Source organism: Aplidium turbinatum, chromosome 3, assembly GCF_918807975.1.
Source record: "Aplidium turbinatum chromosome 3, kaAplTurb1.1, whole genome shotgun sequence".
Taxonomy (NCBI): Eukaryota; Metazoa; Chordata; class Ascidiacea; order Aplousobranchia; family Polyclinidae; genus Aplidium; species Aplidium turbinatum.
In genome coordinates this window covers 14,989,967-15,134,145 of record NC_137474.1, presented here as the reverse complement: position 1 = coordinate 15,134,145, position 144,179 = coordinate 14,989,967, and the positions used below count along the sequence as shown (strand labels likewise).

Genomic DNA, 144,179 nt, shown 5'->3' with positions numbered 1-144,179 from the left:
CCCCCCCTTGGCTACGCCACTGAACACAGTAGTCAGAAGTCCTTAGCTGCAGATAACAGCAGTGGCGTGCGGTGCACAGTTTGGCTAAGTGCTTACTTTTTCAGCGAATTATATACACACGCTTTAAAAACTAGCGTCAATGCATAAAGTTTGAGCAAACATGGTTTAGCTTGCTTCTGCAAATAACTGCACCACACTACCAAACTTTACTTCTATTTTTCTTTGAATTGAAACGATGAAGACGAATTTCTAATGCAACGTTTACCAGGTTTAACGTTGAATAGGCCTACTGAAAAGTGGATATTCATCAGGACAATTATCGTTTCTAGCACTAGTTGCAACGTTCATCTGATGAAATTGAAAGTAAAAGCAACAATTGCTTTGTCATGGTGCGCGAAACGTCAGTGATGCAATAAGCCATCCAGTGGCGTAGCTAGGGGGCGGACCGCCCCGGGCGGCACGTCTGTGGGGCGGCACTTTCAGACAGGACGTTTTGGTTTTTTTTGTTGATATTGCAAAAGTACACGGAAAATAAAAGCAAACAGAATGGCAACGTTCAAAACAGTGGCGTAGCCAAGGGGGAGGAGGGGTTTGGGGGTTACAACCCCCCCTTGGCACGCATGTGACGTCACGACAGGCGCGGATCTATGGGGGGGCCGGGTACCCCCCCGAAGTTTTGTGAGAAATTGTTGAATGGTTTGATATGCTTCTAAACAGCTGATATTAGTCCCACAGCGGACTTAACTTATCCCGGAGGGGGAGATTATTTTTTGTTATATTTAAGGTTGAAATTATCCATCGATTATACATTAGCAACATTTGTTGGAGCTGGCTCAGCTGAAGTTCAGTTCAGTTTATTTTTTGTTTTGTTGGCGAAAAAGAAAGACACAAAAAGCAAAAACACAATAAACCAACCGCTGAGCCAAATGACGTCAGTTGAAACAATCTGAAACCTGAATTGTTTTATAGTTTTTAGTCTTCATCATAATTTCAATCAATTACCGTAGGCTATATGTCTGCAAACATACAAATATCCAATTGGTCATGGACACTGCATAGCCTACAGGGTTTTAAACCAGATTTCAAGTTTACTTTGCATGCTTAGCAATTTTTATTCCAGCAAAATTTATTGATGAACATAGCTGTTTTAATGTCTATTTTATAGCATATCGTATATATCGTAGTATCATTGTTCACAGTGGCGTAGCCAGGGGGGTTGGGGGTTGCAACCCCCCTTTGGCACGCATGTGGCGTCACGATATTGAGAATGATGCTTTCAGTCTCTATGTCTCTAAAACAAAGTTTGCCTAATTTAAGCGAAACTGCATTAAAAGAGCGAGTTTTGCCAATACCAAACATCTCAGCCAGGAATTAGCAACAAGAAAACATAGAGACTTAGCTTTATTATCGAAAAAATGCCGAAGAAAACATGATCTTATCCTTTTGCTATGCCACAGGACAGCACCATTTTACAGGAATATTTATATCCATATTTTTGTTGAAAATGCTCTCAGAATGCACCAAATTCAAAGTAATTTTCAAAATTTTCTGGAGGAAGCCCCCAGACCCCCCGCCGCTGGGTGTCGCCTTTGGCGAACACGCCGTCGGGCTTGTTCGCCAAAGTGACGTCACAACCCCCCAAATTCCTGGCTACGCCACTGATTGTTCATATTTGTTTTATCTTTTTTTTACTTTTTAATTCATTTTCAATTTTTCTGACCCCCCCCAAAAAAAACTCTTAGATCCGCGCCTGCGTCACGATATTGAGAATGATGCTTTCAGTCTCCATGTCTCTAAAACAAAGTTTGCCTAATTTTAAACGAAACTCCATTAAAAGAGCGAGTTTTGCCAATACCAAACATTCAAATATCTCAGTCAGGAATTAGCAACAAGAAAACATAGAGACTTAGCTTTATTAAGTTACCAAAAAATTCCCAAGAAAACGTGATCTTATCCTTTCGCTATGCCACCGGACAGTATCATTTTACAGGAATATTTATAGTAGGGGATTTATACCCACATTTTTGTTGAAAATGCTCTTAGAATGCACCAAATCCAAAGTAATTTTTCAAAAATTTCTGGGGGAGCCCCCCCAGACCCCCCGCCGCTGGGTGTCGCTTTGGCGAGGACGCCGTCGAGCTTCGCCCGCCGACCCTTAAAAACCCCCCTTTCAAAATTAAAGGCTACGCTACTGGTTCAATACATACAATAATTCCACTTTAAGTCAATTAAAAAAAATTTCATTTTCACATGCTTTTTCTTGAAGGGGCGGCAAAATCTGAATCCGTCCCGGGCGGCACATTCCCTAGCTACGCCACTGAAACCATCCTGTTTATTGTTGCTTTTACTTTCAATTTCATCAGATGAACGTTGCAACTAGTGCTAGAAACGAGGTTTAACGTTCTTAAATTTAGTTACAGATTCGTTGGAGCTGTGCATCGTGAGCTTTTACTTTATCGCTTTGGAATTAAATGCACTTCTTGTTAATGCTGCTAACCAGACGTAGGCTACTAAACTTCACTTCTGACTTTAAAAATTAATTTGTTAATCGTTGTTGAAAGATCAGTAGTTTGTTTGATTAAGTGACGTAGCTAGAAGGAAAATAAAATCTTAGGAGAGCAAAAAGCTACAGTTTGGGAGGCGGGCAAATATTGCAATAGTTGCAATAAACAGTTTGTTTAATAATATAGATAGGCCTACTGAATGCAGTCAAACATTTATGAAACATCATTTAACATTTCACCATGTAATACAATGCCATTAAAACGCTGTAATAGCATTAAAACCCCCTTTTTTGGGGAGAAGAGGAAGATAAAATTTTGGGGGCGATTGCTCCACCAAGCCTCCCGTGGTTACGTGTTTTGTTTGGTTATCAACTCATCTACATCTGGGAGGTTTAATTAACATAAAAACAAGATCTAACAACGAAACGACGTTTATAGAAGCACGGAGTTTGTCAGATCTTCATGGCACATTTAATGACCTTTAATCGATATTAAACAAATGCAGCATATTGAAGAAATTGTTTTCTTGGCTTGATGTGTGTGTGAAAAAGAGTATTTCAGATCTTGACTATAAAAATTAAATAAAACTTGTTTCCTAAACCAAGTCAAGGCATTCGACGAGTTGGCATCGAAATAAGCCAAACCAACTATGGCCAAAACGATTTTCAAATTTTATAAAGTTTAGAAAACCGGTTGTCAGGGAAATCAAGAACGTATCGGGAAGGGTAACTGACGCTATCTTGGTTCTCAGAGTAGGATGTGTTATGCAAAAGCGTTCCCACATTTTCTGCACATTTTCAGAAAAAAAAACTATTTTTAATCAAGTAGCTAAAAAATCAACCAATGATTTCTAGTAAAGCCTCAACTAAAACTTGTCACAACTGTAATTTGCCTCAATATATCCTCCTTTTGCCTTCCCCAAACGCCTTAGTCTGTTGTGCATTTGACTGCATGAGCAGTGAGCACGTATGATGTCTGATGATAGGTTTTCCCAAGTGCGCAATTTTGCCTTCAGAGCTGTAATGCTTGAATGATTTGAAGAACAGGCTTCACTCTCCAAGATACTCCATATTGCAAAGTCCATTGGGTTTAAATCAGGAGAGGATGGAGACCATAATTCTTTTGGCCAAAACCCTGCTATATTCTCCTTACACCAGTCCTGGACAAGATTCGCTGTGTGGGACGTAGCCTAGTCTTGTTAAAGAGTTATTCCGTTTTTCCAAATGTTGCATTGATCCAGGGAATTTATTTCTCCTTCAACATTTTCAAATAAACATGTTGATTAACTTTTACTTCCTTTTCAATGAAGAGGGAAGTCTTTTCACCAGTTGAAGTTACCCCACCCCAATCCATCACAGAGACTGGTTTCTGTCTCCGAAACATCAGTCTTTCATTAAGTGAGATATCTTCTTTTATTCTTCTGATTCATTCTGATGATTATGCACAGCCTGGACACTTGGACAGTGAATAACTTTTCGCCTGTCCATAGAACTGGTGATTGCATGGCACTACCAAGTTTCTCCAAAAGAAGCTTTCCTCTCTCCAATCTGTTAGTTTTTGCAGCTTGTGAGAGCAACTGAACTTTGGTTTTCTTGTATGATGATAGTTGCAGATCAGGTTTTAGAACATTTTGCTATGCCTACACCAAGGAAATGTCAATTTTCGCTTTTTAATAAGGTTTATTTTAAACAATCAAAATCTGTCTACACTTGGCTTGATCACCCTGTAGAAAGCATGCATTCTGGTGCTGAATAAATGATGTAGGCCTAATGCTTACTGTACAACACTCGCTAACAACTAACAAGATGAGGTCTTACAACCATCAACTCACCGGAGTGCAGAAAACAACACCAATGCAGCTAATAGTGAACACAAGTTTATCAAATCATAGCTAGCCTACACTTTTGCTGGAATGAAAGTGCAAAGCAGCACGATGAAGTTGCTGAAAGGCAAAAGTATATTCTTTATAGGCCCCTTGAGACGGTAGGCCCGGAGAGTTAGGCCCCCTTGTATCTCTCCTCTTGAAACAGCACTGATAGCTTTCATGTGTAGCCTATATAATAATATATCTGCGATGATATTTCATATCCGCATGTACAGTACATGCTGTGATTTTCCAGTAAAAGCTAAATACAGTATATGAATCAGTATTTGCAGTGCGGCTCCCAAGTAAGCATTACATTTTTCTAACTGGCCCTTGTGTTAAAAAGGTTGCCCACGTCTACATTACGGTTTTGTTTTACAGCAGCTCTTGCCATAATAATAATAATAATAATTTTTTCAGCATGACTTAACTCATCATTTTGAAACAAGGAAATTTATTATTAATCTAAACAAGTCAGATTTAAAGTTTAGGCATGACAAAAATAACATACATATTGATTTCCATTAAGGATAGGCTAGGGGATCTCCTGAAAAGAAGCAGCAGGCCAGCGATTCTTCATCAATTATCAATTAATCATTCTTTATTACAAAATACATGGAAAATCAGCAGAGCCCTATTGGCATATGCATTTCGCTTTAACTGTAGAGCATCTTTAGTGCCTTATTCAAATAGATAAGAATAAGGCATTCTATTTAAATCAGGCACTAAAGATGCCTTTAGGGCGAGGCCCCCCTGGGCCCCGGCTGGCTACGGGCCTGTTAACATCCTATAGAAAGCAGCACAAAAAATTAGATAATTTAACCTAAGTGGAAAGCTACTGCATAGCCTAGTGTCTTGTCAAAACAGTAGGCTAACATAAGTAACAACAATCAACTTCAAGAAAAATAAAAACCTGAACATCAACCAATGTTGGTAGGCTACATACAGAACGATGAAATTAATATTGACGCAGCACAACGCACAGCCAGAAGCAGCTAAGCACTTTTCCCAACAAGTGCGCAATTTTGCCTTCAGAGCTGTAGGAATGCTTGAATGATTTGAAGAACGGGCTTCACTCTCCGAGATGTTCCACATTGCGAAGTCTATTGGGTTTAAATCAGGAGAGGATGGAGGCCATAATTCTTTTGGCCAAAACCTTGCCATATTCTCCTTACACCAGTCCTGGACAAGATTCGCTGTTTGGGACGTAGCCTAGTCTTGTTGGAGTTATTCCGTCTTCTCCAAATGTTGCATTCATCAGTGTTGTACGTGTCAATGAAATAAATTGACGGCGTCAGCGTTAGCGCGAATTGCCCAAAAACTTCACGGCGTAAAGTACTGCGTCAGCTCTTAAAGAATTTGAGGGCATCAGCGTCAGCGCTAATTTCTAGCGCTATTTTAACCAGGGTTTTACAAAACGGAAGTATTTTGTCGTAAAAACACAAGCATTTCCAAATTTTTGTCTGACAATCTGCTGCGCTTGGGACGGAAAATGTCCTTTCCAAGAGAAAACATGCCTTCCACAGCAGCGCTGGATGGTATTGGTAGGGACAGTAGAATACCTAATAACTACTTCTACCATCCCTAGGTATTGGTATGTTGTAGGGGAGACCGGGGAGGGTCTTACAGTTTTCAGTTAATGTAAGATTTCTTTGCTACTATTTGCGCAAAGTTGCTGCAAATTTAATACACTATTGCTACATGACTGGTTGTTATAATCGCAACTTTAATTTTTTTATAATTAAGCTTTAAAAAAAATATTTGCATTTACATACCTATGAGTCAGTTGTAACATCTCACCCCAGTATCGGGGTGAGATGTTACATAGCATGGGGTGAGATGTTACAGTTTTTTTTTAGACTGGTATCAGCTATTTTTTATAAATAAGAAGTCTACTTTTAAGAGAAAACATCTAAAACTGATGTCATATTTAACAAAGTCTGTCAGAATTCATTGAACACCCAAGTTTAATTGAAAAAAACAACAAGAACAAACAAGTAACAACATCACCAAAAACAATGCATTATAACTGGGTGTAGCAAACACACAATCTCTACCCAACTAGGCCTACTCATTGCAGTTTTCAGAGACATATTACTTTTCAAAGTCAGTGCAAGCTTCATGAGACCAGCCTTTGCAGTGTACACACTGAATCCATGTTTCTCCTGATGCAGAGTTTGAGTATGAATCATCACACACCATGCAGAACCACTCCTTTGATTTTTGGCTGCAATTCTTCTTCAAAAGGTTTCGCTTGGCTTGTTTGTTGTGGCCAGTCTTTTTAGCTTCTCTGATATTGAAGGCATCTTCTATTTTCTTTTTTTCCGGAGTAGAAGTAACACAGCAGAATAACGTTTCGAGAAGTATGTTTACCTACTTTTGCTGGAGCTTTCGGAAAGGGCCGAATTGAAACCCGAGATGCTGTTATGCCTTCAGGTAAATCCTCCAATTCAACACATGCTGCTGCAGTTTAAGGCATTTCAGATGCTGCACTGGTAGGCTACCTTCCACAGAAGATGAAGTGGAGCATAATTTAACTGCTTGAGCAATTTAAAATTTGAAAGATTTATTATTTAAATACCAAATTAAGTAAATTTTCTGGTAGGGGAGAGATGTTACACCTTGTAACAACTCACTCCTATGGCGGTTGACTGAATAATGTCTAGATATGTCAAACATTTGATAGTCAGCTCCAAAATATTTTTAATTAATCTAAGCTACAGCACTTGAAGCCTACAGTAACTTTGAAACCAAAAAGATATCACTCCTCTCTTTATAGAAATCACAGTTTCTTTGACAATGTAAAAATTTACTTTTGATACCCCAAAACCACTTTTCATAAATAATTTGCTACTACACCTTTCAAAACAGCTGAAACTTTGTTTGGAAAGAGAAAACAAGCGTCTGAACCAATAAACTTAATTCCAATAAACTATAATTAATAAATTAAAGGGAGTGTAACAACCCACCCCTGTAACATCTCTCCCCGGTCTCCCTTATTTCAAAAACAAGTCTTGAAAACGTTTACTCGAAAACGAAAAATGACGCATGGCGCATGACGCTTAAAATTGGCAAAATAGTTGACGGCGCTATCACTTCCGTCAACTAAAAGATAATTTGAGGGCGCTAGCTTCAGCGTCAACGTACAACACTGGCATTCATCCAGGGAATCAATTTTTCCTTCAACATTTTCAAATAAATATATTCATTAACTTTTACTCCCTCTTCAATGAAGAAGAGAGGAGTTTTTTCACCAGTTGAAGTTACCTCATCCCAAACCATCACAGAGACTGGTTTCTGTCTCCGAAACATCAGCCAGTGCCGGTCTTTGGGGTGTGCAAACCGTGCGATCGCACAGGGCCCGCAATTTACTCAGAAAATGCAGTAATTTTGTCATTTCCAATGGAAAAATTCAACAAAGGAATTAGAAAAAAAACATAGAGACCATGGCGCGGGAACTATTTTTCTCTAGGAGGGGGCTGAAGCTGCCGTAGTGTTGTCAGCTTCTGGGGGGCTTCGCCCCCCAGACCCTCCTTATGTGGGAGAGCTAACAAATGAAGAACGGCAACAACAAAAGCTGCTGTTAAGGAAATTAAAATGCAACGAACAAATTAGAAAGTGATATGAAACCGACGGTTTATGGAAATAAGCTTTCACACGCTTCCGAAGATTACTTTTCGCTCAGGTGTTTTTTCTATGAACTGTGTCATGAGTTCTTTGACATCGACAGTGTCCAAAATGTTTTGGTGGACATGCATCAACGCAAGATGAGTAAGTCTTTTTTGTGTCATTGAGCTGCTCAACCACGTTTTCAGGCGTCTAGAGCAGAAAAAGATCGTTCTGATGATGCAGCTGAAACCGGGAGGCAAAGGCAGAGCTCCACGAATTTTCGTGTTTCTTTGAAAAGATACGTTATAGTGTTTGAGGGTTTAGTTGTGACAATATCTCAGCAACCTTTTGAACGGATTTGGGGTTTTTCCACGTACAACACCGCTGAGCAAAGTAAGTTCCATTTGTAGGCGATCTTTTCTGATGGCATCGGGTAAGCTGATCTCAGTATCAGATCTTTCCTCATCGTTTGTACAGCTCAGAAGGGCCTTCACTCTGTTGGCTGCTGTAAGCAGATCCGCCTGGTCGAATCTTCGATCAAGCTCAACTTGAACCAAATCAAGGGCTTCGATGTTGGCCTTATTGCCGTTTCCACGCTCCTTCTCCCGCAGACGACAAAGCATCCGATTCTTCTGTGTTTCGAAATCGAGTTTTGCTCACTCGAGGATCCTTTGGCGTCTTTAGGATGATTGATTGATTGAATCTTTATCCTCAGACTGGGAAAGCTTCTTGCAGAGCTTAATCCTGGCAGTTTCGCATGCTTGTAGAGGCTTTGGATCACTGGCGCAGGCCCGGTCACCGAGATTGACAGAGTGAAGTTTCCGATAGTTGAAGTCTTGTTGCCGGGGAATTATTCCATCCATTAGATATGCCGCTGGATAGAGAGCAATCCTTAACGTGCGTTGCTCAAGCGCACACCCCAAGAGTCGAACCAGCGCCGCTTGATCTTGAAGTTTCTTCGTTCCTGAAGTCACGCGCTAACCAACTGAGATTGACAGGCAAAAAGAAGTTCACTAGTTTCATAAGCTTAATTAGAAACGGATTCATCTTTTCTAAGATTTTTGTTCCGTTCGCGGAGAATGGTGATTGATTCCAAAGCTGAAGTAACAGAGATCTTCTTGTTTTGGAGCTGCCTTGCGACGGCTTCTGCACTCTGCAGGCTGAAAAACTTCGCCGCTGCAGGTAATCGCAAAATAAATCCGCATCGTGCGTGCTTGTTTTACCAAGCCAAATATGAATTTGCACGTGCGTCTCCTCTCATTGCACTATCTTCTGTCATGTCGGTCAGATATGACAAAGCAATATCATGTATTATTGTAATGTTCAGCAGTAGGCCTACGCGTGAAATAAAAATATTGCAAAATGATGTCCAATAAACGATGGACCGCCGTGTTATAGTAGGGAGGGTCGCTACGCTAGTGCCGCTACCGCGAGGTGCTCCCTGTGATTGACGACTCTTTCTCGCGAATGATGAGCGCGACTACACGTAACAGGAACTCGATTTCTCGTAGCAATTATTGTTCAAAATTTTTTCTACAAGTATGGTATGTACCTTAAATTGTATGAATTTTCTAGGGGGGCTGAAGCAAATATTGAAAATTCCAGGGGTGCTGAATTTGCTCTAGGGGGGATACAGCCCCTTGAGCACCCCTACTTTCCGCGCCCCTGATAGAGACTCAACTGGTACAATTTATTTCGTCCCCTGAACATTTCGTACCCTGAAAAGATCGAGAAAAAAACAACAGAGCCGACGTCGCTGATCGGAGTTGCCGCAAACATTTTAAAATTTCTCTCGATCTTTTCAGGGGACGAAATAGGTCGAAATTTGATTTTGGTACTCCGATTTCAGGGTACGAAATCGGGGTACGAATTTTTTATGGGACGAAGTAGGATGCATCCAGACTCAACATAGAGACATAGCTTTATTTCCGAAAAATGCCAAAGAAAGCATGATCTTATCCTTTTGCTATGCCACCGCACAGCACCATGTTACAGTAATATTCATACCCAAATTTTTGTTGAACATGCTCTCAGAATGCTCCAAATTTAAAGTAATGTTTCAAAATTTTCTGGGGGAGCCCCCCAGACCCCTCGCCATTCAGTGTCGTCTTAGGCGATCACGCCGTCAGACTTCGCTCGCCGACCGTCAAACCACCCCCTTCCCCTTTCAAAATACCTAGCTACACTACTGAATTGGATCATTGTCATTGGGGCCTGCAAAGCATATTCCGCACAGGGCCCGAAATACCCTAAGACCGGCACTGCATCAGCCTTTCATTAAGTGGGATATCTTCTTTATTCTTAGCATAAATACGGTCAATCTGATGATTATTATGCATAGCCTGGACAGTGAACAACTTTTCGTCTGTCCAAAGAACTGGTGACTGCGTGCCACCACCAAGTTTTTCCTAAACAAGCTTTCCTCTCTCCAATCTTTTGGTTTTTGCAGCTTGTGAGAGCAACTGAACTTTGGTTTTCTTGTATTGATTGATTGACATTTATTTTGTTGCGAGTATAAATACATATATTCAGCAAAGTCAGATAAAACAAACGATAACGTAGAATGTATGGATACTGCAACGGGTGGCAGCGAAGTGACCTGGAAGGTCTTCTAGTCGAGCAAATATGGTGATAGTTGCAGATCATGTTTAGAACATTTTGCTATATGCCTACACAAAGAAAATGTCAGTTTTTTATTTTAATAATGTTTATTTTAAACAATCAAAATCTGTCTACACTTGGCTTGATCACGCTGTAGAAAGCCTGTATACTGGTGCTTAATGAAATGATGTAATGCTTACTGTACAACACTCGCTAACAACTAACTAGATGAAGTCTTACAACCATCAACTCACTGGAGTACAGAAAACAACACAAATGTAGCTAATAGTGAACACAAGTTTATCAAATCATAGCTACACTTTTGCCGGAATGAAAGTGCAAAGCAGCACGATGAAGTTGCTGAAAACCAAACGTATATATATTATTTATAGGCCCCCTGAGACGTTAGGCCTGGGGGGTCAGGCTCCCTTGTACCCTCCCCTTGACAGCACTGACACATGTGTAGCATATATCAGTGCTTCCAGGCGCGAATCTAAGAGTTTTTTTCGGGGGGGGGGGGCAGAAAATTTGAAAATCAATTAAAAAGAAAGAAAAAGCTAAACAGATATGAACAATGATACTACGACATATACGATATGCTAGAAAATAGACATTAAAACAACCATTTTCATCAATTGTGATGCCGAGGGACTAATATCAGCTGTTTAGAAGCATATCAAACCATTTGATGCGGAAACATACAATTTTTCACAAAATTTCGGGGGGGCCCGGGCCCCCTGGGCCCCCCCATAAATCCGCGCCTGAGTGCTTCCCAACGGGTGAGTTGCGACCCACTGGTGGGTCGCAAAGCATTTCTAAATGTTACTGAATGTTAGAATTTTCTAAAAAAATACCGACATTACTATGGATCTCACAAGCCGCAGTTTGGTTTTGAACAGTACTGCGCCTTCGCCATCGCTACTCTTATCTTCACTTCATTTGTTGACTTTCCATTTTCATGAATTGTGCGCCCTGTTTTCTATTAGATCGGGAAATTATTGCATTATCATTACGCAACAATTATGCAACAATGTAACAAATATATAACAATTAGATGTGTTGTGTCGCATTAACTATTTCAGGACGTATGCCAGTAGTAAAGATGTCATATCTCATTGTGGGTCGCACAATAAAACTTCAATTAAAAGTGGGTCGCAAACTGAAAAAAGGTTGGGTAGCACTGGCCTATATAATAATATATCTGCGATGATATTTCATATCGACATGTACAATATATGCTGTGATTTTCCAGTAAAAACTAAATACAATCTATGAATCAGTATTTCAGTGCGGCTCCCAAGTAGGCTAAGCATTACATTTTTCTAACTGGCCCTTGTGTTAGGTTGCCCACATCTACATTACGGTTTTGTTTTACAGCACATCTTGCAATAATAAGGTAATAATAATAATTTATTGACGCCAGTTGGGTGCAAAATAGCTTCAACAAAAAGTCTCCATAATTGGCGATTTTCTGCGAATTCTCGTAGTTCTTCTGGGGTTTGATCAAGTTTTTAAAAGTCAGATTGCTTTAGCTTACCAAACGTTGATGATATTTGGGAGAAATGGAAACGGTGCCTAGTTGTCCAAAATTTGAAAAATTCAAGCACCCTCATAAAGATTTGTATGCTTTATATCCACCTGCTTTCGAGCAAAAAGACTTGGATTCTGCTGTGAAATACAAAACGGAAGATAGTGATATCTTTATCTGTACGTATCCAAAGTGTGGAACGACATGGATGCAGAATATTGTGTGGCTCATTACACATTATGGTGATCCCATACCAACCGATAAGAAACTAAGAGATGTAAGCTCGATGTTGGAGTTTGACGGATGCGAGTTCACACAGTCAATAGATAATCAGGAGTTTCCACGAATAATTAAAACTCATTTGCCTTATCCCTTTGTTTCACAAAATCCAAATGCAAAGTATATCGTCATAACAAGAAACCCAAAAGATGCTTTAGTTTCATATTACTATCATGTTAAAGGTTTTTCTGAATCATACCGCTGTCCTGGTGTTACATTTGATGGTATATTTGATGGTTATTTAAAAGGACAAGCTGAGTTTGGAGAGTATTTTGAACATGTTGGTGAATGGTACAAGAAACGTCATCAACCAAATGTGCTTTTCCTGCTTTATGAAGACTTGAAAAAAGATCCTGAAACAAATATTTTGCAAATTGCTCATTTTCTTGGGAAGGATTATGAAAAGTCTTTGAAAGAAAATGATCGAGAACTGCTTCAAAAGATTATTGCCCAAAGTAGCTTCAAACAGATGAAAGATGATTTGAAAGTTTGGGTGAGTAGCCTATCTCAAGTCTCTACTTCTGCTAACCAAAAGTAGGCCACTTGAAATCAATGCTATCAACCTATCTGGTTACGCAGGTATATCTACTATAGTAAAGTGATTTGTTGGCCAATTTAAAAAAGTTGGTCAATAAAAGTAACCTTGCAAATTGAAAACAATTTAATACTATTGGACAATTGGGAATAATATCAATGATTAGTTGATGACTATTCGCTGTTGTCAAATGTTTTACTTTCAGGCTAACAATGTAAAACAAGATAACTTGGATAATTTTAGTTTTTTTTTTCGCTATCAACTTGCTTTTGTTTTTTGACATTGCACTTCGTTTGTACTGTGACAACGAAAATTTAAAATAGTTCCGCCCCGTTAGCTCAGTGGTTACGCGCCCGGCTCAAGATCACGCGGCGCAAGTTTGACTCTCTGGTTGTGCGTTTGAGCAACGCATTTCAGGACTGCTCTCCATTCAGCGGCACCTAGTGAATGGAATAATTCCCCTGCAACAATATTTCGGAAAACTTCACTCTGCCCATCTCGGTAACCGGCCCTGTGTCAAGAGCCTCTACAAGTATGCGAAACTACCAGGAATAACCAATCATGGCTTTGTCAGTCCGACGATAAAGATTCAAAACCAACCAACCAGATTAAACAGTCATAAAACCAACGCTGGTCATATAGTTAATCGAGTCTGATCTATTTTTACATATTTTTCACTTGCATGTTGAACACTCATTGAATAGGCTGCTCATTAGCCCTGTGTATTGCAAAAGTAGCCTATATTTGAAAAAAATAATTATTTATTAATTACTACATTATTTTTATTATTATTTATTATATTATTTTTTTCAGCACAAGACTCCTCGTCCAGACGATCTACCATTTGTCAGAAAGGGTGAGATAGGCGACTGGAAAAATCACTTCAGTCTTGAACAGTCCGCCATTGCCGACAAGTGGGTTGAAGAACGCAGTAAAGCTTATGGAATGGAGGAATTATGGAAAGATCATCCAGAAATCAATGGACTTCCCTTCGTTGTGAATCAATAATTTAGAAAAGTCATACAAAATATGTTATAAACTGTAATAATTTACTATGTTGTTGTACACCTAGGAGTATGCAATGGGAGAGTTGGGTTTGGAATTTCATCTCTACTTTACTGAAGACATTGTTCTCGAAACCAAAATTATGGCATCCAGGCCGGATAGCGACTGTCAAAACAGCGACTGTCATAATGGCGACTTCATAATAGCGACGTAATGAAGTGAGCGACTGTCAAAACAGCGACTGCCATAATGGCGACTGCATTAAAACAGCGACTGTTATGATAGCGACTTAACACTTTAAACCGAACCAAACCGAACCCAGCTACTACAAGGCAGAGACCTGACTCAGCGAATGAAAAGATACGTGACAATGAACACACGAATCACTGTTGTACAGCAAAATCGAGGCCAGTATGATCTGCGGCAGTTCCTTCGAGCCCTTGCTCACAATTTAGAAATAAACGTGGCTTGATTTTTATTGCAAGACTTTTGGTTGTTTTAAAGTCCCTTTTGGTTTCAATCTTTTTCTAGACCCTGAATTTTATTGCAAGGCTTGACGACTTTCTGTTGTTTGGCTTGACTAGCCTATTTCTTTTTAAATCATGTGACTTCTATGGATAGTCCAAATAAAATGTTGTTTTAAAGTCCCTTTTGGTTTCAATCTTTCACTACGCAGTGTTCGCCTATTTGTGCGTGCATACGTCTGTAGAGAGGTGTGGGGGATGGAAGGTATGTGTGGAGGGGGTGAAAGAGTGCGTGTGCGCGTAAGCCTTGGATTTAATAAAAGAAGTGAGGTCGCTGTTGTGGCAGTCGCTGTTTTTGATGAATCGCTGTCGTGTAGTCGCTCTATTGACAGTCGCTGTTTTAAATGAATCGCTGTCGTGTAGTCGCTCTATTGACAGTCGCTGTTTTAAATGAATCGCTGTCGTGAGGTCGCTCTATTGACAGTCGCTGTTCTGACAGTCGCTATTTGGAACCCGAGCCAAAGAGGTGATTTCAAAACGACTCAGTCTTTGCAAAAACGTTTAAATATTGAGATAGGCATTGTAACTGTGTGTAATAAAAATATAACCTACCAGCATGACTTAATTCATCATTTTGAAACAAGGAAATTTGTTATTAATCAAAACAAGTCAGATTTAAAGTTTAGGCATGACAAAAATAAAATAGTATGTTATGAATATCATATAGAAAGCAGCACAGAAAATTAGATAATTTAACCTTAGTGGAAAGCTTGTACTGCTTAGCCTATAGTGTCTTGCCAAAACAGTAACATAAGCAACAACAATCAACTTCAAGAAAAATAAAAACCTGAACATCAACCAATGTTGGTAGGCTACATACAGAATGATGCAATTAATATTGACGCAGCACGACGCACGGCCAGAAGCACGAAGTATTGTAGGCTACTGTAGTGTCGGTGGTGTTAACAACTGCAGTGGGAAAAGAAGCAAAGATATGTGGATCCGAGCACTGTTAGTCTAGAACTCTAGATCTTGTTGAGACAAGTGGGTAAATAGGAAGATAATTTTGAGTTCCAGCTACTTAATATTCTATGCCAGCTCAATATTACCGACTTCTTTTTTGCATGTTTTTTAGCACCTTCTCACGATCCGGCAAAGAGTGAAACATGCTGCAAAGATTACTTTGAAAACAGGGATTTACTTCACTTGAATTAGCTCTGCTTAGCATTGCGCTTGGCATCGAGCACTCTTTTGTGGTACAGCATACCATTTATCGTACTGAAAAATAAATATACAGAAACAAAATAGATTGTATTCGAATAAGGACCTTTTGATGACCCCAGATGAAGAGTGAAACGAGATGTAGAGCAAGGATCTCAAACACGCCGTCCTCGAAGAAGTCCGCGAGGCATTTTTGAAATTTTAAATAATAATTAAGAAATAAAATTTACTCTTGTTCACTTCATACACGATAAAATTCACTTTAAAATTGCTCATATAATCTGAGAATGCTCATCAATCTTCACACGACTTTTGCGCCAGCCCATTCTCACTCCATGTATTGCCTACCAGAAACCCGTATTGTTGCGTCACAATCACAGTGCCTATTTACATCTTGTGCTGTTATCGCAATACCAACCTTGGTAGCTTACTGTATTTGCGGCAGTGAGTTTTTCAAGGATTTCGTTTTACCGCGATTTTCGAGAGTCGGTTGTAAAGATGTTTGCTTTCTAGTCTAAGTGGTCCAGGTCCGTAACCTACAGTTTGCAGTTTTGCAGCGTTTTTTTTTTCTTTTTTTTTTACTACTAGTACTACAGTATTTCTTTTTTGCGATGTTACGTTCTTGATGCGTTCTAACTACCTCTTTTATTGCCCACTTACTGTGTTAGTGTGTTTATAGAACGGTGATGAACTGTTTTATCAGCAGTGACAACTCACGGGTACAAAAGAATTGACATTGCCAGAAGAGCACAATAAACATAGCAAGGTCAGACACATAAAAAAACCGGCATGCTACACCCGCGGCAGCTGAAAGCAGTGTTATTTTGGGATGGTGATGCACCGGGGAAAGATCCACTAGCTTAGGTCGTGGGGGCGAGGCTTTGGAGTCAAGGTACCTGTGAATCGAAAAATTGTATACTGTAGGACCAGTCCACACAGGGCCGCTGACGAGACAATTTGGTCGCGAAACCAATAAAGTCCTAAGGCCCAAAATCAAGGTACTTATACGACAAACGCAGTAGCCTATATCTAAAGAATACGTGGTGGTTTCTCCAAGATCTCGGGCCCCTTGAAAGGTTACGGGTCCCTAAAATCTTCCAGGGCTCGTGTTCAAAAATACCCCCTGAGCCACCTCTGTTAACACTAAGCTGAGTGCACAAAATTTAGAATGGCGAAACAGGGTTTAACTTTTCGCAATCCATAAAGGTTTTGTGGCCCTCGGGTTAATTCACAAATATTCGTTTGGCACTCAAAACAGCTTGAGTTTTAGACCTTTGCTGTATTGGTTATTAAAAAATAATGGTTGAATTTGATGTAGGCTAATCTGCTTGTTTTTTTTGCTTGACATTGAGCACTTTTTGTAAAATTAGTATAGCAGTTGGCTGCATGGCCGGGCGGTGAGAGTCATGGTTCGACGGTCGAAAGGCGCCGGTTTGACACCGCTCAAGAGCATGTAGAATTGTACATGTGCCTTTGGAAAGACGCTTAAAGGTATGCCGCCGATTGCGATGTGGCACCCCTTCGACTATAGCCCTTAATTTTTCTCATGGTTACGAGCAGCAAGCTGCTCTAGAGAGAAATGCCTGCGGCCTTTCTTAGGGCAATGGCCTACTGAACTGAAAAGTATTTATTGTTTTATGCTGTATTTGTGTATTACAGAGATTCTCAAACTGTGCCTCACAACGCCATGGTGCGTCATTTAAAATTTCAAATGGCGTGGCACAAATGTTCAGTTTTCTCACTACAAAAATTTGATATAAAAGTTAAATCTTTTCATCAGGATATGTAGGCTACAGTATGTTTATTATTATCTACATTCTTTGAAAACAGCAGATTGTTATTGAGTTTGGAGATGTAAACGTTTGTCAGCAGTCTATTTGTAGCCTACTTAGTTTTGCCATGACTGTGACTGTGATTAGCCTATAACAAAATATTGATTGGTCAACAAATAAAAAAACTGAGAAATTCTATTCTATATTCATTATTTTATGGACATCTGTTTTTATCTGAAATCCCATAGTTTAGTGGAATTAAATGTGGCTTACTTAATTACACATTTTTATGTAGCCTAACTGTAATTGAGACTTTTTGTTGTGTAGCCTAATTGTAATTTTAAAAAGTTTGGTCCAAATTACATTTGGCAAGTTGCACACATGATATCAGTACCGGTAGGGGAGAGTGGGGTTAGTTGGAAGGCGGGGTTAGTTGAAAAATGATCATTTTTTTAACTCTCCATAACTTTTTTAAATATTTACTGCAAACATGTGAAGTAGTTTATAAAAACACACAATCCATGTTAGTTTCGATTTGTTGAGTCAAGGTATGTTTGTTTGGCTGACAATTTTGTGTTTTCTTACTTTCGAAGTAAATTTTTTAGGGTAGGCCTATTTAAAAACATCTCATGCGTCGATATCGTTAAAGATAGGAAGAAATTTTTTGATGTGTGTCAGCTGTAGGTGTTCTACAACACTAAAAAATAAACAAATTTTAGTTTAATGCACCATGCTTGAATATTTTAGGAAAATAGTTTGTCATATGCTAAGGGGGCTAGTTGGAAAATAGTGGGTGGGGTTAGTTGGAAAATGTTTTAATAACAGCATAACTATGTAGTATGATACGAGTATATCGTCGTGGTATGATAATAAGTAGTATAAGTTCCAATGTACTTGTTTTAAGCAGACATACATTGTAAAATTTTAATTTGAATAACTTGGAAAGTGCTATATATGCGGCATCACAAGTTTTAACAATGCGTTTTTTAAAAAATGTTTTTCCGATGATTAGATGTAGACTTCATTGCATTTTAATTTTAAAGCAAGTAAACATATTTGCTTACAACCCCATGTAAATGTTTGTTGGTTGAAAAAAGAGTATCCAGTTCATTAGTAAGCATTAAACTGACGTTTTCCAACTAACCCCAGGCATGGGGTTAGTTGAAAAATCAATTGTATGTTTGTTTATTTTAAATTTTCATTAAAAGCTGAATTGATTCAATACTTATTTTTGGTTGTATGATAGAGGACATCATAGATGATAATTTAAGCCGCTTCAAGTTGTCAGGTTATGCACCAATTGTTTTAAATTTCACTTCTACAAGCTGCCGTAGTGTTGTCAGCTTCTGGGGGGCTTCGCCCCCCAGACTCTCCTTATGTGGGAGAGCTAACAAACGAAGAACGGCAACAACAAAAGCTGCTGTTTAGGAAGTTAAAATGCAAACAAACAAATTAGAAAGTGATATGAAACCGACGGTTTATGGAAATGAGCTTTCACACGCTTCCGAAGATTACTTTTCCCTCAGGTGTTTTTTCTATGAACTGTGTCATGAGTTCTTTGACATCGACAGTGTCCAAAATGTTTTGGTGGACATGCATCAACGCAAGATGAGTAAGTCTTTTTTGTGTCATTGAGCTGCTCAACCACGTTTTCAGGCGTCTAGAGCAGAAAAAGATCGTTCTGATGATGCAGCTGAAACCGGGAGGCAAAGGCAGAGCTCCACGAATATTCGCGTTTCTTTGAAAAGATACGGTATAGTGTTTGAGGGTTTAGTTGTGACAATATCTCAGCAACCTTTTGAACGGATTTGGGGTTTTTCCACGTACAACACCGCTGAGCAAAGTAAGTTCCATTTGTAGGCGATCTTTTCTGATGGCATCGGGTAAGCTGATCTCAGTATCAGATCTTTCCTCATCGTTTGCACAGCTCAGAAGGGCCTTCACTCTGTTGGCTGCTGTAAGCAGATCCGCCTGGTCGAATCTTCGATCAAGCTCAGCTTGAACCAAATCAAGGGCTTCGATGTAAGCCTTATTGCCGTTTCCACGCTCCTTCTCCCGCAGACAACAAAGAATCCGATTCTTCTGTGTTTCGAAATCGAGTTTTGCTCACTCGAGGATCCTTTGGCGTCTTTAGGATGATTGATTGATTGAATCTTTATCCTCAGACTGGGAAAGCTTCTTGCAGAGCTTAATCCTGGCAGTTTCGCATACTTGTGGAGGCTTTGGATCACTGGCGCAGGCCCGGTCACCGAGATTGACAGAGTGAAGTTTCCGATAGTTGAAGTCTTGTTGCCGGGGAATTATTCCATTCATTAGATATGCCGCTGGATAGAGAGCAATTCTTAACGTGGGTTGCTCAAGCGCACACCCCAAGAGTCGAACCAGCGCCGCTTGATCTTGAAGTTTCTTCGTTCCAGAAGTCACGCGCTAACCAACTGAGATTGACAGGCAAAAAGAAGTTCACTAGTTTCATAAGCTTAATTAGAAACGGATTCATCTTTTCTGAGGTTTTTGTTCCGTTCGCGGAGAATGGTGATTGATTCCAAAGCTGAAGTAACAGAGATCTTCTTGTTTTGGAGCTGCCTTGCGACGGCTTCTGCACTCTGCAGGCTGAAAAACTTCGCCGCTGCAGGTAATCGCAAAATAAATCCGCATCGTGCGTGCTTGTTTTACCAAGCCAAATATGAATTTGCACGTGCGTCTCCTCTCATTGCACTATCTTCTGTCATGTCGGTCAGATATGACAAAGCAATATCTGTATTATTGTAACGTTCAGCAGTAGGCCTACGCGTGAAATGAAAATATTGCAAAATGATGTCCAATAAACGATGGACCGCCGTGTTATAGTAGGGAGGGTCGCTACGCTAGTGCCGCTACCGCGAGGTGCTCCCTGTGATTGACGACTCTTTCTCGCGAATGATGAGCGCGACTACACGTAACAGGAACTCGATTCCTCGTAGCAATTATTGTTCGAAATTTTTCTACAAATATATTATGTACCCTAAATTGTAAGAATTTTCTAGGGGGGCTAAAGCAAATATTGAAAATTCCATGGGGGCTGAATTTACTCTAGGGGGGGGCTGCAGCCTCTTGAGCACCCCTACTTTTCGCGCCCCTATAATCAAGTTGTAGCCATTCGGACGGCATCCAACATAACACTAAACTGAAGGAAGGCTGAAGAGTTTTGCCTTTCCTTTGGAAAGGTACCATTCCCGCGCAGGTAAAGACACAAGCAAAAAATAAAGCGAGGTGTGAATACAAGAAATTATGCCTAGACGTGAGCACAACAATTTGACTCAGTACGTAAGGCGAATGAGCCTCCGAAACTGGTTCAATCCTAAATTCAATTGCTTGTAAATCTTGAAAACAACTAATAGTAAAGTGTGACCTTAATTACAGATAGTAGCCTCTTCAGCAAATTGTTATACTATTTAACAGAGGTTTTGTCAAATGGTAAAATTACCACAGAAATGTTAAGTTATTCTTAAATAAACGTTTTTTTATTCGCTTTTGAGTAGCCTACTAATATTATATAGCCTACTTTGAAATGGCAGATCTTCGTGTTTTAACCAAGAAGAGTATCAAGAGTTGTTATTGTAGCATTAATATTTTTTTTCTTTTTTAAATGACAAAAAGACATTGGTCAGACTAAAACGAGTGGGCCCCTAAACATTAAACAGCCCTGGGCACCTTTGACCGGGATGCACGGTGGACAGTTATCATGGACCTGATGAAAATCTTATCGCTGCAACCGAAAACTTAAAATGAAGGATGGAAAACCTTTATATTTAATATAGATTTAAAGTTGACAGCTGTTGTAAAGCAGCACGTATCATATCAATTACTATTTGTATGCAGCTTTAGATAGCCAAAATTACCCTTTTTCTTTAATTTTCAACAAAGTTTGAAACTTTGACAAAATGGATAACTTACACACTTGTCAAAAAGCTAAAAAGTTCAAGCATCCTGATAAAGATCTGCAATCTGCATGTTTTGTATCCATCTACTTTTGAGCAAAAATACTTGGATACTGCTGTGAAATACAAAGCTGAAGATAGTGATATCTTTATCTGTACATATCCAAAGTGTGGAACGACATGGATGCAGAATATTGTGTGGCTCATTACACACTACGGTGATCCCATACCAACAAATAAGAAGCTACAAGATGTAACTTCGATGTTGGAGTTTGACGATTGCGGGTTCACACAGTCAATATAGATAATCAGCAGTTTCCACGAATAATTAAAACTCATTTACTTTATCCCTGTGTTTCACAAAATTCAAATGCAAAGTATATTGTTCTAACAAGAAACCCAAAAGATGCTTAGCTTCATATTACTATCATGTTAAAGGTTTTGTTGAATTTTACCACTGTCCTGATGTTACATTGGATGGTATATTTGACGAGTATTTGAAAGGACAAGTTGAGTTTGGAGAGTATTTTGAACATGTTGGCGAATGGTACAAGAAACGTCATCAACCAAATGTGCTTTTCCTGCTTTATGAGGACTTGAAAAAAGATCCTGAAGCAAACATATTGAAAATTGCTCATTTTCTTGGAAAAGATTATAAAAAGTCTTTAAAGGAAAACGACCAAGAATTACTTTTGAAGATTATTGCCCAAAGTAGTTTCAAACAGATGAAAAATACTTCGAGCATTTGGGTAAGTGAGGCGACTTCTGCAAAACAGTAGGTGACTTCAGCAAAATAGAACATCGAACTAGTCTATGATGCTGTGTATGGCAATTCAGCAAAAGTAGCCTAAGCTTGCAAAAACAAAATAAAGCTACACTATGCTGGAATACAGTAGATGATGACAGAATGTGTGTCAGACTAATTCCTTTTTTTTATCTGAAATCATTTAGCTTAGCGATCATGTTAAAGTTCATTTCATTTAACTTAATTATAACTTTAAAGCGTAGCCTACTGTATCTTTATAGTTATTGTATATATTTATGTGTTGTCAGTGTAGGTCCCTCTGACCTAACGATTAGAAAACGTTTATGTTTCAGTGCAAGTTCTCTCGTCCAGACGATTTACCATTTGTCAGAAAAGGTGAGATTGGCGACTGGAAGAACCATTTCAGTCTTGAACAATCCGCCATTGCTGACAAGTGGATGGAAGAGCGCAGCAAAGTTTATGAAATTGAGGAATTATGGAAAGATCAGCCAGAAGTTAATGGACTTCCTTTCGTTGCAAAACAATAATTTGGAAATTTTAAAGATTTTTGCAAATCAGTAATAATTCACTATGCACGCCGTAGAGTTGTTAAAAATTTTCAAATAGTAAGATCAGATTTGTGCTTTTAACTCTCTTTTTTGGAGTTAATTGTGACAAGTCTTTTGTGCGTTCTGAGGAAATACATGATATGTGTTTTCTAAAAGAAAAAAATGTTTTGCAAGGCCTTTGAATAAACAATTAGCATGGACAGATAAAACCAAGCAACCACACGACATTTAACATAATACGTTAAAGTGAATTATAAATTACGAACGTTTTCGGCCATACACATGATAACCCTTTTCAAGTAACAAAAAATAACTGATTTTACATCTACATTGAAAATAAATAACTGATCTACACAATGAATTGAAAAACAAAATGTATAAGAATGAAACGGCAAAGCAGTGGAGAAATAGGCAAACGGCAAAGCAGGGAAAACAATAAGCAGTCATATTAAAAAAGGACTTGGCTGTATTTTACGGAATTTTTCCCATGTAACCCTACGTATAAAAACATTCAGTTAGCTAAGAAAGTCTTACGTGGCAACAGAGACTTATTCAGGTGGAAAGGGGGAAGTTACCCTCCCAACATTTTATCTTCCATTACAAGCATCATTTGACAGACGTTTGCTAGTGTAGATGTAGGCTGAAAGTACTCTCAGAATGCGCAATTTTAAGATATTTTTCCACATTGTTTGAGGGAAGCCCACCCTCCTCTTAGTGCTTTGCTTTTGCCGACCCCTTACCGGGTTCACTGACATGTACATTGTACAATAATACGTATTTGATCCCCTCGAAATTTTGTGCTGGCTACGCTTCTGAATGACAACGTTAGCACTAGCCTACAAGAACATGTAAACCGGAAATAATTGTAAGTTAATGATACAGCAAAGTAACTAAAGTAACATAATTGAAACAAATTGTAACCTAACCCTCCTGTTCAAATTCTATGCACTCAGGCAGCATCACGACATTTAAGCGTTCCATGGTATGGACGCAGCCAGCACAAATTTTGGAGGGGAGAGAGAATGAGTATTATTGCAAATGGAAATGAGTATCGGGAAAAGCCCCAAACACCCAGAAAAGGGGGCCTGAGGGCGGCCTCTGACAATTTAAAAAAAAACTCAAAGTTACGCTTTCTTAAAGTACGGTACTTTAAGTCAAAATCAATGGTGAAATCTGTCAAATGATGGTGCAAAAAAGGATAAAAAAGTTTAATTTAATTAAAAAAGTTACAGCAGGACATAAAACTATAACAACAGTAAAAATATATAGAGTAGGTCATGGTAGGCCTACAACGGTAGGTTTCATTGTGTCAATAAATACCTTTTGCACAATACAATATATAACGTAGTCGCCTACTTAGACTACCTAATGTTTATGATGGATCTGAGCTGTAGTTGTTCACTTGAGATAGCTGTTCTTGTTATTTGCATGATTGTAAGACCTGACAGTCTATCTTGGCCAATAGATGAAATGTCTGTTAGCTGGTTGCAGACACAATATATTTTTGAGGGGGAGGTAATTGCCCCCTCCGATTACACGCATGCTCCAGGGATGGTATTAAGTGTGATGTATGTTTTCTTGTTAAAACAAGACCATATACGTCAAAAGCATGTTTACCTACTGGTTCAACTGCATAAAGAAAGTTGTTTACTAATGGTTTTGTTAGTAATGGGTTTAGTATATGGGATATTACTTTGAGGAGGATTCCGCTAAAGAAGAAGAATTGTGGGTTTGCAATAGCGGGCAACGCTTCACGATTCAAATTAACTAACCTTTGTGCAATTGCAAACCCAAGAGAGGGAAATCAACCCGCCGGTAGGCTACACTTATTTGTCTGTTTTATCACCACATAAAAGAGTCAAACAAATTCTCTAAAAGTTTCAGAACAATATTTTCTGAATTTTGACATTATAAAATTGTTCATAACGTTATAAGTTGTATCATGGCAAAATCAGAATGGTACGAAAAATCTATTAATCAGTGGTGCCGAAGTAGGGAGGGATGGGAGGATATATCCCCCTCCAGTATTTTGGCAGCATCCCCCCCAATAATTGAGAAAAAATTATTTGCTATGACGTTGTACTTTGATTTAGTTGTTTGCAAGTAGGCCTATGTCGAATTGTTGTTGTTTTTCTTTTATTGATGTTTGATCACAGTTCTAAATTGTCTTGGATTTGACGCTAGACAGTGAAGGACCTTCATTGAAGGTATTAAGGACGAGTTGGACCAGGCCACTGGCCACTGCACTGCAGTAATGCTCATGAGGGGACTCATTGTATTAATCTCCTGTTGTGCAGGCGTGTCTATGGTATGCAATGGATTAATCTCCTGCGTTTAGTATCACGTTGCAAGAAGAAAAAGCTTGACATTGACTCTTGTGAAAAGCTGTTTCAAACCCTGAAAATTACTCGAGAGAAATATCGTGATTTGGAGTTTGAGAACAATTACAAAAATAAAGTTTCACTTCCGGAAAAATTTGCTGCTAATTTTATCACGCCTTTGCAAGCACCACGGAAAAGAAGAGTCCCTGAAAGATTGGATGGAAGCTCGATGGCAGCTACTGCAGACACTCAACTGCATTATAAAATACATTACAATCAGTTCATGGACAGAGTTATTTCTGAACTGACCGAACGGTTTGAAAGTAGCCTGAATTCCGATTCGGCAAAGTATAAAGAACTTGCACGAATTTTCAAGACCGGCTTAGTTCCTGAAATGGTTGAAATTATCCAGAGCTGAATAGACAATCGATGAGTTATCAATTTGATTCATTCAGAAAGGCAACAGGAGCAAAATTTCTGTACGATGCTAAAAGAGCTTACCAGGCATTGTCCAAGTTGGAAAAACTTCTCTATTCTCAAATACTCCAGCTGATTAAGATCCCTTTAGTTTGCCCGGTAAGCTCTGCTGCTTGTGAGAGGTCGTTTTCCAATCTTCGTAGAGTGAAAACCTGGCTGAGAAATACTTTGGGACAAGAAAGGTTGAATGCTAGCATTGTTTGCAACGTTCACCAAAATATTCTTAATGACATCAGCATAAATGGTATTGCTAATGAGTTACCAATGCGCACTACCGAAAGATGCAATGTGTTTGACAGTTATTATTTTTGTCATAAATTTGCAGATGTTCTTCTGTAGCTTCGATTGTTTTCAGTTTTCTGACTAGTGATTTTGTCCTATAGTGCACTAAGTGTAGTGATTCTAGTGAAGGAGAGGAAAAGAAGAAAAGTAAGTTAGGCTATAGCCTAACCGTTTTTTTTTTGTTTTTTTTTTTTTTGGAAAAACTAAGTATTCATTGGAAGATCATAGGTTCGAATCCCGCTGGAGGTACCAATTTTTCTTTGCTTGTTTATTAATCTTGCAGAAGTCATTCACAAGAGCACTGGTAGCACTTTTATCTTCATGATTTCTTATCTGTAGCCTATATTATGCTGTTAGCAGCTAATTTACCGAGGTCCGGTGATTGTTTAATAAACTTAATGCCGATAGCACTAAAATCGTGTAGGCAATAAACATATGCATCCCCCCCAATGTTCAAAATCGTCTAAAATTTGATAAAATGTTGATATATCTCCCCCAATCCTCAACTAACTTCGGCACCACTGCTATTAATGCATGCAATGGGTTTGAAGATAAAAAATCAAGCGAGGATTTGGTTGGTTCAATTTGTTCTATCGTGTAGAATTTTGGCTCAAATTCTATGTAGGCTACTGGTAAGAGAAATGTCTTTCGCATTGGCATTAAATAGGAAACGAGATTGAAGTATAATACGTCGCTTAAGAATACGATTTGAGACCTCTCATAAAACAGAGAAGCAAACCAACTTATTTGAACACAGTATTGAATTCAGTTAGTTTATTGTGACAGCAAGTTTATACTGTATAGTCGCAAGGTTATTTACTAAATTTAATACGCAGATCACATACTTCAAGCAGGCGAAGAAGACAGTACAGTCAACGTACCAACTTCAGTAGAGCTTGTACTAATATAATCAGCAGTACCGGTAGGCTATACAAACAATCATCCGAATGAACAAAGTTGTGGCAGTAATACCGCAATTAATTTAACTATAATGTTATTCAAATAGAATGCAAAAATTACAATTAGCAAATTGTAAACACACCTCAAAAAATTATAGACTTTTGAATCTATCTAAGATTCTAGTGGCAAGTGTCTTCTCACGTTGCACACACGCATCAAATTTTGCACATAAAGGTTGTGTGATCAGAGCCGAAAGCGGCACAGCAGCTGCAAAGATTTGGCGAGTATCTTATTCCGGTTCCATAATTTGGATCTGATTCAAATTTTCTATTTCGAAATTTCCATTTTCCAAATGTTCAAAAAACTCATTTTCGTTATTCTGAAATGGACATATCTGGTGGTGAAATCAATATGGGAACGCTGGGTTAGACAATAATTAAAACAAATTTGTTAATTGTCCAGCACTATTGAAAGAATGGTTACATCCCAGGAACCCTCCTTTTTCTCTTGTCCACAAGAGTGCGTTACTTTCAAAATCTTCCTTTTCCCTTGACTGCGAACGTCTTTTATGGACAACCCATATCGTAAGCCGCTTGTGGAAGATATTGAAAGGACGCACGCATTGTTCGATTGTTCGTTTTACAAACGGATGAGAAACGAGTCTAACAATTAATAATATTGCTCGTGATGGAGTTTTTCCTCATGATCAAATCTAGAGTATCAGTTCCCGAGAGGTTTTCATGAACCTCTTCATTTGAGTGCCCTAGGGTCGAGAGTGTAACCTCTCTGAACATAAGAATATGAGAGAGTCGTTTGGTGTATTTGCTGAGCACGTATCGTTAAATGAAACACATGTCAATGAGGAAGCATCTATTACGTTAACCAGTAGTGATTCTGGGTGTTTTGTAGCCCTTTCCAATTCGGAACACCAGAGCCCCAGTGGCGCCGCCAGACCTTCAACATTGGGGGGGCAAAATATTGACCGTGCAAGACAGTAGCATAGTCTAAAATTTTGAAAGGGGGGGTGTTGACAGCCGGCGGGCGAAGCCCGATGGCGTGTTCGCCGAAGGCGACACTTAACGGCGGGGGGTCTGGGGGGCCTCCCCCAGAGAATTTTGAAAAATTACTTTCCGTTTGGTGCATTCTGAGAGCATTTTCAACAAAATTGTGGATATGAATATTTCTGTAAAATGGTGCTGTCCGGTGGCATAGCAAAAGGATAAGATCATGTTTTCTTCGGCATTTTTCGGAAATAAAGCTAAGTCTCTATGTTTTCTTGTTGCTAATTCCAGACTGAGATATTTGAATGTTTGGTATTGGCAAAACTCGCTCTTTTAATACAGTTTGGTTTAAAATTAGGCAAACTTTGTTTTAGAGACATAGATTGATTGCTTTTTTTTGCGAGATTATTACAGTTTTATTATTTATCAATTTTCTCCTTGGTTGATTCAAAAAACGATCTTATTCCGGTAAGTCACTAACTTTTATGCTCTAAAGTCAACCCAAAGTTTAGAAAATGTAACGTCATAGAGATCATACATTTTGATGAGTGTCAAACAAAAAGCTTTGAGACAATGAAGTTACTTTAGGTTATTTCTGATATACTCAAGTTTTGTATAACGAATAGCTGTTTAGATGTTAATCTAGATCGAACAAGCGATCTCAGCAGTTGCAGATGGCTGCATCCTTGCACAGTTTGAAGAGAAATTACATCATAGGCTAAAACTTTTCTTGTAAACAATGTATTAACATCCGTAAATTCAATTTGAAGGGTTGAAACCCCCGAACCCCCCTCCCTTGGCTACGCCACTGGTGCAAGACAGTGGTATATTATTTAATTTCTCTTGTTTTCGACCAGGGCTGGAAAAAATGTTTAGCTTCCCGGGATCTGTTTTTTAGAGAAAAACCGCGGCTTGCAATCACGATAATGAGAACCTTATATTTTACTGATCTACGGAGCTGACGTAAACCTTAAAAGTCATGTCGACATATTCTTGATGCCCCCCTTGTCGATAATTGTTCTTTGTAGTACCGCTTTGAAGGTGAATTACGACTATGAACAAAAGAATAAATTTTAAACTTCATATTTGTATTAAAAATCAGGATTGATCTCTAAGCGGTTTAAACCTGGTTTTAACCGGTCAAAACTAGGTTTAAACCGGTCAAAACCCAGAAAAATATTTTTATGTAGTGAATGGTCGGCTACCTGGGCTATTTAGGAAACATAAATGTAGTTGTGAGCTGTGACCATTTTGATATGCAGGCCTCGAAATAGCTGGCGGCCATGGCCGCCTGAACTTTCATTAATGGCCGCCAATACCGACCTGTCAGGCAAAATTTGATGGCAAATATTTTTCATAAAAAAAATTTGTTGGAATGAATTCTTTTACCGGTACTTCAGTTGGCTGTGCTAATTGTTCATCGTTCTACCAAGCATTCTTTGGTTCATCAGAAACTTATTTTTAGAATTTGAATTTTCTCAATAATTAAAATACCCATATTTTACGGACCATAAGGCGCAATTTAAATCCTTTTTTTCCTCATAAATTGATCGTGCGCCTTATAAGCCGGTGCGCCTAATGTATGGATCAAGTAGTGCATTATTGCCTACACTCAAAACCAGTACCGATACTATTATTATATATATATAAATAAACCACCGTCTTACACAATAAACCACGGTAAAAGCAACTAGCAACTGTGATATTCACTAGGCTCATTTTTTCTTTTGCTCATTGTACTATTGTGACTTGCTTACATTTATTAGGCATTTTTGTTTAATGAGCTTTATAGGGTAACCCATACTCCTTAAATGCGTTCTATAGCCCGGTGCGCCTTATGTCTGAGCAAACAACTAATCAAAGCAATTTATTCACAGTTCGCCTTATAATCGGATGCACTTTATGGTCCGCAAAATACGATAACCAAATGATTGAAATATCAAAAATAAACAGAGAAAATGAATATTTTTTGTTCCAAATCCAGCATTTAGGTTATTGTTAATCAAAACAAAATATAGTTGAACATCATTACTAAACATGGAGGGTAATATTTTTAATTCAATTGAAAATCAACTTGATTCATTCACTAAAGGGGTTTTGACCAGTTTTGACCAGTAATAGGTGGTCAAAACTGCCCGGTTTAAACCAGGTTTTAACCGGTTTTAACCAGGCGGTTTAAACCGCCCGGGTTTAAACCGATCAACCCTGTTGAAAATACATGACGTAATGTCTTCCAACCTTATCACATTTTTTTCATTAGCCTACGTAATATTTACCACCACCAAACCACTTTTGACGATCGAATTTGTTAATTTATTATTTGGTAAAATGTTTAGATGGTGTTACGTCATTACGCCGATTTGAGATATAATTTCATTCATGACGTCGTATGGATGAAAAACTTTTACAAGTTTTATACTCTGCTGAGATTAATGAAGAAACATAAATGATAAATATTGGAGAAATTGAGTCTCCTTTACAACTTAAGAATCGAACAACTCAAAACTGCTGAAACAAAACGTTTTGCTTAAGTAAAAGAATCACTGCAAGCAACCAATGCTAAAATGCGCGCGGAAGAAGTCATGGAAGTGTGAGGTACCAAAAATTTAACAGGTTGTTATTTTTCTACATCAATGTGACGTTAGTTAAAACTTTAAAAAGTCTATATCTTTGCTTCTGTAGAAAATCTTTTTATCTACTGTACAATTTAGTCATCAAGGTTTTCCATACTTTCTTTTAAGAGGGAGCTTTTACCTCCCCCCTCCCCCCCCCCCCCCCCCCCCTTGCAACTTGAGTTGACTTACTTGAGGTTGGGATCCAAATATTAAAAAAATAATATTAATATGTATTAATAAAAAAATAAAAAAAAGATGATGCCCAAAACATTGGGGGGGCAGCTGCCCCGCCTGCCCCCCCCTGCCGGCGCCACTGCAGAGCCCCGAAAATCATATAGCTGTTACCCGTACCAAATGGGGTTTGGCACCCTAATCGGCCTACGAGTGCTCACGGAAGACCAAACTATTGAATATGTTGTTTTTAAATATCTCGTTTACAAAACGCCTAACGGAATGCATGACATGGCCAAACACGACGATGCTACACTCTCCTGCCCTGAAATCTAAACAATCCTGTCTCACATGAAAGAAGAAGAGTGTCAAAATCGTCTAGCAGTTGCGAATGCGTAGTATTGTATTTTAAACATATTAAATCTCTTTTTGTTGTGGAGAGAAGTGTTGATTTATTTCAACAAATATAGCCTAGAGAAACATTAACAATTCGATCTGGCACTAAGGCAGTTCTTCAAAATGATCGATCACTCGAAGGTCAGCTATTATTAAATACCCTTTTTAAAAGAATGCTTTTAAAACGATAACTCAACTTAGGCTATAAAGAAGAGAAGACATCATTAGCATTTTCAAACACCACTAATAGAAGCAGTAGGCCTATATTATGCAGTAGCGTTAAGAAAGGATCTATTAGTACTTTTAGACCGAGGCCATGATGATTTTAGGGGCCCCGTATCCTTTCTAAGGGGCTCGGGAACTTGAAAAAACACCGCGTTTTCATTGAATAGAATAGGCCAGTGGTTCCCAACCGGGGTGCCGCGGCACTCTGGGGTGCCAATTGCAATGCTTAAAGGTGCCGCGAGATAATTGAGATATTGCAATAGTGCGGCCCATTCTTTATTTTAACTTTAACTTGTTAAGTTCGGAATTTATTTATTTCTAATCGAGTTTCAGTGCGTATTAAGTTTCGCGTCTCGCAGTCATTCCCGGCTCCCTTCTGGGGAGTCGCTTAGTGGGGAAGTCGCTGGCGGTAAGTTGATAGTCCGCGGTAAGCCTTTGTTTTCTCGCCCAGGAAAAACAGCGTGAAAGAGATTTTGACTGGTTGCTGTTCTTTCCATAAAAACGTTTGAAACGCATCATTATTACCAGGTTTCATGATTTAATTTTGCGAAGAAATCGAGAAATCCATTTTTACTGGACTCTCACATTGTTTTGAATCTTAAAGAAAAAGAATTAATTATTGACATTTAGCCTGTAACGATGGAAATTTTAAGCTTATGCACAAGCAGATGCTTCTCGACAAGTTCTAGATAAAACTTCAAAAATAAATATCCTTGCGTTGGAAAGAAAGTTATTGTACTTTTGCTGCAGTTGTCCAAGTCATACCTATGTGAGAGTGGATTTTCCGCATTATCGAACATAAAAACTAAAAAACGAGAACGACTGCTTATTGTCGAGGAAGAAATGCGGATGGCTTTATCGAATGTGCCCTCAGATATTAAGGGACTTTGTGCAAGAAGTCAAGCCCAAATTTCACACTGACGTTTGAATAAATACGTTTATTTACGCGCGCTATACTGTACAACTCATTTTGTGTCATTTCATACAGTTGTTTGAAATACAAAAACCTCATAAACTTGATCCAGTTTTACCGGTTATAGGCAAATTGTTCGTAAGCAATTGTTCGTAAAGCAATTGTTCGTAAGCAATTGTTCGTAAAACAATTGTTCGTAAAGCATTTCTTCGTATACATCAAATTTTAACTGCATGCACAAAAAAATGCTTTAGAAAGAATTGTTTTACGAAGAATTAATTTTACGAACAATTGCTTTACGAACAATTGCTTACGAACAATTTGTCGGACACCAGTTTTACCAGGGTGCCGCAAACCATTTATCTCTTTGATAGGGTGCCGCAAGGTCAAAAAGGTTGGGAACCACCGGAGTAGGCCTACGTCTTTCTCAAAAGTGTCTTGATTTGAGGTTGGAAGATCTCATTGGTACCGGGCCAGGGGCGCCGGAACGATTTTTGACTGGGGGGCAAGATTATGAAAAAAGGGCACTTTTGTTTACTAAAAGGCCAATTTTTGTTCAAGTTTTAAGATAAAATATAGCGACAATGATAATCCGGTATACAAAGAAGGGCACCATGCTATGTTATAATGATGTAACCTACTGTCAAGCCTTAAAGCAGCCTGCGGCCATGGCCGCTAAGTAGTGCTTGAATGAACCGCCAGTGCTACCTCCTCAATCGGCCAAGTTTGGCCGCCGGTCTCTTCTAGCCAATTATTTAATTTCGCAATAGAATGATCGTGGATTAACTGTCGAAACTATGCAGTATCAAAGAGTGACGCAAAATTAGGTCAGCGCGTCATAATCGCCACTGTTGCATTGTGCGGGGAATATTTGTTATTGACGGAATATATCCATCTGCGATCGCCAGCGCTGTAAGTCTTGTTGTTTCTAATACTAGTTGCAACGTTCATCTGATGAAATTGAAAGTAAAATTAACAACAAACAAGATGGTTTATTGCTTCACCGACGTTTCGCGCACCATGACAATGCGCATCCTCAGAGCGAATAACATACAAAATAAAATTTAACCAGGTTATATACTGCAGTGCGATTGAAGGCAAGAAAAAATAAAACACGCAATATTTAAAAAAATTGGCCAATGATGTGTGAGCGGTTACTTTCCACGATAAATTATGTAAAAACTTCCAACAATAAGCATAAAAATTCAAAGCGGTGACAACCAACAGAAAAAAGTGCGATTGAAGGCAAGAGAAATAGAACACAATGTTTTAAAGATTGGCTAATGATGTATGGTTTCTTTCGACGTTAAATTACGTAAAAACTTCCAACAATAAACATAAATTCGAAGCACTGAAGACCACTAGAAATTCGAGACAAAATTAGATTGCAATAACGTTTCCAACTGTGTTTAAGTAGGCTTGAAGCCTGCACGTCGAGACAATAATGATTTATAAGGTTTTGGTAAAAGGTTTACGTCGTTCCGGTTGAGTACATTGCAATGTTTGGATGTGATGTTGATGAAGCAACTTTCTGCGGTGGTACGTTGATAATTACTTTCATTTTTCAAAATTTTTGTTTCTGACCAGTTGATTTTGTGATCCTCTTCTAGCATGTGTGAACAAACTTTCAATTTCATCAGATGAACGTTGCAACTAGTGCTAGAAACGATAATTGTCCTGATGAACACCCAAATTTTTCAGTATTCAGTAAGACTTGTTTGTAATTCCCGACGTTTATTTTAACAAAGTTTTAATCCGAAGTGCTAATTTACATCGGCTGGCAATATTGTCGTTTTTATGTCGAGTCAATGTTGTCGGACATTGAACCGTTGTTAAAAAGGAGAACTAAGTTAGTTGACATCAATGGGGAAAACATTTTTTGATCATATTTTGCAAAAATTATGCTTCTTTTAGTAATGTACATCATTGAAATAGCTAAAACCTCAATTGCTAAGGCAACAGGAATCAGATGTCAGTAGATGAAACAGAAAAAATATTTCGCACTTGCTAGTGCATCGTCAGTTCTGATAAAGGGCAGTTAAAGGCTACAAGTAATGTTTTAATCATTGAAATATACTTATTTTATTACCTTGTCGTCATCGTCAACACATGTCGAGCGATGTTTTTCGTTGCTAAAAAGAATTCTAGGGGAGTGGCGAACTTTTTTTTGCATTACCTCATTGCAGACAGCACATGCACATGCAGATGCAGTTTCAGAGCCAATTCAGAAAAATTATATTCACTTAGGAGTGTTTCCACAGCGGATTTTAACAGTTTGCTTAATTTATCAGCGCATGGTTTGTATCAAAGGTGCACAGGAGCCGGAGTATTAGAGTATTTAGGAGCTGGAGTTTCTGGTTTTGGTCGTTGAAGTGGAGTCGGAGCCTGAAATTTTTCGTAAACACAGAAGCCGAAGTATCTTTTTTTTTCAGTTGATAATTTTAGGTACTAATATGTACTCTGCATTTGGCGCAGTTGTTATTTTGTCAAGGTACTTCTGTGGTTTTATTTTCCAAGCAATCGTTTTACGTCTAAATGTATGTTTTTTTGTTTCATGACTGGGGATAGGGAGGGTATGGGTTATAAAATAAAACAGCCTGGATTGTGGTTCATGGTTTGCGCTCGGAGTAGAATTGTAGTTCGGATTTCATACCCTTAAAAAGTTTGGAGCACAGGAGTGGAGTTGGAGTCACAAACTTCGGAATCGGAGTAGAGCAGACGTTTAAAAAACTTGACTCCGTAGGCCTACACCCATCGGAAGGCTACACCTAACTTTCATGAAGAACGGCTTTGTTGGTCCATGGCCACCTAAAGATACGGCCTGATTTGTCACATTTTGCAGAAATTTCCAGATTTTTCTAACTTTGGGCGAACGTTTGAATAAATTTTTCTAAAAATTAGATTTTTACGCTTTCTTTATTCTTTTCCCCAGATGACACAATAGGTTTTAACATCCTCACATGTTGAAAAACAAAGAAAATTTGATTTTGTAGATTTTAGTCAGACTGTTAATTTTCAATCACAGTCTGATTTAGCGTTTTTCAACTTACTTTTTCTCATTTGCTACTGCTTTCCCAAGGCAACAAAAAAGTTTTTTGTCGTTAGGAAACCGCAAAAAGTAAAAACATCTCAAAAAATCTCAGTCAAACACTAGCAGTAGCTGTAATCAAAATCTGCAAAATGTGACAAATCAGGCCGCATCTCCAGGTGGCCATGGTTGGTCTATTACTCTATTTCAAAGGAAAGACCGGTCAATTATCACGTTTAATTGTGGACAGTGGCCTGTATTCATAATTTACATTGCATTGACCACTTGGTCAGTAGGCTAGCCTACATCTTAAACAAACAATTTTTACGCAAACCCAAATATTTTTTACTTTAGGACGCTTTCTGCATTGTAAGATTATCACAAATTAGCATTTCATCTCTTTTAAAGGCATACTAAATGAAATTTTCAAACGGGAATTAAGCATTAAAATGCGTAAACTGAACATTCAAGAATACATTTAAAAAAAAAATTACCTAAAAAAATTTGTTTTCAATGGCGCTGGCAAGGCCCAAAGTCCAATGTTTCATTTATTTTCAAAACGACCAAAAAGTGCAAACACAGCTCAAGAATACGTCACAAAAGACAGCAATAACAAAAGCCACGTTACAACATCTGATGTTTTAACCTCAGATCTGAGGTTTTGAGCAAACTGTCTGATGTTTTGATGTTGAAATCTGATGTTTTGATGTACATACATACATAGCCTACAGTTAAATCGCCGGCATTAACAACTGTTGCGTGATCAGCTGATTGCTCGTCTTTTATTACGTAGACTGTACAGTCGCACGCTTCGCTGCTCAGGCCCATTCTGGTTTTGAAAGCTCTGACAAAAGTACGCGCGGAATGCTGATCATACCGCAATGGGGCAAAATTTTATTGAAAATCGTTTTATGGTAGCATGTTAAACACAAAGAACGTGGAAAATCGCCAAGTCAGGTTTTTCCTTTGGTATCCCTGCGCACACCGAAATCAAATAACTAAGATCTTGAAATGAAAAGACAAAAGAATTTTCTGTTTGATCCCTAACTCCTCTCTGCCCCTTATGTACGCCATTGGGGTTGCTATAGTTCATATAGGCCTACTGCTGTATTTCCGTTTCGACGCGTTCATATTGCACAGAATCAGCATACTAATGTCAATTTATACAGTTTGTGCAAACATGGCTCTGCTTGCTTTTACAAACGCAAGCAAGGTATGAGGTGAGATAAACAAACAGTTTCCTTCGAAACTTAAACACAAAACGCACGTAGGCAATTTGCAATTCACCTTGTGCTAGAAGTTCCAGCACTGGCCAGGTATTTTAAGTCTGGAGTAGAGCCAGGCATTCGGAAGTTGCAATTAACTTCCTACGAGACTAGATTCTGGTAAAGGTGGACCGAAATCATTATGTAAAAAACGATAGTCTTACTTTGAACCTTAAAAACAAACTTTGGTGTTCGTAGTTGATATAGGTTAGTGGTTGCTATGTTATCACCCCATCTTCACATAAGATGTAGGGTATATTTGAGATTGAGCCAGTTTTAACAAAGAATAAACAAACAAAGTTTGCGAAGTTAAAAGATTTTCAATTGTAGGCTATACCCTAAGTAGGCTACATTTGCTTGAAAATAACTAATAGCAAAGTGTGATCTTAAATAAAGCGTAATCAGTAAGAGGTTGTACCAGGTTAAAATTGCGTGGTCAAACGGTTACAATAGGATCTCAAAAACCAAAAGCCAGATGGAATCAGGATCCTAAAAATGTTGGATCCGTCCGACTCTGACGGATCTACGATTTTTAGGATCTTGATCGGATGCGAGTTTTGGTTTTTAAGATCCGGATTCGACAATTTCTAGATACGGTAGGCTATATCGTATAGGAGTTAATTTTATGTCGTCTGAAAGTTTACTATAAAAGTATTTCATGACATGACAGATTCATACTTTTTCTAAAAAAATGTTTGCAAAATAGATGTATGAAATTCAGTAGGATCGTACCAGTGCCGGTCTTAGGGTATTTCGGGCCCTGTGCGGAATATCATATGCTTTGCGGGCCCCAATGACAATGATCCAATTCAGTAGCGTAGCTAGGTATTTTGAAAGGGGAGGGGGTGGTTTGACGGTCGGCGAGCGAAGCCTGACGGACACCCAGTGGCGGGGGGTCTGGGGGCCCCCCAGACAATTTTGAAAAATTACTTTGAATTTGGGGCATTCTGAGAGCATGTTCAACAAAAATTTAGGTATGAATATTACTGTAAAATAGTGCTGTCCGCAATGTCCGGTGGCATAGCAAAAGGGTTGAAAGATCATGCTTTTTTCAGCATTTTTCGGAAATAAAGCTATGTCTCTATGTTGAGTCTGGATGCAACCTATTTCGTCCCCTGAAAAATTCGTACCTGGATTTCGTACCCTGAAATCGGAGTAACAAAATCAAACTTCGACCTAGTTCGTCCCCTGAAAAGATCGAGAGAAATTTGAAATGTTTGCGGCAACTCCGATCAGCGACTTCGGCTCTGTTTTTTTTTCTCGATCTTTTCAGGGTACGAAATGTTCAGGGGACAAAATAGGTTTCACCCGTTGAGTTTTTATGTTTTCTTGTTGCTAATTCCTTTGTTGAATTTTCCATTGGGAATGACAAAATTACTGCATTTTCTGAGTAAATTGCGGGCCCTGTGCAATCGCACGGTTTGCACACCCCAAAGACTGGCACTGATCGTACTCAGTAGGCGTACGGCAGCCTACTTACTACTTTACTACCTCATGTATTATAGTGTGATCATAATCATTTCTTCTAGTACTTTTTGGTTTCTATATAACAAGCATTCTTACTTGCCATAATGTCATAGGCTATGCTATTTTTTTCCATTCAAATGCATAATTCCATACAGCATGACACAACCACTATTGCTATATTGAAATAACATTCAGAGGATAGTAAAACAACAACAAAAACATTTACAGTAAGCCCAGAGACCCACAGACACACGATGAAGAAGAAGCCTAGTAAGGTATAGGCTGTAATAATGAAAATCGATCATCATTTGTCAACTCAATGTAAGCTCAATAATTAGGATCTGGATCCGATCTGGTTTTCATAAAAAAAAATAAAATAAAAAAACAGACCCGATCCACAGCCGTTAAAAAACAGTGAGATGCCGGTCCGTATCCTGTACACCTCTGGAATTTATCAGAGGTGTACGGATTCAAGATTTTGGGATCCTGATGCGATTCAGCTTTGGCTTTTTGAGTTGTGGATCCGACAATTTCTGGATATTGCAGATTTGCAGATCCGAAACCTCACCGATTTGATTTTAATTCTGAAAATTTATTTCACAAAATGAAAAGTTAACATATTTTTAATGTTTTTGCTGGAAGATGTTTACATAGTAGCCTACATTGAAGGCATCACAGCTGCTAGGCGAAGGCATTTCATAGAGCCTACGGTTTTCGCAGGTAAGCTATGCACACAAACACTAAGCTTGAAAACTTTCATTGGTTTGGAGATGTTGTCAGGGGCTAATTTAAAAAAAAACATGCAAATTTGGGATCCAGATTCGATCCTGATGTGACTTTTATAAAAAAATAAAAAAAACGAAAAAAAAAACGAGATCCATATCCGATCCGTTGAAAAACAAAGCCTTATTGCTGGGATCGGAAAATTTTAGTGTTCTGATTAAGAAAAAATAATCCATTATTTTTTTTTCTGACTTTGCGTCCAGAAGAAAGATGCATCCAATAAGTTACCCTAAAGCAGCGTTTCTTAACCTTTTCTAACTCTAGCCCCCCTGTAAACAGGCCTGAACAGTCTAGCACCCTCTAACTATCGTTGACATACGACTACTACAGTGCCGACCAAAAGTTTAGTAGAGGCCGAAATTTTGACATGCCCTCAGATCGCTGGCGATATATTTTGTAGTGAAGTCTCTTGTTGTTTCACAAACTGTAGCCTACCGGTACAGTTGTTTTAACGAAGTTGATTCAGGATTTGGTACCGTATTTGACTTTCATTCACCAACAGAAATTCAATTATAACCATATGTAAGTGAATCAACTCTCTTAAAACAACAGCACAGTTTGTTAGGCGACAAAAAATACAAAATATACCGCCAGCGATCAAAAAGCATGTCAAAATTTCGGCGCCGACATTAAACTTTGGCCTGCACTATTGAAAGGAAAGCGATGTAGCCTACAAATTGATCATTTTGTTTATTCTTCAAAACTACTGTCGTCATTGGTGAAAAAAGAAATAGGAAAACCCGAGAATATTGAAAGAACATGGACAAGCTTAAGCTACCCAGCAGGGTAACTAGTTACACATGTAACAATGTGATTTCTGTTGTTGCTTATGTGTGACCAATTTCTCAATTTGAGGCTTTGTGTTGGTCAAAGCCACTCTCATATCGTGGAGGAACCCATGTTGAAGGCGGTTCCGGCCAATTGTTTTGATTTGGAGCATGGTGGAGAACGCCTTTTCACACAGGTAGGTAGTCAGAAATGGAACGATCAATTCCAGAGTTGCTCGTGCCAATACAGGATATGCTGTCAACTGATCACACCAGAAATCAGCAAGCGGAAGGACGAAATTTTGTCTGACAACTCTAATTCACCTGCATGTCAATCAGCTCCTCCTTCAGTTTATTATCATCACTCATGTCTGCCAAGAAGGGCTGCTGTATCCACTCTGGATATGAGTGATTTGTGGGAACGTATTTTGCCATGATGGTTTCTACTGTAGAAGCGAAAGGTGAGCAACAATATTATAACAAAGCACCCATCAGGTAAGTTCGCACAAACTACTCAGGATCAATTTGCGTACTTGACTGGGAGATGACCACAATAACAGCAAACCATGTAGGCTACTTCGAAACAGCAATCATTGATATGACAACTACTGATACTGGCAGAAAGACGAAAAAATGCAGAAAAGTAAAATGGCATTTTTTTGGTATTATACTGCATGCATTTAGCACCCCCTACAGTCTATTCCAGCACACCCAAGGGGTGCTAGCACCCCCGGTTAAGAAACGCTGCCCTAAAGAAAGTATTCAGATTAAAATATGTATGGTGGCTTAAAAGAAAACAATGTTTAACAAATACATGCTAGAAACGCTTTAAACTGTTAAGTAGCCTAATCTTACTAGGTTAGGTAAGGTGTGGTTGAGCTAAAAAAAAAGAATGTTGATGTGAAATTACAAACTTCCCTGGTTCGACTCGCTGGGGTTCAAGATGGTTGTTGACAAAACACTGCTCACCTCTACCCAGAATGTAATTAATTGGGTGGACGTAGTCGCTAAAAAAAACTGTCTAAAGGTTACTAGGCATATCGTATCACATCGCAGCAGTTTTATCAGAACACAATTTGTACGCAGCTTCAGTTGGCCCAAATATAACTTTCGTAAATTTAAAGTAAACCTAAAAACTTTAACAAAAATGGACAACTTAAGCATTTGTCCCCAATTTGCGAATTTAAAGCATCCTGATAAAGATTTGCATGTTTTGTATCCACCTATTTTTGAACAAAAAGTCTTGGATTCTGCTGTGAAGTACAAAGCTGAGGATAGTGATATCTTTATCTGTACATATCCAAAATGTGGAACGACGTGGATGCAGAATATTGTGTGGCTCATTACACACTATGGTGATCCAATACCAACAAACAAGAAGCTACCAGATGTGACTTCGATGTTGGAGTTTGACGGATGCGAGTTCACACAGTCAATAGATAATCAGGAGTTTCCACGAATAATTAAAACTCATTTGCCTTATCCCTTTATCCCACAAAATCCAAATGCAAAGTATATTGTCATAACAAGAAACCCAAAAGATGCTTTAGTTTCATATTACTATCATGTTAAAGGATTTGTTGAATTTTACCTTTGTCCTGGTGTTACGTTGGATGGTATATTTGATGAGTATTTGAAAGGACAAGTTGAGTTTGGAGAGTACTTTGAACATGTTGGTGAATGGTACAAGAAACGTCATCAACCAAATGTGCTTTTCCTGCTTTATGAAGACTTGAAAAAAGATCCTGAAACAAACATTTTGCAAATCGCTCGTTTTCTTGGGAAGAATTATGAAAAGTCTTTGATAAAAAATGATCAAGAAGTACTTCAAAAGATTATTACTCAAAGTAGTTTCAAGAAAATGACCAAAGACAGCTCTAGCGTTTTTGTAAGTGAAATAAAAATAAATGTAACTTTAAATAAAAGTGTAATGTAACAAATTAAAAAAACTAGCTTATAATGCATAATAAAATTGTTTCAAATATAAATAAAATGAAACCAGGCAGATCCTATGATTTGCATAACACTGGTCAACACCATTTGTGATGCAACAAAGATAAAAGGGGCTTTAGGGGTTTTCGAGGGTGGAGAATCCGAGAATGAAGTCAGTTTTCCCTTATCAAATCTGTTTTTTTTTTACTGAAGCCATTACACGTTAACGGAACCACATCACATCATACTGAAAACTGACCTCATTTTCAAACTCAACTTCCTAAATTACCCTAAAAATAATCTTTTTGTTCATGCTCCAGCAAGTTACTTTCAAATTGTTGACTTGTGACAATTTATTGACATTCAAGTTTTGCATTGCATGCTTCTGAAAATTTGTGCTAGGCCTAATGTCTGCATAAATTGAAGCATGGCTACTTAAAGATACGGCCTGATTTGTCACATTTTGCAGAAATTTTCAGATTTTGCTAGCTTTGGGCGAATGTTTAATATAAATTTTTTTTTAAATTATATTTTTACGCTTTATTTACTGTTTTCCCCAGATGACACAATAGGTTTTAACATCCTCACATGTTGAAAAACAAAGAAAATTTGATTTCGAAGATTTTAGTCAGACTGTTAATTTTTCAATCACAGTCTGATTCAGCGTTTTCAACTTACGTATTTTTTCTCATTTGCTATCGCTTCCTCAAGGCAACAAAAAGCTTTTATATCATTAGGAGACAACAAAAAGTAAAAAATCTCAAAAAATGCCAGTCAAACACTAGCAGTGGCTGTAATCAAAATCTGCAAAATGTGACACATCAGGCCGCATCTCCAGGTGGCCATGATTGAAGTAAACACAATCTTGTATTGTGCTCATAGAGCTCTAGAGCAAACCTTCTATCCAAGTTTAATTTTAGTTGGATGAATTTGGTTACATACAAACTGCGCATGTTAATAAAAAAAAAAAACATTATTGCTTCAAAAATGACTAAAACAAGATTATATTTGTCAAAATTTACCGGGGGAAAGCCTCCCACACCCTCAGTCCAATTTTACTTTTTTGAACATTAAGTTTTGCATTGTCTATTTGTTTTATTAATTTTGCTTTGTTAAAATTCTGGTCTTGCTTTAACTTTTTCCAGATTCGCTACCGTAGACTATTGTCGGCATATTTAGGCTGCTACTTTTTTCTAAAAGTCAGAGATGTCTTGACACTATACGGCAGGGGGTCCCAACCGGGGGTACACGTACCCCCTGGGGGTACAAGATTAAATATCAAGGCGTACGAAAATCCTTGGGCCACAGATCAGCTTTTCAAACAGATTTCACATTGCAGTTTTATTTTGGAATTGTGAAGATAATATGCCATTACGGTCTTTGCTTTGAAAAAAAAACAATTTTCTACAAATGTTGAGCTAGGCTTAGTTGGCTAAGTAGCCTCATTGTCTCATAACAATGTGTTTTTTTACTTGCTGCTGCTCAAAATGAAAATGGAAACCTTGCTAATTTTCCTTGTCTTCATCAAATTGCTAATAACTCTTTGCTGCAAAATGTCAAAAATGAAATCCCATTTAAAGATGCTGGTTGATTTTTTCGATGGTTACCGTACTTTTTGCTGGTGAATTGAATTATTTCCAGCTTTGGATTATAAATCCATTTCTTTTTGATTTAACAAAAATGTCGGATGAGGATAATTTGCAGGAGAACATCATCAAAACCAAAAATTGAAACTGCTTTTTGACAAATTAAAGTTAGAAGATTTTTAGTGTGTTGCTATATGAAACCTTCCCAAGAATTGCTATGGAAGCCATGACAGTGTTAATTCTCTTCTCAACAACTTATTACTGTGGAAGTGGCTTTTCGACCATGATGTAGGCCTACATCAAGAATAAGTACAGAAATCGTGCAGCATAGTCGGCAGCCATGGCCGAGTGGTTAGCGCGTTGGGCTCGCAGTCGAGAGCCTGCATGTTCGACTCCAGCCACCCGCACTTGCTGTTGTTTCTCTGGGCAAGAAACTTTACGATAATTGCCTCTACCTAGTGATCGATTTCGAGTAATGGGTAGTTCCAAATTTAAGTCATACGTAAAGTAGACAACCGGAAACAGACATTGCAGTCGGCTGCAGCGTGGGTCAGGTGTATGTCGGAAGGCGTACACCGATGCATAGCGCTCAAGTCCGCTTTCCCGCAATGCAGGATAAAGATAAACAAACAAACAAACAAACAAAATCGTCTGCAACTGGAGATGATTTACGTGTTGCCTTGAGTAAAATCGAACCATCGTTTGAGCGAATTTTATCAATGAAGCAGCAACAAATATCTCACTAAGTGACAAACAAAACAACTGACATTTAATTTATTTTGGTAATTTTTGCATTTTTGTGCGAAATATCGGTTTAACATTTAATTGAGCTATAAAACCAATTTAATTTAGCAATATATACTTGAAAAATTCAATCAGAATTTTTTTGGGGGTAGCCTACAAAGAATGCTCTGACCTGACAAAGGGGTACGAACAGCAAAAAAAGTTGAGAACCCCTGCTATATGGGATGAGGTATAGGCACTTTAACATTACCCACTCGTCGAAAAGGTACGCAATCATGCGTGACATGTTCATTCGCGATTCAGCTGATTTCTGTCATGTGACTCGACACGTGATGTTCTGATCGAAAAATTTTGATACAAAAAAATTTAACTGAATGCTTCACCACAACCACCGTTGCCTAATGGTTAGGGCAGAGGAGTAGCAATTTCGATTTCGTGGGTTCGATTCCCACCCTCTGCTAATACTATTTTTTTCTTCTGCAACTGAACTGAGTGCAAGAAGGATCTTAATGGTATGAAGGATCTCTTGCCTGCAAGCCGAATGACAAAAGCCGAAACCACATCAGCCTGCAAGCCGTATGACGTCTCTGCGCAAATAAAAGCAGAGCTTGGCTTTGGTAAGGTGAACATTTTCATAGAATAAACGTTTGAACGCTCCCAGGCGCGAGGAACTCGGGAAGATGGCTCGAACAGTTCGCAAGCTTATGAGTGGTAGTTCACGCAAGACTGCGAATATTTGAAGTTATGTCATCACTTGATTGTGGTTACAGTTTATAGTAATAATATCTAAATGTTCAATGATATTTGTTTTGTGTAACTTGCTCGCCAAGTTAATGCACAATACGACAATAGTCGTTGTTTTTTTTATTTTGTCCGTTCTTCATGTAACTTTATTATGTAATAGGCAATAAACTTATGAAATATTAATACTTTTATAAAAAACATAACAAATACCACTTTAATGAAACCATCAAGTAAAAACAGCCTGTGCAAAACAAACATTCTCATGCAGTAACACAACATTGTGCAATACAATGTAGACAGCATAGTTAGCCCTTCAGTTGGACGCCAATGAACGGGCCGATTTAGAGTTTCGCATCCCGTATAGTGTCAAGATATCCCTGTAAAATATCTTCGAGTTGTTTACTCTTTGATAAAATAATGAATGTAATTTTTTTACTACATTAAATGAGCTTGCTTCTATAACATAACTCTTTCTTGTCTATTTTTAAGAGCCATCACTAACCAAAAGGGCCCACTAGTGAATTTCGGGAGGCACGACCTACCAGAACACGGCCAAATATGTTGCTATTTGGGAAAAATTCCAAGAGTCTGAATTGTTACAATCATCTCTATAACATATCTGTCATCTTCCCATTTCCAGAAGTCAGTAAAATAAATAATATTTGCACCTAGACATATTTTTGACTTGTTTAACTGGAGTTTAGATATGTACGTTGAGCACAGTTTACACAATGATAAAGTAATAAGTAAGACTTTCCCACTGTACTCTGGAGGTAGTATCGTTTGGTGTGTCGTTTTTGGTGCAATTGCATGTTCCATTTAAAATATCAAGGGTATTTTGTGGATTGTATGTTATAAGCTGTTCATCTGATGTGCCTATTTAAATTCTAGTTTGTTTCGTTTTTCACCATTGAGTTTAATTTTGCAAGTAAAATATGGCTACTGGCTAAAGATCCTGCTATACAATAAACCTAAAGGCTGTATGATGAGACTATATCCAGGATGCAGTTGGAAAGTCTCACATATTTTACATTATTATTGCATAAATTGTGCTTAACATACATATCTAATTTTATACTTCTGTAAGTGGGAGAAAATGGCAATGATTGTAGCAATTAAGACTCTTAGAAATTTTCCCAAATAGCAACATATTTGGCCGTGTTCTAGTAGGCCGTGCGAGAGGGGTGGCAAGATTGTGCTCACACGATCCTTCATAGGTCTAATGCAATAAATATAGAAATCTTTAGCGGAGATCATAGTCTAACTGCTTTAAGAAATCATTTTTAAGTATTTGATTTGTTCACTATTCAAACGATTTATAAGTAGGGAGGGAGTTCATTTTAATTCCAACCTAGCCTTTTTAGGATAGGCTACAAAAGGACATTCTAAGACCTCTAAAAATTTTTTTTATAAAATTTACATTCAAACCCTCCGCCTACCTCTCCCTTTCCTGAAAATTACTTTTCGCGTAAAATTGCCTTGTATTGCATTGACGTCACTTTTTGTTTATGGCATTTAAAGTTCAAACAGTATTTGCTACTGTACCAAAGCACCTTAATACTGTTGCAAGACAGCCGCAAACAGTTTTTCCGTTTGTTGCATTGTTTTTTAATTGTTTTTTCAGTGTAGGGGACCTCGACCTGACGAATTACCGTTTATCAGAAAGGGGGAAATTGGCGACTGGAGGAATCACTTCAGTCTTGAACAGTCCGCCATTGCCGACAAGTGGATAGAAGAGCGCAGCAAAGTTTATGGAATGGAGGAATTGTGGAAAGATCACCCAGAAGTTAATGGACTTCCCTTCGTTGTGAACCCATAATTTAGAAATTTAACAGATTTTTACAAACCAATTACATCAAAAATCAATATTGGTTGACTTTTTTACAAATTCATCATTCACTATGCTGTGAAGAAGTCATTTCTATAATTTTGTCTATAAAACGGCACTGCTGTCTGAGAGTATGTAGGCTACTATATAGCCTTTTATAGTAGCCTCAGACTGTCATAATTCCGTTTGGTCTTGCAATTTAAATAAAAAAAGAAACACAACAATCTACATTTCACGTTTTGTGGTCCCGTGCAATGTTAGTTTAATAGCAATGTTATCATTAGGGCAACCAAAAGTCAATAAAGTCAAAATTTTTCTGCCTTGTTCAAAGTTTATAAAACGTCCATAAACTAAATTTCAGGCTGACACGAAGAGAGGTTTCAAAGTTATTAAGTAAAAAAAAAGTCAAATTTTATGGTTAGGTCAAAATTTTCTTTTAACGAAGTTTTTCTTCTTTCAATTGATATTTTATTAAAACTACACAGATATTGATTTTTGACGTATTAATTTTGTTTCACCCACTACTGACGATTGAATAAGTAGGCTAGGCGTGGAAGGCAGGTAACGTGGTCTTTGTTCTTGGTTAGATGATTGCTCAAACCATTATACATTTAGTATTGAGTTTTACTTTCCTGATGTTCTCAAAGTTTTCTTTAGCTGGCCTATAATTATTTTTAAGATTAAACAATCAAATTCTTCTAAAGTTTGTAGTAGGCTACACTGCTTGATTACGCTTCTGAGTTTACCAAAAACACCTAAAGGTAAATGACAGAAGACAGGAACTTCAAAGGCGATAATGTAAAACATTACTTGATGTTGAAGTGCAATACTGCAGAACCCTCTCAGTAATTTCGGGATATTTAAAGACACTCCATATTTATCTTTTGCAGTTTTTCGAGTGACTTTCATTACCGGTACCTGTTCGTTAGCTGTAGTGTCGTTGAGTCTTCCACATTTTTCTTTTATTTCATTAGAAAAAGACGATATCCTTGCCTAATGGTTTGATTTCTAATATGGTTTGTATTTCGCATTTGGGTTGCAAACGCAGAAAGTTATTGGTCAAAATTAGGTCAAAATTTGTAAATTATAAAGTCAAAATTTCAAGTTTTTAGGTCAAAAAATTGGTTGCCCTAGTTATCATTTGACTGTAACCTTGCGCTTACAGTTGTTTGAAATAAGAGTTCTTCTAATTCTTGTAACAATAGTGCTGTGGGTTTTTTATGACACGCTGTTGGCAGTTCAGCACTTGGGCGATGCGGAGTTCGTCAGCCTGATCTTGACAAAACACATTCGGCTTCCTTATCAATATGTCACTTATTTCTGATAGATGAAAATTGTCACTTTTGTCACAATAACCGGAATGATATAATTAATGAGGGGAAGGTACAGTATATGCAGTTCAAACAAAGTGAGACGTCAGACACATGACTTGCCGTATCTATCTATTCCTTGGATGTAAAATTTGCTGAAGTTGCAATCGAAAACCTGAGTTGAAAAACTACTTAAGTTCAAAATTAATACGACTTTTGAGATAAAGAAAGTTAAAGTTCTTTCACCGCTGTTCAATCATTTATTTCTATGCAAACACCAGCGTGTAGCGAAATTAACCCGTTTTTTAAAATCAAATTTTCTTTGTGACAGGCATTGATCGTCATACAACATGTTTTTGGTGATAACTCAATTTCTACAAAATGTACCTAAACTAGTTCTACTGTTTAACAACTCAGGTCTTTGATTGCTCTGCTCGTTGTTTTTCATAACAATTTCACAACACGTGAGCACAAAGTGTTTGTGCTTTTCTTGATATGTCGAACATTTGTTGAAAGTGTTTCCCTTTTCCTATCTAATAGTGTTTTTCTAACCCTTGTTCGCCTCGGCCCAAAATAAACTTGTTTGTTTTCTGAAATAGTTTTCTCTGCCCCTTTGTGATTGAGCCTTGTGCATAGTTCTACAATTTCTTTGCAATCAAAGGCTTAGCGGCCCATGGCTTGAGAACCACTGTCTTATAAGCAGAGACGGGCAAGATCACCGGTTGAATGATCTTAAAAATCAAAATCAAGATCACCAAGAAGACGTGATCTTAAAGATCAGAATCAGATCAGCGAAACAATGTGATCTTAAAAATCAATATTACTTCAAAAATCGTTTTTGTGTACTTGAAAAATAGCAATTCTTGATAAATGAAGTTGTGAAAAGAAATACTCATAAACAACCTGGTAAAAGGTAATGCGTAATTGCAATGCTAACTTTTGCTTATTATAACGAATTTTAGTTATTTGCATCAGACTGATAGGTGCATATTTCCTGCAAAACATGCAAAATAAAATCAGTTAAAAAAACATGCAGGCCAGCTCATAATCCCAAAAATGCAGTTAACAGACAATGCGATTGTAGAAAATTGTCAATGAGTTAACTGTGAATGGCACAATAGAAAAATTACGATTTCACAAGAGCGTCAGAATTGTAGAAAACATTCTTGTAACAATATTTGAAGATTGGCATCGACATAAAAAGTTGTAAAGAGATATGCAAAAAAGGCTACGTACCGGGGTACTTTAAATTTTCAAAGATCAAAATATTTTGTTTAAATTTGAATAGTGCGAGCATAAGGATTTTTAACGAGATAAGACCATACAACGTACGAAAGGCATCGTTGTATGCAACACGTAAATGTTTAATGTAGGCACGAGAGAAAGTATTCCAAAATTGATATGCATAAAAAGAAACACAAAGCGCCTGAAGCAACACGTTTTGGACAAAATTGAGTACTTCGAGGAGTTAGCTCTACTTATTTCGAACACTATAGCCTAAGGATGTCTTGTTTGTCTGTTTATGTCCTTGTCTTTTAGTGTCGAGTTGATATGGACAACCAGCTGCAAATATTACTTTAAAAACCAACAAGTTTATTAGAGATTATGATTTTAGGTGGAGAGTTTAGGCGGAGACTTTAGATTGCGTCTGCATATGTTGAATTAAAGTAAAAAAAAAACGATTAATTTGCTGTCTGGGAAGGTGCCGATCTAAACCAGACACCTCAACTAAACTTTTGTCCACCTCCACCAGACACTGTGTTGAGACTGCACAAGGTTATTCGTAGTTTCTGTAGACAGGGATGGTGCTCTGTGAATGAATGAATGAGATGTTAAGTGTCAAACGAAGATGCATGGGCAGTGGCGTACGCAGAGATAGGGAATAGGTCATGCCCCTCCTTCAAAAACTGTTTCAGTAAATTAACGAAGTACAGTACAGCATTTAATATGTTTTGTATCACACGGTCAAACCAATTAACAACGTTGCTATCGACTAAGCAAGTAATAATTCTATGACTAAATCCATCTTCCCAATAGCCGTAGGAGATGGGGGCAGGGGGCGATCGCCCCCCACACCCCCGTATTTGAACAAATCAATTCTTACCATAAATTTTCAACATTCTACCTGTTTAGTAACTTTGTAGGTGTTTATAGTGTTGTATTTTGTATAAAATACAATATAAAATGTAGCATCGACAATTTTGGAAAATTTAGCATGGCAATTTGGGCAGAATGTTAAGTTTCGATTCACTATCTGTAGAAACTAAACACAAAATAATGCAATTGGGGAGCTGTGGTAAGCTTATTACAGATATTCGTTGAGGTATACGCAGTAACACACTAGTCTACATTTCTTCATTGGTAGAATTTTGAATCCTTGCTGGGTAGGCTGCTGGTAACCTTATGAGGATTTTTTCTTTTTTCTCTATATCCTTTATACTTATGTAGTTGTTTGTAAAAATATTTGGGCAAAAATATCCACTTGTTGGACAAATCAATCTTACCAAGACGAATGGTATGCTCACAAAACTTAACTTAAATACTACAAAGATAGCTTATCATTTTTAGATATGGCCAAACAAGTTAAACGTTTATCATAAATTTTAATAATCAGCAGTTGTGAGGCCGCATATAGCCTACACCACTTTTGTGAGTATTTGATCCCGGATTCCCAGCAACTAACTATTGGCCTGCACAAAGTGAAAAAGTATGCAGTATTAAATGAAAACGACTGGTAAATTTTGTAGCATTTGATTTCATGTTTTTGTGGGCTAAAGTTTAACTGTTTTCTATCAAGATGTTCTTGTATAAACTGCTGTTTGTCTTTGCCTGTCCTAGGGTTGATATGCTCAGGTATTTAGCCTACCATCAATAACATAGTATGATAGCAACATTGATCATATAAAGGCAAGTATTATGTTAAATTAATTCAGCCTTGTTTTGGTGTTGTACATTTTTTTGTCTGTGTTTTCGTACACGACCAAGTTGATGCCTGTGAACAGTGGTGCCGAAGTTAGTGGAGGATTGGGGGGGATATATAAACATTTTATCCAATTTTAAACGATTTTAAACATTGGGGGAGATGCATATTTTTATTAAACAATCCCCGGACCTCGGTAAATTAGCTGCTAACAGCATAATATACAGATAAGAAATCATGGAGATAAAAGTGCTACCAGTGCTCTTGTGAATGACTGCTGCAAGATTAAGAAACAAACAAAGAAAAATTGGTGCCTCCAGCGGGATTCGAACCTATGACCTTCCAATGAATACTTAGTTTTTCCAAAAAAACAACAACAGAAGTTATACTTTTCTTCTTGTCCTCTCCTTCACTAGAATCACTACACTTGTGCACTATAGGACAAAGTCACTAGTCAGGACACTGAAAACCATCGAAGCTATGACAAAAATAATAACTTTCAAACACATCACAAGAACTTGTTACAACCGAACATATTGCGTCTTACGGTAGTGCGCATTGAAAACTCATTAGCAATGTCATTTATGCTGATGTCATTAAGAATATTTTGGTGAATGTTGCAAACAATGCTAGCATTAGACATCTGATGTCAATGAAATCATCTGAAATGACATCTCCTGTCCCAAAGTATTTTTCAGCCAGGTTTTCAATCTACGAAGATTGGAAAACGATCTCTCACAAGCAGCAGAGCTTACCGGGCAAACTAAGAGGATCTTAATCAGATGGAGTATTTGAGAATAGAGAAGTTTTTCCAACTTGGACAATGCCTGGTAAGCTCTTTTAGCATCGCACAGAAATTTTGCTCCTGTTGCCTTTCTGAATGAATCAAATTGATAACTTATCGATTGTCTATTCAGCTCTGGATAATTTCAACCATTTCAGGAACTAAGCCGGTCTTGAAAATTCGTGCAAGTTCTTTATACTTTGCCGAATCGGAATTCAGGCTACTTTCAAACCGTTCGGTCAGTTCAGAAATAACTCTGTCCATGAACTGATTGTAATGTATTTTATAATGCAGTTGAGTGTCTGCAGTAGCTGCCATCGAGCTTCCATCCAATCTTTCAGGGACTCTTCTTTTCCGTGGTGCTTGCAAAGGCGTGATAAAATTAGCAGCAAATTTTTCCGGAAGTGAAACTGCATTTTTGTAATTGTTCTCAAACTCCAAATCACGATATTTCTCTAGAGTGATTTTCAGGGTCTGAAACAGCTCTTCACAAGAGTCAATGTCAAGTTTTCTCAGTAGAATAGAAAACACTATAGTTACGAGCTGCGATTAAACGCAGGAAATTAATCCATTGCATACCAGAGACACAAGGCCTGCACAGGAGATTAATACAATGAGTCCCCTCATATGCATTACTGCAGTGCCGTGGCCAGTGGCCTGGTCCAACTCGTCCTTAATACCTTCAATGAAGGTCCTTTGTTGTCTAGCGTCAAATCCAAGACAATTTAGAAATGTGATCAAACATCAATAAAAGAAAAACAACAGCAATTCGAGATGCTTGCAAACAACTAAATCGAAGTACAACTTCAAAGCAAATATTTTTTTCTAAATTATTGGGGGGGATGCTGCCAAAATATTGGGGGGGATATATCCTTCCCATCCCCCCCTACTTCGGCACCACTGCCTGTGAAGTTAGTAGACTACACTACCACGGCAATTGTGAGTAATGTTGCGTTTCTGAAAATAATTTTGCGAAAACAAAATTTGGGCAAATTTTGTTTTATGTATGTTTCGGCGTTTCGCATCCAAACAAAAATAAAATGACCATCCATCCCCAACAGGTTTTACTTTCCTACGGGCTACGGCTATGATCCCAGGTACACCAATGTAATAATTTTTAAGCCCAGTAAAAAGATAAATAGGCTATATAAAACTAAAACTAAAACCACAGTGTGAGTCTGTGATATCATGTTCTGCTAGTGATTTCGACTCTCCTCTCCTTGAAAACATCATGGGTAGGCTACGCCACTGTGCAACTGTGCATGGACTCTTGAAAGGACAATAATTGCTTGCCTTTTTGATCACTTTTATCTTTTGTTTTTTTTCCTGTTGGTTGCCGAATGTAATTACAACTAATGGCCGAAAAATAACCGGTTTGTCTATTTTACTACAAAATTAGCAACTAAAACACTCTGGGACTCTGAGTGTGAAGCTCTCCATCGCTCATACCTAGGTGCCACAAGTGGTGCTGCTTCTAACACCGCCGCCACCAGACTATTTGTGCGGCTGCACACAAAGAAGCTTGAGCGATGGAACGAAGCTGTCCAAACCATTGACTTCTCACACTCAAGCCGCAAAGCATGGAGTATCATCAACAACCTCATTGGGCGCTCAGCAAACTCCCCTCGTCAGTGCCCCGTTTCTGATAATGTCATCGCTTCCCAGCTAGTGCAGAATGGGGTCTACAAGACAAAGGACCGCAAGGCATCCCGTTTTGTTGTCAAGGAAGTATCTGCCCTGTGGCGAGTGGAAACACCACAAGAAGAAACAATCTCTGGAGATTTCACTCCAGAAGAATTCGCCACCGCCCTCCGCCTAGTGAAACCACACAAGTCTCCAGGACCGGATAAGATCTGCCCTGAGCTTGTGCTCCATGCTGGTCATACCCTAAAGTCCTGGTTACGTAGATTCCTCTCTTCCTACCTGCACCACCTCACAATCCCAAAAATCTGGAGAAGAGTTTTAGTAGTTGCGATCCCTAAGCCTCACAAGCCACCAGAGGACTCAAGGAGTTATCGTCCTCGAAAGACTGATCTATGCCCGCGTCAACCCAATCATCGACCCGCTCCTTCCAAAAGAGCAAGCTGGGTTTCGGCGCGGAAAATCCACCGTAGATCAGGTCACACTCTTAATCCAAGACATCGAAGATTGCTTTGAGGCAAAAAAAAGAAGGCCGGCGCTGTCTTTCTAAATCTTACAGCTGCATATGACACCGTATGGCATCGCGGCCTTACTTGCGAGCTGCTTCGCCTTCTTCCTGACCGACATATGGTTCATATGATTATGGAACTTGTAAGGAATCGAAGCTTCACCCTCACCACCGGTACCTCACGGCGAAGCAGACTGAGACGCCTGAAAAACAGCGTCTCACAGGGATCGGTCCTGGCTCCACTTCTTTTCAACATCTACACCCACGACCTGCCAACTAAGGTCTCCGCAAAATACGCTTATGCGGACGACCTGGCAATTCTCCACTCCACAAAGTCGTGGGAAAATCTATAAGACACTTTGAGCCAGGACATGAAAACTCTCTCAGCCTATCTCCAGAACTGGCGACTGAAATTCAGCGAAACCAAAACTGTGGCAGCAGCTTTTCACCTCCATAATCGGGAAGCTGATCGTGAGCTACACGTCCAGAACAACGGAAAATTTTCGTCCTTCTGTCTCGAACCAAGATATCTTGGGGTAACACTGGACAGATCGCTCACATACTAGAGATGCAGCAAACCCAAAATTTTTATCCGCACACCGCACCGCAACTGAATCACCTATCCGCACGCCGCACCGCACACCGCAATTTATCAGGAACTTTAACACTGCACCGCACCGCACCGCACCGCACCGCACACCGCAAAATACAAAATTAAAAAAAAACATTTTAACGCGTTATTTTTTTAGAAAGTCAATTGTGGCAAAAAACACCCATGGCATATAATTGGTAACCTACCAGTAGCCTACAGTTGTGTACTAATTGACTAGGCTAACCAGATCATATAGTCTTATCATTATCAGCAATGCATCTAAGTTCTAAGACATCATGCTTTTTCAAATAGAATATTTCTGGATCCAGTATCAGGACTTTTGAACACTTTTTGTAAGCAATAGTGCAATTTTGATGTCAGTAGTTGTATGAACTACACACTACACAGACAGACAAGACCTCATGAGTAAAACTTATAGCCTGGACTTACTGGGCTAACTGTTATAGTAACTAATGCGGTAGTTGCGCTAGGCCAAGAGCGTAGTAACTGAGCTTATCAGCTAGGCTATTAACCAAAAACACTCGTACAGCTTCCCTCACAAGCTAGCCCCAAAAACCCTGTCAACTGCAAACCATTTGCATAGCTTCCCAGCTTAGGGTTTCCGATTTCGTTAAAGGAAAAAAAAACTGATTCGTGTTTCCAATTTAAATTTGAAGTTTCATAACTGATATCTCTTGAAAGATTACGCGGCAAGCGGCGCGGCGCGGCTTTGTCATTTCAACCTTCCACGCGGCGCGGCTTGTATCACTATCACATACCGCCACCATTTGGTGTCACTGCGCAAGAAACTCACATCTCGCGCTGCGCTACTCAAGCGCCTAGCAGGCTCTAGCTGGGGGACGAGGGCTGACACTTTGCGTATAGCAGCCTTAGCCCTTGTCTACTCTTTAGCAGAGTACTGTGCACCTGTTTGGTGCCGCAGTGCTCACTGCCATAACATCGACACTGCCATAAACAGCGCCCTGCGCACAGTGACCGGATGCCTGCGTCCCACACCATTGGACAATCTCCCCATTCTTGCTGGCATCCAACCCGCTGAGCTTCGTCACGAAGAAGCCACTCTGTCCCTCGGTCGACGGGCACAGGAGCCTAACCACCTTTTCCACCACTAGATCTCTGCTCTCCAAACCGAGCACCCCCGTCGACTGAAATCAAGATACCCATTCGTACCAGCCGCTCAACTTCTTATCAACGAAGCTGATGTACAGGACATCTCTGCGGCTGCTTGGGAGGACCATAAATGGAGTTCTGAATGGAAGTCAACCGCCACCAGACTCTATTCGTTCATCTCCGACGCCGACACACGCCCCATCGGTCTAACACTACCAAGACAGGCATGGGTGCGCCTCAACCGTCTCCGTACGGGCGTCGGGCTTTTCCGCTCAACCATGCCACAATGGGGAATGGCCTCTTCCTCCTCCTGTGAATGTGGTGCCGAGGAACAGACCGCAGACCACATCATCAATGACTGCTCTATCTTCAAGCCACCTAATGGAGTGGAAGGTGGCGTGCCATGGGTGATGTAACCAAAGACTGGCTGCTTTCTAGTAGCCTTCCAGTGTAGTCCGGAAACATCGTGAATCTGGGGTGGTAAAAGGATAGACCCTCGGCCCCAGAGGCTCACACGACGACGACGACGACGGCGACGACGAACTAAATTGATTAATGATGTATATTGCAAAATAGCGGTCGATGGTGCAGCGGATTCGCTTTTCAATCATGGTTCAAGCCTTCTGTTCACTGTGTCTTGGAAGTTTGCAGCAGGGCAAACTTACTTTTTATTCTATCGCTTAATGATTTATTTATATTTGTGAGGGCACCTTGTTTTAGATAACCGCATGTTTGTTTTTTTTTGTTTTTTTTCGATGCCCCTAAGTTGTTGCTTCGATATGGATAAAAGTTAGGCTATGTGTGTGATACAGCCTACTATTTTTGTCTCGAACTTTTGTCAAATGTACCGTAGGCCTACCGGTACGTGAAGCTATATAATATACTGAAATAAACTTAATTGGTTGATTTATTATTATTATCACAATTTGGTTTTAAAACGCTCTACATACTGCCACATACGGGTATTGTTTCTCAGGCTGTTTGATTACTTGTGCAAAAAGGAGCGTTCCTGGCTATCAGCACAAGGCTGAATGCTTGCAGGTGCAGCGAGCAATTGCGATTCGCTAACCATAACGGTGATCGGCTGCCGAGAAACATATTATGTTCTGGTTGATTGTTCACGTTTTCATACAAATAGAATGATTCAAGAACGATGTAGGCTACTGCATTTAAATGACTGAAGTGAAACTGTGTTACTCACGAGGATGCTTGATTGTAAATGTTGTTGACTTCTCGAATATTTCAGTTTAAGAAACGTCATCAAACGGCAGCTTTCACTCGAATTATTTTACTTTTTCTTATGTTAAGCATGTTAGAAAGTTAATGATGGAATTGGGATGAAATGATGGAAGACTGTTTTCCATCCCACCATCCAAATCTTCCATCACATTTTTCATCTTCTATCACAAAATATGCCTTCTATCGCATTAATTTCATGGTTCGCGAACCACACAAATTCTGCACGACTAGATTTTAGCACTTGTTCTAGAAATCTGACAAGCACTTGGCAAGACTGGTGACAGAGAAAAATTTGTCCTTTTTTGAAGTGCAACGAGGAGTTTTGCAGTGATTTGAGATTTAGTGATCGCACATTGGCAATTTGGATTTTCAAAACTATCGTTTCAAAAAGCTATAATAAAGCGCAATTAGTCTAGAGGCCAAAATGAAAATTGCATCAAGGGCTGATGCGGCTGATGTGTATAGGTCGCTATGGGTCGTAGCCTACACTTAACGCTTCAACTACCTCAGTTGCAGAAAATCATTGTCCATTTAATGGGTTTTTGCAAACATGACTTGGCTTGCTTTTACAAGCACAAGCAAGGCATTATGGTGCGTCAAATAAACAGTTAGGCTACCTCCGAAACTAAATCATATTTGCAATTCACCTTGTGCTGAGAATGTTAGTAGGCTATTATTAATATTTTTATGTCTTGTGTGGAGCTGGTTATTCAAAATTGCATTTAAATTGCTATTGAGGAGGCAAACTTCTGGTAAATCGTAAATGCAGGCCAAAATCAAATGTCACAAACTCTGGTGTCAGTTGTTGATATAGGTTAGTAGCCTACTTTGTAGGTTGGTAGTTTGTTACAGTATCTACGCATGAGAGTGAGATGTATATTTAAGACAAAGCAAGTTTTTAGCAAGAAATAATTAAACAAAGTTTGTTAGCACAAAGCTATCTCGATGTTTCCAATTTTTAAGTTGTATCTAGCCTAAATGCATTCGCTTGTAAGTCTAGCCAATATAACTAACAGCAAAATGTGATCTTCTGGTGTAAACCGCTAAATTACCACAATATGTGTAAGGTGATTATCTGTTTTTATTTCGACGTTTTGTCAATTAGACATTACTAACAGGGGCACCGGAACGGTTTTTGACTGGGGGGGGGGCAGGATTATGAAAAAAGGGCACTTTTGTTGCTGAAAGGCCAATTTTTTTTAAAGTTTTAAGATAAGATATAGCAATAATGCTCATCCATCAGCTCATCATCGAGTAATAATACAAGTGCCCGGTAGCCTATACAAAGAACAGAGGCACGAGAGGGCATCATGCTATGTTATAATTAGGGCCCGCAAAAGTCAACAAAGTCAAAAAATTTTAAGGACCTCGTCTGTCCACGAATCAAAGAATAAAGTTGTTTTCGGCACCTAGGGGACTGTTTCTAAGAAGTTTATAGGTCAAAATAAAGTCAAAATTGACAATAAAGTCAAAATTTTCAATAAAGTTAAAATTGGCAAATTATGGCTTTTGGCAAATTTTGTGTTTGTGTTTTTGTGGTAATTTTTGTCAAAATCCTTGTAGAAGCATTGTAAATCAGGAGCTGCGACACAATTAAACCATGTTAATCCATAAAAGCAGGAAATGTCACAATGCCCACTTGGATCAGCAGTAACTTTTATCGCAAATTGTCCATTGTTTATTCATTGTTATGTATTTAAACAATTCTTATGAAACACTTCTTCTTCACAAATGTCCGTGATCTTTTCGAAGATCAACAGTTTGGATTTTAGGAATAGCTTACTGGCAGTCTGTAATACAAAAATGCCTAAGCAAGCTAAATCGTCTTTAACAAAAGTTAGACAGATTTGTCGAGATTTTCCTGGTGAATTTAATGCAACTCCCGGGGGTGATTTAAGGTGCAACTTTTGCGAGTTTATAGTGAAGTGCGATAAAAAGTATTTTGTTGAAATCCACAGGAAAAGTAAACGCCATAAAGATGGATTGGAGCGACAAGAAGCATCACAATCAAGGCAAACCTTTAGTGAACAAGCCCCTTTTATTGAACACGTTTGGGTCTGAAATCGACAAAATATTATGTTTGGGTAACTGGTATCAATTCAAGGAAGAACTATGCCCTCTGCAAATAAGCAATTTCGTTAGGTCAAAATAAAGTCAAAATTTGATAAAAATAAAGTCAAAAAATTTTTTTAGGTCAAAATAAAAATGGCCCTAGTTATAATGATGTAACCTACTATGATACAGAATTTTGTGTCAGATCAGGTACAATCTGTTCTTGTTAAAGTGGCTACTTTCTGTAGTGCAGTCAGCAAGGTTTAACACGTCTCCTGACATTTAAGAAAGAGAAGTGCGGAAAAAAGAATGGGGTTTACATAAACTAGAAAATTCAAAGTGATTAGTGAATCAAAAAGCTGTCTTGTGGAAGAATAAGCCAATGTAAAGCATACTTGAACCATTCACATACTTTCAGCTCAACTGCATCACGAGTATCCCACCAAAAATTTTAAATACAAAATTTAAACGTTTCAATATTTATACGCATCACTGATTTTTGTTTAGTTTGATTTTATCAAAGACAGTGGAATTGCATTTCAAAAACATGTCATATAGCACAAGAAAATACGCTTAGCTTACATTAGCCTACATCATAATATGTTTTTACGCACAAGTAGCCTATACGGAGGCACATCTCTATATCATAACTGCAGACAGGACGCTACTGCACCGACCTGGTCTCCTCTGTCCAGTAAAATATCATGCGTGCAAACTTACTAAATGTAAGCTATTTTGTAATTTAAACCATTTTTTTTAATTACACAGCAAAATATTTCAACAACTGTAATTTTAAGAAAATATGAAGTTTTTTTCAATTGTAATGGGTAGGCTACAAGCTAGTAAAATAGCGGTGGCTGGTCCAATGGATAAGACGCTCGCTTTCCGAACATACGATCTCTGTTCGACTTCCTGGTTAAGCTGGTTGTTCAGAAAGACCTCTACCCAAAACATAAATTGGGTAGACTACTGTAGTTAGTGCCAATAAAGGCTACGTATAAAACAAACCTCAGCGTCTCATTCTCAATGATCGAAATCAAGCATGTGCAAAACCTTTATATTTAGTTTGGACTTAAACTGACAGTTGTTGTGGACCAAATATGACATTAACACTATTTGTACGCAGCTTCAGTTTTCCAAAATCGTGTATTCTTAAACTTAAAAAAAAGCTTGAAACTTTGACAAAAATGGACAACTTACACACTTGTCCAAAACTTAAGAAGTTTAAGCACCCTGATAAAGATTTGTATGCTTTATATCCACCTGCTTTCAAGCAAGAAGACTTGGATTCTGCTGTGAAGTACAAAGCTGAGGATGGTGATATCTTTATCTGTACCTATCCAAAGTGTGGAACGACGTGGATGCAGAATATTGTGTGGCTCATTACACACTATGGTGATCCAATACCAACAGATAAAAAACTAAGAGATGTAAGCTCGATGTTGGAGTTTGACGGATGCGAGTTCACACAGTCAATAGATAATCAAGAGTTTCCACGAATAATTAAAACTCATTTGCCTTATCCCTTTGTTTCACAAAATCCAAATGCAAAGTATGTCGTCATAACAAGAAACCCAAAGGATGCTTTAGTTTCATATTACTATCACATTAAAGGTTTGGTTGGATATTATCTTTGTCCTGGTGTTACATTGGAAGGTATATTTGATGGGTATTTGAAAGGACAAGCTGATTTTGGAGAGTACTTTGAACATGTTGGTGAATGGTACAAGAAACGTGATGAACCAAATGTGTTTTTTCTACTTTATGAGGACTTGAAAAAAGATCCTGAAACAAACATATTGGAAATTGCTCATTTTCTTGGAAAAGATTATGAAAAATCTTTGAAGGAAAACGACCGAGAATTACTTTTGAAGATTATTACCCAAAGTAGTTTCAAACAAATGAAAAACACTTCGAGTGTTTGGGTGAGTGAGACGGCTTATGTAAAACAGTACTTAGGTCACTTCAGTAGCCTACATAAAACATCGAACTAGTCTTTGATGCTGTGTATGGCAATTCAGTGAAAGCAAGCTTGCAAAACAAAATAAAGCTACACTACAGTAGGCTATGCTGGAAGATTGTAGATGATGACTGATTGTCAGACTGTTTTAACCTGAAATCCTTTAGCTTGGTGATCATGTTAAACTTCATTTCATTTATTTTTAACTTCAAAGCGTAGCCTACTGTATCTTTATAGTTACCGTAGCCTTCTGTGTATGCATTTGTTTGTTGTCAATGTAGGGCCCTCCAACCTAACGATTAGGAAACATTTATGTTTCAGTGCAAGGTCTCTCGTCCAGACGATTTACCATTCATTAGAAAAGGTGAGATTGGCGACTGGAAGAATCACTTCAGTCTTGAACAGACCTGTATTGCCGACAAGTGGATGGAAGAGCGCAGCAAAGTTTATGAAATGGAGGAATTATGGAAAGATCATCCAGAAGTTAATGGACTTCCTTTCGTTGCATAACAATTAGCTGGAAATTTTAAAGATTTTGCAAATCAATAATTTACTATGCACGCCGTAGAGTTGCTAAAAATTTTAAATAGTAAGATCAGATTTGTGCTGAACATGGGTTTGAAGTCGCGCACAGCTTTACACAGACTTCATTTAAGATTTTTCTGTTTTGGATATTGTTGTTGAATGATTATTGTTTCAGATGCATTTGTTGAAAAATTAGTATTTGCAAAATTGTTCCTTTATGAAAGCGATGGATTTAGTCAAAAATCATATTTTTCATCTTTCGAAAAAAAGTGCTTCTCGAAAACACAAATCAAACTTTTTTTCAAAATATTTGCGTTTTTTATGTGAGATTATTACTAATAACTTGTTTACCCTACCATTTGTTTCGTTATATTTAACATTTTTCTTCTCATAATTAAATTTATACGTTGTTCCCAAAATGGGAACGTTGGCAACATGTGGTACACAAATAACGGAGTTTATCTCAAAAAAGTTCTCACTACTTTTACCAAGAGAACATTTTCACAGCGTGATGCTGTCACAGCATGATATTTTTCACAGCTTGATCTTAAGCAGAAAACGCTTCTATGACTTCTACCGAAGGAACGGAAAGAGCTTGCAGATGTCGAAAAAAAGACAAAGCATCACTGAGGGACCCAAAAGAACTGCAGCCATTCGATAAGGTTCAAGCTCATGGAGGGAAAAGCATGTTTGAGATATTTTGTTTATTTTTTACTGGTGACATGTTCTTTTTACTCGTAGAGCAAACAAGCTTATATACAAGGAGAGACAAGAATATGATAAACTTCAAAGTTGATGAGGTTGATATGAGAAAACTTATTGGCTTACTATCAGTGTTGTACGCGTCAATGAAATAAATTGACGGCGTCAGCGTTAGCGCGAATTGCCTAAAACCTTCACGGCGTAAAGTAGCCTACTGCGTAAGCTCTCAAAGAAATTGACGGCGACAGCGCTAATTTCAAGCGCTATTTTCTAAGACCATAAGCAGAGACCATTTCCGCAATATAAAAACGTAATTGCACCTGGCTGACAATCATAATCTAGCTCAGTCTAAAATGGCCAAGGTACTGCCGCTGTTAGATCTGCAAAGGTCAAATTGTCAACAATTTGGTACATTTCACCAGTGATTAAGCATTGACGAATCGATGGTTCCTTATCGAGGACTACGCAGTGCAGAACAATATAATAAAAGGAAAGCCAGTAAAGTTTGGTTACAAGTTATGGATGTTGTGTAGCTCCGATGGTTATCCCTATAACTTCGAAATCTACTGCGGTAAAGATGAAAGAAGAGCTGAACCTTTGGGAGCACACGTAGTTGAGACAATGCTGTCATGTGTTGCCGGCAAAGACCAACATATTTTTGTCTTTGACAATTTTTTCACAACCCATCAACTACTTACTGATCTTGCTGGAGAAAACATCAGAGCATGTGGTACAATTAGAGAGAACAGGACCAGTTCCTGTCCTCTCTCCAGTAAGAAAACCTTCCAGAAAAAGCCTAGAGGGGAATTTGATTACTGATCACACGGCATTGTACTTTGTGACAGATAGAACGATAATTGTGCTGCCACTATTGCAAGCAATTACTGCGGTGTAGCACCAACTCAAACAGTTCAACGAAGAATGAAACATAAGGAAAAATCAGTAACACAACCATTTCTGATTGATTGATTGATTGATTGAATCTTTATCCTCGGACTGGGAAAGCTTCTTGCAGAGCTTAATCCTGGCAGTTTCGCATACTTGTAGAGGCTTTGAATCACTGACGCAGGCCCGGTCACCGAGATTGACAGAGTGAAGTTTCCGATTGTTGAAGTCTTGTTGCTGAGGAACTATTCCATCCATTAGATGCCGCTGAATGGAGAGCAGTCCTTAACGTGCGTTGCTCAAGCGCACACCCCGAGAGTCGAACCAGCACCGCTTGATCTTGAAGCTTCTTCGTTCCAGAAGTGACGCGCTAACCAATTGAGCTATCGAGGCGGATGTATGTACAACCAGGGAATGGGGGTGTGGATGTATGTGACAGGTTGCTATCTTTTTACCGGCCACGACTTCGATCAAAAAAATGCTGATGAAATCTTTTTGCCCATATTATCGACCTCATAATTGTAGCTGCCTTCCGTTTTTATAATTACGTAAATCAATGTTCTGAAAACCACCTTCAGTTCAGGCGCGAGATTGCTCGGTCATTGGTGAAAGTGGAGAAACCTAGGCGTCGACTTAGGGAACCTACTGCACATCCGTCTGCAGCCGTGCGATTCGAGTTCGACTCATTGAATCATTTTCTTGTATCATCGTAACAAGGAAGATGTGTAGTGAACATGAAACATACAAGGTTACTATGCACAAAATGCGAAAAAGCGACGCATAAGTTATGCAGTGACGCATACCACCACAAATAAAGTTAGTGACAGGGTAGTTGTAGAAAGTACAGTTACATGGTAGAAAGTACAATGGTAGAAAGTACATTTGTTGTTTGTGTATCTCTTAAACGTGTGTACTTTTGTTTATTGTCTTTTTCAATGCTATTGTATCGAATAAAGTAGGCTACCCAAGTTTACGTCGTATTCAAATACAAAACACGATACGATATTTTTTGGTACCTTTACATGCCAACGTTCCCATTTTGGGAACATAATAAAAAACAAACAAAGCAGTAAAAATTTTAAATTTTTTTCATAAAATCTTCTCAGTTAGATTAAAAACTACAATATACAAAAAAATCACGAACAAATAACGAGAGATAATCTTCGCCGCCAGTAAAGGGTTAACTCTGTTTTTTGGAGTTAATTTTGACAAGTCTTTTACGCGTTCTGAGGAAATGCATAAATGTATTTTCTAAAAGAAAAAAAGTTTTGCAAGACCTTTGAATAAACAATAAGCAGTCTTATATTTAAAAAAAGGACTTGACTGTATTTTGCAGAATTTTTCCGATGTAAGCCTACGTATAAAAACATTTAGTTAGCTAAGAAAGTCTTACATGGCAACAGAGGCATATACAGGGGGAAAAGGGGCAGTTACCCTCCCATAGAAAGTACCCTCAAAATGGGAATTTTTAAGATATTTTTTTCCACGTTGTTTGAGAGAGGCCCATCCTCCTGTGGGTGCTTTGCTTTTGGCGACTCGTTCTTGGGTTCACTAACATTTACAATAATACGTATTTGCTCCCCTCGAAATTTGTGCTGGCTACACCGACACCTCTGCATGGCAAGGTTAGCACTAGCCTACAAGAACACGTAAACTGGAAATAATTGTAAGTTAATGATACAGCAAAGTAAGTAAAGAAACAAGCTTGAAACAAATTGCAACCTAACCTTCCTGTTCAAATCCTATGCACTCAGGCAGCATCACGACATGAAACGTTCCATGGTATGGACACAACCAGCACAAATTTTAGAGGGGAGGAAGAAAATGAGTATTATTGCACATGACAATGAATATCGGGTAAAGCCCCAAACACCCAGAAAAGGGGGTGGTCACAGCGGTAAACCATAATTTCTTCGTGGGAAAATTGTAACATAAGATTCCCGAATCCGTTCGTCTGTATGTATCGACCGAAAAAGAAACACTCCTTGAAACGTCTATTCAATAAGTGTATTCCTGTAAAATTATCCCGCGGCTATCGAAATCGAGATACAACGCCGTACACCTCTAAAAACTGTCACTACGATACAGATTACTTGGATAAAAGACGGAACTTTTGTTCAGTTAGCAAGCACTAAGCAAACAGTTAAATGTGCGGCCAACTTTCAAACAATCATTTTACGAATGACCAGAATAGATAGCAATATCTCAAACTCACATATGCAGTACTGTGACGCAATAATGAAAGACAATTATGAAGTCATTCAAACAGGTGTTTAAAGCTGATATAATATTTCCTGTTTAAACAGGTTTCAAACTGAAACAGGCCCAAACAGGTCCAAACAGGTTTGACACAAGTCTTATGAACGATGGTGCAATTTTGGCACATTTTCTAGCAACTTCCATGACGTAATATTCAGTAGACTTGAACGTTTTTTTTATATGACGTTTGATTAGGTGAACCATTGTCTGGAACAGGGGGTCTGGGGCACTCTCCGACAATCTTGAAAAAACCCTCAAAGTTACGCTTTGTTAGAGTACTTTGAGGCTAAATCAATGGTAAAATTTGTCAAATGATGCTGCAATAAAGGATAAAAAAAAGTTTAATTTAAGTTACAGCAGGACATAAAACTAAAACAACGGTAAAAATATATAGAGTAGGTCATGGTAGGCCTATAACGGTAGGGTTTCATTGTGTCAATAAATACCTTTTGCACAATGCAATATACAGGGGCTCCGAGAGGGGGGGGGGGGAGTTGGGCAACTTTCTCCCGTAGCATAACATTGTAAAGGAGAAACGAGTAGTCTTTCGTTTTTTCACCTTTGAGGGGGGCCCATTTTTGCTCCTAAAATAAAAATGTACCAACTTACAAATGAACAAATTTTAAGTGAAATGGGTAGTTTCAAGTATTTTTCCATCATTGTACTATAGATGCTACTTCATTTGTTTATCATATGAAGTGCAAATCTTTGTCGTATGAAGGTTGGCTATGTTTTTTGTTCAATTGCTTCAATACTTAAAATCTGCTGCTATTTAACCTACTGATTTCTGTATCACTGAACGGTTTCTGCTGTTTTAACTCGAAAACTGGTGCTGCTTGGGCTAAGCGTGCAGTGCAGCTTACTATTCTTGCTTGATCTGTAGGGGTTTTAGCTATCTAAGTCCCTTAGTGTAGGGTTTTGGCTATCTGAAGCTGGCTTTTGATTATTATAAGAGTAATTTAGGCTGTCTAGTCTAGTCTAAGGGTATGATTTGGCTACCTACAAAAGTTACACAAGTTAAATTGAATATTAAATATATTTTTTATAAATAAAAATTACAAGTTTGGGAAATTGAAAAGTACTTATTCTCTGTTTCTACCCAATGTAGTTCATTGCGACCGGTGTCAGAAGAGCGACATTCTCCAGTCGTGAATTTTACCTTCTCGTTCTGTTGTTCAGTCGGTTTTGAGTTCTGAGTGTGTGCTTTTTTCAATTCTCCGCTTATTTCATAATATACCGGTAATGCCTTTTTATCAGTAATAGCCTATCGTGAGAGTTATGAAAGCAAAACCGGTTACATAGTTGTGTCGCTTTAGAAATACAGATGTGTTGAGCTAAGTTCCGTGTGAGTGACATTGGTTAAACAGGAAGCGTGACCTAAGTTTCGTGAGAACAAAACTTAGGTTTTCCTTACGATGCTTGATAAGTTAAGGTGAAACAATAGCAATATCCTTCAAGCTGACATTCCAACGCATGCATTTATTGTCGATGTATTTTTAGTTTGCATTTTCAAATAAGCAATTCAAAACATGAAATTGAAGTTTTCAGTTTTTGTTATTATAAATGGTTAAATGTTTTTAACTTCAAGAAAACTTCAAAATAAATTCTGACACAAGGAAGATTTAAAAATACAGCCAGAGCAGAGGATAAACTGCTGATCATCCGCTTCATCTTTGAGTGTTAATGAAATTCATGCATAGTTGAATGTAATGTAGAAAAAAAATAAGCAAAAACAGGAAAACGTAGATCAGTTCCTACTTCAACTGAACTTCTTTGCAGAGTAGGAAATCTTAAGCCTGCCAAGAAGTTAGAAATATTTTCCGTGTAGTATTACACGTCATAATATCACCGCGCTCAACATTGGCTTCGATTAGCATTCATTGACTGAAATTTGAGCCGATGTTTATAATTAAAGGTCAGGCGATTAATTTCTTTCTTCTTCTCGTAACCGACAATTTTGTTTTGTCGCACTGTTTTGAAAGCCACCTTCAAAAACAATGTAAATGCTTTAGAAACGCATTTATAGAACAAAGTAGCAGGCCTAGTTATGACAGTGTCTTTGCTTAGTAATTTTTGGTCGAAAGTAGCCTACATCCTCAAAGAATGTAAGTCAGCTTAAAGCAAAACTTTAAATATGCGTTTCAAATATCTATCGTTGTTTAAACATCTGTAGCCAGAGGAGATAGGAATCTGGCGTTTTTAAAGCGTTGTTTGAATGATTGTAGCATCTACTCATGGACTTCTAAATAGTAGCATCTAGACTGGAAACGCAGTGACCAACAAAAGGCCAAACAGTTGGTACAACAGTTGGCCAACAGTGGGCCAACAGGGTTAGTTACTTGGCTGTTGGCCCACTGTTGGCCAACTGTTGTACCAACTGTTTGGCCTTTTGTTGGTCACTGCGTTTCCAGTCCAGATGCTACTATCTAGAAGTCCGTGATCTACTTCTACTCCGCAACCCCATCAGCTCTGTCCGGAAGCAAAGTCATTTCTTTAATTTGGTTAAGTGTTGGGCGATATATTTTTGAAGTTGCTTGACCACGCAACTAGGCTACTGTAAGTAAACAAAATATTCTTTCTGGCTCCAGTAGTGTAACAAAGGCTGCAACAAAGAAGACTTGCACCATGTTATGCATGTAGCGTGCACCCCTGCGTAGTTTTAACATGCTTATAACTTATTGTATGTTGCATAGAAAGATGTAAGATGTTTAATGGTCATTGGCCACAATGCATAATTATAGTAACGAAAAGTGTCATCACCTGATTAAGGGAAAAAGTCTAGCCAACTTAGCTTTTCATTGAATACTTCATAACGTTGTCTGCTATAGGCCTACTGCAACAAGACACACTTTGAGCTTAATACAACATGTTTCAAACCACCAAACCAGAAGTGCATTCATAGTTCACTTTAATAAACACTACAGGGTAGAGCTTTTCCAGAATAATCACGTTTGAAACCAATCTGCATGTTCTGGCCCCTAGTTCTATGGTTCACGCTTGGTGATAGTCCACATAATGCCTCTGACCTGTGACAAAAGTCACATTATTTTGACAAAGTTTAATTTGCCGAAGTTTTTTTGTTTTGTGAGCTAATGCTTTAATTATCTCAGAATTTAGAATATGTTATTAACACTGTTTCCTTCAAGATCATAGTCAAATAATTCGAAAAAAAACAGGTAAAAAGTTTGAGTAATGAATCCTGGCTACTTTGACTAAAATAACGTAGCCTAGAGTTTATGAAATATTGTTGCGTTTGAGACCGCTGTAGGTCCTATTGCTTGATCCAGCCCAGGCACAGCAGCCAGTGGAATGCGGGTTGATCGTGTGCTGCGAAGTTCGTATATCCATCCCAGGGTTGGTAGGCTATATTACTTGATGTTGATAGATGATTTGGTGTGCAGTGTGGTAAGAAATAAATATGATTGATGCATGTAAGTCACTACAAGAGCTTTCTTGAAAGCTCAATCTCTGTGAAAGCACGTAGGAATTAATTGTTTTAAAGTTGTTGTGGGCTATCTCCGAAGTTTGATAAAAAAACAAAAAAGACCACGAACAGTAACACGATACTGATAAGACTTTTCATGAGGACTGATTCAGGCTCCAGATACCTCAGAACCCCTTTGCTTCCAACGTTACCGTTCTGGTTGGGCTTGTGAAAATGCAATGAGATAAGAAATGAGGATAGCGCAGTCAGAGCGTCACTTAGCCGCTTTTATCACTCCACCATACAGCCCAGCACTAATCATTATGAAAAATTTTTAGGAAAAGGAGAAAAATGCTAATTGTCTACAGCCACAAACACTGCTGACAATGTTGATATTATTTGAAACCAATTCTTCTGGTTACAACAAATCGACATTTTTCACAATGACGTCAATTTGAAGCCAAACGAAATTAAAGCAACAAATTTGATCGAAACGATGTTGTCTAAATTTCCATGTTTATTTTTTTGAAATAATGTGCTGAATACTCTTTTAAGCCTGACAAATTGGCAAATCATTTTGTTTTGAATCTCCAACTTAATTGATTTTATTTTATTTTGAAACGAAACGATGGCAAAGAACTTCACGTTGAACGACGAAGTGCTTTAATAAACTTAAGGTTTCCAAAGATTTCTTTCATAAGTGACCCTTTATAAAAGATGAAATCACACCTCCACCACTAATTACCACATCACTATATTGTGAAGATATAAGTCGTCAAAATAGAAAAGCGGTATGATAAACGATATGGGTTTTCAAACACATGTTGTTTGTATTGTTCTTATAATTGTCAATCCTGGCATAAGAAAATATTTTACTGATTGTTGGAAGTCCTTTTGACAAAGACGTTTTGTTGACATTGTTTAAGTATCTACGTAAATCAATATTTACTGACAACGTCTTTACAGAAAATCTTGACATCGAATTGGGAAATGAATACAAATATCAAATGTCATAACTGTTTTTAAAAATAGCAGCATGTTACAGTTTCAGACTTAATTTCTCACACTCTTCACAAGCCAATTAAACTTGTATTCCTTGAGAGCGAACAATATGCAACAAAAGATTTGAAATTGGGAAAATATAATCAAGAAAAGTCATTTTGAGATGACTACGATTGCCAGAACAGATAGAGAAGGCATGCTTTAAAATAATTGTCACATAAGAGAGCCAAAAAGTGCTTAATTGCTCAAAATAATTTCATCTTCGACTACTGACTACGCACCAGGTATTCCTATAAATTATAGAGGGCAATCTTTTTTAGTTCGAGGTTTCTCTGGAATCAGAAGCTAAAAGCTACATTCTCTAGTCTCATTATGTAACAGAGCATTTAGTTCTGTTTTGTGGCCAATAATTCAATACATTTTATTGCACTATAACATAAATTGTTATCAAAGGAGTTTCATGGTGAAGGAGAAAAGAACAGCTGTAATATACAGTAGGCTACAACTATTTCTCTCTTGCTATATAAACATAAAAACAATAGATTGGGTTCGTAAGGTTATTTTGACGGGTAAAGTTAAGTGCAACCATGACAGGAAGATCACGAAAAACATGACAGATTCTATATTGATGTCTCTATCACTGAAATGAAGCAACCATAAAGTTCTTCCGATTTCATCCAAGGAAACAATGGAACACCCAGCTGAAAAATTGCAACATGCTTGTTTTTGATCATTTGATAAAATAAATCAATACTCAATCTTTCGACAGCAGCTTATTGACAATTGCAGAATAGAAAATCGTGTTGTTACTAATAGATTTATACATTGATTCAATACTTACTAACGTTAGATTTCATGAAAACATTCTTGGAAAACAGAAATTATGTTTTGAATGAATAAAACTGTCGCAAGAAAACAAACACCTTTTTCATTTTTTCTCTAGCGTAAAGCTTATATAAACTGAACTTCACAGATCTTAACTTGAGCTTGTGTATAAAAAAAAAATTGTAAGAGTCAATTGCCTACCTTGAATTATGGCCGATTCTCTGTCAGTGTCGATGGGTGGACGAATAGCGAATATATATAAACAAAACGTAAAACGGAGGCGTTTCACTGCTGTTGTGAACGACATTGAAAATAAGAGATTAGGATTTATCAAAAAGCAACTGGAATACGATCGCATTACAGAAAACAACAGAATGGAAAGGTATGTTTGATGTGCATTTGATTAGTATCGGTATTATAAAAAATAAAGATTAGTGTACGTACATTTGTTTTGCCTGTTTCAATTTTTTATTCTTGGAATCCTTTTTAACAGTCCTTTCTAGCATCACAATTTCATTTATGTTTTTAAATTGTATGCAGCTTAATAGTTCTTTTCGCTTGATGGCCAAAGTTTTGTAAACATTTTTATGAAACCAGAAACACTCATAGCCGAATTGTCTTGCATGATAGAAAAATACAACCAAGTTGAATGGCAGCCTAAAGACTCTAAACTTTAGATAGTTTAAATAAATTTTTGGACAATAAATATATCTGTAAAGAGTTGATTGGTTGATGCAAACCTTGAAAATTGCGAGTAGAAGGTTGCTCATAGCTTGAAGCTGCAGATTTTCGTCTGTCTCCCTTTAGTTCAGGAGCTAAAGTCAGAATAAAACAAATCTAAATGTAGTAAACTACAGTAGTAAAGTATTTTATATATTATAAGTATGTATAGTAGAAGAAAAACAAAATGCAAATTTGGCTAATCAGAAATATTAGAATTAACGAAGGAGCTCAGGCATAAACGAATTACTTTTGGCGGCATAAAACTGGATAGAGATTTTTGTAAAGATTTCTTCCAGTGCTTCCAGTTCTGAAGAGAGGCAGACAAAAGCCTGCAGCTTCGACCTATATGTGCAACATTTTACTAGCAACTTTGTATGTATAGAAATAACGACAAGATGACCAACGCTAATGATGAGATGAAGGCTTTCCAACATGCGTTGATCAAACGCATTGGGATCGTAAAAGAGGAAAGCAGATTGACATCCGGAGTACGGCCACCATTAAATCTCGGAAGATATGGAGGAGCCACGGTGGAGTATATTAAAGCTGAAAGTGAAAAATACAAACGGATCCGGGATCCCAAAAAGAGAAGAATGATAAAAGCAAAAATATATTTAGAACAGGTTGGATTTTCGTAATTTATTCTATCTTCTTCTTCATTGTGTGTCACACGGCCATTAGCCCAGAACATCACGCAAACTCTTGCTCTATCGTTGAACTCGGTCAAATCCTGTGCAGAGCACCTTGCTTTTAGGTCAGGGCATTCGAGTAGATGTTGCATCGTTTGTTCCTGTCCGCATTTGCAACTTGTGCTCCCCATGGAATACCCCCAGTGTCTCATTAAAGTTCTACACCTGCCAATACCAGTTCTTAAGCAGTTGAGGCATCGCCAATACTTCTACGGTTCACGGTTTCCGGGAGGAAGGCCCTCCATGGGTGTAAGCTCTATATTGGCCAATGTCGGTCTGGCTGTTAGTCCCTCCTGCCATAGTTCAACCCGCACATTGGCGGCGACATCGTCTTGACCTAATGGGACAACTGAGGCAAGGAAACTTTTTATTGACTTCAGACGCCTGTGTGCTGGAGTTTGGCCATACAGTGGGTGTCCCAAATCCATATGCTGGCAAGACCTTTCCTTTCTGCTGGTCACACTTCTTCTGATGTTGGGATTTATTCTATAACGTGACTTGCCTTAAATATCTTTAAGACACATGTTGACAGTGAATCCATTTCTCCAAGCAAACTAATTCACTTCGTCTGCAAGTCATGAATTCCTTTGTTAAGTACTTAAATTTGTCAATTTTGAGTTTGCATATTAATTTAATTTAGTTTAGCAACCTATCATTTTTCTTAGTGTCAAATTCCTATGCTTTACAAATAGAGTGCTCGACACGGAGTCAGTTTTGATAAGCCATGCACGATTGCACGTTAGTTCGACTCTGAGCTGAGAGTGTGCGCTAAGGCAACGCACCAAGTAGGCCTACACTCTCCGAAAATATATTATTCAATGGCTACACATTTATATGGTTGTTTTTCCATTAGCATCTTCATATTAATTTAGAATACTATGCTTTGGTGTACTTGTTACATTGAATAATAAAGCAACAAGTAGTCTTTACCGTGTAGGCTACAACAAGGAACACATTATTCTGATTGACCTTTTGTTTGATATTGCAAGCTTATTAACCTATAGAGCAGCCAAGCATAATTTTATATATTTTTATATTGTATAATCACGTCTTTAACAAAATTATATCTTTTTATGTCCAGGGTAAAAAAGATGGTAGGATTAAGGAGTTTGAACCAGAAGCTTTGGGAAATCTAACGGAAAAGATGTTAAAGGTAGTTCAAAGGCGGACCCAGGGAAAAGCCTAAAGAAGATACAGCCCGCTCTTTTATATTCTTCATGATTTGTTTGTATATCGATGCTGGCTAGCTTTCTAAAATATATCAAACTAACTTTGCAAAAGTCCGTTTCCTGTCTAAATAAAGGGATGCATTTAATGACTCAACGTTGTTTCCATAACAGAAAAAAAAAATTGCGGTTTTGGTGGCATAAACATATTTATTTCACTTTATTGATAGAATCTGCCGTGAACATACATGAAAAGTACTAAATAAATCGCTTGATAATAATCTAAGAGTTACGAGAACTTTGTCTCATCTTATTGACTAATAGCCTACCGTATGTTTTAATCTTCTTTAAGAAAAAGCTTGCAAATAGTTCTTCATCACTACGAAACGACTTCAGAACTTGAACATTAACTTGACTTCAAGTAGCCTATTCCAACATCTTTAAAAATTGATGTTTTTTTAATGCATTGACAATTTTCCAGTTGCACAAAGCTGATGCTAGAGATGTTCCAGAACAAAGGCCACTACTTGATGTTGCTAACTTGCTCGATGTTGAAGATATTGAGGAAAATTATGGGGTAACACAACTATCTGATTTCGAAACGTCTAAAGTAAGTTAACGTTTCAGAAAGACATTGTATTGCAGCAACAATATTGTGTTTGTTCAATTGGTTAAATATTCCAAATATTAAAAGAAAATAAATAGAAAAAACGTGATTTTTTCGGTAAAGTTTTATCCTTTTGCAGTTTAATCTTTACATATATATTTAAGATAGAATAGGCCACTTAAATCATCGTAACTAGCTTGCAGTATATTATCTTGATCTCAATAATCTTTTTACTTTTCCAACTTAAGTTTACGTCTGCTGCACATAGTAGATTATTGCATTTATTTATCGGCTGCTGAGCCAAGTGGTGAGAAGGGTCTGCCCGAAGCTCAAATGGATGTCGGTTCGACACCGCTCCAGAGCACGTGGCTGTGCCATGGCAGACACTTAATAGCATGCCAAAATAGCAAGAGCAGTTAACTCGACGACTTATGTCCTTTTGCTGCTTCCTGTTGTTTGTTGTGTTGCATCTGCAGTCGTAGTTGCAAGAGGCGCAACATAAACCTTGCTTATTATCGCTCAACGCGGCTTAGGTTACGCTTGAACGATTTTTGAAGTACTACGATGTCAATGCACAGCACATAGACGTTAAAATTTTACGTAAAAGAGAAATAACTTGTCATGTTTCTTAAATATTTTTCAAAAAATATGTTTTTTACAGTTTGAGTTGGAAGCTACAAAAGTAGGCGAGATCCAGCGAGCAACATATCCACCAATGCAACCAAGACTTCTTCTTCCTCCTCTTCAAGTCAAAAGATCCATAAACCCAAACTCTAATTACTACCGAAAGATCTCTGCTGATTATCACAAGCGAGAGGCAATGAAAAAAGCCTTGTATGGGACATCATCGCCTATACGTAGAAGAGTTTCTCTGCTTGAAGACATAACTGAAGAGGGCGATAATCGACGGAAGCGCAGTGAAAAAAGACTTAGCAATGATGCAAGTAAGTAAATTCTGATTAACTTGATTAATTTAAAATCTTTAATTGTTTTAAAAAGGAAAGATTTTGTTAGCTGTATGCTCACTAGTTTTAACTTTCTACATTTTTTTGTATTTGAAATCACAGAAAGTTTTTTAGGGGGTAGCAAATAAATAGGCGATAAATAATTTAATTTTTTGTATTTTCAAGAATTGCTTCAAAAATGTTTGAAATATGGCACATGGGTACGTTGTTGTATGTTAGTATTAAGAAGTACATTGGTGACAAGTAGATTATATGTTAACTTTGTATGTGATTGAAAAATGCAATAGATTACGGTAATTGTGTTCATAACACTCTTGCTTGTTAACAAATCTCTTGTGATTGTGCACAAGAACCTTGATTCTTAGAAACCCGTGACACCACGAGCTAATGCTAGCTTGTATTTGTATTTTACATCTTTCAGTAGCTTAACATATTACAATTTGTTTTCTTTTTTTCAGTGGCAAATCTGCCAAATCACACAGATAATTTCTCGTCAAAATCCATCAAATTTCCGGTCACTTCAATTTCGAACTACTTACCACAACAGTCTCACCAACCTCAACATAGCAAGGGATCATCATCAAAAATACCTTCTTTCGAATGGGACTACACAAAATCCATAGGCCCAGTAAAGGTTGGAAAACATTTAAACGACAGACAAAAATTCTGGAAACAACAAGACAGCCTGTCACAAAAACCATCCAGAAAAATTGCACTGCCAAGAATCAGTTAGTGGAGCTTAGAAATTTATGTATTTTTCTTTGAAAGAGAAGCTATTTATTTGTAATCCCTCTTTTAACAGAGAGTAGACAAGTGAGTACTTTAGGATGGTGGCCGTGCTAATTTATTTGCAAGAAAAAAAGGAAAACAGCAAGAAAGACACATCGAAACGCCACCAGTTTACTACCAAAAATTCTTTATATAAACTTGACTTTGCCAACGACGATCGCAAACTGAAACTTTTGGTTTCAGTAATTAAATAGTGTAGACCGTGTTTCTCAGTAGTCGAGTGTCGCAAGAACTCAGCGAAGTCTCAATTCTCTTGGAATTGAGACTTGTGTATTGTTTATGTGCATTTGAATCATTGAAGGCACCAGAAAAAGTTATTAAACTTACCGTACTCAAAACTATACTGCCTTTGTAAACTGTTCAACAAAAACTTTAATGAAGTGATAACTGCCTTTATTTGAACGTATATTAAAGTATCTGGCCTACCCTGAAGTAAAATAGGCCTATCATGAGAATCGATACGACTATATAACGAAGTGCTAATCTTCATCTGATTTTATTGTATAAATACTGAACTTCGAAACTTCTCTTTTCATAATTATTTATTCATAGAAATCATTCTACATTTAAAAAAAAATCTTTTTCATCCCGTTTTGAATTGCTCAAGCTTCTTTCGAATGAAACAGATTTCTTTTCAAGGTTCAAAGCAAGCGATTAATAGTAAAGTCAAGGTTGCTCCGTTCAATGTTGCTATATCATGCATTCCATTTCTAGCGTTTTGTAGAAGGGACACTCAGAAATAACATGTAATGGTCAGTCTGGTCAGCAGTGCGTTACTCTGCATTGCGTTCCCAGGTCTATGAGAGAATCAATCTCACCTGTGCATTCAAAAAAGAGGTAAAAATCTTCCTCATCCAATAGCACACCTTTCATCCAGCCAACGTTGTACAATGGACGTGGCGCTCAAGGCTCAAGCTCTAAGTGATTTGAACCTGGACTCTCTAGCAGTCTAGCTAGTTTTTGCAACTAACGAAAGTTTTTTGTAAAATGAAATTCTGCCGGATTTATCAGTAGGCAGAGTAGACAGTTGCCTAGGGCGGCGAATTGTTGGAGGAGGCAAAATATACGAATATATTACATTGATAATACTGTACGTGAATATAATAATTCACAACAGATATATTCAGATATATAGCAATATGTTATCACGTCACACACAGACACAGTTATAAACAGTGCGGCAAGTCATCGCCCCTAGAGTACTAGAGTAGCCTACTTTGAAGCATGATCACATGAATGATCTCACATTTTTGAGCATAAACTCATCTTTACTTATTTCTACAGACTTTGAAGAAATTATTGATTTGTTTGCAAGAGAAAAAGCCCGTCGGAAGCGATTTTAAACAATTAGTTCATTATACAACGACATTCATTGATGTATTCAAATAAACAGTGCAAATAACTTTTTTGTAAGAAATTAAAAATATAAATCGTAGCGCACCATCGAAAATTTTTTTTTGGGGGGCAGCACTTTCTTATCTGCCTTGGGCAGCACTTAAGCTAAATCCTGCCCTGTATGTGTGGCAGAAAGCAGAGCACTTTGAAAACCAAAGCGCTAGCTGTGATAATAATTAATCAATCAATCACGTTTATTTTAGTATATATAGCTTCATATAACGGTACGGTACATTTGACAAAAGTAGTACACTATATCAAACTCATAGCCTAACTTTTCAGCCATATCGAACCTACATGTTAGGGGCACAAAAAAAACAAGGCACCCCTAAAAATATGAATAAAATTGAATCGATAAAATAAAAAGTAACATAAGCTTGCCCCGTAACAAACTCGTAACACACACTGGACAAACATCACCGCTAAAACAGAACACATAAACGCAGTCGCTCCTACGCTCCACCAACCTGCAAAAAGATATTGGAGATATAGGCTACTTGGGGATATCCAAAAAAATAAACAGTCATCCAAGTGAGATATCCCTAATGTTTTACAGCATTGACAATGCACTGAAAACAGCCCTTTCAACGCATTCCATCTCGCTGCTCTTCCTGTACAACAAGTGTTGCACTAAAACAAGACCACAAATATCGATCTTCTAGTTTTAACTTCAAACACCAGACGCAACCTACGTAATCCGTAGAAAACTACTGCTGTTAAATTTTTAGCTCAAATTTAGCCTATAAGCTAGTTAACGAGCTTACTGGTGGCATATTGATATGCAATGGGGAAATCACAAAATCTGCTGATAGAAGATGAAATGGAAGATGGAAGAAACTTTAGAGATGGAATGGAAGATTTATATGATGGAATGGAAATGAGATGAAAGAAAACCTCAAAATGGAAGATGGAAAAAAACTTCTTCTATTCCATCCCATACCCTGCATATGCCAAACAAACATGATTTCGTACAATTAAAACTGACTACCCTCCTTTTTTACAAGATGAGCGTGGAAACTATATTTTTATTGTCGTCATAACAGGTCACTTTGAGATTGACGATAAAACAATTTTCAGCGAAGATTATCCAACAATAGAAAGAAAAGCTTTATGGTGTTTTATAAACAACTTAATCTATGAACAAAATGGTTGGAGCGTCTGGTTAATCTAATCAAAAAGTAAAGAACCGAAAATGTGGATACTAAACTCATGTTCAGCAAACCTTTTTGAAACTAAACGGTTTTCATCCTCAGTGCTATTGAGAACAGTCTAGTTTTTGAAATTTGGTATTGGTATCATTTTGGGCTCTTTATTTTGGATTAACTTCATCTGTCATTACCAAATAACCCGAGGTTTTCTTTAGTAAGATAGACAAAAATGCTTAAACCATTCGAACATGGGTGGAACATAATTTCTCACTAGCCTATACTCACTAAGGTACAAATTGCCATTACATTACATTGCTACATTATTTGAACAATACAAGACGTTTTATAACGTTTAAACGATATACAATTCGTATGTTTGCAAGAAAATTATACTAGATAAAAAAAAAACAACTATAAAGAGCTGTACGATAAAGAGCAAAGTTTCGGCAGATCTCATAAACAACGACACCAAATAAGGCACGCATATGGCCCCTCAGGCTTTACTCTTATTAACTAGCCACATGGGTAAGTGGTTTAACTAGTTTACCAAAGCACAATAATTGTTGATTTTACAGTAAAACAAAGACCTATTCAAGCCTTTTGTTAAACGCTATGTCATCCAAAATGAGTGCTTTGTTTCAAAGTTTACTGAAATACTGTATAACAAAACAACATAATATGTTACATGCAAAATTGATATGAATCGTTTGATCAACTGTAGTGATTTGCTTGAAGTTCTAATGTCATGACGTAGAAATTAAAATAAACCTACAACGAGCTAAAAAAACCTCTCAGAACACTAGAGGAACGACTCAAATTTTGGAAAGACACTTGCGCAAGTATCAGCATTTACAACTTTCTCGTGTTAACTGAAAAAACTACACTGAGCTTACAGTAAGTCATGACAGTCAGCATTACAGCATTAACACATTTTGTCACAAAATTTTCTGCACTTTTTGGCACATTAAAGAAATCAATAAATCACAACATTTAAAATTAAAAACGTTATTTTTTCCGAAATCATCGAGAAGAGAGCAATCTTCTCTCTTTGTAAGGAAAGGTTGCTGATGAACGAGACGGTAAAGTGGGTTTAAAATGCGTGTCCTGGTTATCTTTTTCAAATCGCGCTGGCTTTTCGAAGCTTCTAAAAGCATTTTCTCTTCCTAAATCATCTCGAGGAGGAAGCGGTGGTTCAAGATTTTTTCTTCCTTGTTCTAAAACTCTTGATCCTACAGTTGCTCTCATTCGGTTATTTCTATTGAAGGGTCTCTTTTCAGGAGAAGCGTGATCAAATTCAGATCTGTTGAATTCTGTCAAGTCTGAGATGCTTCTACACCTTGGTCTGACACCAGTGAATTCTGATGCATTTGTAGATCGTGTCTGCGGAAAGGTGTCGAAATCGCGTGGATCTAACATCGGTCTACTCTCCGTTCTAGAAAAGCATCTACTTGGAGCTCGTTCCAACCAAGGTTTCGGTGGTTCTTCTGCAATCAAAAAACTTTAAATACCGATACATATAATCACTTTAGCTTTTTAAACAGTTTACCACAGGGATTTTTCTACTATAGTTAACCCAAACACAGTTTTGTCATGGTAAACAGGCCCATAGCCAGACATTTTCAAGGGGGGGTTCCCAAATCCAAAAATATGGACCTTTTGAAAACGCTTTCTTCTTGGTGTAAGCAAAAACAAGCAAGCAAAAACATAAGAAGCGACAGTACATGTACCAACAAACAAAACAAACTTCAAATTGTCAATTATAAACAAAATGAATAAATACCGGTACAAATTTTTTTTTAAATAACAATAGCACATCTACAGTGGAACCGATAGGGGTGCCGTAAGCGGGGGGGGGGGAGAGGACAGATGCCCTTATAAGGTCATGTAAGCTACTGCACAATTTGCAATATAACAATTTGCGCCACTGGTGGTCCACCTGGAATTTTTAGTGGTCCAAAGAGAATTTTATTGGTTCACATAATGGACATCAATTGCCAATGGTCTATGAAATTTTTTTCTTAAAAAATGGCCATGGGACAATGGCACAAATACATGTAGGCTAAGCTTCAGCGAATTTCACTGTGATTCAGTTTAAAGTAAGTTAGATCTTACACTATCCACTAAACCAGTGGTTCCCAACCTGGGGTCTGCGAACCCCTTGGGGGTCCGTGAGAAAGTCTTTGGGGGTCCGTGATTACCTTGATGAATTTTGGAGAAAAAAAAAACGAAAAACGATCTTTTTACTTTCATTTCTCTCATTAAATTTGCTTACGTTGAAAAAATTTCGGCCTGGCACTTTGGGTCATCTTAATAATCAAATACTGCTGACATTTCTTGAACAATTCATTCATTTTCTTATTTGAGCAACTGTTTAACCTGATATTTGCCGCAGGAGTCATAGCGGCAATGCAATGTGACACAGTACAGAAGTTGAGTAGCATAATTATTACAATAGTCAATAGTATGTTAATTGAGTTTCAGGCAAAATTTAGGTAGGGGTACGCAGAATTAATAATTTGTCTAAAGAGGTCCGTGACAACAAAAAGGTTGAGAACTACTGCACTAAACCAATACGCGTCCACAATTTCTTTGCCTGTTCTCACGTCAACTATCTTTTATCACGAGAACTGTATTCATAAGATTTTATCAATAGAATTATCAATAGAATCATTTTATTTTTCGTCGTTAACGCGTCCCGGACGAAAATGTTTTCAATCTTCCATTTATCTTCCAGAAACCTCTTATTTAGAACTATCTGTAAGGTTTCAGCTAATCCTGTGATTATATGTACACTACACCTTCTGAAAAATGTGGACCTTTTCGGCTCAAGGGGGGGTTCCCGGGAACCCTGAGAACCCCCCCTGGCTACGGGCCTGTGGTAAATAGCACTATGGGGGATGTTATAGAATAAAAATAAAAATTTAGCAGAATGTGAGATGAAATTTTCTACGTATGGAATGAAAGATATGCCGTATAGAATACAAGCCATTTTCCATTCTTCCATACATTATCCTGCTCGCAATAGCACTACCTGTATCCTTATAATACATTTTTGTAGAAAACTTTTAGGCTATAAACCATTTTTGTTATCTACAATTTGAGATAACTTTTTTAATTTTGCGATAAAACCTTTCACCTTTCATTAAAAATGATGGCTAATTTAACTTAGTAGGCTAATACTTAAAGAATTATTTGCAATTTCTTAAAGTAGCTAGGCCTGTGTATGGAATATCTCACAACAGAACAAAACAAAAATTTTAAGGTTTGCAATATAAAAAAAAGTTCCGTTCTATTTGAAAGCATGTCCTGGTTACAGATGTAAGAGTTCCGTTTGTTCAAACAAGTTAATGTTTAAACTTTAAATGCTTTATCTGCCCTAACTAAAAATCAGCACACATCTTGCTTACAAAAATAATGCAGCAGTGATTGATCGATTAGGGGATTTATTGTCTTGACTTGAATGTGTCTGTTTTCAACATAAACAGTAGAAGACTTTAAGGATGTTTTTTTTACAATACGTTTCAATTTTATTTGTTCTTTTAAAAATGTATGACCAAAAACATGGTTTTGGCTTTGGTTGAAAGCGTTTTATGATTGGTCGGATACCATAGGTAGATAACTGTAACAAACCAAGCGGTTTATATTTTAAAAAACGTGACCATGCCTTGAATAAGTGGGCAATAACTCAATTTTAATGTTTGACGTAACAGCACAAATTTTGCCTCAAGCACATATCTCCAACTCGGCTGTGTTTGGATTTAAATCAGATATCAGGACAAGGGCAAAAATTAAAAAGAAACGTTCTTTCTTTTTGAAAGGATGTCACAGATTCACACAATTTATATATAAAACTGCAACTTTTGGTTTTCAAATAGAAGTGAAGTAGGCTACTTTTAGGAGTAACTTTACTGCAGTAATTGAGATTGAAACACATGAGTTAATGTGAAAACTGAGTTATTGTGATGACAATATAAAACACAATGACGATAACATCCCAGACAACAAAATCCATCATTTTGGCATTGATTTCACGTCTGCAGACGTTGAATCATTGCAAAAATGACAGATTTTGCTGTCTGGGATAAAACACTAAACTGGGCATCTTCTCACCATCATGGGATAAAAGAATACTTCGTGTTTTTGGAGGCACTGGTGGCGGTTCTGGAGATGAATTAAAAGGAATTTCTGGAAGAGGTTTATCAGGAAAGTAGAACTTGTTGCGTGAATGTTGTTGATTGGAAGTTTTATGGAGAGAAGGTGTTCTGGATGCCCACGCTGCACTACTCTCGCGAGATTCCAGTCTACGCATTCGTTCTTTTTCCATGATTGGATCATTGATGTTGGAAAGATTTTGACTGAAATCTGAATTTGCTTTGTATTTGTTGCTGAGTCGTGAAGAGCCTGTATTAGAGTTTTGGGTGTGACTTTGTGGACCACGTGGTGGGATCGATGGCGCATTGTCTTGACCGATGTTTGACATCAAAGTTTTACTGTCATTGGATGGTGACAAGTTAAGGTCACGTGATCTCTTGCTATGACTCTGCAACCTAGGTTGGTTCACGCCGCTATTTCTAGGTGTGCGTATAGCGTGAGGACCACCAGAGAATGCTTTATTATTGTAACCAGGATTTGATGTGTATCGCGGTGGAAAGTTTACGCGACTACTGATCACCGACGCAGAAGATCCATGATTTCGCGAACTGCATCCTAGCATCATATCATCATCTTGCATTAGAAAATTTTTGTTCTTCATTCCAGGGAGTACCCGGTTTTTATGAGGAAGAGGAGGAGCCTGACAATTGACGTAAGTGGATCGAATATCCGATTGTTCTGATGGTGGTGGAGGATAGGGCTCAACTACCTCCATGATTCTTTCAAAAGGATCGACTTTGTTCTGAACAGACAAGAAGCAACTTTACGGTAGTTTTATAGTAGCCTACTTACTTAAAATGAATCTTCAGTCTACTAGAAATACATGCAAACCAATCACAAATATATCTTTATCTTTCATCAGATGCTCGGTCAGCATTTCAGTACAGTTTTTAAAAAGTCGCATAAATTTTTTTAGAAATTGTCATCAAAGTGATTATTGCCATTATTTAAGGAGCTGATTAGCCTATATTTACTTGAGGAGGAGCAGGGTATGCGTCTAAAGAAGAAGAAGTTGTTTTCTTTTCACTTTCCACCATAAATTGCATCACTTTCTTGCGTTTTTTCCAAACAAAAAATCCAATGATGGCAACAGCAAAGACTACAATGATGATTCCAATAATTGCTCCTATAGAAGTGCTTCCTCCTCCACTACTTCGTTTATCTTTAGAATCTGTTAGAAGAAAACGTGTATGACAAGGGTTTCAAGTCCTAACATAGGTTTGCAGTTAAACATGAAAATGACTAAAATGTTAAAGTTGACAAAATGAAAATGGTGAAACGCTACAAAGGTTGATAATGTAGGCTATTTTTTTTATTTTTAAAGCACTTGCTGGAATTTGGCTAAAAGTTGATAGTTCTAAGCAGCGCATATTTTTATTGCTCCCATTACAGAGGCAACGATAATAAATGGTCCATTAATGACTTAATTCTTATGCAATTATGTAAGGGAGATCGCAATATTGCAAGAAGTAAAGAATTAAATCTATAAAAACTGAATTCAAGTAGTCAATTCATCATGTGTTGGTTGTGGCAAGAGTACCGGAGCCTAATATCAAATGGAATCATTTCTTTAGTTTTATTGCATCTCAGTAAAAGGTTTTTACTTGCAGCCTAAAGTTAAATATTTGATGCCCAAACTTTTGTCTAACCCTCTTACAACTTGATTTAAATCCTTGAATATAATAGTTCTGCAGAATATAAAATGTGATACTTGCTAGAGTGAAATTAATTGCAGTTACTCATTTGAACTTAAAAACTTTACTTAGCTTGTATAAACAAGCTTGTAGGCTTTTTGTTACAAGATCATAGGCCAGGCATGACATAATATTAGCATTTATGTAGCCTGCTGGGGTAGGTAAGCTAACTAAAATTTTCATCAAAATTTGTTGCTCTATCGACACTCCACAGCAAACTGCACTTTGCTCTCACCTTCAGAATCTATGACAACTATAGGCGGAGACCTGCGCGGTGGTCTCGTAGGTCTTGGGGTTGGACGCTTTCCAAACGATTGCCTTTCTACAAGAAGACACAAATTCAATTAAACACAGCTTAAACTTTTATTGGTGTAAAAGGCAACTAGCATGTTTATAGGCTGCATCACCGTTGCCAAAATACAAAAAAAGTTTCTTTATAAATCTCTAAAACTCGGAAAAATCAAAAGACGTTGAAAAGCAGAGATGAAGGCTACCTGCTTTAGATACATTGACTTTATGCCAAAAGTGAATGCTAAAAAATTATATCTTTCGTGAATATTATGGTTGCTTTTGGAGACAAGTAGAAGATGAAAAACTTACTATAAAATCCTGAAGCATCACTTGTTCTTGCGAAGGCAATGCTAAACCCTTTTGTGCTCGTATCAATTCCTGATTGAGCTTGAAAATCAATTCTAATTTTATTTCCTGAAAAAGAAGTGTCGTGTAACTTAAAATTTCATTAGTTTTATTTGCAGCAGGCCTATATAATTGTAAGGAAAAACTAGTATCAGCAACAATATGCCATAACTTATCATAATGATTTGAACAAAGATTACAAAACTTTGTTAGCTTTCGGTTCTTCAATATTCATGCATTAGGCGGATAATTGCTTCGATAGTGTAATGAAAACATACCAGCATGACCACAAAGAGCATTAACAGTTCAAGTGAAAAGGCATTGCCAGACTGTTTTATAAACAAGATTGTGAACATTGAAAGTATAGCCTACTAGTCTAGATTTTGCCGTCGGCAAAATTTGAATTTTAATCTCAAGCGCGTTTAGTTCAACTTTAGCTGTTGATTACCTTAGAATTTAGGCAAAGTGGTTGATGCAAAGACCTTGTAGAAATGGGGGAAACTAGAAGTCATAAATCGCTTTGGCAACCACGTAAAATTTTTTAACCTTATTAAAAGTTAGTGCAATGTAAAAGATCATGTAGTCAATGCAGTGGCGTATTTAGAAAGTTTGTTAGGGGGGGGGAGGGGCAAGACATTGTTTCAGTCAGCCGCGTAGCGGCTGACTCGGCAGCTGGAGCCAATGAGGATCTGAGGGTAGTCTCAACGGTAGTAAACAGAAAGCTCAAATTTGGATAAAATAGCTGTTAATTGGTTCAATTTTTTTCTAATCGGTTAAAATTATACTTGTTTGACCCTTTAAATAGGGGAAGGAGTTATACCAAAATGTCATATGATGCGTCAGAACGGGGGAGGGGGTTAGCTGAAACCGTCAGAATACCGTTAGATAGGGGGTCCAAATTCAAGAGCGAATCCGAAGAAGTAAGTTACGGTACTGTTGCAATCAATGAACCAACAAAAAATATCAAACACTTCAGAACATAAAAAATAAGTTAGTCCCTCCGACCTCGAATACCTTTTTAACATTTTCGGCAATTCGCAATGACAATTTAAAGTTTAATGCGATGGCTGCGCTTGGCAAATATATCAATGACTGCATCATACTTTGGAAATTTGAGCTGTTTTCAAAACAGTCATTCGATTCTGCTGTGGAGCTGATTTCGTTTTAGCACCAAATGTGGCCATTAAAAATATTTGAAGTAGATTGAAAGAAAACGGCAAGGTTAGACAGATAATTTGAAAAAATTCCCAAACAAGATAAAAACGATATAAAAATATAGATTTTTTTATTTACTCTTATTTGTTTTATAAACGCAGAAAAATTTGTGATGCTGCAGCACCACAGCACCATCAGACGAGCCGCTACTGTATGCAGTGTATACCAGTGATTGCTTGCTTAATTGAATAGTTTTAACTTACTGTAATTAAGATTAAACTACAGTAGAAGTAGATTTTGAAACTCAGAATATTATTGACAAATTACATTGCAAAATGCATACACCACTCCCTAGGATGAATCATCCAAGCAATTATGTCTTGCGCTACAACTTTTTTTTTGCAAGTTTTTTATTTTATCATTTTTTCCTGATCATTAAGGGGAGACCATTGCCCTTTATCCTCCCCCTAAATACGCTACTGAGTCAATGTAAAAGTGTACGAAAACTTAAATTTAAGAAACGTCTACGAAAAGCATTGAAATTTTAAGAACTCGTTAAAGTTTTGGCAAAAAAAAAATCATTTATTTAGAATACACGCTGGTCAAACTTAATAATTTTAAGATATTTATGCAGTTAGCTTCGAAAGCTTGTAACACATCGCTTTAAGTAGGCCTATGTCATCCACTCTTTCAATGATCTTATATCGTAGCATATATATAAAGTCAATGTCCTACTCTTCCGCACCATGAGACACAATATCCCCTGGCAGTGACTTCCCACAGTAACGAGCCTGTGATTTTTTCAGGGTTTCATCAATAATTTCCACGTAGTTGGCAGAGCAGTGGGCTGGGTCGTCAGCATACAAATCCATGCCACGAAAAGCCAACTTTATTCGGCTCCCTTTTGCGGTTATTACTCTAAAAGGAAATAGGAAATCTTATTTATAGCTAAGCCATTCAATAACAGTGTAGGCTATGATTTTTAAAACATAAAATATTAGCTAAAAGCCTAAAACAATAAATAACTCTTAGCCTACTATTAATGCTACAAAAAGTGCTCAATGCCAAGTAAAAAGTCAAGCAGAGCAAATTACATCTAATATAGTCCTAGTTACTACTCTCCAAAATCTCTACAGCCTTTTCATCCTAAAAGGGGAATCATCAGAAGGTCTTTATTCAAATAGAATAAGGAGCTTATAAAGAATGTAGAATATTCTATTTGAATAAGGACCTTATGATGATCTCTCCCTTTTAGGGTGAAACAAGCTGTAAAGGTTTTAGAGAATAATAAGTATACCTACCGTAATATTAGATGTAAAATATTACCTAAATGTGATTGAACGAAAATAACTCAACCCCATGATGACCACGATTTTCGGCATGATAAACACTTGCAGGCATAGGCGTTAGCAAAAGAGGTGCGGAGGTGAGTGGTCAAGCCCCGATTGAGCTTGATTCTTTTATTTCTTTATGGCTTATATGGCTTTCTTACACGCACTATTGCCAGTTGCTCTTCATCAGCCATATCTTTATTGATTTTAATGAAAATCCACATTAGAGAGCATGTTTTTGTTGTAATACAGTACAACAATTGTAACCTTGAAATTGTCTTGGATATAGACGAAACAAAAAAATTAAACATTTGAGTAGCCTAACTGGTATGAAAATAAGTAGGCTATAGGCTAACCAAATTTTTCGTCTGCTGTTATAGCTTCGTTCTGTTGTTCATAAGTCAAGGAAGGCTGTTTAAATCAAAACTATAATAGTTGCCGCGTGGGAATTTATAATCTCTAGATATTATCTGGTCAAGTTGAACTTGTCTAGGCCATTCTTCCAAAATCCAAATAATGCAACTCACTTCCAAGAGCAGCGGGATTCTTTCACATTTAAAAGCTTCGGGTAACCTTTGCTTTGCAAGAACTTCCATTTCTTTGATGCTTCCACTCTCTTGACACAATTCCCTACAAAAGTAAATGCAAATAGCTCAGTTGGTAAAACACGTATCCGACTTTATGAACAAACAAAATTTCAAAGTCAAGTGGTGCTGGTTCGATTCTCCACTAAACGGGACATAATTGAAGGATTATTATCTTTAAAAAAAAAGCTAGATGTTGGCCAACAAAATGTAAAAACTATACCATTTTGTTAGTCCTACCAGGCCTGGTGCGTTGCGAGTTGAAATGGCTTTGCCTACGGTAGAATTTCTTGGCTACTTTGTTCTTTTCCATGAGAGCTAAACGCACCAAGAGTGTTCCCCTCACGACCATCAGCACTCTTGAGAACGCACAAAGGCCGATCGACATGCTGTCTATAACGTTTAGTTCGTTTCTGTCATTTTTTACTTAGCCTATATTAAATTTTGTTTCTCTTCGTTTTCTAAATATTAAAATTCTTTTTAAGTGTTGCGATCGTTGGCTGCCTAGTTACCTAATTTTAAACTGATTATCCTGTTTTAATATCAAGCACCGTAGCAACGTTCACATTTTGTCGCATCTACCTTTAAATGCCTTGTCGTTTTTACTAAAAATTGAGAATGAATTTTAAGGACAGCTGTCCATTCAACGGCACATAATGAACGGAAAAAAATTGGGTTCAACACATGGTTCAACAGCAAGCGAAATCTTCACCCTGTCAATCTCCGTGACCAGCCTGCGTCAGTGGTTCAAAGTTTTTATTTATTTGTACCAGACCCAAGATGGTCCATATTACAATCACACATAAAACTAAAACAAATACTACTTAACTCTGAAGAGCAGGTCATATTGTACCATATTATGATACAATAGTCTACCCAATACTCCACTTTATAAGTAGGCTATGCGAAAAATGCCAGGATTAAGTTCTCATTCTACAATCTTGTTCAACCTTTTATTATTCCTAAACTACCACAAGTATACCTTTCTAGTAACATCAAGGTAAGCAAACTGAATGCCCTCGGTGACGTAGTCGCAGCATGAGAGCTGAGCTTGATATATGTCTCACACGCTGATGACCAGCTAATAATTATGAAACAAAAATAAAGCTACATATTAAGTTATAAGATAATTTAAACATACGTTATAGTGATTAGCAGGATCACAATTTCATTTTTTGTGGACAAATAAACTTACAAGTAATTGGTTGCAAATTCGCTTCTCTTTCTTTGGGCACAAGAAGAGGAATGACTTTTTGAGATAATGATAACTTGATTACTATCATCTGCCATAACGCCAAAACGGCTGGTAATGATATCATCATTGCTTCATTCCAGTGTTCAATTCTAGAACTTTTTTTCTATAAACGACAGTCTTCTGAACTTCACTAATAAATCCCTTACGAAGCAGATATCAACAAATATTTGTGGTAGCTATCGGTAAGTCTATTATTACATATGCTTGAAACGCATTATTAAAGGTAACCTTCACAACTTGACTCTTCCCATCACACTTTGCAACATTATTCACGAAGCCACAGCGCATCAGTTGTAGTCGGTGAGCTTGTCAATGGCCTCGTGCCCTCAGGGAGATTTTTTGTAATTTTTCAAACTGGTACAACAACAATTGGTATTTTTGGCCATCATGTAGTTCAATGGCGTCTGTCAAGACAGATGGAAAATACAGACATGTTCTTTTTTAGACAACATATCAATTGATCGTGGTTAAGTTTTGAAACTCTGGTTTTTCAAGAACCCAGCGTCACACCAACAGAGCAGTCAGTTTTCCATTGTAACCTATTGAGGTCTGGCGTATTTAACGTTACATTCTTAAAAATTTGACGTTTTTGCTTTGCAACCTACCTAATTTCTGCACTCTATTCAACATTTTGCTAACTTTTCTTAAACAACGTTTCAGTTAATGGTAATTAATTAATCAATACTATCGTAGTCTCGTAGCGGATCTAGAAAAAAGTTTGACAAACTACCTGAGTGTTACCAAACTAGACCTATAAATTTCAAGACAGAAAGAACATAATTTGATTAATGGGTGTGGATCGGGTTGAACATAAACATGCTTCTCTTCTTAATTCATCCATAAGCTGGTTACAAAGTTAAATAGTTTAATTGAACAACCTACAAATAATAAACAGTAGACAATTTTGCACTTCCAAACATCAAAATGTAGAGTGACTTTCAGAACATCAGATGACGGCCAATGTCGAGCGTCCGCTCAAAGTTTGCGAAAAGATGCCGAAAATACTAAAAAATAATAGAAAGTTAGAAGTTGGGCCAGGGATCGGGCGACTGCTTAAAACTATTCCCATACAACAAATCAGTTTTTTTACATTAATGCAACGCCTGCAGACGTTGAATCAATGTAAAAAAAACAGCTGATTTGTTGGTTGGGTTGGTCTTGCGACTATTTGTTTTCAATAATTCAGATGCATATAGGCCTGGCAGCACAAGGAAGTAAGCAAAGTGGCAATGGCTGATACACAGAGTTGCAGTTCATATTTACCTTTCAGCAGTGGGTTCAGCATGAAAATCACTTGAAAGAGGTGAAGTTTTATGCCACAAAAATTCAAAATCATAATTGTTTCCGTCAGATAAAGCAAAAAATAAACATTTGGCTGTAAATGGAACAAATACGACATAAATTAGTAAAGCTGAATCACAATATTAATTTTGCGTTAACTTTCATTGATTTTACGTTTGGTTAATGCTAACAAAGGGTAGTAAAATGAAACGTCAACGTTTAATTTTTGGGAGAGAGATATGGTTTGAAACCTAGCAACAAAATTATAGGAATGGACAGATTTTCGAACTGAGATTCCTCAACAACTCGGCATCAGTAACTTTGTTCGAATGCACATATTAGTTTTGCCCTTTAAATAATGTCAAGCAATCGCAACGGAAAAAACTATTCAGAGACAATTGATGTAATAAATTACCACAACAAAAGATATCAAGACTGCGATGAGATGCTTCCGATGGAGACTTATCAATTTATCATACACATTCCAGACAGGAAAATCCGTCATTTTTACATTGATTCCACGTCTACTGAGTGATCCAAACCACTTAAGATGTGTTGTGGACATTGAACAATGCTTCCGTCGAGGCCACTATTTTCCAATAGAAGTGATTTGAACCGGTTGAAACTGGCTTACGGCGCAAAAAGATGCTGATTTGATAAAGTTTTCAACACAAAACAATTCGACTTTTAAAACGAAAGAGTTAGGTGTTTTACTCTATTAAGGGTGAGGGGATCAGCGTTCAGACATGTTGCACAATGTGCATCCTTTGCACGAAGTTGACTACGGGATGCTCCTTTCTTTGATAGGGATGGGAATTGCAATTTGATGAAACCAAGATTAACAAGTTTTGTAACAGCGGCTTCAGAAACATTGTGAAAAACAATGCAAAACTAATTGGAAATAGGAAAAAAAAACAAAGGAACAAAGAAAACCGATTTTGCGTGTAGCTAATATACTGCCTTTAAACGTTCATGCCATTTTTAATATTCGCCATCAGTGAAGTAATGGTTTGGTGGAATCGTTTCTCATGGAAAAAGCCACACGCTCGCAGAAAACTCGTGCGTGTGAATTACAAGTGGTCCATACTCAGACAGCAAATCAACCGTTTTTTTGCATTCGTCTGCAGACGTTGAATAAATAGCGTCTGCAGACGTTGAATAAATGTAAAAATCGGTTGATTTGATGTCTGGGTGATAACTGTCACAGTGTTGGGAAATAACAACAACGGGAAAAAACAACTATGAGCCATTGACATGGGTTACAAAATGAGGAAAACGCGAGTGAGAAGGACAGTAGTTGTCATACCCTAATTGACTAAACACGGTACCACGCAAACCAGCAACGAACCTAATACTTTCAAATGCATAGTCAAACTGAATTACACAGGCGAAATGTTAGTACGATAGTAATACTCAATCAGTTTTTGCATCAATTTTGAGCCTCGTAACGTCAAACAGAGGCTTAGGCAGATACCCAAAGTAACATCGGCTCTTCACAGGTTAAGTCAACGTCTGCAAATAAAAGGACCATTTTTGTTCGGCAGAAAATCGCTTGCACCAAAAGGAGAGAAAAGGTGAATTTGCAGTTTCCAATCATACGGAGCTTCGACGTAGCTCTGAAGCACTATTTGCACAAAATAAAAACAAAATTACATTCCACATATTTTGCGTTTACTCTTCGATCTATAAAGCAAAGTGTAAATGATGTAGTTTTGCGTTACAACGATGAAAAAACGCCCAGCACTTTCAAACCAAAACATTGCCGCTTCTTGGTGAAACAAGAAACGTTGAATTAACGTATTTGACATTGTTTGCACTGCGAGTTACAGTTAAGTGAATTAACGCATGCTCAACAAAACTAACGCAAACCGAACAAACAAACAAGTTTTCAACAAACACGTCTTAACTCCCTTTTCACGTCCTTTCAAAGATACGAGGTTGAAGCGATATGAAAAGGGTAACCTTTGCTCAGACAGCAAATTGCGTGATGTTTACATTGATTTAACGTCTGCACACGTTGAATTTTGCTTCCTGGGTGTGATAACCCAACTACCATCAATGGCGATGGCACCACAGCATACAACTAGGGTCCAGGAGTCTCTTGTCTTGTGCACATCCACAATAGCGGGGTGACCGTTTCCTGTACCAGTGTCAACTTGGCAGCAAGTAACATTGCAATGAAAGATACAGTAGGTAGCAAGATAAGTGTTCCTATATCTCTACTTGAACCACATCAGAAGGCAAGCTGCAGTTACTTCGCATCCACGGCAAAAACACAAAACAGGTTAAAACCGGAATGAACCGGTCTCGACAAAGACTATCTTCCCATCATTGATTCGTACCACGAAAGAAAAGTATTCCAGTTCTTGTAGGTTACCACAAAAGATATGATTACTACAGCAGAGGCAAGTAACCGGCCCTGTGAGAAAATAAAAGGCTTCCGGTTAAAAAGTTGCTTTGGTCAATCTAATTTGAAGTAAAGCTAACATAAAACTTTCTCATAAAAAACGCCTCAACGTTTTTATAAAAGTTTCAGCTAGAAGAGGGGAACAGTATTTCACTAATGTAATTTTAAATATAGCAAATTAGTGTAATCTTTTTGTTTGAGTAAAAATACAGTGAAACGTTGCTCAAACATGAGTGCTACATTGACCAGGAAACCAACCCAATAAAATGTAAAAAAAAATAGTCAAGCTTAAACCACTTCGCTAGCTGTTTTAACAATTTCTATTCACAAACAAGATCTCCACGCGTAAAGTCTTATAATTACCTGAGACCTCATAAAAGGCATAAGAATACGAGACAGGGTGGACACAAGGACCAAGAGAACTGCCAAAACGGAGAGAAGGAGATTGATCAATTTGCCGAGCAATGCTTTAGCGTTTTGATTTTGGAAACTGTCGACAGACACAGATACCAGTTGCTGCTGCTGCAGTTCCATTTTAGAAATGCGTGTTTGGCATGCCTCCAGCGCCTCCTAGCAAAATGAAATATATAATTTGTTAACCGGTAGACGACGTGAGTGAGTCAAAATCATTAAAATTGAACACGCTTTTCTCTCAGGCTACTTTAAGAGTTGGCATTCCAACTGGTAAATGTTCAGTCGCAATACGTTTTACGCAAAAAAAACTAGTCGGACAATTGCAATCAATTTTACGCAATTTTAACAAACACAAACCTTGCAGCGCTTCTCCGCAGCAATCAGAAAGAGCATTTGGCAGTATAACGTTCAAGAACATAGAATCAACAAAAGAATTACGTTCGCACAAGAAAACAACGTCACCTGCGTGTCCCTCGCCCGTTCGTGAGCGTGATATTCAATCTTTTCCTCCATGCTACTTAGTTCCTGCTTCAAGTTTGATATCTCCCGCTCGTGCATTTCAGCGAGGTCGTTGATTTGGTCTTCGAAACTGAAATTGAACGAGCCGAATTGTGACTATGCTTCTAAGCTTCTTCGGATCGCTTCCTAACTGGTAATCCAGTCAATTTTACATTGATTCAACATATGCTGATGTTAAATCAAAGTAAAAAGAAAACGTTTTGTTCGCTGGCTTTATGCTTCTTTATCAAACGCGTACACAAAATTCAACGCTTCATGATTTAAATGAAGTTGTGAACATGACAATGGAAAAACCAATAAAGAGAGCGTAAAACAGGTCAGCAACAAATTATTTTGCAAGTATGCAGTTATGGAGATGAGAGGATTGGAACATTTGCCTTGCTTCTCGTTTGTCAGCCAGTAAAAACAAACCGTTGCGATTCTACCTTTTCTCAGCGTCATTTTACAATCTCAGCGTCCAATAAAGAGCAAGAGTCGCTTGCATCGCTGTAGAGTGTAAAATTACCCAGACAGAAAATCAATCCATTTTACATTAATTTAACGTTTTGCAGACGTTGAAATAATGTAAAAAAGGCTGATTTTCTGTCTGCTTAGCACCACCAGTCACGAAACTCACTGTATTCTTTCTTCTTCTAAGATACGAGTGCACGTGTCTTGGACTTGCTTCTTCTTCACTTCACATTCTTCTTCCAAGTGCTTTTGATATTTCTTGTTCTCCTTAAAAATAATTCAGATAATACGAAACCAAGGAAGTTTCCAGAAATATATTATAAAACTACCATTCAACGTTATATAGGCAGAGAAAACTTTTTCTCGAACCGTTGAAAATTTCATGATCAGATCACCGCTTTAATGCGTGATGGAAATAATCTTTTCAAGACGCTGAATCAACGACGTTGAAACAAAGTAAATAAAATAAAGATTTTACCTCAAGTTCTGTTTTGAGAGCCTCCAACTGACCAGTCAATTGACCAGACCAGTTTTGCAATCGCTGCTGTTCCACCCGGCGATTGAAGTCTCGGGTGGGGCTGTCTGGAGCTGAGGTGATCGACGCCCGACCGTTAGACACCGTTTCGTCCATAGTGAGCCCTACGGACCCGATGGATGGAATGTTTTCAACCGACCCTGACGTTGAGCTGATCCCATCGGTGCTTCCGTAGCGTCCGTGGTAATCTGAAGAAATGTTTTGGTCAGAAAAATGAAAAAGCCATCAGACAAATCAAAAGTTTGTTTTGACAACACTTTTTCAGCAAGGCGAATTCTTTTTTCAACCGTATTATCACCGACGTAAATGTTTCAGAAAAATACGTAAAGCAAACTTGATTCACATTTATCAAGTATTAATAAAATACACCACTTTCTCGCAGACCACAGTGCAGACCAAAATGGTGACAGCTGCACCTAGCCAATATACTTATACCACAAAGCCAAGTTGAAGTAGTTACCACAGTTAGACATCAGACAAGCTTTTTTTTGCCTCCACCTAAACATAGTTAAGTACAACCGACTGATTTTTCCTCTGCATGACTTAGCATTATTGGCACCTCTTCAGTTGTTGTTTTACATAAACTGACGGTAGGCAAACGTTTATTCATTGCGTTTCGAAGTTTGTGTACTATTCCATCCTCACGTACTGACGTCATTGCAAGAGACTATGCATGACCTTTTTTCGTCACCCGAAAGCATCACGATTACATTTTGTGGTAGCACGATTTCAATACTCTAAGACAGGGTGAAAACTCACAAGCAATCGCACAAATTAAGCATGTGAGGCTTGATATTTCAACATGTTTCCAATCAATACACCATACGCGAATTTGTAGGTGACTGCAAACCATAGGCTAGAATTGAACAATCAAAAGCATGAAACTTTCCAAAGAAGATTTTTTCGTTGTATCAAGCTGAAGCATACACTGTGCAAGGGATCTGTTTCATTACGTTTCGATTTAAAGGCAATTTGATTGACAGCAAAGGGACTATTGAAAACCCACCAGGTATGGAAACATCTCCCAGCGCAGGAAGATTGTCAGCACTCCCGAACCGATTCTTAGAGAACTTGGAGGCGAAGATGTCCTTTGGTTTGTTAACTATGGCAACAGCTGCATCCTTGGTTGACTGTTCAAAGAGAAGAACCAAATTATACAAAAATCTAACAACTTTTTATGTAGTTTTAAGAAGTCATTTTCCGTGCCGACAACCCACTGTGATCATAGTTTCAGATATCCAGTGTTAAGATAGCCGTTCTTTTTGACAATTAAGTTCCGGTTAAATCAACGTAAAAAAACTGATTTGCTAACTGAAAACAATCTACGAAATGAATGGAAGTGAAACTACAGCAAGCTTTAACTGCTATTTCTTCCTTGTTGCCACAACAACAAAAAAGAAAGGTATTTTTGTACACTTGATTAACTCGTAAAAAATGATAATTTAGCAAATTTGTAGACGTTGAATAGATAGTAAGAGATGAAAACTGCAAGACAAGTTCAGTTTCCATCAAATTGAAAGAGAACGCACTTTCATCGCTAAACGGCTCTCGTTAAGGACACTTACATGACTAAGACCGGAAAGTCCTCCTTTGACACTTCCAACAACTCCACCGGAAAAGTCTCGGATGTTGGCGCCAACATCCCGGAATCTTCCTTGTTTTCCAGAACCGTTAGAGTCGGTCTCCTTCAACTTTTTATGGTATGAGTCAAGCTTCTTTTGCAGCTGAAGAAAGATAAAAAAAATCCCACATCATTTTGTTTAACTATCCAAGTCAGAAATAAATTCTTTCTAACATTGATGATTGATGTACATTGACGTTGACGTTACATTGTAACGTCTGCCGACGTTGAATCAATGTAAAAAGGTGTGGTTGGTGGCTTTGTGAGTCATTACGACTTGCTGAGTGTGAGGAAATTTCGATGGCAATATTATTGGATGGCAGCAAAGAAGATTCACACTAAATTAAAATCACGGAGCCATACAACGGCGCATATTACATAAGACTAAGTGGAGACATTTCAAAACAATGAAATACCAGTTTGTAGACTATCAACAACCCTTGGAAGACTCAATAGGAACTACAGCAAAGTGTAACCACGCAATATGTAGGCGGGCATGAAATATCATGCAGCTTTATTATTATTACAAGAAATACATTAATCATTGCCACAGGAAGCGGTGGTGGCTGTAGACGGCTGTTGTTACACTTTTAAAAATATGCACTTTTGATGCATGATCAATAACTGCGGAGGAAAAAAGTGACGAAGCAAGAGCTCCCAGCTAGCAAAACCCAACCTTTTTACATTAATTAACGTCTGCACTCGTTGAATCAATGCAAAGAATACATTTTTATTAGTTAACCGAGTAAGGAATTAGTCCACCGAGTTGAAAGTGGGTGACTTTTCAAATTGATGTAAAGGGTGAAACCTCTAAGTCTAAGCACTCAAGGCTGACAGAGCAAAACAATCTCTATATTTCTAATCTCTTTACGCAAAGTGTTCAAACAAGCTCGGCGAACATTATCGTGTACGTTTTATTCATCACAGAAAATAAGAAAGCTGATTGTGAAAAAGCACTGCATTTACCGTCAGAGATTTCGATTTAAAAGTCAGCAAAGTTCAGCTGAAAATGCTTGGTCATCACAACTGAACATTGCCTGAGATAAACTTCCCAGTTCAAACAGTCATGCAGAAACAACTGAAAGCATTCGAATACAAAGTGAAGATTTTTATATTCAACGTCTGCACACGTTAAATCATGGTAAAAAAGAACTGACTTGATACTGGGATAAGCGAAAGTAAGACACACAAAAGACAGCAGGTGTGAGTATACACAACAATAAAATACTAGTCTGCAATCACCTTACGCGTGACAATACATAGAGTTATACATAGACATTAGACAACAAGAGTCATGAACCGACGACGTTGCAATTATAAGTTGAAGAAGTGAACATCAGTCGGTACAACGGTTGTCTTGACTATTACATTTTGTTATATAATGTTGATTTAACACCTGATAAAGTAGCCTAGCCGTACGTACAATCGAGTTAATCGCCTTTTAATTTGAAACACAATTATTGATCGAATAGAAGAGTTCCAAACAAAAAAATTCAACTAATTTACTTTTTGACCTTATAAATTATGAATGATGCAAAAAACTTTCTTACTCTTTGAAAAAATCACACTATTTCAACATTAGTTCAACGTTAAGTCGATTAATGATTACGTCACCCACCAATTTATAAGTTGTCTGGGTCCGAAGACTTTTTTTTCTTGAGATGTCATAAGTTGGAGACTGGGCACCCATCCCTTAAGGATATGCAGCTTAATAAGGCAACATCAACCAAACTCAAAACCTTGTGGATTTTTTAGACCTACCAATCAAGAAATTCTGGGATCACTGTTTTTCAGTACCTATAAACAGCTGTCAAACAAGTTCTTTTTGCATTGAATCAACCTCTGATCATGTTCAAACGAATCATAAAGTTGGATTTGTAAGACATGTGAATGTTATTCATCATCATCATAATCCATCGTCGGTTTGTTCCCCACTAGTGGGGGTGGCCGATTGTTTCCGCGCAGCAATTGTTTTAATCCCTTTTCTCCATTTCACCCTGTCCCTTGCATCTTCCTCCTTCAGTCCGACTTTTTTAAATTCATCCTTCACTTGTTGTTTCCACGTTCTTCTTGGACGACCGCGTTTCCTCTTCCCATCCACCTTTAGATCTAGTGCCTTTCTAAGAAAACTTCCTTCCTCCCTCCTTATCACATGTCCATACCATCTTACTCCATTTGCCCTTGCCAGTTGGTCTATGGTCTCTCTCATCTCTAGCATATCCAACAATTCTTCAGTCCTTTTTTCCCTTCTCGTTTTCACCCCACACATTGCTCTCACCATTGACCTTTCCGTTCTTCTCAGGATTGCCAGTTCACTCTCTCTCAATATCCATGTCTCGCTACCATATAGCATTGCAGGCCGCACACAGCTCCGATATACTTTCCCTTTCATCCTTAGTGAGAATTTTCTGCCATACAACATTTCCCCACATTCCCTGAACTTTGCCCAGCCCAATCTTGCCCTTGTTGTCACCGCTGCTTCACATCCACCACTTCCATTTATCCGATCACCCAGATAACAGAAGTCTGTCACTGTTTCGATGCCATGGCAGAACTCATCATCATGGCCTTCCACTTCATTCCTTCCTTTACTGCATTTCCCACAAACAAAACACTTCGCCAATCTTGTTGCGGCTCTCTTGACATTAGCACATCTTGCATGTACCCACTTTCCACATTCCTTGCATTGCATTGAATTTCTCATCACTCTCTTGCCACATATTCCACAGGGATCTACTTTGCTCTCAACAACTGTTCCTTCTGCTCCACTCACCATCACTTTTGTTTTTTCAAGATTCACCTTCATACCCTTGGTTTCAAATGCTTCTTTCCATTTCTCAAACTTTCTCTCCAGTCCCTCCATACTATTACTTGTCAAGACCAGGTCGTCTGCATACAAAATTTCACTCAATAACCCCTCCCTCACTCCTTCAGTTACAACGTCAACCACAATAGCAAATATCAGAGGTGACAAAACTGATCCTTGGTGTACACCAACCTTCACAAAAAACTCGTTTGAATAATTTGATCCAACTCTCACTTTTGTTCTTGCATCCTCATACATAGACATCACAGCTCTCACTAATACCTCCGGTATACCTCTTTTCCTCATTGCCCACTCCATCACTTTCCTTGGTACTCTGTCAAATGCCTTTTCTAAGTCGACGAAACACATATATAGTTTTCTCTGCTTCTCTCGGTATTCCTCCTGCATTCTTCTCAATATAAACAGAGCATCCACTGTACCTTTTCCTGGCATGAATCCAAACTGCATATCATTTAATTTCACCAATGTTCTCAACCTCTTTTCTAGTATTCGCTCCACATTGTTATTGTAATGTTAATAAACCAACCAAGTACTGCACCAGCTTAACACAAACCGCACTTTTCTAGCTGAGGTGCTCTGCCTCCTAGCTATAAAAATTGGTTCTTTTTTCATCGATTCAACGTTGCCAGAAAATTAATTAATGCAGCACTAAATTTTCTAACTCGAAAGTTAAACTGAGAAAACTGTAAATTGGTATACCAATTACCAATACCCTTAACTTTTTCTTCATCAGGAATATCCTCAACCCCGCCCTGTTGCCATTCGTTTAAAGCACAAAAGAAATGCTACCTGCCCCTGTCGTATCGTCTGTCTGTCTACTAATCTTGTCTCGATTCTATTTATACGATTGATTAGAGGTTTACGTTTCAGATTTCATACCCAGCCAGCGATGCAGCATTTTTTATATTGATTCAATGTCTGCAGATGTTGAATCAACGTGAAATGTATCGATTGTCTAGCTTAGGTAGCTTGGGGTTTATGGTGCTTGTCCTCTGCAAAGCAGCAAGGCAGACTACGCTTCATGTTCAACATAATACTTGAAAAACCGATATGAAAAATATAGAATCTTTTCAACCTCACAACCACTCAAATATCCAAGTACCGTACCCGCTTTGTGAAGCGTTACGCGCGTTCACGTTTTTTTCTGCGTTTAATGACAGGGACTTGACGTCATAATAGGTACGTTTGTTGACAGGGTGACAATGGTTGTAGACAAAAGAGATGATTCGTGAAATATATCATCTGTAAGCTGGTGAAAACTTGTATTGGTGTTATGCTGCCAGACTAAAAGCAAACGTAACCACGTCCCTAAACAAGAAAAGGTGGAAATGGTGATTGGTGAGTCTCATACTTGATCCAAGCATCAGGGGATGAAGATAAGGTTCTCATTACACTAAGCCTTCGGCACTAACGAGAGTAGGGTGGCCAGTTCCTTTCTCTCGGCCTTTTCTTCAGAAACTACACCCACTCAATTTATTACATCCTGGGTAGAGATGAGCGGTGTTTTTCAACAACCAGCTTAGACGGGAGTCGAACCAGGATTGTATGGTTGGAAAGCGAGCGCCTTACCCGCTGCGCCATCCCACCGCCAAGTCATTATACAACCAGTCAGAAAACCAGGTTTTCTGTATTTTTTCAACGTCGCTAAACGTTGTCAAAACAATGCAATACGACAACGTTTGATAGCTAGAAATTCACCACAACATTTCAAAGAACTAGCAACAACAAAACCCCATAAATGTCTTTCAATTTCAACTCCACAGAAAATCAGATGAAAACACCACAGATGACAATTGACAAAAACACAGAAATAATTAGTGATCTCAACAGCTATTTTATAATCTGGTTTCGGGAGAGAGTTTGCTTCTTGTACCACAGACAGGCAAGACACAACAATACCACAGGGTTGAGCATTACAACAATATATTTTACATAATTATTTACAAATATAGTTTCGGGAGAGAGTTTGCTTTGTTGTGTCTTGCCTGCCTTTGGTATTTACAAATAGTTTTGACAATCGAACGTTTACTAAGTTAGATGGATCACGTACTCTGTGGTGCTAATTCTTTTGTAGTCATGTGGTTGCCTTTTTCTAATGTAATTTTGTTTTCCGTCTGTCTGTTTGTTTTCCACGCTATTGCTTGTAACCGTTGCGTATTTCTTGTTGCTTACAATCAGTTAGCTAGTTACCTTCAAGAAGTAGAAATTTATTGCATTTTATAAATATTTTCAGATTCCTGATGAGAGCTTAGGTTAAGCCGAAAACGTTCGATTGTCAAAACTATTTGTAAATATGTAAAATATATTGTTGTAATGCTCAACCCTGTGGCATTGTTGTGTCTTGCCTGTCTTATTTTATAATCTTCTGAGTCAATTCGAATTGTCAACAAAAAGGTAAAACTGCCAATAAAAAATCTGCTAAAAGACGAATTTATTAGCTCCACCCAGCAGAAAAGTTTTAATGACAGCCGCACGTGATTCGTAGTTCAGTTGACCGCAAAAACTCAATTGAACTAACTCCCAAAAGCTTTTTTGAAAAGCATCTTCAAGTTCACGCCCCAACCATTAAATCAGTCATTTTGTGCATTGATTTAACGTTTGTAGACATTTAATCAATGTAAAAAGTACTGATTTGCTAGCTGGGATTGAACCAAGCTTTCGGCAGTTTTTCTTTTTCAATGCCACACCTTCCAATCAAGCAAGCAATTTCAGTTTCTTAGTAGAAATCAAGTGGATGTGTCCATTCTACATTCTACAATGGCATTACGGCAAACGCGAACTAGTTTGAATGACAGCTCGCAAGCAGAAGAGATGTAGTTTAGAAACAATCGATTGCATGGCGGCTACAGACGCATTAAGTTAAAAGGTCTCTATAATCGACCATGAAATAACTAGATGACTGGATCAGAATTAGATCTTCAATATTCAGGATGGATACAAATTAGCAACTCCCCAGACAGCAAATCAACCGCTTTTTTACATTGAGTTAACGCCTGCAGACGTTGAATCAATATAAAAAATAGTTGATTTGCTGTCTGGGTCCCACTTCTTGCTGCTATTCTTTTGTGAATATTGCATCATAAGACGTGAAATAGATCTAAAATTAGTCGGCTGAATAAACTTACGTCTTTCTTGGTTAAACTTGTTAAGAGCTGACAACAATTTTATTGAGACAAAACATCAAAAGTCAAGCTATAAAAATCGCGCTCCACCTTTCTGCAACAATATTCTGCTCAGTCTTTTACACTCCCAACTATTGCGTGTCAACTAACGAATCTTTTGCACAGCTTAAATGTCAACGCAATTCGCTCTTTAGCATTTCGGCTCAAATTCTGCCAGGCATGTGGGCCTGCCAGTACCAAAAAATTTAAATAGCAACAACATTCCATCTCGATGCAACATTTACGGACGGTGCAGTATGTTTTCAACTTTTCATACAAGTAAAAAAATTGAAAAGGATTGCAAAATACAAACCCGTCCACGCAACCGACCATGACACAGCAGTATGTAGGATACCCTTTTTTTTTAACAGAACCCAACTGACAAGCAAGCGTTTCCTTTTTATGGTTTTCACGTTGAAACGACAAAGCTTGCTTAATCTGTCCACCGAGTTATCGATAAAACGTCATAAGCAGAGATCTGCAACGTTGTGCCTCTACCAAATCTACCTTTTTAAACGTTGGTTTAAACGAATAACTTTCATGCATCAAGCTTCACTGCAAACACAATAGCATAGAAAAGTTACGCCCACTGTGCCACGATGAAGCAGATTGCAACAGAGACGTAACTGACAGAATGCATCAGTGTTGTAAAGCGGTGTTTCCGATGACAGTGCATTGTTGCAACTCACAACTGATTCATAGAAATGAGAAGAATTGTGTGGGTAGGCTTTGCTAATGTTACCGTGGGCACTGCCAACAGGTTTACCGAGGCACTAACTATCCAACTAGCCTATCAGCTCTTTTTTAAATCGTCTGCAGACTTTGATTCAATGTAAAAAAAGAACTGATTGGGTGGGTAAACTGAAACTTGAAATCAAACATTCGCTGTGATCACGATAAAAATATTTCGCAGAGTTTCAATGTGAATCTCAGAAGATATGAGCGTTTAAGTTCGAGTATCGCCAGTATTAGCTTCAGGGTGAGACAGTATCGAAATGACATGCTTCGCGTAACATACTTTCTCGTGTCAAGAGTAAAAAAAAAAGGAGTAATGTCAGCCTCTGCGTTATGTAATTCTTCCAACTGAGTAGTTCAAGAACATGGTCTGCTAAATAGTTGCAAATGATAAAATTAAACAAATGCCATGCATTCTAATTCAATAATCACAAAATATAAAAGATTAAAATCCTAATCAGCATTTGATAGGGCATTCTCACGCAATGCACTGCATTGGTAATACATCAGCGTAGTTACATGAGATGATTACTTGTAACAAAAGGAGGAAAGTCTATTTTAGTCCGAAAACAAAGCTGTCTGTGGCTATATACAATTAGATTCCAAACATTAGATTGAAAACAACGTGATCAATGTCATGTCGAAGTATTAGAATGGTAAAAACTTAAACCAGGCCAACACAAATAAAGTATGACCTCTCCCAATATCTGTACTGATACCTCGATGTTCAGGAGATTAAAATACATAGTTCCATGAATTGGGATGCAAGCCCAAAACGATTAACGTGCAATCAATGAAATTTAGCATGTTGGGTATAATCTTGTTAAATATTTTGTTAACGTAGTTTTACTCCGATAGAATCAACATAGGAATGACAAATAACACAAACCAAGTATGCAGATGCTCCATCAACGTAATGAAAATAAAACTGAACAAAACAGGCCATGTACGGCAATTGCTTTTGCATCCCAAACAAACGTCCGCAAAGTGCGTGACAAAACTGCGATTGCACGGTCCATGCTCACACTTTCTCGGCGACACGGTTGATCACTTCTGGTGACACAATCGCGTGACCAAAGACCATTGTGAAGTCATCGAAAAATTTACAATGGGGGTAATCAATCCGAATATGTTTCATACATATCTTTCCATGGACATATCAAACTTGGGCCTTGGCCATATTACTTAAAGACAGAGGCTTTAGCAGCAGCATGATAAAAGATGGTCCCAAAGGATTTAGTTCAAAGTCAAACAGGTGAAAAGAACAAAAAGACGACTAAAACGCTCGAACAAAATTATTTTTAAACTGCTTTTGTCTTGCTTTATCTTGAACATCTCACGTGATATGTTTCCTTTTTGGTGATGACACATTATTTTTGGTGATGACACACGGTTTCCATTGTCTGGTACCCACGAGTTGTCGATTCCAATGTAGGCTACAATTAACAATCTTACATGTGTCTGAAGTTTTTTAGTTTATATTTAACTTTTCTTGCAAGCCTTGTCTCTATAAATGTCTGCTGTGTGGTGCATGAAGATGGAATTCGGTTTACAGCAGGCCTGTACAACAACATACAGTCGACGGGTTGCATCTTGGATAAAGTCTAGAATGCAAGTAGGTCATGTTTGTCGGACTTCTTCATTGCTTGTCATTGCCGTATTCATGTTCGACTAACTGTGAAGAGTTGTTCATGAGAACGAGTCAAGACTGAGTCCTGACTGAGTCCTAGCTGAGTCAAAGCTGAAAGAACGATATTGCAACCGAATTCACCATTCCACCACGTTCAAAAACTCGGGCGTAAAGTTAGTAGCCTAGCAATATCATTGAAAACTTCTCGTGACAATCGAAAGAACAACAAAACGGTCAGTGACCTTCAACAGAATCATTGACATTGATCGGATGATCTTTAAAACTGACCTACCACAGATATTTTTAAAACATAGAAACTTTTTCAGGTAAATTTTTCTTAGACCTCAAAGTTTTCTGCAGTGGTTAAAAAAGAAAACGATAATTAAAACAAGATAATATTAACGAGTATTTGAAATAAGTAACCTCCAAGATGACTAACAACATGCTACCACTTGGATTGCATCTGCAACGAGTATTTGAAATAAGTAACCTCCAAGACGACTAACAGCATGCTACCACTTGGATTGCATCTCCAACAACATAGTTTTTAATCTTAACGTTGCTATTTGACTTTGCAGAATACTTTCAATGAAACAACAGTTTTTAAATACTTCACAAAAATATTACATCAATTATATGTACTTCAGCTTGTGTAAACAAAACACATAAAAACAACAACCTGCAACAATTCGACAGCAACAACGTTTGATACAATTCAAACATCGTCAAAACTATTTTGACAACATAGCAAAGAAATTCTAATGCAAATCTCCAACAACCGTTCGTACCTGAGCGATTGTGGCCGAAGACCTTTGATTCTTCTTCTCAAACACCGACTTTATCCTTGAGGCTTGCTGCTTGTCAGCATTGACTGAGAGCTTCAAGTACTCCTTCACATTCTCATCCATTGTGGACTGTTCGGCTTTAATGGCTTCACTGAGACAAAAGCGAAAACCACTTTACGTTGAAGTAACGTTGCATCAACGAAAACATATAAAAGTATATATACTGATTTATTGTTATATCAAAAAGTCGCTTTTTGTGAAGAGAATACTGAACACAAGCATAGTAAAATATCTACGTACCAGCACGCAGCATAATTTAAAGAATAATTGCAATGTACGATGATCCTCAATTTCATGTGCGACAATAATTGACATATATACTAACTATAAAAATTTAGACAAGCGTCTGTTTGTATCATTATGATATATACACACGCAATAAAATATACACCATTTACAACGTACTTGGAATTTTATGGGGAGCAAAACCTTCAAATTGTGACGTTTATTGTATATTTACAATGGTGACGTAAGCCTTATTGACGCCTAAAAGTTTCCGATTTGTTGTATTTTTGTGTTACATCAACATAAGTCTGACTCTACACCCTGTGATGACTTTTATTTGATTAAGATGTAAGTTATTTTCTGCAGAAAAAAATACTCTAAAGTGGCCAGACTTTAACGAAATCAAGCCAGCTTGAAACGTTATAAAACAACTAGTTTTGGTGCATGGAAAACACCACGCTTAAATAACACTTGTTGCTAAACTGGAACTTCCGATGGAAACGAACTTTCCATGATAACAAACTAACCTTAAGTCAGTCTTACATGAACACCCTATTGACGAGGAATGCGGTTCTACGAATCGAATATCCAGCCATAAAATCATTTTTATATTGATTCAACGTTTACAGACGTTAAATTGATGTAAAAAAAAGTAATTTGCTGACTGGGGTGTTTGTTTGAAAGCATTTCATGTGAACGCTTGTCGCTGACCAAGTAGAAATTGATGATAGTTTGGTTATCTTTGAAAATACTCAAAAGGCACTAAGAGACTGCGCACCTGGAGACTGCGCAACGTTTGGCAAAAAAAAGTTAAATTGAATTGAAACGAAAATGTCTGCGAGAAGGTTTTTTTCAAATACAAGTCGAGAAAGAATGGACACAAACCAGCAAGCAATAGAATTAGCACTAGGAATCATATAAGGGGGATAAGACACCACAACGAGCTGCGATAAGGCACCACTCTAGAAGCGACCTGACAGAGTTAAGCCACTACTTTGTATGTGGTGCCACAACAAGATGCAAGTTTTTTTTTAATTTTTCTCTCTAGATGCTTTGCTAGAAGCATACAAGACAACCAACCTTGTTAAGTAATGTAATAATTTTTGGCATCACTTTTTAGTAACATTAAATCTACACAGAGAAGAAATAAAGCCATGTTGACGTTTTAGACTTCTTTTTTTTAATGTGAAAACTGCTTTTTCAGGTAAGCTAAGTTACTGTACTTTGCTTTTGTTTGTCATCAACAATCGCAAATATCGTTATACCATCCACAGCCTAGTGGTGAGAGCACTGGTTCAACATTCTAAAGGGCGCTGGTTCGACACCTCTTAAGAGCATAGGGCTGCGTCTTTGGCAAGACACTGAAAGGCATGCCTGATGGTGGACACGAAGGTTGGCTTCCTTGCTTTTCCGTCTACTTAATCTAAATCTTCAACTACTGGGCGTAAGGCCAGATACGACAAAAAATAATTGCAAGGCAACAAAAAGAAAAATCAACACAATAACTATATCCGGTAATACTGTATACACACCTGATCTTAATAATCTTCTGCTTTAGATGTTCTGCAAGTTGTTTATTTCGCTGTTGTTCAGACATCGCAGATGTGCCATCAGTAGCATCGTAGTTGCCAGTTGCTGCTGGCATGGCTTCTGTACGTTAGAAAGAGAAAGACAAACGCAAAATACAGAGTATTGTTCAACCAAAAGACATTTTTTCGCTTACTTAACCCTATGCGTAAAATCCTAACACAAGAAATATTTTTTGTAATCATTTGCTGGTTAAGAAACCTGACGTTCTACCTTCGTACAACACGCAAAATGCTATTACAAACTAACAGCTGACTATCTCTTGGCTTACTAAGCTTCAAATTTAAACATCATATCAACCCAACACATCTTCCAAAGCTCTCTAATTCAATGTTTTCTTGAATACGTAAGCTAATGACTGACTACACTTTTCTCAGCAATCTTTTTTATTCGCAGAATTTGTCGTAAAGTTTGTACAAGTGTCGTATTCAAATATTGTGATCGTTAATGGCTGCTTTGGGAAATCTACCCATTGATTTGCCTTGTCATGTTGCTTTCAATAGCAAACAGATAAAAAAAACAGACATCTGTGCGCGGAGCAAATGGCTGACATGACTCTTAATAAATGATATGTACGGTACGCCCTAGTGGAAACAGCTGGTACTTTAACACAGACGGACACTCGGATAGTCATAAAATTAATGAAGTGTTTGGAGTTTGTTTGTCCCGGACATACTCACAAGCTAAAGAAAACCTACGCAGCTAACTAACAAAAATTGCCATTTGGGAATAATATTTGGGGGAAAAATGGCAAACTTTACCTAGCTGGAAATGATCTGTGTAAAAACGGCAACTTTTCATAGCTGGGAATACAACGACCTTAAACATCACGCATGCTACTCGCTAACTTAGAGAAAATACAAAATCAATTAACGCTTGAGAAACTGTCAATATCTGATGACTCGACGCGATCGGATTCCATAACTGAATCCATGTAAAAAACGGTTGCTTTGCTGTCTGGGCAGTGGGCACACTGTGTGTCACATTTATGACAACACATCCTATTTTACATGAGCTGGTGTTATGTCTGTCGCAATGATAAAAAAAAATAACCGAACTGGAGTGTCTGCTGACCAACGCTTGTGCAATTTAGTAAAGCGATAAAAACAAAGCAGCGGTAATGGACTGCTGTACAAAGAGGATATATTTGTTTTTAATCTTCTTGTTGTGGTTACCAGAAACAAAGATATAGTACAATTTTTCGTTAAAGTTCCATCTATATCTGTGTAAATTATTGATCGTTTTATAGCCTCTAGGAGCCTAGATAAAAACGCCGTAAATTAACTTGTGTGACTTATGACGTTCAAAATGAAAGTTTAAAATTAAGAACGAGGGACGCAGCAGAGGAATTTGTATTTGAAGTAGTTGAGTGACTTCAATATTTTACGACTTGGTTAAGTTTTCATCACACATGACATACATAACACGGGGCCATTGCAACCCATAACTCTTCAGTCAAAAATCATAAGATAATTCAGATGTACGATTAGATATTAAATAACTATTCCAAGAAGAAATCTGAAAGTTGAGTGATTCAATTCCAAAACAAAGTCTCAGGTAGCAAGTCAGTTTTTTTTTTTGCATTGATTCAATGTGCACATAAGCTGAATTAATGAAAAAAGAAGTGATTTGGAGACACCTTTTAGGCATTTTTTCTCAAAAGAAAAAACATTTGATCACACCAACCTGAGGAAAACGCACCAAGCACGTGTGCTGTGGAAGGCTGGATGATGGCTTCCATTAGCGCCGGACCTGCTGATGGTACCACTGAAGATGATGTCGCAGAGGATGAGGATCCCGTCACTTTTTCACTAAACTCTTTTCCTCCGGAATCGATGGTGTTGATCTTTTCATTGCTGCTTGTCTGTGGAGGAGATAATGTTTAAATTAGTAATGAGAAAGATAATTTGCACAGAATTTACATATGTAAGCCTTCAAACGACGAGCTGTTGTCGCAATAAATTGCAGTCGATGTTAAGAAATTTGGGATTTTTTGCAGAATAAGCAGTGGGAGCGTCTTTAAAAAGTTTTCCTCGTTGGCCGAACGCATTTCGTTTAACACGCAGGATAGCGAACTTGCCCCTTCCACCGAGAGCAGAGTGCTCAACGGTTGCAAACGACGTCGGGAAGTACGTAGTAGAAGACAAACTTAATAAAAAAATACATAAATAAGAACCCGCAAAAAACATATATTGACTTCAAACACGAATGGTACTTAGGAAATTACCAGTAAAATCGACAGGTAAATTTTAAAACTAAAAATAGCACCATTGAATCTAAAACGCTTCTACAAATCAAAGCGACTCCAATACATAAGTCAATAGGTTTATCATTTAAAAAACATTCACATAAACCAGAGCGGAATAAAACATACTGCCAAATTTATTCTCACTCCATCCATCTCATCTCAATGGAAAACTAAGACGCCGTTAACGCGCTGAGACAATCTCCAATAACGTTGAAGCAACAAAAATTATTTGCTGGTGGATTAGAAAACTGTAATGTTTGCAAAGAAACATTAAGCCTTTAAAACCTTTCTGAAAAGAATCAACAAGAAACTCCGTTGCCTTCAACACTCGGACACTATTTTTTAAACAATATGATAAACAAGAGCACAACTGCACTTCAGTTTGAAGTCAATATGTTCCCGGACAGCAAATCAGTCACTTTTTGCATTCGTAACTCGACGTCTGTAGACGTTGAATCAATGTAAAAATGACTGATTTGCTGTTAAAATGTCAATGTCTTTAACTGCTTTGTTCACATTTCTGATTTACATCGCTTTAACGTTTTCAAAGGTAACCAACGTCGTTTGAAATTATTTTTGTCTGCAGACGTAAATTCAATGCAAAAAAGGATGCTAGCTTGGGAAATTTAACATGCACATTGATGAAAGAATAATATTTCATTTCATTTCAACTCATTCAACTAACGAACCTCAACTGAACGACCTTACATTCAAATACACTTGTGTGACAATGAAACTGTATAGCCACGAAAACTTGTTCGTATTATACCAACTTATACTGACCCAACTGGTTTCAAGACTGTAATATGATAATTGGAAGAGAAGTTGGGCAATCGAAACTCGGCTAACAAATCAGTTCTTTTTAGTATCCATTCCTGCGATAGCAGACATTGAATCAATACAAAAAGAACTGATTTTAGTGGTCTGGAGTGTTTCATTATTGAATAGCCATCATTTGACAGCAACTCTCAACCAACAAAATCAATCCATCTTGCACTGATTTAGCTTCGCTAATCTGAGGAAACAGCATGTCAGAGAGATTTAATTACCGGTTTAGACCATCCAGAAAATCAGCAGACGTTGAATCAATGCAAAAGAAAATTGATTAGCTGATTGGGTTTGCAATCAATGCTGATAAAGTCATTTGAAACAACAAACCAACAATTACGTGTATTCATTGTTACAATTCATTAGAATGACACAACTATGGCGAAATATGGGAAGATTAAACTTTAAGACTGAAGTGACAAATCCTCATGAGACAACGTCAAGTGATGATAAATCAACAATTAAAAATAACTTGACTGGGATAAGTTTTATTCACAAGCTGTTACAAATCGGATCAACCACACGGAGTAAAATCACCACCCAGCTAACAAATCAGGTCTCTTCTACATTGATTCAACGTCTGTAGACGAAACAATAATGTCGAATCAATGTGAAAGGCCTAAATTGCTGGTTGAGCAAAACCATAAGTCAGTGGTTCTCAACCGGGGTGCCGCGGCACCCTGGGGTGCCAATTGCAATGCTCAAGGGTGCCGCGAGGCCGCGAGATATTGAGATATTGCAATACTGCGGCTCATTCTTTATTTTAACTTTAACCCGTTAAGAGCGAAATTTATTTATTTCTAACCGGGTTTCAGTGCGTATTAAGTTTGGCGTCTCCCAGTTATTCCCTGCTCCTTTCTGGAGAGTCGCTTAGTGGGGAAGTCGCTGGCGGTAGGTTGATAATCCGCGGTAAGCCTTTGTTTTCTCAACCAGGAAAAACAGTGTGAAAGAGATTTTAACTCGTTGTTGTTCTTTCCATAAAAACGTTTAAAACGCATCATTATTGCAAGGTTTCATGATTTTATTTTGCGAAGATACCGAGAAATCCATTTTTACTGGACTCTCATATTGTTTTGAATCTTAAAGAAGAAGAAGAAGAATTAATTGACATTCGTAACAATGGAAATTTTAAGCTTATGCACAAGCAGATGCCTCTCGACGAGTTCTGGATAAAAATTCAAAATGAATATATAACCTTGCGTTTGGAAGAAAGCTATTGTGCTTTTGCTGCAGTTTTCCACGTCATACCTATGTGAAAGTGGATTTTCTGTATTAACGAACATAAAAACTAAAAAACGAGAACGACTGCTTATAGTCGAGGAAGAAATGCGAGTGGCTTTATCGAATGTGCCTCCAAATATTAAGGGCCTTTGTGCAAGAAGTCATGCCCAAATTTCACACTAACTTTTGAATAAATACCTTTATTTACCCGCGCTATAGGCTACTGTACAACTCATTCTGTTATTTCATACAGTTATTTGAAATGCAGAAACCTCATAAAATTGATCCAGTTTTACCAGGGTGCCGCAAACTATTTATCTCTTTGATAGGGTGCCGCAAGGTCAAAAAGGTTGAGAACCACTGCCATAAGTGGAAGCACTCGCAGAATCAACAGCAGAATCCAAGATTCCAGACAGGAGTGGACGTTTTTGCGTCGATTTGACGTCACATAAACTTGAAACTAATGCAGAGTGGTGGATTGGAAACAGAAATGACCTTTCAGCCAACTTGATAGGGTCGCAACCCAGACGTTGAATCAATGTAAAAAATGGTTAATTTGATGTCTGAGTACATGCTATTTGAGTCATTTTTGAAACGTGTCAATTTTTGGGTGTTAGTAATTGTAAAAAAGATGGAAAGATGTTATGAAAATATCCCTTTTCATAAAGCAACTCGCACCGCCAGGACATGACATTTCATAAAAACGACCAGATATTGAAATTTAAAATTCGACGTCATTATCTCATGATGACTCAACTTATACAAGCACAGACAGCATTTAAAAAGCATTTTTTATCAATTTTAAAATAAAGCGCGATAGAGTTTTCTTAGCCAGTTTTTTTACGCTTCAGCATCAGGACAATCGTTGTCATCAGAACAAACCATTGTGACATCACAACGACGGAAAAGGATCAAAGAGTGCAGCCTGCTATGGTCACTGCTCAGTGCTCACACCATAATAAGCGCTCGACACAGCACAAATTCATTAAAAATATTAATCGTTGGATCGTTGGAATGTATAAGAAAAGGGAAAGGGCGGTTTTATTTCGATCAGGAATCACATGCCCACTATTGATAAATCTTTCGAAGGTTGCTACAATCAAAACTTAACTTTTTGCGCAAGTTGGCATTTTAAAGGCAATACTGAAACCTTACATAAAGCTTTGTCATTACCGTCCAAGAGAATTCCTTCACAGCATCAACGCAGCCCTTTGAATGGGGTCTCTTGGCAGTCGGCAAGGGGCTTTGCTTCAAAAACTTCAGTGCTGGAGATCCACGAGAAGCTGCTGGGACGGCACGTATAGATGCGTCATTCATTTTATCTGTTAAGTCGTCACTTTTTCGAGTCGGCTTTTTTACTTTTTGGTTTGGCTGCTTGTCAAGAGCGTTTAAACTCTTGAAGAGTTTTCTTTTTAGGCTGAGCTTATGTTCATTCTGTTGGTTGCCGTTGTCCTTTTTGTTCTTGTGTGGGCTTTGCTTATGGTGACCCTCCAACGAGCGAGACCGCATCACGGCATCTTTGCGAGCTGCAGCAGCAAGAGATAGCAAATTCCCAGACGACAATGTGGCAAGTTTCTTAACCAGCTTATAGCTGCGTTTTGGGCTTGCTGACTGGTCGGCTGACGGCGATGGTGGGATGGGTGAAGTTGAGTCCTTTTCGGTTGAAATGTCACTCGCGGTCGAACTGCGGACGAATGGAGTTGCTGGTGGTCGAGGTACGCTTGTAGATCTGGGTTTCGACTTTGTGAAATGAACTTGAGAACTGTAACTTTGCGAGAACGATTGTTCCGTCGGTTCATCGCCTTCGTCGCTTTCGTTATCCGTCCAATCGGAACTATCGGCCGAGTAGTAGCTAAGCGATGCCTTCTGAACATCTTTTCGGTGAAATTCTTTGCTATTTTCAACATCACTTTCCGTTGCGACAAAGCAATCGCTCAAAGGTACTTCGTCTATTTTAGCGGTATGTTCACAACATTCCTTAGTTAGTGTGATGCTTATAGAACGCATTACACTTAGGTTTTCCATTTCCTCCACGTCACCCGAGCAACTGCTGTTCATCTTTGCATAGCTTCCGTTAACATTTATAACTATTGGACAGATAACATGAAGAATGGCATTCAACACTGATCACGTTATTGCTTCCCAACTACAGAGTTTAAATGTCAATGTACTTAGCCTCTCTTTCTACAAAAGTATTCACGTTGATATGTTATGTTTATGTTGTAATTTTTGTTTATTATAATTCATATGCTAGTTTAAAACTGAAATACAAACCATCGCCGCTAATATGGTAAACTGTGGTCATAAATTCGTTTTCGTTAGCAAATACAGCGGGCAACTGTGCGAAGGAGACTTTGACTTCTTCGTCAAATACTTAAGTTTTTTTTACTAAACAATTGGTGGCCTATGTGTCTAAGACCCACATTCACGCTCAAAGGCTGTTTCAGGCTTAGGCTAGCATTGCCATTGCACATTTGTTTCCATTGATCACGCAATTTTTTCTATTGCTGGTTAAAACACCAATTGGTGCAAACCAAACGCTAAGTAATAGTAACGCTGCATATCATGAATTGCTAAGCTATCACCGGTGTTATTATATAGATTTAACAGCTGATTGTTTGCACTACTAGTAGTCAGTTTAATAAAATTATTAAATACAATGTTGACTCAAGGCCCTCGGATTTGCTTAAACTATCATTTCCTTCAAAACCAAACACACCCTGCTACTAACTTTCTTAAAACCTTTTTGTTTTCCTGACAGCTTTTATCGTCGTTCAATCAAATATCATGCTAGAACACGTCCACAGGTAGCCAAGAAGCCCGCAGAATAGCAACTGAGTGACAGTGCGGCAACTCAGCTCTGACCCTGCTTCGTGCCATGCATAGACTGTCAGCAGACGACCTCAATCAGGAAAGAACAAAACTCGGCTAACTAACTTATCGTGACATCACTGATCGAACTGTGGCAGTAGAAACTCGGAAACTTGTTAGTGACAAGGCAGCTGCTCAATCGCTGTCTCGCCAATAAAGACTTTTTTGATAAGCGAAAGTTAACAAATTCAAATTTCCATGAAAACAGTAACTCAAATCAAGGTTCATGCATTTTGCAATCCATTCGTATCAGCTTCCCACCCAAGACTGGATTTAATTGTGAATACTGAATAGCCTATCTGATTTTGTCGTAATGTTGTGTGAAAATCTTTATTCAAAGTCTCCACAAACAATCACTAAAACCTGTTTAGATGTAAGTCTAGTCTCCCTCATAGTCTTCGCCTTCAACAGATTCAGGATAGATCTACCGGTAACTTTGCACTGTTAGACTTAATTTTAAGCAAAAATGCGAAAAATAGTGAAGTCACAGTCACTGCAGCCATTCTAGATATGTCATTATGCATGTATCGATCGATGTGAAGTCATGTGGGTGTGCTACACAAGAAAGCGACATTCTCATTACCAAACGTCTTTGAACGTCAAACGAACGTCGAAATAAATTGATCATTGCTAATGTGTTTGGAACAAAGGCAAATGTAAATCACAAGGCCTATGCACATTGCACTTAGGACTAAAAAGGCTTCGAAAAATAGATCAAACATTTTTAATTTGGGAATCCACTTATTTGTAAATGCTCTGACACTAAATATAAAATGTTGATGCAAATGTGACGCGTGTGGATATTCCGTCGATTACTAATTATTTCGTTGTCTAAAATGCATTCAACAGTGTTTTTTGGCAGCAAAATATACAATTTGAATGAGATACATGCAATGACCTATGCTAATGATAATTAAAAATACATAAGACTCATTGAACAATAAATATGATACTATTAATTGTGAAGAAGAGAGCGTTCTTCCTGGCTATCAGCACGAGACTAAGTATAATACTCACTAGTTTAACGACTAACGAGCTATTGCGATTCACTTAGCATAACGGTGTAGCTTTTATGCTAGCCATTCAGACCATTGCTACAATCGGCTGCCGAGAAACAAATACTACTACAAAATATTGCTCAATGCCAAGCAAAAAAACAAGCAAAGCGAATTACATCAAATGCAATTACTAATCTCTAAAATCTTTTACAGGCTGTTTCACCATTGTTTGGGATCATCAGAAAGCTCATAATCAAATTATTCAAAATAAGAACCTTCTGATGATCCCAAATAAAGCTGAAACAGCTTGAAAAGAGTTTTAAAGACCAGTAACTGCATTCGATATGACTCATTGATATATATATATAAAGCATAAAATGGTCGTTTCTGTGCGCCACTACTTCACGACATGTTTACTTTTTTCTTTGTCGTTTTACAGTAATATCTAATAGCAGATACTACACAAATTGCCAAACAAATGGGTCATGAGCGGAAAAGGTTTGTGAACACAGTCGGGAATCTATGAATGACGCAAGATAACATGAATAGAGTTATGAGGTCAATATAGGACGGTTGTGCTTTGACAAGGATATAAGCTGAGCGATCTGTGCCAAGAAGCGTGTTGTAACATTAAATCTTTACCAGCGTTAAATAACCCGATTTCTTTCTAAAGTTGACCAACAGGAATCGTCATGTTTTCATCAACACAACGTTATTACAGTATTACGCAGCATTAAAAAAACGCAAAACCTGACAAGCGTTTGTTAGCTGAACAAAACAATGCTTTTTTTGTAAAGCCTTTAAGATAAATTTTTCTTCACAATGAAAGAACAAACTTTAATTTTTGCAAATATGCATACGCCCTGTCAAAAAATAAAAATGACCGAAAAATATAAACCAGTCTAAAAAGCACAGATCGCACTAAAGCACCAACTAAGTTCACAGTGAAGACAGAAATGACAAATCTTGACTCAATTTTTCTAGCCAAATTGTTACAAAAATAAGTCTTTCCAACGCTGCCTCGTTGTCGTAAGAAAATCAAGCTCCACAAATAAGAACTTTGACGCGCTTTTGAGTGCCAGCAGGTAGATCCAGTCACAAGATTAAGGTGCACGAACAAAGTTCTGCATGGAGTTGTTCCTGCTAATTTCACACGTTGCACCACATGACGGTTGCTTGTATATGAAGCAGCCGGATAAGTCAATTGCAGCAGATTTCGCAAAAACTCACTTCCTTGTGTAGTGGTAGCAATGTTACAACAATGGCTGAAATATGCGTTTCATTTCGACTAGTTTTCCATCGCAAAGCATATGCAAACTGGCGTGAATATGTTGACTGAAATTGTCAAAAGCTTCTTCATTGTTCTACATGCGAAATAAAGCTGATTTTTAAATACAGCTTGCTGCATCAAAAAAACTCTTGCATTAAAAAGTACGGGTTTAGAAAAATATGTGTGAAACTTTAGTTGAAAAACATCAGTCATAAATAAAAAACATCCAATATTTACTGTTGAAATCCACAAATCAAAACAAGGCCCAATTTACATAAACGTCAGTTGCAAAAAGGAGTCGATCAAAAAAAAACATAAAGACTCAAAAAATCGGCTCACACCATTAATCTCGATATGAATCTGCTCTCATCAAAACGTGTTAAACACGCGGATCTGAAAGCAATACACAAACGGACTTCAGTTGCATCAAGTTCATTCTTACAGGTAAAACAAGAAACGTTTTAATGGATGCGATCGAATGTCTAAAACCCTGCACGGAAAGATGTTACGTTTGCAATCACATACATGGCAAGATGGGAGACTTGCAACAATCAGGCCAAGTCAGTGGCAAACAGTAGGATAGGGAAGGGTTGACAAATTTGCTGCAGAAAAAGTGTTTAAAAAAAAATAAGTTGTTTTTATAATTAAGTACATTGAAATGGCATCCGGAGCAACTTTTGACTCAACTGAACAAAATCAAAAAAATTGAGCAAGCATTCGTCACGTAAAAGCATTAAAGCAAAATGAAGAATTTCGGAAATCATTTAAAACGAAACGAAATTTCGTTTCGGCACAAATAAATATCTGGAGTCTCAGTAAAGAGATTCGTTTCGTCTATATAAGCAAGACTTGTTGCAAATTGCAAACACATCCCAAAAATCGCAAATGTATATACAAAATCGTTCAATCAATCTGACGAGCTAAAAAATCAAACGAACGTTTTGATAGTGGAGCAGTATTGTTGTTCAGTATATTTTTAGAAACAACCATAGAACTGGCCGAGTTTTCAAAATAAACCAGTTTCTATTGTAAAATCGTATTCTTGTGTAGTAAATATTTAGACGCAAACTCAATAGAATAGGTTCGCCACCGACGAAACAAAATATTCTAACAAGTAAACGCTAAAAATAAACGCATTTTTTGTCAGAATAGGCAATGATTATTTGATTATGTCATGGAAATGTGCACCTGTCTCAATGTCTGAAAATTTCCTGCTTGATCATTGTTGTCATTTCAATGACGAAACCTTTTTGAACTGAACCGAATAGCTCTCTAGCAGCTACAAGCGGTGGCTTATTTTTTCGGCCATGTAAGTCAATCTTTGTCATGCAACAAACGATAAAATTTATTCCGAGCTCTTTGCAAGACACACAACTCTTGAAATGGGGTATATTTCACTTTTTTTCAATAAATTTGTGTGGAAACTCTTCACTTTTTTGTCAACAGTATCAGGATTTAAAGGAACAGCCGAGATACATCCAACTGGCGGATATGGTAAACAACAGAGATGGTAAAGTTTTGTATTTCTTATCATTTTTTCGTATTTTGAGGCAACGTGTGGTTTAGAATTCAAACTTCATGTGACAAATGATTTTATTACTAATGTTTAAATCTTAAATATTGTAAGGTGGTAGCGCATCAAACACTCAATACTTTTTCGGTTAATTTCTTAAATCTTTTTTCACTTTCTTTGATAAAAAGCCTCGAAATCGCTCACGTCTGGCGGTGAAATACAAGGTGCACAGAGACTCCCTGCCTTCTGCATTACATAAGATGACTGCCGTAAAATCAAGTTGAAACCAGACTTACGATTTTACTTTAGTATTTAAGTGTTCTTCATAGCTTCGTTACGCAAACAACACTCAATCTACAGAATAAACGACATGACCACTTACGCCTTACTTTCGACACAAAGAAAATAGTACCGTACTTGAACTCACAAGAGGCGGTTAAATAAACATCGTGAGCACACAACAAGCGATTACAAGTCTAATCTGCTGAGCTCAGCAAAACCTGACGAGCACTTAAAATTGTTATTTCACGTTTAAGCAACGAATTTCAAGACTTAAATTAAAATTAACTCACAGTTTTTTCTGATGCGTTGGTAACTGCTTTGAGTGCCTCGCTGGAAACTCCAGTAAAAGAAGAGTTCGATGAAGATCTAAAAGAGTTATGACATGCTGAAAACGGGTTATGCCAAAAATGGATTGTATTGAATTGCTACTGTAATTGTAAAAGGTCCTTTAGATCAGCACAGCCACAGCACTCACATAAAGCTGACTTAAGATAATGGTTTAATATGAACAGTTTCTGATCAAACCTCAATTTAACAAGTTGGAATAATCAAATCAAATTCTTTTAGAAACACCTTTCATAAATTGATTATATTACAGACAGACAAAAAATGGAAAAAGGCTCAAATAAATTGCATAATTTAAAACAAGTCTCTACCATGAGAAATTATTGCAAAGCAGAAGTCTGTTACAATTGTGTCGTAATATAAGAAAAGCAAACGATTTCAGATACGGATTGGTTAGAGAGTCTAAGTTTCGATTAGCTCCAGCATAAAAGATTAATGCTAATATGGCTTCGCCGACAGTGCAACTGCACGATCGAATTAACATTGGCTAGAATCTATTGCCAAGACATCCGGTACCTATTGAAAAACTCACTTCCTTACAATTGAGGCCCACAGCCGGCCCACAGCCCACGCTCTCTAGCGCTTCTCTCTCACGCTACCTGGAAGTGGCAAACTCGTCAACGCCACCTAGTGATATGACGTCAGTTGGAGTCGAGCTTAGTCGAGATCAAACTATCCGAGATAGACTTGGTTGCTAGTAAATGCGCAAATTTATAAGGCATCTATAATGAAGACGCATCTTTCAGCCAGCATGATACAAATTTAGTTGTTCATGCCTATGTGCCAGGAGTGGTTTGCGAAGGCCATCGCCGAAGACTAGTTTCGTAGATTACAACAGCCAAACTTGGTTATATCGAAAACATTTTGTATTGTAGGACATAGTACAGTCGACTATCATGCGATAACGCTTTAGCATTCATTGGCATTCAGGGAAATGCAGTAAAGGAAGGAATAAAGTGGAAGGCCATGATGATGAGTTCTGCCATGGCATCGAAACAGTGACAGACTTCTGTTATCTGGGTGATCGGATAAATGGAAGTGGTGGATGTGAAGCAGCGGTGACAACAAGGGCAAGATTGGGCTGGGCAAAGTTCAGGGAATGTGGGGAAATGTTGCATGGCAGAAAATTTTCACTGAGGAAGAAAGGAAAAGTATATCAGAGCTGTGTGCGGCCTGCAATGCTATATGGTAGCGAGACATGGGTATTGAGAGAGAGTGAACTGGCAATCCTGAGAAGAACGGAAAGGTCAATGGTGAGAGCAATGTGTGGGGTGAAAACGAGAAGGAAAAAAAAGGACTGAAGAATTGTTGGATATGCTAGAGATGAGAGAGACCATAGACCGACTGGCAAGGGATAATGAAGTAAGATGGTATGGACATGTGATAAGGAGGGAGGAAGGAAGTTTTCTTAGAAATGCACTAGATCTAAAGGTGGATGGGAAAAGGAAACGCGGTCGTCCAAGAAGAACGTGGAAACAACAAGTGAAGGATGAATTTAAAAAAGTCGGACTGAAGGAGGAAGATGCAAGGGACATGTTGAAATGAAGAAAAGGGATTAAAACAATTGCTGCGTGGAAACAATCGACCACCCCCACTAGTGGGGAACAAACCGACGATGGATTATGATGATGATGATGATGATGGGACTGTCTTCGGCAGTGTTGACATCTCGGTCTTTTAAAAATAATCTAGATGAAGCTAAAAAAAAGACCAGAATAAACCAAATTGAAGCAGAAACAAACTAAAAAATAAACCAACATACAATACTGATGAAAAATCGCATTACGACACATGAAGCTAAACAAAAAAGACCAGAATAAGCCAAAATGAAGCAGAAATAAACTAAAAGAATAGGCCTAAACCAACATACAATACTGATGACAAATCGCATTACGACACAAATCGAAAACAAATCAAACTCAAAAACACACCAAATCGAAAAAAAAATAAACCAAACGGTTGCAATTAAACCAGATTTGGTTTTAAAAAGACTAAAATGGTAACACTGGTCTTCGGAACCCAGCATAATCTCCATCGTCGTTGGGTACTTTCTGCGGAAGAAAGAGACAATGCAGGATGGCAGCACGACTCTGTTCGACTTGCCCAGAACTTCTCCATCCAACAGCCACTTCAGCACGTGCCTATAAGCGACCAGCCTGAATTGCCTGGGAGATATAACAGCTTCGTTTAATAATGAATGGAACAATTACGCAACCAGCTCTTGAAAGGCTGTTGAACAGTAAACAAGCTCAAGTAAACTCACTCATTTGACAACTTTCCATCGCGTCCTCTGGGCTTGCCATCTTTTTCCCAATTCGTCCTATCAACCCTGAAGAAGGTTTGTAAGACTGCTAGATTGACCATTGCATGGAAGTCGTCCAACACAGTGATGCAAGAGGTGCTTTCCGCCATGCCGTTAAGCACCCTTACACACTGCTCGATTTCGTGGATCGAATGTCACATAACATTGGTTAAGACGTACCGTACTACCTCGCATGGGCCTATGACAGCTTTGGTCTGTCCCACAAACAATTCGAATGGATAAGTCAACAGACCTGGCTTATTTTTTTCAAACTCGAGATTGCAAAGAGCCTACTACCTGCTTTCACATAAAAAGCACGTGCAACAAGATCGAAGCAGCGAAAAAAAACCTCCTTCTTCTAGGACAGTGGTAGTAGGCAACCTGCGGCTCTGGAGCCGCAGGATGTGTGGGAAAAAAATAAATAAATGACTTCAAAAGGCACTGTCAGAACAGACATAGAGCATTAATTTTGCTGCACATTATCCCATTTTGGAGATTAGTTAAAGTAGGCAGTATTGGTGGAACTTATGCAAAGATCGGAGCAGAGTAAGGAAGCTTTCAATAAATGGATAACAGCCCCATGCCACACCAATGCTGCTAGTTTTGTGGCAGCTCAATAGATTGTAAGCGAGGAAAGCCGTACACAGATAGAGATGACGGCATAAAAAAGAATAAATTGTTCGGTACAAAGAAACTGTGGTCTGATCTACTTGAAACACATACGATTACGTTTTGTGGCTCTCAGCTGGTCATATCTGCCAAAATATATAACAGAATCGCTCTTTTGTTTAAAAAAGTTGCCGACCACTGCTTTAGAACAAACACAACTAAAGGACTTGCAAGTTGCAAAAGCGATTGTCGCTTCGGTCTGACTTCAACTGACGTCATAATCCGCGTGTTGCGCAATGCAATCGGCAATTGCAGGAACGTGGCCAAAAATACAAGCGCGTGGAAAACCATAGTTTTGATAATTTTTATTGAGATAAATATAGCCTTAAAAAGTAAGGGCGAGGTTGGTATTTATAGATTGAAACACGCTCTTTCAGATAAAGTGCGGTCAAAGTCATCGTGCAGTTGCACTTTAACGTTTCGTTTCTGACATAGCATGAACTTCTAAAAAAAGCATGGAACAACCCAGACAACAAAACCCGTCATTTTTACATTAACGTCTGCAGACGTTGATTCAATGTAAAAAGAAAGGATTTTCTTTACCTGAGTGAGTGCACAGTACACTCTTTCACCACTTCCTGTCTGTTCCAAAACTTAAATTTCTATGATGCTGCAATGTTTTTTTACCATTTGCGCTTGAAATTTGTTAATAAAACATATGAAAATAAAATAACTTTATTTTTAGTTAGTTTAACATCTATTGTATTGCCTGAGTGTATAACCGCAGCGAATTCACGACATCCATCTTACCTGGGTCTAGATATGGAAACCTCTAAATTCTTGGGAGCTGAAGAAGATGTGCTACCAATTGAGTGACGGCCCTGTCAATATAGGTATTGCATGAAAACAACACAAAAAAAGTACATAGCTGTGAAAAAAAGGAAGAAAAAGCTTACAGGTATCAAACTCACAACAATGCTTGATACGAATGACTCGGTTACATGTCGTGACTCTTGTCATACAAATAAACATATTTTCAATCGAGTTAGTTCATATGGAGCCCAAAAAAACGATTTAGTTAGATATCATAATTGAAAAATCGAATACAATTACATGTACTAGTTGACGACGATTTACTCTTCCATACCATTGGAAGAAAAAAATCTGCACAAGGGATATACACCAAAATTACAGGTAGTAAAGCAAAATATTTTTCGACCAAAGACCCAGCATTTGCCTACCCCCTGTTCAAAACACACAAACTCACACAGGACAATTTAAAAACCATCAATGTCACTGAAATTCCTGTACGATTGCTACAGGCATCTGGCCACATCACAACATCCAGAATCACCGCTTTAATTGAACATTTGCTTAAACCCGTCAGCATAACTTTTTGTCAAAGTGAAATAAATGAATTCTGTAGAGATAGTAAACACTACGTAGAAACACTCATGCAATGGCAATCTGACAAAGAGACCCAAATCACAGAAAAGCTTGAAAGCAATCAATTACATTTAGTTGCCGCTGACGTCAAAGCTTTTTATCCTAACGTCAAAAGATCATTAATTAAAGAGGCACTGAAATATGCTTTAGATCAACACACCACATATCCTCGGATTGCAATAGAAACACTCACAGATTTGACGTTGTATTGTCTTGACAATGTTATCACGCAAAACGGTGAGAGTTTCTATAAGCAACCAGAGGGCATAATAACAGGTGACAACCATTCTGTATCAATCGCTAACATTGCCATGCACTACGTCATCAAAACAGCTTCCAATACATTGAAACAAGCAGAAATATTCAAACGCTTTATAGATGACATAATGTGGATATCATTTCGCCAAAAGACCACAGAATTGATAAAACGCAGCTTAATTACAGCATTTCAAAATCACGACTTGGAACTTACTTTCAGAGAAATCAACACCTCCCAAACTGATAAAAATGTTGAGTTCCTAGATGTTAACCACCGCACTTGCAAAACTTCAAACTTTAAATTTGTGACCACCAACTACACAAAAGAAACAGCTATTGATCGCTTGTACCTCAATGGTAAATCACATCACCCCACATCTACATTCAAGGCAATCATACATGGAGAAGCACTACGACTCAGGAGATTGAATGAAACACAACACGACTACACTGCAGCACTTGAACATCTTAAAAACAAGGCTTTGAAATCAAATTTTCCCCAAAAACTTATCAAAGAAAAAATTCAACTTGCTGAAAAATGGACAGAACGGATAACTAAACCCACAGAAAAAAATGCAACCAAAGCCCACAGAGTAATCTGGCCTACATCTTTTCCTAATTTACTCAAGACCACCAACGCAGAGAAAAAACTACAGCCCAATCAAATGATGACATATAAAAAGCCAAGCACGCTGGGAAATTTACTCACAAAATACAAAAAAATTGCCCTGAATACAGTAACACCAACCAATGGCTACTCCAAACCATGCGGCAAATGTGCACTGTGTGGTAACCATGGAGCGCATAAGCCTATGGTAAAAGAATGCACCTCTATTAAATGTAAACTCAACAAAACATAGTCTCAAACAAAAATTAACTTGCCAAAATTACGGGATATACATTGCAACGTGCACCATATGTCACGAACACCATGTAGGACAAACCATGACAAAATTTTCCACACGTTGGGCCACACATAGATCTATTTGGAACAGTTTTAATTACTTTGATAAATCTGGTGACAAAGCAGCATTATTGAAACATTATGCGAAACTCCACAATATTGAACTCAAAAAGAAACCAGCTCTGGCAGACTGCTTTGTCGTTACTTTCGCCGAACAACCCAGCAAACATTATTTAGACATCGCTGAAGATAAATGGTTACATACAATCAAAGCCACCATAAACATACAGAAATTGATTCGACCAACCACTTAAATCCCATGTCATAAGCAACCTCCGACCCCTGTGGTGTAGATTCTTCAACTATGCCCATTTAAACGTATTCTTTTTTGACGCTTTGTCTATGTAAGCTTATGGCAATGGACTGAAATTAAATTGCGTTTTTCTTGTATTCGTCTTGTTGAACTGTTGTAATTTACTAGATGGATGCCCATTTACACTTATTCTTTATTGACGCTTTATCGATATAAACTTACGGCAATGGGCTGAAACTAAATTGCGTTTTTTCTTTGTATTCGCCTTCTTAAACTGTTGTAATTTACTAGACGGATGATCAGGTTAATGTATTTCTTGAATTTTGTACCAGTATATTGTTGGAAATCGTGGGAGAACACCAGTTAAGATTTAGGCTTGCAGGTTTTGATTTTAATATTATGTAACCATCTATTTAAAATATAATTTTTATGCGTGTTGATAACATCGGAGTTTGCTTTATTTGTTCGTTTTACGTATTTTTCAAATTTTCTTCTTTTTTTACATGTGCTAGCTAAAGATGCAATTACTATAGCGAAATCGATTCTTAACTTAATAAATTACACTAAGAGGTTAGATTGTTGTGCAAATGCCAGCATTTGATGAATGCAAATTAGCAGTACCATGTACGCTTCTATCTGAAGAAGCTTAATTGAAAACAAATACGATCTTACCGATGAAAATCAATTTTTAGATAAATAAGTTAGAACTAACCCGATTGAAAACAAGTATATTTATAAAAGTCGTGAAGAGTAAATGCAATCTGCTGATTTCACGAATAGCCATTGAAAACGTCACTTTCTTTTCTAAATCTAAATCGAATTAGAAATTGAGGAGCAATGTGTGCGCTCAAAATATCCTATAATTTTCAAGCAGCAACAACGCAGAGAATACCTGGAGCGGTTTTAGTGAAACGAGACTTTTAGCGAAATCTTCGTTCAGTTCAGTCATATTACGTTACTACAACTTTGCACATAAAAAACAATCGTTACCTTATTTCAATGCAATGACGTTTTAGGGTTGCCAATGGTTTTTATTAGCTGGGACCGGGTGTTCAAACGGATAGATGTTTCCATTACCACATTGCTTTTGTATTCAAATAGAATCGCATTTTTAGCATTGAAGATAAAAACAGTTGTTTGCAAAATGTTTGCTGAACAAATGAGTTTAGCTTTTACATTTTGATGCCGTTTTCATTTAACTTGGCTGAGAGTTCTAACCACTATTCCTTTCACATTAAAAAAAAATAAAGAAAGTTAAACTTTAGGTCAAGGACTTTCACTGCTTCAATGTAACCGATCTCTTCATTGTAAACTCCCATTGGAGATACATGAACTCATTGTTCATTTCCTATATGCCCTAAGCCGGTAAGCTTTTTAATCAAAGTTTGAAAAGATTATATGGCATTGCTGACATCAATGCGCTCAACAAAGGCTCTTTTAATTAAAAACGAATAAAAGCAGTTTTTGTGTTAATGATCTTTTCTACAGGGAGACCAAAAAGAAGATGGCGAGATGTGGAGGCCATCTGCCAGCAGTGGCATGACCGGCTGATGATGATAATGATCTTTTCTACGACAATTCAAAAATCGCTTTCACGTTCACGCGTCTTTTTCTGAACGAATTTCTTACAAAAACAATAAAAAATTCCAATAAAATTAATAAAGTATATATCTCTTAGGTTCAACTCCAGTAAACTTGAATCGCCGCTAACGGATGCAAATCTGCCCAAAACTGGATTTTTTCGCTTTTATCCAGATACTTCTTTTGTTTTCACTGTCAACCTCGGTAGCTGGACCGGTCTTAGTTATGTATGGAAAGGCTCTACAAGTGTGCATCGAACAAAACTGTCATGGATAGGATTTAAAACAAGTTCTCATTCCGATAAGAAAGAAGCATCAAATAACCAAGTACTGTGACTTTGGTTAATAGGGTGGAGTGAAAATTTTTTTTTTTTGAAATTCAAAAATTAGTAGTTTTCAAATCCTGACAAATATGCCAAAAACACCAGAAAAAAATGAATTTGGGGGTTGCCACCATATTCCTGCAGGTAACCAGCCACTAGGTGTCTCAGGTAACCCCAAAACATGAAAATCTTCGTAACTTATGAACCATACAGTATGCTAGGAAAATGGTTTTGGGTTTAAAAGAAGCGGAATTGTCACGTTCCTATCTAACCTCTAAGAACCGTTTGTTGTATTTTCACCAGGGTTGAGAAAAACCCGGGTTTTTTTGGGTTTTATTTGAAAAAGATGCAAAAAAGGTAGATTCATGCTTATTTCACCTCAAATACTACTTTTTACCAATAAAGTGCCTCTCACTCACAGTACATGCTGGCATAACTCAATAAAGTAATGCACTAGGGCTGTTTAACTATGAGGCCTTCTTGCATAAACGAGTTTTAGTGTAGTACAAAGTGGCATTACTTGATTTTTGTGTACAGAAGTATCCACTGTGTTTTCAATTTATCCTTGGAAATTTCCTTCACAATCACATTCTCAAGTCCTAATTTGAAGTTTGTTTTAAGTACCTTGTAGTACTTTGGTTCATTTTTTTAATTTTCTGATAAAAATTGGACAAATATGATGCTCTGGTTTTTTTTATGGTTTTTTTTTTAAGTGGGTTTTTTTGGGTCGGGTAAAATACCGACAACCCTGATTTTCACAAATAATAAAGTTATTGAATAAAAAACCAAAAATTTACCATACGGTATGCGAAACAATTGCAATGATCTCATCAGTGAGTTGTCCTACGCTATTCATATTAACCAATGGTTAATGTTCATACTTTATTCGTGGCCACTGTAAACATGTAAATCTGAAGTAAAATTTACTAAACTGAAAAACTAAAACTTTTCTCAACTCGAAAAAAGAAACATTGACTATGTTGTCTTGTTTTCAAGTTTTCACGAAACATCCGCAATCTACATGTAGCAATGCCCGCACCTTTCGCAAATGTAAGTGTATGACTTGCTATCAAATCAAATCTCACCTATGGTAATACTTAGTACGAGTAGGATCAGTACTGTGCGACAACGATCTGTCCGCGTAGTGGGTTAGTATACCTCGGAAAACCTCAGGCTATTGAAGGGAAGACCATGCTTAAAATATCGAAAAGAAATGCGCTATCGTGTTTTCAAATATGAAAGAGATCTTCACAGGTCAGGCATTGTCGATTAGCATGAACCTTTATACAGAATATATTTTGGAAGACGCAAAACGATTTCGTAAAAATGTTTTGGGACATGTTACTTTTTGCGAAATTGCGACGTCATAACTGTTTCACGATGCATCCGAGACGAAAACGTCGGGCTGTGTGTAGCGAGGCATTGAACCTTGGAGTTAACTTTGTAAATTTATGATATAATACAATGCCAAGCAATGAGAGTTGATGGCCATTTTGGTCATGTTTGAACTAAATCAAGTATTAAAATTTAACACGGAAAACAAAAGTTGTCATTTTCCACAGCACAAATAACCACTTCAGTTGACGAGAAAGCCACATGCCTACCTGAGGAGAGGCAGCCTTGCTGTCTTTCACGATCTTCTTCAAATTCGGCACTTTTGCCATTTTCAACAATCCACTCGGGCTATTTTTGTTTGAGCCTATCTGACGTAGAACCTGAAACAATGAAGGTGTCACAGCTGAAAACACATTACGCAATTGTTTGGTACAAAAAGTAAATAGTAACTCTTTGACAAATATCAGTTGTTTGTTTTATTGTGTGTCAATGTTCATGAAATATCTCCATACAAATTGTCCTCAAGCACTGGCTGCTCACTAGACCTCTTCCAGCTCAGCAAGCCACAAATCTTAGCAAAAAAAGTTGCTTTTTTTGCATCTTTCTAACGTAGCTAGACTTTGAAACAATGTGAAATAAGCAACTTCCGGATATCACTTGATACGACTGGATAATGGATATTCTGTACATGGAATTATATTATAGTAGAACTACTTTATTTAATAACAATTGAATAATTCATAAAAAAGGAAAGCTCTCTGGACACAAAGAGTTGGTTTAATATTTTTTTGAATTTTAAAATCAATGTTTCTTCATCGTTAGTTCAATAAAAACTTGTCCTAGTGATAACCACAAAAATGATACAAAGATTAAACGCTGAACCCCATGATGGCGGTTAATTACGCCAGTTGCTTGGTATTTGTGGCTCGCCGGCCAGCTAGCGATATTAGTGCTTTTTACAATCATTTTCCATTTGATTTATGTTTGCAGACGTTCAATAAATGTACAAAGCACCAATTTTGGTAGCTGGGTTGTGATACATTGTGTGCTTTTGTTTGCCATTGCGGCAATCTGCGATGGGAATTCTTGACAAAAACCTTCAATCTATCCTAGCTCAGATGGTGACTACAATACCTGGCTTGCATGTCGCCGGTGAAGCTAGATTTATCATATCTGGTAAGAAAAAAACAACGTAAAAAATTTTTCCCTGCTAAGCAGTGTTAATTTAAATATGTGTCAGTCATCAGAGTAAATTTTCAATGGCGTAATTGCTTGGCCAGACGAAATTGATTAACCATTAACTTCCCACTGTCAACTCTGTGCTCTGAATTACGCTACCTATCAACTCAACAAACTAATTGCATCAAGTTTTCTTCAAGCACTCTCTTAAGTTATTAGGAAAAACCAACTTCTAGGATTGGCTAAACTGCAATGAACCGAAAAAATCAATAACTGCATTGTGCATACGTAAGCAAGAGCAGAGAAAATCCAATTCTCGAGTTCTACAATTGATGTGAAAACCTCAGACAAACTAAACCTTTAAAAACTGTAAAAACTACATCAGTGGGCGTGATATTTCTTATTTTTAGTTTTTACTTGGAAAGTCGACTTAAAGTTAAAACGAAAACCGACTTAAAGTTGAAAGAGGATTGTGATAGGGGAATTGCTAAAGTCACTCCCCTGTTGTATGTATAATTGTATATACTGTATATAACTATAATTTTATATAAAAAGATTTTTCGGATGAGACAAATAACAGTGCAAAGAATAAAACTATTGTATTTAACACGAAACCACAGTTATGTTTGTTTCCTTGTCAATAATTAATTTGATAGCTTCATCAGACAAAGTAGTTCAGTTTAATACGTCATCAACAGAGAAATAGCATCACACACAAAAGAAAAACAAGTTACACAAAGCAAAAGGACTATTGGCACTATAAATACAATTATCATGATCATTGATTATGCAATCAACAAACTCTAACGATAAACAGGTTTCAGCATAACAGCCAAGATTCTTCGTAACCTTTCAATATTAATCTCAGTTTTACATAAACTTGCTTTCTTTTAGATTTATGTATACAAATTAATTTTAGTTTGTTTTTTTTTTCACAAACTTCTTGTTTTTTTTGGGTATCTGGTGTCGAGAGTCTGTCTTCTTGGAAACATAAGTTGTTAATGTTTCCGCGAATCACAGAGAGACAACTAAAGAGCAACTCTTTTCAGAAAAATACAATCGTGTCAAACTAATATGGTCGGCCTCTTAGTAAGAAGGAACCGAGAAGGAACAGACTCACCTGCTGAAAGGCTGTAGGTCTTGTCGGTAAATCATCAATAGATGTGGCAAAAGACACGCGTTGTAATTCTACTGGATCTGTGCTGACGGGATCACTATTACCGAAACCGCCTTTGCTTCGAATACCACGCTGGAAGAGATTCCACCGATTCTGTCGGCCTTTCGTGCTTAACTTCACTTCTATAAATGAAATAGCTTGGCTGAATATATATCAATTGATTTAATAAAAAAAACAAAAAAACATTGCGATATCTATTTCTATACCTAGTCACTAGTCCAGGGATGGAGAACCACTGACCCGCGGGTCACGAAGTGACCCATCACAGATTTTCAGTGACCCACTTGTCTTTTTTAAAATAATGAAATTTAAACAAATATTTCAGCAAAGAATAAATGTTTCACTAAATATTTGTAACAAGGCCCCACCCTATTTTAATCAGCTTAAATTTATGAATAAATGCTCATGTTGTAAGTGTGGTAACAAAAATAGTCAACTATATTGCATCTCATGCTCCTAATAAACGCCAGTTTGCAAATTTATTGAACGTGAACGCGTGTGACAGTAAATTTAATGGCTTAGGCTATTCATGTACAACAATGTAAGGTGGTTAAGTTGTGGTAATGTTTTACAGCGATTTGTTAAATTGTTGGAAGAAATACAACTTTTTTTGGCTGAAAAAAATCAAAAATATCCAGAGTTAAGCGAAAGTACGTGGTTGAATGATTTACATTTTTTCGCTGATTTCACAATGCATTACAATAAGTTAAATACTAAATTGCAAGGCTGTGGAAATATTGCATTACCCATGTTTGGGCACATTAAAGCATTTGAGAAGAAACTCGCTATTTTTTTCTGTAGACCTTGAACAAGGTCAGCTGAAATTTATTCCTCAATTGTTGAAGCACTTTACCAGCACCAATTTAACTTATGAACAAAAGCAAACTGCACTCAACAAGTATGTTTTACTGACGAAAGAAGCCAAAAATGTAATGTCAGAAAGGTTTACCCAGTTCCGAAAGCTAGATACTACATTGCAGTTCATTCTTTTCCCGCATGGAATTCAATTTGAAAATCTTGAATTATCAAACTTCGAATGGCTTCGTCTTTACAACTTGGAAATGGAAATGATAGACTTTCAAGAAAGTGCAGTTTGGAAAACAAAATTTGTAGACTTAAATCATCTCCTTAGGACTTAGGACTGGGCATTGTTGTTACCCAATCATACGCACCGACTTCCGGGGGGCCGGGGGGCGGCGCCCCCCGTAAATTTATGGTTGAGGGGCAACAGAAATGGCTATTACAAGTGGTGTTTCAAAGACAAAATACTTCGCGAAAGATTTAGATCATTTAAACGGACTTAAAGAATGCCGAAAACGAAAAACAGCCTGCGTTGCTCTTGCCCGCAAAACAGCAGCTGATCGCATGGCTTTCTCTGAAACGTGAAGTACAGAAGTGCTACTGAGATGCGCACGGCACGCACGCTCACAGTCACACACGGCTTACCTTCCCGCGTGTGAGATGCAACTTCAAAGTCAAAACGCGTGGTAGCGAAAAAGCGAATGCGAGGTTGAATAATTATTCTAATTTCACGAGTTATCCAATCGTACGTTAGATTTTTTGTGACTTCAAACACGAAATCGATTTTAGCAAACTTTATCGAGTTGAAACTACGACACACCGAACAATTACGTGAATACAGCTTAGAAATCATACCGTATGGAAATTTCAAAGTAGATGCTAGAGTAACTTACGCTGCTAGAATAGTCACGCAACTATTCACTGCACTATTACGTAAACCAGCTAAATTAGACGACCTATTTTCAACGAGGTCTTCCCGCTGTGAGATCAATTATGATTCAACAGAACGCATTGTTTTGTTCGCAATGTGTGAGAATTAAATCGAAAACCGATAAAAGAAAAGGTGTTTAATGGTCTTGGTCGCAGATATTGCTTGCATTAACGACGTCTCTTACCGCTATTATCACCTAGCTAACCTGACATCATTGTTTTATGCGGCCGCTAAGGTTTGACATCGACCTCAACGATCATGGAATGTTACGTACCGGTAATAACAACGATTATATCTTCCACGCAAAATTAAAAAAATTGATCCCTTAAAATAGCTCTTTCTGCTGTTTTGTCTAGTGAGCTTTGCATATTGCTCAACAAGTGCATAAAGTTTAGAATTGACAAGAAATCATTAAATTTGAAAATTCAGTTTGAATCTTTGCAAATAAACGTATTCAAAACTTTTACTTCGGCCGACAACATTTCATACTCCATAATCTTAGTCGGCGATGATTTTGCCGCAGCAAAAATGCGTTAATTTTGAAAACTGCCGAGCTGGTGACAACAGCTTGTCCCGTGTGTAAGTTGAACCTGTCTTTTTGAGGTGAAAATCACTTGCGAAAATCTCGATCTATAGTCAAGTATATACGGTATTCGATAAAAGACTATAAAGACTTTCGATAAAAAACATAAGAGAAAACACTTCGCCGTTGGTAAAGCTTTGAAGGTAAGTAATTAGCAAAACGAGCGAAACGAGGTTAATAAAACTGATAGGGGTATCGGGTTTCCACTCTGCTTGAGATCATGATTTTTTGCGTTTTATTTCGATAACTTCACTGTCTTGATCGTTGTTATTCACTCGCACGAAAAGGAAATGAATCGGCTTGTTTTCCAACTGTTAACAATATCAAAATTTTTACGACTAGGCGTGCTGCATGCGTAAAACTAATCGTTTCAAGCAGCGGTTCTAATAAATTCGGTTTGCGACCTAGGTGTCAATATAAACAAGACGGTAAGCTTAATCAAAGACTATTTCGATTGAGTAAAATAGCGTTATGGTTATGACGTCATCACCTTTCTCGCCCCCCAAGGTGTTTTGAAAAGTCGGCGCCTATGTACCCAATATAACCCGTCGGGAAAATTAAATCGATTTGTGCTGACTCGAACGTTGAATCAACCCAAAATTAACTTACTTTGCCCCGGGTGAGTTATTTAACGTGATTTACAGTAACAGCGTGCATATCGCGTTGTTCGCTTACTTTTGGAGTTTTGATATTATTACATCATAACAAATCAAACAATGCGGTCGTGATAGACTACTCTAGTATATTTTTCGCTTCTCGTTTTACATGTTTTGGTGTAATCTTTTCGTAATAAATGTTCACAGCAATTGCCGAGGCAATTTCAACTTTTGCCGTTTGGCCTCGGCAACGTTTTTGCCGAAGTAAAAATATGCTTATTTCGAAGACGCAGCACATGCAAAATGGGGTTGTCTATTGTATGTTCATGAACTTTGCCAGTTGCCACCCTTTGTCGAAGCAAGAAAAGCTGGCTAGTTGTGCATGAAACAAACTACCTCCAAAAAAATTTATAATGATTGACATATAGCACAATAACCCCACAGCACATCAGCACTGATGGACAGTATAAACATTAAACAAGCTTTTGAAACTCTTACAACAAATCTATGATCGATGTAATGCTATAATGCATCAAGATGATATGTGCATGAAAGACAGAGGTTTTACAGCAAGCTTTCAAAGTACAGATGAACAGAATGGCATTAAAAAAGTTTGGAATGGCCCGTTTCGGTGAGTCCAATTCGGTGATTTTTTTTTAATTATGGGATACCGTAGCCTAATTATCATTGCCGTTTTAGGGTTAGGGGTTAGGAGTTAAGTGTTAGGAACTCACCGAATCGGACTCACCGAATAGTAGCAGACCCAAAAAAGTTATGTAGTTAAAAACCTAAGTCACTGAAATTTTGTGAAAAGGATCTATAAAAGCATGTATTATCTTCTTCACAAAGTCTGTGAGAGATTGGGAGTTGTGGAGAGAAGATTTATGGAGTGACTGATCAAGTTGGAATTGTCAACAGATGCAGTAAATCTCCACTTACTACAAGTACAAAACATTCTTTTACTCATGATTTTTTTCAATTAAAGAGTGTTACAGAACCGTATGCAGATAAAGTGGAGAACAAAATGCTCAAACGTACAATTGCAGCAATAACCTAAAAGTTGCTAATGAGTCACAGGGCTTGTCTCTGGGGGTCTGCTACTATTCGGCGAGTCCGATTCGGCGAGTGCCCTATAGGCGAGAGCCCTTTTCGGCGAGTTCCCTATTCGGTGATTTTTTGAAATTTTTTTTTTAAATTATTGGGTACCATAGCCTAATTATCATTGCTGCTTTTACATCGTTTTAACGTCGCTAAACGTTGAAATAAGACCCTAACCCCAACCCCTCACCTCTAACCCTAACCCCTAAAACGGCAATGATAATTAGGCTACGGTACCCGATAATTTAAAAAAAAATTTCAAAAAATCGCCTAATAGAAAACGCGCCAAAAAAGGCTCTCGCCGAAACGGGCCATTCCGTGTCTCTGGCCCACAAATCTGCTTAAAATCAGTAGTTTGACGCACTACTGTCTTCCCAATTACAGTTTGAAATACGTAAGATTAAAAAACTGAACACACTTTTTGTTGCCTTTGACAAAGTTAAGAACATTAGACAGAGAAATTTGTCTATTAAGGAGTAAAGAAAAACATGTAAGGACAATTAAGACAAGTTACCGATAAAGCAACTTGGATACTCAAAGACACCTCCAATTAGATAAACGTGCTGTATTTGACTTTTGACTCATAAAAATGCAGTAAATTACCTTTGTGAAAACTACCAAAATAAAAAAACATTAATTGCCATGCAAAGGAAATGGAATCATGTGCAATAACGATATTCTAAAAAAGGCTTTTCAAAACTAAGGTTATAGCAGCAATATAACTTAAAATTCAATTAAATAAAAAATTAAGAACACCATTTATTATTGATGAAAAGCTTTCAAGCAACACCGACGCAAATTTAACTTAGATATGGCATAATTATACTAACCACTAACTTTATTCTTGAGCACTGCACATTGTGAGCATCGATTCAACAGATGATGATTCTGTGCACCGGTTATACTGAGAGTGATCCAGAAAGATTAAAACATTAGTATTAATTCAGCAAAGCAACATGCACAGAAAATTAGTACAGTGAAGCCTATCATTAAAGTCTAAATAAGAAATTTAGCATGCAACATATTCAAAACAACAAGGTATTACAACATGAGATCTACTTTTTCATGCTTTACATTGGGGTAATGCAAATAATCTGCAGTTCAAGGTCAACCTGCCAACTAAAAGCAGACAACTCAGGCCTGAGGCAAATTATCACAATTTGGCAAGTGTGTTAAACAGATCAGCACCAAATTGTCAAACAAAGGATTACCTCTAAATATCCATTGTCAGTGTTGCAAGATGTTTTTCACTAAAAATAGTATATTTTCTTTTAAAGCTACCGTAATTTGAAATAATAGGAAATCTGCAACTGGCAAAAATTTCTCACGACTGGGAGGCCAAAATAGCCCAGTTGGTGGGCAAAACTCTTGAAAATTACCAATCAGGAAACCCTTGAAAATTACCAGGCATTGTTGACTTTTTTGGAAATTGGCAGACATTTTAAATGGTTGTCAGATCATAGTTTTAATCTTCAACCCAATCGTAACCCAAACTATAATTTGCAAAACTGATCCAATAGAATTGGCAATTCTGATAATGGCCGAAAATTCTTGCCATGCTTGAAAAAAGGGTGACAATGGGTATTTAGACGTACCGGTAAGTTAAATCGAAATAATTACTTACAAACCAACTAGCACAGTATGCAAATTAAATTCAATCACTCTGTCGAAAATAGCTAAGGTATGTGGCAAAAAAAAAGCATTTACCATATCATAAATTAGTGCAAGTGAAAATTATTTTAGAGTGCTATGATAATTGAAACAAATGAAAAGTTTTTCTTGGACGTACCTTATACAAACTGAACCAAACCAGCTTTTTTTAATGGTTGCATAGACTAAGAATTTGAAACTACAATTGTCACAGCGGTTTCTTTCAAAGCAAAAATATAATGAGAAACCTCTCAGTTTAAATCATGCCAAGGTAGAAACTAAAAATATAAAACTGAAGTTCGACGATCGTACATAATCAAGAAACTGAACTACACATATCAAATTAATCGCCCTAGCCTAGGTTACAACTTCAAAAATAAACTTTTAAATTGTCAAAAGTAACAAAAAAGTCTTTACCTTCACTGGGAGGAGTATCCATTAACTTTGATTTCTGTGTGATCCACTAAAAGTGCAACACAGACCAAGTGCTAGGTCTATTCAATCAATTTTTTTACAGGTATGCTTAATGTGGTAACACAAATGTTGCTAAACATACCCATAATATTACATAACAATGTAGTTACATAACACGTGCACAACATCTTCCTTATTATATCAGATAGGATACAGATACCAGATAGATAGGAAATTTTGTCCCAGATTTGTGAAAATTTAAAATTAGGGTTTTTTTTATGTAAGGAAGATGAGTAGTAGATGAGATGCCAAACTGACGTTTCAGAATACAAACATCCTTTTTAAAGATCAACTTAGAGTTAACTAATGTACAGTTGAAGCTGCTTTGCAGTGGAAAAATGTTGATGAAATGAAGTTTCCAGACAGCAAAGCAACTGTTTTAAACGATTGATTTGCTCTTTAGGTGATGATTAGGAATTCACAAAGTTAGTGTGGCCTGTCATTTGATGGAGTCTAGCAATACTCACCTTTGTTCTCACAACTCTAATTGGCTGGGTGCAACCTAATTTGTACCTTGAACAATTTGTACCGTCAGTTCGTGCCTTGAAAAGATCGAGAGAAAAAATTTTAAAAAGCCGAAGTCGCTGATCGCAGTTTCCGCAAACATTTTAAAAGGGTTAGGGTTGATCGGAGTTTCCGCAAACATTTTAAAAGGGTTAGGGTTTAGGGTTAGGGTGTTTCCGCAAACAAACAAACTGAAAAGATCGAGAGAAAAAACTAGAACAAAGCCAAAGTCACTGATTGTAATTTCTGTTTTTCCGCAGTTTCCGCAAACATTTTAAAATTTCTGGTAATAATCCTAAGAGTTTGCCAAAGTCTCTGATCGCAGTTCCGCAAACATTTTAAAAGGGTTAGGGCTGATCGGAGTTTCCGCAAACATTTTAAAAAGGTTAGGGTTACGGTTGTTTAAAGTTTCCGCAAACATTTTAAAATTTCTGGTAATGATCCTAAGAGTTTTCGTTTTTTTGCAAAAAATTTTGAAATGTTCCCGGTAACTGCAATTAGCGACTTCAGCTTTTTTTAATTTTTTCTCTCGATCTTTTCAAGGTACGAACTGACGGTACGAATTGTTCATGGTACGAATTGTTCATGGTACGAATTAGGTTGCATCCAATTGGCTTAAAATGCCAGTTGTCAAATTACATATTGTGGCTGCATAAACTACCGTATTGATAAAGTCACAGGTGTAAAGCAAATGTGATTTCCATACTAGATAGCCTACTATGAAATTAAAAAAGACAAAAAAAGCTTTTAAATACATTTTAGGTACCAGTGCAACTGTGCTGCCTCGGAATGGCCCGTTTCGGTGAGTCCGATTCGGTGAGTCCGATCCCTTAACGGGAGATTTTTTTAATTTTTTTTTTAAATTATCGGGTACCGTAGCCTAATTATCATTGTCGTTTTAGGGTTTGGGGTTAGGTGTTAGGGTTAGAGGTTAGGAACTCACCGAATCGGACTCACCAAATAGTAGCAGACCCGTGCTGCCTAGGCTTAAGCGTGGATTTTCTTTACATTTTCTCAATTGGGCCATTATTTTTCACCCAACCGTAAGTAGGCCTAACCTTCAACCCAACCAAGACCAATTTCAGCACAAGCTCAACCATTAACACCAAAGAGGTTCATTTATTGGAAACAAATCAAATTTCAGAAGAAAAAAGATCAAATCTGGACAGTTAATTATTGTACGTTACCACTCCATTTTTTGTTTAATTTTAGTTTGTTATTCTATTAATTTGTATTTCTGCACAATTTTGAAGTAATCAGCTAGGTCAAGACTGCCGAATATTTTTTTTCTAAGTTTCATACTTTGTGACGTAATAATAATATTTTTGAAATCTTTACCTATTCCAACATTGATCGATATCTTAAACCGACTAAATTAAGCTACGTCTACGTAATCCTCGCCAGTCTTAATTCTCTTTTTGAGCTGCATATTTTTAATCAGGTATCATTTTAACTCAATTCATTTGATTCTATATCACTGCTTGACGAAATTTTGCCCTGAGTTACCTTTCATCAACTAAAATAAGTATTGTAATTTAATTTAGTTCCTAGTTTCAAATTTAAATTATTACTTGCAGTGCCTAGTCAATCTCCAAAATCCTTGCTAAATTAAATATTTCATAACTCAATAATAGTGTTTTGTTTATTTTTCAAAGTATTTCTCGCATGCTCACACCACTTAAACCAGACTTGTTATTTGTTCTTTTTCGACGCTTATTGGTCACCGTCCTATTTCGTCACACATAAGTGGATTCTTTGATTATCCTGACTACAGTACAAGTTATAAATGCAGGTGTTGGTTTTTCTTTTTATCTGTTTTGTTGCGAAGTCGTTTTGTAACCTTTCGTGTCCTACGTTATTGGTTGTGTATTCATCTGTTGGTCATACTTTGTTTGTTGCAATGTCTGCTGATTGTAAAAATTTGTATTCAAAAAACTCCTTCTCTTTAACTAACAATATTAATAGGAACCAGCTATCGATTTTACATGTAAACATGAGAAGCCTAGTTGGCAACTTTGAAAAATTAGAATCACTACTTGTCGAAATACAAGAAGCACCGGACCTTATTGCTGTGTCAGAAACCTGGCTGAATGAAAATCGATTGCAATTTGTTAGTTTGCAAGGCTATAATTTTGTCCACTTCAATAACAAACGAACTGATGCTAAAATACAAACAGGCGGTGTCGGGCTATACGTAAGCAGTTCAATAAAGTATAATCAAATTAATAATTTAAGTTTAAACTTACAGGAATGTGAAGATCTCTGGGTGGATATTACTTTATCAAACAGTAGACAATGCACAGTTGGTGTAGTATACAGGCATCCCCAAAATAAGCTAATTGAGTTTCAAAACAAATTCTGTGAGTGCATTGATTCGTTAAACAATTTCAAAAAGGAATATTACATATATATGTGGTGATTTCAATATTGATATGCTAGCCAAGACAAAAAATTCTGCTGTAAAAAATTATTGTGATGCATTTCTCTCTTTAGGCTGCAATCAATTAGTATATACAATCCCCAACCCGTGTAACTTCCACAAGTTCAACTTTAATCGATCATGTATACAGCAATGACCAAACTAATAAAATTCAATGCCATGTTCTTATACATGATGTTTCTGATCACTTTCCAATTGTAGTTGTGATAAACTCTATAAAACCAAAACAAAAAAAATATACACAAAAAATAAGGAATATGAAAAACTTTGTTGCTGATGAATTCGTTTGTGACTTGGAAAATAGCTTGACCAACCAATACACAGAAAGGAATGATTCTGTTCATAGCAAATTCAATCATTTCATCGGCACTTTTAATGAAACTTTAAACAAGCATGCACCTTTACGATTGTTGTCTCAAAGAGAAAGAAAACTCAAGACCAAACCATGGCTAACAAAAGGAATTTTGAACTCCATCAAAACTAAAAACAGACTATATCACTTAAAAATAAAAGACCCAACAAACACTTCTGCACAAGCAACATACAAAAAGTACAGAAATGTACTTACTCATACCAAAGAGCAAGCAAAAAGAATGCATTACAGTTTTCTTATTATGCAAAGCAAGCACAACACTGGAAAAATATGGAAAACCATAAATGACATCATCAGGTACAAACATAAGCACACAGCTCACATACCAGAAGAAATAATTAGCAATGGCAATGAAAAAATATCTGACCCTGCACAAATAAGTAACTGTTTTAATGATTATTTCACAGAAATTGGTCCTTCCATGGCATCTAAAATCCCTCTGCCGTCTCCTGGCTCATTACTGAAATTGCAAAGTGTTCCATTCTCCTTTTTCCTAAAACCTGTCAATCAAGAAGAAGTATTAAAACATCTTAATAATCTTTCTGTCTCTAAAAGTACAGGACACGATGGAATACCTATAAAATTTGTCAAACTATCCTCACCAATAATCGCCCCTTTCCTCACCAACTTATTCAATGAGTGTATCGATAAAGATGTATATCCTGATGTACTAAAGGTAGCTCAAGTTACCCCAATCTTCAAAAGTGGTTCCAGGAAAAATTGTTCCAACTACAGGCCCATATCACTATTGTCCCCTTTCACCAAAATATTCGAAAAATGCCTGCATGAACAAATGTACAATTATCTAACAAAAAAAGACCTGATCACACCACATCAGTATGGATTTAGACCACAATATTCCACTTCGTTAGCTTTGTCAAACGTTTGTGATAACATCTTAACTAACCTAGATAATAAAAATACAACTTGCTCTGTGTTTCTTGATTTAGCTAAAGCCTTCGACACAGTTGATCACACTAGGCTATTCTCATACAGAAACTGCAAACATATGGTTTTCGAGGCCTTCCATTACAATTGTTAACAAGCTATATCAGCAATCGTTTACAGCACACGGTCGTCAATGGAATCTCTTCAAACTCAAGACAGGTTACCTGCGGTGTGCTTCAAGGATCGACATTGGGACCCCTTCTTTTCTTACTTTACATAAACGACTTACCAAATTCAACAAACATGAATGTTAAACTATATGCTGACGACACCAATCTTACCATGAGCGACAAATGTGAAATAAATTTGCAGTTGCCGAAATGCAAAAAGTTTACAACTGGTTGAAGCTTAATAGATTATCGTTAAATTTCTCAAAAACTGAATACATGCTAATAACAAATAAAAAACACATAAAAAACTTTCACATTAACATTGGTAACACAAGCATTCAACAAAAAGACCCAATAAAATACCTTGGCGTTTACATAGATAACAAGTTAACATGGAAATATCACATAGATAAAATTTGTGGAAAAGTAGCAAAAGGTTCATGGGCGTTGCTTAAACTCAGAAATTATGTCAACACAGACACTTTAAAAGATGTGTATCACGCTTTGATTTACTGTCATTTGCAATATTGTATTTCAAGTTGGGGAAAGGCCTGTGACAGTGCACTGGATCCATTAATAAAATTACAAAAAAAGGTTATAAGAATAATTACGAAACAAAATTACTATGCTCACACTAATTTTTTATTTTTCAAAATGAACATCTTGAAACTAAAAGACATACATAACATTGAAATAAAAAACATATGTACAAAGTTCATATGAATCAGTATCCGTCTACGTATTGTGATTTATTTACAAATGCTTCATCTATTCATCAGCATAACACAAGATATCAAACAAGCAACAACTATTTTATAAATAGATCTAACACAGAATTTGGCAAAAAGTCCATGCAGGTATTGGGACCAATGCTCTGGTCAGAGGTTCCAAGTAGGCTAAAAAACTTATCATTTCATTGTTTCAAAACAGAGATCAAAACGTTAATTTTACAAAGCTACAGTGCATCGTAAATGATATGTTATGGAAACCAACTTATCAGTTTCTTCGGAAACTTGATTATTCTCTTCTTGCTTCATGGAATTTTGTGTTTAGGCCTACGTTATCATCAATATGTTTGTTTTTTTTTTGTTTGTTTTTTTTGTGCGTATGTTGTTGTTGAAGCACAGGAACGTTTGAACGTTTTATTTTTTCTCTTGTAAGCTTATTTTAAATGGCAAAATCGTAATTTCCGTAGGGTGGCAATTGACTAGTAGACCGTATGGTCGTCTCGTTGTCTCCCTGTCGGTATGGGAACTTGTGTAACTTTTGTGTTGTGTATATTGCATATTTCAAACATGTACCTATGTTCCTGTTACTGACAAATAAAACATTGATTGATTGATAGCCTACTATAACTGAGCTATCGAGGCAGACAGAAAATTGACAAACCCTTTAACAACCTTTCTTAGTAGGCTACGTACTGTAGTATGATGTGGAAGCAGCTTTGAAGACAACTCTCAGTCCTGGTAGCACAAGTAGCCTTCAGCATACAATGCAAAACATCTAAACGAATTTTAAAATCAATATCTAGACTCTAGACAAAAATGTCTCAAGTCCAACTGCAACTGGCATTCTGGTTTTTGGCAAATAGCAGCAAAGGACGACCAGCGTTGCCAAGTTATTTCATAAAAATAAGAAAGTACTGTAATTATAAGTACGGTACCGTATCAAGTAAGTTCAAAATACCAAAGTCAATCGAAAATGGTAGTTTTTTACTGAGTCACAAGTGAACTCCGTAAGATTCTTCACATTTAAATTGCGTGATTCTGCTTGTGCCTTTCAGTGCTGCGTGTGTGTGCTTTCGAATTCCTTAATTGACACGCGCACTCGTCACATTCCAGTCGAAAAAAGTCAAAGGCGTCACGCCCTTTCAGTTCACTGGCCTCTTCTAGATTCTAGACGATTTTTATTTTTGCTCAGTTAAAGACTATCTGGCCTAATTATTATTACTTTTCAATTTTAAGCAGCCTAGTGGATTTAAGCTATTAAGAATACCGTATCCAAAGAAGGGGATACCTGGGCTTTTAATACGTCTGACAATAGAAGGGCTTTTCATTTCAGGACTGCTCTCCATTCAGCAGCACCTAGTGAATGGAATAATTCCCTGGCAACAACACTTCAACAACCGGAAAACTTCACTCTGCCGATCTCGGTAACCGGCCCTGCGTCAAGAGCAGGGCCTCCGAGAAGGGGGGAAGTCGGGCAACTTTCCCCCCTAGCATAACGCTGTAAAGGAAAAACGAGTAGTTCGTTTTGTCACTTTTGAGAGGCCCCATTTTTACTACGAGGCCTACAAGGAAAATGTACCAACTTAAAAATAAACAATTTTTTGAATGAAATGCGTAGTTTCAACTTCCAAGTATTTTTCGATTAATGTAGGTGCTACTTCAAATCAAGAACAAATCATTCTTACTGACTTATGCATCACTGAACCGTTTCTGTTGTTTTAACTTGAAAACTGGTGCTGCTTTGGCTAAGCGTGTAGCCTGCTATTTTGCTTGACCAACTTAACCATGACTTTAAAAACTGCGTTGGCCAGGTAGCCTATATGATAATGGACCCAACATGTCTGGAAGGGGAAAGATGTTCATGCAAAATTAAAGAAAGTAAAACCTTCCTGCCTATTTTCTGTTTATGGATGTCCCTGTGAAAATCTAATTGGAGTTCATGGTGTGCAGTTGGGACTTGTGGAACAAATTTAGACAAGTTGTAGCAGTGCCGGATTAAGGGGGGGGGGCGGACTGGGCTGAAGCCCAGGGCCCCCACCTCAAAGAAAAAAATCTACTAATTTTTTTAGTTGCACCGCTGGATATTACTGCTTTAATTCGTATCTCAAACAAGCAAGAGCGGCTCACCCATATGTGCTGCGGTATTGCAGCACCCCTGCCAGTTATTCAATTTCAATTTACAGTCCCAGTTATTCAATTTTTCTTCGTTTTTTTAACAAAAAACATATTTATTTGATACTTTCATATCCGAAAATGGTACGGATTACGGGTCAAAGTTATGATAATGCTGCCAATATGAGTGACAAGTATAGCCTAACGGTCTTCAAGCTCTTCTGCGCGAGAAACGTAGGCTAGTGTAGCTCAATATGTCCCTTGCACAGCACATTCACTTAATTTAATCGATAGCCTAAATGTCCTGTAGAAACATGCCGTTCTGCCGTTGAGCTTTTTGAATTGTTGCAAAGCCTTTATTCATGGCTCGTCTCGTCTACTCATCGTTGGCAAGTCCATCGAAAATTCCTAGATGGTTTGCCTGTTTTGAAGACATTATCTGATACAAGATGGTCAGTTAGATATGAATAATGATGCAGTTCTTCTTCTATCGAGTCTTCTAAAGTTCGTTGATACACCACAGATTGACACATTCTTCCGCAACGGAATTATACACTGACAGGTCCCACCTACTGCACCGGGTGGCAAGCCGAGGGCAAACAAGAAGGTGATCCGCTGCATAGGCGTAGCCATGGGGCGAAAGGGGCCATGCCCCCCCTCAAATTTTCCAACTTTGGATTCCAAAGTTGAGCCCTTTGTTGAAAATATAATAAAGTTTGTAGAAATTTATATCGTTCTCTAAGACATCTGGCTATTAACACCCCCAAGGACTTGTTTTAAACACACAGAAAGACACCAATAAATTTTGCAAATTGTAAATCGCGCAAAATTTACGCGATTTATGTTTCTTTGAACTAATTTGTGGAAGCAATTTTGGAATGGCTTACTCTGTTGGGTTTTTGTGTAGTTAGCCTATTGAGTTTTTGTGTAGCTGAGTTTTTAGTGTTTTCTAATTTTAGCCGTAGTTTTTGCCCGTTCGTGTGTAAGAGCTATCTCTAATAAGTTAATAGCTGTTTATCTGCTAATAAATTTCATACAAATATTACTCTAAAAGTGTTTTCAGAAAGCGCTATAATTCATTATTTGAGTGTAATTTTTCAAAAAATTTTCGGGGGAGCATGCCCCCGGACCCCCTAGAATACGCGTGCCTTCGGCACGCTCTAACCCCCCTACCACTTTTGATGCTTCAACCCATCAGGATACGCCACTGCACATCAAGTGGCGATGGCTTTAAATCAAACACTTTGTTGTTCTCTTCAATTTATCAAATATTTGGCCCCCCCCAAATTTTTTTCTGGCTACGCCACTGGTCCGCTGTTTGGGACTCGGTGCCACAAATACATGCAACTGGGCCGTGTCGTAGCCCCACTCCACCATTAATTTTTAGCAAAAAATGTCACTTGATAAGGGCCCCCACTTTTAGCTCAGCCCAGGGCCCCATAAACCCTTAATCCGGCCCTGAGTTGTAGTCCACACCACAATAATG

At 37.6% G+C, this 144,179-nt stretch overlaps 8 protein-coding genes across 9 annotated transcripts; 5 read left to right on the top strand and 3 right to left on the bottom strand.

Annotated features, from left to right (window-relative positions):
• Positions 1-11,993: 11,993 nt before the first annotated feature.
• On the top strand, positions 11,994-14,999 carry LOC145766386 (sulfotransferase ssu-1-like). The gene is made up of 2 exons (XM_082578087.1): positions 11,994-12,878; positions 13,734-14,999. Exons 1-2 carry the CDS (start codon positions 12,141-12,143, stop codon positions 13,926-13,928), a joined length of 933 nt encoding a protein of 310 aa, XP_082434213.1. The 5' UTR covers positions 11,994-12,140; the 3' UTR covers positions 13,929-14,999.
• A 6,303-nt stretch (positions 15,000-21,302) lies between these two features.
• LOC145766574 (sulfotransferase 1C2-like) lies at positions 21,303-22,592 on the top strand. Its single transcript, XM_082578292.1, has 3 exons — positions 21,303-21,372; positions 21,738-22,048; positions 22,398-22,592. Exons 1-3 carry the CDS (start codon positions 21,303-21,305, stop codon positions 22,590-22,592), a joined length of 576 nt encoding a protein of 191 aa, XP_082434418.1.
• A 17,724-nt stretch (positions 22,593-40,316) lies between these two features.
• LOC145767218 (sulfotransferase 1C2A-like) lies at positions 40,317-48,283 on the top strand. Its single transcript, XM_082579001.1, has 2 exons — positions 40,317-41,112; positions 45,855-48,283. Exons 1-2 carry the CDS (start codon positions 40,372-40,374, stop codon positions 46,047-46,049), a joined length of 936 nt encoding a protein of 311 aa, XP_082435127.1. The 5' UTR covers positions 40,317-40,371; the 3' UTR covers positions 46,050-48,283.
• An 11,122-nt stretch (positions 48,284-59,405) lies between these two features.
• LOC145767084 (sulfotransferase ssu-1-like) lies at positions 59,406-61,159 on the top strand. Its single transcript, XM_082578831.1, has 2 exons — positions 59,406-60,160; positions 60,517-61,159. Exons 1-2 carry the CDS (start codon positions 59,423-59,425, stop codon positions 60,703-60,705), a joined length of 927 nt encoding a protein of 308 aa, XP_082434957.1. The 5' UTR covers positions 59,406-59,422; the 3' UTR covers positions 60,706-61,159.
• An 8,821-nt stretch (positions 61,160-69,980) lies between these two features.
• LOC145767327 (uncharacterized) lies at positions 69,981-75,401 on the top strand. The gene is made up of 6 exons (XM_082579128.1): positions 69,981-70,199; positions 70,923-71,163; positions 72,311-72,382; positions 72,877-73,005; positions 73,664-73,946; positions 74,426-75,401. The coding sequence occupies exons 1-6, from the start codon at positions 70,027-70,029 to the stop codon at positions 74,698-74,700; spliced, it is 1,173 nt and encodes a 390-aa protein (XP_082435254.1). The 5' UTR covers positions 69,981-70,026; the 3' UTR covers positions 74,701-75,401.
• Positions 75,402-77,160: 1,759 nt separating this feature from the next.
• Positions 77,161-81,816, bottom strand: LOC145767534 (uncharacterized). Its single transcript, XM_082579376.1, has 2 exons — positions 81,410-81,816; positions 77,161-78,783 (listed from the first exon to the last, which is right to left on the bottom strand). Exons 1-2 carry the CDS (start codon positions 81,777-81,779, stop codon positions 78,320-78,322), a joined length of 834 nt encoding a protein of 277 aa, XP_082435502.1. The 5' UTR covers positions 81,780-81,816; the 3' UTR covers positions 77,161-78,319.
• Positions 81,817-81,967: 151 nt separating this feature from the next.
• Positions 81,968-88,170, bottom strand: LOC145766573 (uncharacterized). Its single transcript, XM_082578291.1, has 8 exons — positions 88,047-88,170; positions 86,795-86,897; positions 85,682-85,854; positions 83,746-83,850; positions 83,381-83,467; positions 82,426-82,622; positions 82,065-82,193; positions 81,968-82,006 (listed from the first exon to the last, which is right to left on the bottom strand). Exons 1-8 carry the CDS (start codon positions 88,168-88,170, stop codon positions 81,968-81,970), a joined length of 957 nt encoding a protein of 318 aa, XP_082434417.1.
• A 786-nt stretch (positions 88,171-88,956) lies between these two features.
• On the bottom strand, positions 88,957-135,552 carry LOC145766473 (transmembrane and coiled-coil domains protein 1-like). Of its 2 annotated transcripts, XM_082578193.1 has the most exons (16): positions 135,422-135,552; positions 134,185-134,258; positions 129,289-129,467; positions 127,259-127,369; positions 121,641-121,711; positions 117,865-117,940; positions 108,030-108,207; positions 106,289-106,406; positions 104,475-104,622; positions 95,278-95,436; positions 94,719-94,842; positions 93,656-93,900; positions 93,344-93,444; positions 92,671-92,797; positions 92,158-92,364; positions 88,957-91,806 (listed from the first exon to the last, which is right to left on the bottom strand). In XM_082578193.1, the coding sequence occupies exons 4-16, from the start codon at positions 127,316-127,318 to the stop codon at positions 91,705-91,707; spliced, it is 1,716 nt and encodes a 571-aa protein (XP_082434319.1). In that variant the 5' UTR covers positions 127,319-127,369; positions 129,289-129,467; positions 134,185-134,258; positions 135,422-135,552; the 3' UTR covers positions 88,957-91,704. The 2 variants fall into 2 exon arrangements, with proteins under 2 accessions (XP_082434319.1, XP_082434318.1); XM_082578192.1 differs by lacking the exon at positions 134,185-134,258 and having other exon boundaries at positions 135,422-135,544.
• Between the last annotated feature and the right edge of the window lie 8,627 nt (positions 135,553-144,179).

What these genes read in the sequence shown, in the direction of transcription:
- LOC145766386 (XM_082578087.1), top strand. Translation starts at nt 12,141, where the DNA reads ATGGAAACGGTGCCTAGTTGTCCAAAATTTGAAAAATTCAAGCACCCT. An exon ending in AAGATGATTTGAAAGTTTGG is followed by an intron (nt 12,879 to 13,733) that starts GTGAGTAGCCTA and finishes TATTTTTTTCAG; the next exon opens with CACAAGACTCCTCGTCCAGA.
- LOC145766574 (XM_082578292.1), top strand. Translation starts at nt 21,303, where the DNA reads ATGGATAACTTACACACTTGTCAAAAAGCTAAAAAGTTCAAGCATCCT. An exon ending in TAAAGATCTGCAATCTGCAT is followed by an intron (nt 21,373 to 21,737) that starts GTTTTGTATCCA and finishes ATCATGTTAAAG; the next exon opens with GTTTTGTTGAATTTTACCAC. An exon ending in AAAATACTTCGAGCATTTGG is followed by an intron (nt 22,049 to 22,397) that starts GTAAGTGAGGCG and finishes TTTATGTTTCAG; the next exon opens with TGCAAGTTCTCTCGTCCAGA.
- LOC145767218 (XM_082579001.1), top strand. Translation starts at nt 40,372, where the DNA reads ATGGACAACTTAAGCATTTGTCCCCAATTTGCGAATTTAAAGCATCCT. An exon ending in AAGACAGCTCTAGCGTTTTT is followed by an intron (nt 41,113 to 45,854) that starts GTAAGTGAAATA and finishes TTGTTTTTTCAG; the next exon opens with TGTAGGGGACCTCGACCTGA.
- LOC145767084 (XM_082578831.1), top strand. Translation starts at nt 59,423, where the DNA reads ATGGACAACTTACACACTTGTCCAAAACTTAAGAAGTTTAAGCACCCT. An exon ending in AAAACACTTCGAGTGTTTGG is followed by an intron (nt 60,161 to 60,516) that starts GTGAGTGAGACG and finishes TTTATGTTTCAG; the next exon opens with TGCAAGGTCTCTCGTCCAGA.
- LOC145767327 (XM_082579128.1), top strand. Translation starts at nt 70,027, where the DNA reads ATGGCCGATTCTCTGTCAGTGTCGATGGGTGGACGAATAGCGAATATA. An exon ending in GAAAACAACAGAATGGAAAG is followed by an intron (nt 70,200 to 70,922) that starts GTATGTTTGATG and finishes TTGTATGTATAG; the next exon opens with AAATAACGACAAGATGACCA. An exon ending in CAAAAATATATTTAGAACAG is followed by an intron (nt 71,164 to 72,310) that starts GTTGGATTTTCG and finishes TTTTATGTCCAG; the next exon opens with GGTAAAAAAGATGGTAGGAT.
- LOC145767534 (XM_082579376.1), bottom strand. Translation starts at nt 81,779, where the DNA reads ATGTCAAACATCGGTCAAGACAATGCGCCATCGATCCCACCACGTGGT. An exon ending in TATTCTTTTATCCCATGATG is followed by an intron (nt 78,784 to 81,409) that starts GTGAGAAGATGC and finishes TTTTGATTGCAG; the next exon opens with AAGAACCACCGAAACCTTGG.
- LOC145766573 (XM_082578291.1), bottom strand. Translation starts at nt 88,170, where the DNA reads ATGATATCATTACCAGCCGTTTTGGCGTTATGGCAGATGATAGTAATC. An exon ending in GAATCCCGCTGCTCTTGGAA is followed by an intron (nt 85,855 to 86,794) that starts GTGAGTTGCATT and finishes ATTTCCTTTTAG; the next exon opens with AGTAATAACCGCAAAAGGGA. An exon ending in AGGGGATATTGTGTCTCATG is followed by an intron (nt 83,851 to 85,681) that starts GTGCGGAAGAGT and finishes CTTCTTTTTCAG; the next exon opens with GAAATAAAATTAGAATTGAT.
- LOC145766473 (XM_082578192.1), bottom strand. Translation starts at nt 135,443, where the DNA reads ATGGATACTCCTCCCAGTGAAG. An exon ending in GACCTACAGCCTTTCAGCAG is followed by an intron (nt 127,370 to 129,288) that starts GTGAGTCTGTTC and finishes TCATTGTTTCAG; the next exon opens with GTTCTACGTCAGATAGGCTC. An exon ending in GCTTGGTGCGTTTTCCTCAG is followed by an intron (nt 106,407 to 108,029) that starts GTTGGTGTGATC and finishes TCTAACGTACAG; the next exon opens with AAGCCATGCCAGCAGCAACT.